The 144,179-nt window shown below is 39.1% G+C and overlaps 1 protein-coding gene across 1 annotated transcript; it reads left to right on the top strand.

The window, feature by feature from the left end:
• Positions 1-2,863: 2,863 nt before the first annotated feature.
• PIKFYVE (phosphoinositide kinase, FYVE-type zinc finger containing) lies at positions 2,864-84,367 on the top strand. Its single transcript, XM_042995219.1, is given in 42 exon segments — positions 2,864-3,026; positions 6,482-6,662; positions 8,934-9,086; positions 12,557-12,675; positions 13,378-13,549; positions 18,500-18,707; positions 20,874-20,963; positions 23,453-23,591; positions 24,885-25,042; positions 26,236-26,347; positions 27,278-27,425; positions 27,965-28,132; positions 36,056-36,115; positions 37,749-37,878; positions 38,320-38,500; positions 39,152-39,226; positions 41,176-41,283; positions 45,710-45,850; positions 46,461-46,587; positions 46,870-48,029; positions 51,329-51,429; positions 52,703-52,774; positions 53,432-53,603; positions 55,715-55,893; positions 57,501-57,614; positions 58,316-58,424; positions 58,535-58,689; positions 60,035-60,134; positions 63,081-63,141; positions 64,220-64,357; positions 65,423-65,543; positions 67,515-67,610; positions 69,332-69,415; positions 70,496-70,593; positions 72,370-72,534; positions 75,306-75,365; positions 76,049-76,225; positions 77,207-77,310; positions 78,079-78,207; positions 79,290-79,551; positions 79,956-80,030; positions 81,139-84,367. Coding segments are annotated over 41 exon segments (6,309 nt in total). The 5' UTR covers positions 2,864-3,026; positions 6,482-6,490; the 3' UTR covers positions 81,255-84,367.
• Positions 84,368-144,179: the final 59,812 nt, after the last annotated feature.

A 144,179-nucleotide genomic window follows, 5' to 3' on the forward strand; every position in this document is an offset into this window, starting at 1 on the left:
GTCATAAACTAGAAGTATACAGTAAGAAGGAAAGTCTACCTCAGTGAGAATTCTGTGGAATACTCAATACCTTTAACAGCTAAGTGGAGGAAAAGTGGCCCCCAAAAGACAATGGCAAGGATTATCTAGGAGGTGGTAGAAAAATCAGCACAGACTGATGGGAAACAAAGAGAAAGTTTCTAAAAAGGAGGGGGTACTACAGAGAGGGCAAGGAAGACAAAGCCTGAAATTAATTTTAGCAAGTAGGAAGACCTCACGAATGCACCTTAAGAAGCATAAATCTATCAGAATGATTCTGATAGAAGCCTTACTATAGAGGATTGAAGTTTGAAAGGGAGGTGAGGGAAAGGAGACAAAACTTTTTCAAGAAGATTGATCATGAAATGAAGAATGCTCTAGAAAGTCTTGGCATAATTTTTAATGATTGCCTAATTGCCCATCATTTGACTATATTACTTTCATGTTATTTGTGTTCATTGGAAATTTGTTTCCTTTCTATTACTGTTTTGAATAATTGTGAAAAACATATTTAGCTATACTTTGTACTCGACTCAGTTCCTTAGGCACTACTGATAGAATTGTAATTGTTGGATCAAGGAGTATGAACATTTTAAAAGCACTTGTTAGATCTGTCAAATCATTTTCTAGGAGGGATATACCTATTTATGTTTTCATGTGCAGTGAATGTGAGTGCCACTTTCATTACTTCCTAGCCAGAACTGAATTTCATGATTTTTTTTAAATGTTTATTTATTTTTGAGAGAGAGAAGGAGAGGGAGCATGAGCAGGGGAGGGGCAGAGAGAGAGGGGGGACACAGAATCTGAAGCAGGCTCCAGGTTCTGAACTGTCATCACAGAGCCTGACGCGGGGCTCGAACTCATGAAATGCAAGATCATGACCTGAGCTGAAGTCAGAAGCTCAACCCACTGAGCTACCCAGGTGCCCCTGAATCTCATGATTTTTAAAAATATCTTTGTGTTCCTACTAAAGAGAATCAGGGATCCTTACAGAACTAATTTTAGATCAAGGATAGTTCAAGATGAGTCTGGCATATTTTATTGGGTAAAAAAGTAAGGAAGTGCTCAAAAAGTGATGAAGGCATGTCAAATGTACACAGGAGCTGCTTGAAGGGGCTCTCACTGGGCAAATTAGGGACAACTTGACTATCAAAAAGAGTGGTGGCAGTAATGAATCATAACAGTGTAAAAAAAACACAAGTCTGTACTGATACTGTTAAAAGATAAACTGAGGCATATTAAAATTTCTAAGAGTTTATTTGAGCAGGAATCGGACACTGCCAAATGCGAAATGATCGGAAGCACTCCACCGACGGGAGCTAGGGGAAAGACTTATAGAGGCAGAAGCAAAGCAAGAACATTATTTGACTGACCACATCTTAGCGGTTGCATATTTAGGAAAGCCTAGGTGGCTGTTGGTGATTGGTTGTCCTTAGGTTTCAAATTCATAACTTTTGAGGCATTCTAGGCTTTGGTTTTGGTTTACTTACAGAGGCTACTCAATCATTAGAACCACCTCATTCTGGGGCCTTCTAGGTTGGTTGGGCATCCCACTCTTGATTTCGACTCAGGTCATGATCCCAGGGTCCTGGAATTGAGCCCCGAGTTTGGTTCTGCACTGGGGGCTGCTTCGGATTCTCTCTCTCACTTCATCAGTCCCTCCCCAACACATGGGCATTCTCTTTCTCTTTCTAAAAAAAAAAAGAAAAAAAGTCTCAGACTAATGGCCTGATGGCCTCCTTGTTTAATGAATTGAACAATACGAATCAATATAAAAAAGAAGAAAAGGAAAAGCTATTTTCAGTACAAATACAACTAATACATAATACAGGAAGGAATATAAGCAGAGTACCATCATAATAATAGACTCAGAATCATAAATATGTGGGAGGTTTGTTAGAGGTCACACCCAATAGCTTGTGCCTTTTGACTCAGGTAGGTGAGATTCTCTGCTGAGATCAATAGTCCAGGTAATGGGGCACGAGGAACGGTGTGATGTGGAACAGTAGTGACGGAGGGGAGAGGGGGCAGACTACCCACTCTGAGGATGATTGCCGAGGGACCCAGCTGAGGATGGTGATCGGGATTTCCCTGTAGTGGTATCAGCCTTCAGGTTTTGACGCCATTCTCCATCCGCTGAGGAGGGCAACTCGAGGAAAACTGGGTAGGGATTTGTCAAAACTCTTGAGGAAAGGGCCTGGAGAATTGAATTAAAATAGCACCTCACTTTGGGTTTCATTAACTTTCTGACCTCCCTGCCAAGTCCCACCATTGGGGTCAGCAGGTTTTGGCGTGTTGTCTTCAGCTAAGGGCACAACGCTCACAGCAGGACAAAAAGATGGATTAATGCTAGCCAGGCTGAGCAAGACCAGGCTCGGTAATTTTCTTGGCACCCAGTCTTGGCAACACACAACTTGAATGAAAACACTAGCTGTAGAGCTCCCATGACTTACTCTGGGTAAGGCGCTGTGCCAAAGGCTTTACGTGCCATGTTTTCCTTAATCTTCAAAAAAACTGTCCGTGAAGTGGGTATTGTTATCAGCCCCATTTTACAGTTAAGAGGGCAGGGGCCTAAGGAAGTTAGTAATTTGCTTAAGGTCACCTGGCCAGTTATTGACGGAGTCACTTAAGTGTGACAACAGTCGTCGCTCTCCCGAGTGTCAGTCCCTAGGAACGCTGAGCGCGGTAACATGTTACGAGAGCCCATGTCATCGAACACATACGGTAACCGCAGTGGCCCAGCCAGCACCCGTCCGGTGACCCGACACGCGTGACGCTCACGCATGCAGTCGCCCTGCCTTCCTCTGGGAAGGAGGAGGTGGCCTAACCAGCCAAGCTGTCGAGGACGACTCTATCTGAACTCGACTCTTTTTGCCTGGGCGTCTGATCCAAACGTGGCGCGGACGGGAAGAAGAGGGCGGAGCCGGCGGCCGGGAGAATTGCGGATTGGAGAGAAGGAGGGACAGGGGGCGGAGCCTTCGGGGGAAGGGAGAAGCCGCATCAACCATGTAAGTGGCTTTGCTTCCTGCAGCAACCGCCGGCGGCCCGAGTACCCGCGTCGCTGCGCTCCGGAGCTGGCTTTCCGCGCCTGAACGGGGTGAAGCGGCGACCGGGGTGGAGGGTGGCCGGCGGGGCCCAGGCGGGAGGCGCAGGTAAGGGAGGGGGCCTGGCGCGCGGCCGGCTGGCGCTGAGAGTGAGGAAGAAGGCCGGTTTGGGGAGCTCCGGGGCCAGAGCCGAGGGGAAGGCTGAAGTGAAGGCGAGAGCTGAAGCTTCACCACCGTGGCTGGAGGCCGGACTGTGGCCGAGGCTGGGCAACGAAGGGCAGAGAACCGGTACCCGCAGCAAGCCGGCTCCCCGATTCCCCGGTTGCCCCTGGTCTGGGAGCCGGGTGCGGCTGTTCTTGAAGAGGTTTCCTTGGAAACATTTGAAGTTCTCTTGCCCCTCTCTTGTCCCACGTCTCTCAGCTTATTTCGGAGGTGCACAGTCCCGTTCCTCCTCCCTCTCTGATGGATCAGCTCCTAGTCTGTGTGTCAGAGGTGCATCCGTAGACTGAAAAAGAAAGTTCTTGAGCTGCAGAAAACGACACCAGTAGTGGGTTTTCAAATATGAACAGACCTCTTTAAAAATATTTGTTTCTTCTACTTGAGTCCATCCCATTGCTACCTATGTTTCAAAGTCTCTTGAGGAGGAGACTTGATTTCCCATTTAGTATTTTACCTTTGCTTATAATGTTCCCAGCAAAAGGGTGAGGATGAAATGCGATGGATGTTTTTAGAGAATTAAGATATGCCCAGTATAGAGATTATTTTTAAGATATTCAAGAAATATGAGAAGTGCTAGAATTCTGTAGAAAGCAAGTTATTTATGTTTATCTGAGATGTGTAGGTATGTGTTAAATTATCACTTACTGATTCAGTGCATACTCTGTTTTAAAACCAGAGGTAGTGGTTTGGTTTTGCACTCTTTTATTTCAAACTTATTTGAATCTCCTTTTCTGCCACTCCAAAACTTTCATTCTATCAGGATTCAAAAATAACCTTAGTTGTTTGTTTGTTTGTTTGTTTGTTTTGGGTGGGTTTGAGCTTTTGACAAAGATTGGGCAGGTCGTCTGTTCTGTGGAGCAAAACAACTTTCCCTTTTTCTTTTCCTGTGGGCTCCCATTTTCTGCCTTCTGGGAAGAGTAATGTGGATCACGTTGTGGTCTTCCTTTAGTGTTTCTGTTGGCATGTTGGTCAAAAATTGAACAACAAAATCTTTGTTGATGGAAACTGACAATTCTAGTATTCAGCTGGCCTGCATTATTAGATATGTCTTGAGTATTTTTAAAAACTGTATTTAGAAATTATTCAGCTGATACTTGGATTTTTTCATTCACTATATTTTGAAATTGGCTAGTGGATCTGGCCTGTGTTCTACGTGTAATACCTGATTAGCCTTCACATTGGCTTCATCACCGAGATAGTGTGTGGTGGGGTAGCCTTGAAATAAGAGGCAAAGTACTGGCATTTGGAAGGCCAGGTTAATATTTCTAATTGCCTGTCAGCAAGGAGGCCTAGTTTATATCCCAGACAGTAATTAAGCTGCCAGAGAATAAGAGTTGTAAGGCAGTTTTTTCAAGATGCTGGTGTCATTATGAAATTGTTAAGATTAGCTATGTGATTGTGTTTATGTTTCACAGACGGCACTTGCTGAGCGTTTTCATGGTAATTTTTATGCTCACATCTCCAAAGCTTATTAATAGTTTTGTATATGGGTGACCCTCAGTAGTAACGCTGAGATTCTTCATGCAGATTGCTAACTCTGCTTCAGATGCTACTTATGTCACAGTAGAATGTGGACTGTTTTTCCAAGCCTGAGGGTGGTTGTTGCAATCACACAATCCTTTGTCTTTAGTACTCTTTTTTCTTCCCCTTTTTCTCTCCCCCCCCCCCCCATTTTGAGTTGACACGAATTCGTTTAGCAGCTTGCTTCAGAATCTTTTATGCTGGAATATGGATTGTCATGATAATTTAGAATTGTTGACTATTCTCCCCAATAGAAGGTGGTATTAGAGACCCTTTCTGTCTCCCTCCATCTCCCTCACTCCCTCCCACCCTCTCCTCCTTTCTCCCTCCTTCCTCTCTCTTCTCCATCTCTCTCCTTCCTCCTTTTCCTCAACACTCCTTCCTCTTTTTCTTCCTCCTCTACTCCCCCCCATACCAATAAACATTTATTGCCAAATCATGTTCAAGTCCATGGTTTCATTTCTGCTTTAATCAATTAAATTATTAATCAGGAATTTAGATAGGCTGGAGTTGAAGTCTGTGAAGAGCTACAATAATAATTTCGATCTAAAGAGGAATTCTGGGATAAAACTTGGGGTGTAATTACAGTTCTACCACTGACTGACTAGTTGTGTGACCCTCAAGAAAGTCACTTTAGGTTCAGTGTGCATTGGTTGCCTCAAAGGCAAAGTGTAGTAAGACCAGCTCTGTGCGCTTTCCAGGATTTTTGTAAAATTAAAACAAGGTGGTAGATACGATTTTGAAACTGAAAAGCGTTTTGTGGGAGTGTGATGTCCTCTTTGTAAGATATAAAGTAGATGACAAAAATCAAAAGTCATCTGTAGTACTTTAATGACTACAGTTATGCATAGTTCATGGTTGTCATTAATTTGAAGTGTTAATACGGCAGAAAAGAGACATCAGTGTTTTTCTCTACCCTCCATCTGGTGATGTGCTTACCTTTACTACTTTGGTTGAACTATCATTTTTGGTTATTTAAAAAAAAAAGCTCTTGAAGATCTTCATTTTAATGTCTATATGAGGTTATGCTTAAAAGGAGAAAAACCAGATTCACGTGCCTAGGAGGAGAGATGACAGGAACAGTTTGTTGATTTGAATAGTTCTTGAGGAGATGAGGCACAGTTTGAAGAAATCTTTGAGGTTGTACAGAAATGTCATTAAGGGATGACTTTCATTTTCTTTTCTTGGAAATATTTATGTTTTATATTTTTAAAAGAAAAATTGAAATAAATTAAAAATTTTTTGAGGAATTAATATGGTTGTGTAAAACCAGTTTTCCTTATAACTTTAAACAGCTGTTGAGTTATCTCTTTTTCCAAAAAAAATGTTAAAATGGAAAAGATATAAATTATGTGAAAATGCTTTTTATTTCTTTTTTCCTGCTCACATTTGTACCTTACCTCCAAATTACTAATAATTTTTATATTTTCTGTAGATTAAATAGCAATGTTGAAAATTAGATTGGCTGTGTAATCGTAGTTTCAGTTGTCTGACACCCTTCCTTATGATCTAGACTGCAGTGTTTTTAAGCCTTAATTTGCAATATATACTAAACTAGATTTATTTACTCTTTGGTTTCAGAGATCAGAGTTTTCAGAGTCAGATTTCCAGATATTTAGGTATGCTGTTTGGAATCAAATTTTGGGCTTCCTTAGCAACTCCTATCTTTTGTTTTTTAGACTCATGAAATGGCCACAGATGATAAGACTTCCCCAACATTGGACTCGGCTAATGATTTGCCTCGATCTCCTACTAGTCCTTCTCATCTCACACACTTTAAACCTTTGACTCCTGATCAGGACGAACCTCCTTTTAAATCAGCGTATAGTTCTTTTGTAAATCTCTTTCGATTTAACAAAGGTAAGACTTGTTCTTACAGATCAGAGAACCTGTAATTTTGATTTTCTAAAATTCTCTTGTTCAGCTCAGCTTTCATGCTGTGTCTTTGCAAGAATGTGAAATATCAACAAGGAGATAGCTTTAATCATCGGTCACTGGGGTTTGCTGCTCAAGAGAAGAAAGCTAGAATTTTCCCTGTAATCTTATTAGTTATTGGTAACTGAAGGTCTGAATTGAAAAATAATGTTAAAAGGAGATCCCTCTTTGAAGGTAGCATTTTTTTTTCGTTTCTTAATATGTTTCAACTTTCTTAAGTTCACAGAATGGACTTTGTTTTTATGGGGGTAAATAGCCAAAAGATTTTAATTAAAGCCATAAAACTAGAAGACTCAGCACCTGGGAGGAAAGATTCCTATTTTTCCAAAATTGAAACTGTCAGCACGCTTCTTGACTTAAACCTGTTAGATTAAGATGTAAGTGTAATAATATCAAGTGAAGAGATACTTTTTACCTATTTATATAAGGAAATTTAACATCATGCAGGACTTTTATTTAATCAACAGTCTGTATTCCAAACAAATGCATTGCCCTCAAAACTTCCATTCCAGGATCAGGTCCAGGATTACATACTGCATATAGTTTTCATCTATCTTTTGTCTCCTATTCTCTGTCTTGTGAGATGGACATTTTTGTAGAGAACACGCCAAATATTTTACAAAATGTTCCTTAATTGGGATCTTGCTTATTTTTATTTCTTTAATTGAAGTATAGCTGACGCCTAATGTTACATTAGTCTCAGGTGTACAGCATAGTGATTTTGACAAGTTATACCCCGCTCCCCCAAGTGTAGCTGTCATTTGTCACCATACAGCGTTACTGCAGTACCATTGACTATATTCCCTATGCTGTATCTTTTATATCCATGACTTGTTCATTCCATAACTAGAAGGGAAAAGGCACTTTTTAAGTGAGCTCTTTTGAAGTAAGGTATTTTTTACCTGGAAGAAAAATTTTAAAAAATAGGGGCGCCTTGGGTGGCTCATTCAGTTAAACATCTGACCCTTGACTTCAGCCTAAGTCATGATCTCACGGTTCCTGAGTTGGAGCCCTGCGTTGGGCTCCGCACTGACAGCATGGAGTCTGCTTGGGATTCTCGCTTTCTCTGCTGGTGTTTTCTTTCTCTCTCTGTCACTCAAAATAAGTAAATAAACATTTAAAAAAAAATTTAAAAAAATATGGCCTATTATCTCTGCTTTATATTTGGCTGTATTATTTGAAATGCATTAGAAAGTAATCCCTCTTGTAAGGAACTTGAGGGTTAATAGTTTAATTAGTTCAGAAGAAATTTTAATAGTATTAACAGACTTTTTTAAAGTTTGTTTATTTATTTATTCATTCATTCAGAGAGCAGGGGAGGGGCAGAGGAGAGAAGGAGAACGAGAATCCCAGCAGGCTCAGCACTGTCAGCACAGAGCCTGACAGGGGGCTTGATCCCATGAACTGTGAGATCATGACCTGAGCCAAAACCAAGAGCTGGAGCTGACTGAGCCAACCCAGGTGCTCCAGTATTAACTGACTTTTATTAGTAGTCAATTTAAAGTTCTATGAAATCTCCTGTTAGTCCATTTTTAAGGTAATGACTTTTTAGAAAAATTTTATCGTTTGCTTTTAGATTTACAGAAAAATTGGGAAGATGGTACAGGATTCTCATATACCCCCACACCCAGTTTTCCCTGTTATTAACATCTCACGTTAGTATAGTGCACTTATTACAATTAATGAACCATTATTGACACAGTATTATAAACTAAAGTATGTGTTTTATTCATTCTTCAGTTTCTACCTAAAGTCCTTTTTCTGTTCCAGGATCTCATGTGGGATTACACATTATATTTAGTCATCATAAGACAATAATCTTTTTCTTTATTCAGCAAATTTTTATTGAGTACCTATTATCCACTATTGCACTGTTTTAATAGTGCATGGGATCTATCCCATAAATAAAGCAGATAAAAAAAATTTTCGCCTTTGTGTGAAGCTTACATTCTGTTTCCTTTAATATGCTCAAGGTATTTCTAATGAAAAGTAAAACAAACTGAAGATCACATGCCAAGGAAGAAATATTGGCCCATAATTTTGCCACTTTCTTGAATATCGTTTTTTTAAGCTAATTTTTAGTTATGCATATATTACGTATATACATTATCTTCAGAACAGTTTTATCCATTCCTTCTCTTTGCTGAACTCTGAGTCTTAGTTTTGCAAATAATGCCAAGCTTTCCTTTGCTACAGAGCGAGTGGAAGGGGGCCAGGGAGAGCAGCCCTCTCTAAGTGGAAGTTGGACCAGCCCTCAGCTCCCTTCAAGAACACAGTCTGTGAGGTCACCTACACCTTATAAAAAACAGCTTAATGAGGAACTCCAGCGGCGATCTTCAGCAGTATTAGGTGAGACAGTGTTCTTATTTCATTCTTCTCTGTGTGTTACATTTTTTCCAGACATTGTGTTTCCCAGGTTATTTAGTGACTTAACTTTTCTGCTGTTTGGAATAGTCAGGTGCTCTTCAGAATTCATGAAACTGTTACCTAGATAGTGAAAGAATTTGTTGATACCTAAAAAAAAAATTCTTAAGCATTTTGTTAAATTTTAACTTAGGCCAAGCACAGATATCTTGACTGTTTTTTTGATTAATTACTTGCTTGGGTTTCAGAAGAGAACAGTTTGCAACATCCCCAGGAGAATACAGGTTAGTTTCAACTTTGTGAATTAATTCTGCATCTGTTCTTGGGATGGCTAGTGTAATGTGGTGTGCATGCCTCTGGCTGCAGAACTCTCAACTCCGTTAGTGGGCTGCCCCTTGCTCTTGTCCTTCTGTCCTTGTTGGGATGCGGACTGTCATTGTGGCTGGATAAGCTGAGCTCTTGCCTGTTTGTTCTCTGTCCTGGTCTACTGTAGTCATCTCCTTCATTTTCATGCTTTTCTGATGAGTATAGGCTGGGGATCAGTGTCTGAATGAGAGACTAGACAAAGTCAGTTCTATGTTAGATTCTATGTTAGAGTTCTATGTTAGTCAGTTTCTGTTAGATTATTAAACTCAGCACAGTGGCTTGCCCAGCTCAAGGGGGCAAAAGAAAGGCAGTGAGAGGTGACATAATAGAGGAAGAGGGGGCAGCATTAGAAGTCAAGTGTCCCTGAACACCAGATCTTGTCTTGTCTGGCCAGTCTTCCCTGTGAGATCCTCGAGTGAAAAGTGGGCAGGCATAGGTAATGGTGGTTAGTGAGAGAGCTCTTCTAGCTAGTTCAGACTCAGTTTACGACCTCCTAAGGACTGGAGTGGGGCGGGCTGCATCACCACTGCAGGTTTCCCAGGGCAGTGAGCCTCTGCCTGGGTTACATCAGCCATTTGGAAGGAAGAGTCAGAAAGTGGGAAGTGGGGGAGAGAGAAAGGAGGCCATCCTTACTTTAACCTCTAAGCTCAGTAAGCTCCTTTGCTTTTGAACCTGACCTCTGGCAACACTACTGTTTTTGTGGAGGGGTCTGACTAAATCCTATGCTGAATTAAGCATAGAATTTCTTTATTTGTCAAATTGAGGAGTTGGACTAGAATCTAATCTCTTAGGGGTTACAAACTGACAGCCTACCACACCTTGTCGTGGTGTTTTGATGAACTTGAATTTAAATATCACAAGGTGGAGCTTGTAATGTCTAGTTTGCTGCAATCTCCACTACTCCTTACTTTCTTTTATCAACTCCGTTTGATTCTTTGATTCTACCTTAGCTGCTAGAAGCATTTAAGCTTCAGAAGCCTGAGACTGACCAATCAAGTTCATTTTTCTTTCTTTCTCTCTTTTTTTTAAATGTTTGCTTATTTTTGAGAGAGAGAGGGAGAAAACGAACATGAGCGGGGAGGGGCAGAGAGAGTGGGGGCCAGACGATCTGAAGCGGGCTCTGCACTGACAGCAGAGAGCCCCATGTGGGGCTTGGACTCATGAATTGTGAGATCATGCGCTGAGCTGAAGTCGGACACTTCACCAACTGAGCCACCCAGGTGCCCTCAAGTTCCTTTTTCTAACAAAAGGCTGCAATTCCACAATTTACTTGCTATGTGACTTTAGGAAAGTCATTTAATTATGCAATATCCATTTTACAGGAGAAACAACTAAGGTTATTTAGGGCAGAGTGCTAGACCAGATTTCCTCTCAGATCTCTGTCACCTCCATCGGATACCTGTGATTCTGTTGGTTCCAGGAACAGTGTCGCTCTTCCTTCTCCAGTGAATGATGCTATTAGTACTCTCTTATACCTCTAAGCAGCTAGAAGGGGCTTCACAATTATTTGTTGTCCCTGCATGGGAGCACAGCTATTGGAATTCTAACAGCTTCGTCTGCCTCTTTTTTCAACTCAAATTACGGAGAGTTGCTTTTTATTATATTGTGATATTCAAAATTTTGGTCATTCTAATACTTGTACCTTTTATTCTAGTAACAACACATCTGAGTTATCTGCTGAAATTAGGGTAATACTATTTATAGAAAGGTAAAGTTTTTAAGTTTTCTAACAGGTACAGTTTCAATAATCACTTCTGTGATTCAGTTGTCTTTAGAGTTCTTTGTCAGTTTAGAGGCCAACCTCTCATTTCTTGGTAATCCTTTCTGTCCCATCCAGCCCAGACAAAGAACAGCTAAGGCAACTAGCAAATAAGTAAGTTTGAGAAGATTTAAGGTGGTGTATTTTCCATCCTGATCTGCCATAGGTTATTAGGTTAATGAGTTTAAGCTAACAGAGATGTCAGCCTTTTTGTCAAGCCACCTTCGCTTGACTTAGGTTTTGTAACTGCCAGAGCCAGGAATAGGTGGTAGCTTCAGTGGTAATCTGGCTGCAAAATGAAATAACATGACAGCTTTGGTGGGCACACCCGTTTTGGCTACAAAACTGAATTTGGGTTTGTTTTACTGTTGATAGGACTGGCATAAGTATTGCTATTTAAAGTGTAAGTGATCCCTTCCAGTTGGAGATGCAGGCTTAAGGAGGTGGCAGGAAAGGGTAGGATTGGAGTTCTAGCAATTCTTTGGCATTTTTATCTGTTTAGACTTGATGGAGGGACTTTTGTGGGTAAATTACCACCCTGGATGTTCTGAACTCTGTCAGAGTCTTTGGGGGCTGGGTTATTAAACTTTCTGATCATCTGCTCAATGAGGCTTAGGTGGTTTGTATGTAGACTGAACTGGACTGTTGCTTACTGTTTGACTATATAGGCTAAGCTAGGTTAACTCATAGAGGTTGCCTTTTCTTCTGCTAAATTTCTAGCCGGTATTGATTATGGCTTGGGACCAAAGAGCCCAATAAATCATTAATGAATTTTGGGGCCATTTAAGCAGTACATCTGGCAGAGGCCTCAAAACTCTCAGTGGTCTTATTAGACAGTGCTTGTGTTAGGTAGCCCTTACTTGCCTGTGAAGCAATGTTTTACATGGTAGTAAGAAATACTTCCAACAGCCTCTTACCTTTATAAAGACTAGTTTTTGGGTTTTTGTTTAATGTTTGTTTATTTTTGAGAGAGAGGGAGACCGAGCACGAGCGGGGAAGGGGCAGAGGGAGAGGGAGACACAGAATCAAAAGCTGGCTCCAGGCTCTGAGCTGTCAGCACAGAGCCCGACACAGGGCTTGAACTCATGAACCGTGAGATCATGACCTGAGCCGAAGTTGGATGCTTAACCGACTGAGCCACCGAGCCACCCCCTATAAAGACTAGTTTTAACTCTCAATCCATATCACTGGCTGGGAGAACATAAATTTATGTAAATAGTAAAAGGCACTATACATCACATATATATCTTCATACATGCCTTATTTTTGCATAGACAGGACTAATAACAAGGTTGCTTTTTTTTTTTTTTTTTTGGTAAATCTGACTCAGACACAAGAAGGAAAGCAGAGCCTGCCTTTGGAGGTCATGACCCTCGTACAGCTGTTCAGCTTCGAAGCCTCAGCACAGTATTAAAACGCCTCAAGGAAATCATGGAGGGGAAAAGCCAGGTACTTGAGAAGATCATTTATCAAATATTTCTATGGGCCTCATGCCATACCCACTAAAATTGGCATAATGCCGCCTGAAAGAATGTCCAGTTAGTACTTCCTTCAGCTATGAATGTGTATTTTTACGTGTAAATTCTTAATTTTATAAATTTTTTTCTCCTTTATGGTTAGTGCTTTTTGTTTTAAGTCAGTGCTTTTCTGTTTAAGAGGTATTTATTTAGCCCACCATCAGCGAATAGTCTTCCATAGTTTCTTCAAGAAACTTCATTATTCATGTGAAGTTTTGGGGTCAAGCTTTATTTTTTTCTCATGGATGTCTAGATGGACCCAGCACCAATTTTGGTTTTGAAAGACCATTCTTCACTGATTGCATTATAAATCTTGTCACGAGTCCACATATCATGTGTGCGGGTGTACCAGGGCTCTCTTTTCTGTTATATAGCTCCTGTTTTTTTCTATCCTTGAACTGATTTTCTGTCTAAAATTACCATAGTTTCAGAATAAATTTTGATGGCTGGTAATGTAAGTCCTTCAACTTTGTTTTTGTTTCAGATTGTCTTGGTCATTTTGGCCAATTCCCACATGAATTCTCGAAATGGTTTGTCAGTTTTTGCAAAAGAAACCTCGTAGGGTATTGATTAGCACTATATTTGTCATTGCATCTTTTCATATTTTCGATTTCGCATATTTTTATTGTTATAGGATAGCGACCTGAAGCAATACTGGATGCCAGACAGCCAATGTAAAGAGTGCTACGACTGTAGTGAGAAATTTACAACCTTTAGGCGCAGACACCATTGCCGCTTGTGTGGGCAGATTTTTTGCAGTCGTTGCTGTAATCAAGAAATCCCTGGAAAATTTATGGGCTATACGGGTAAATGCATTTCATTGAAAGTTTTACAGTTTTTAAAGATCGTAACTATAAGTCGTTGTAATACAGGACCAATGTGAAGCCAGTTTTTATTTTGGAGCTTCATGTGTGAGACATGGGGGACACAAGTGAGGGAGATACAGCTTTGTTTTAAAGGACTTTACAGTCAAATAATAAAGCAGGTGGACATGCTCATAAATAACTAGGGTAAAAGATAGTGTGCCATAGGTGCTAGCAAAGACCATAGGAGTGTTAATATTTGTTAGACAAGATGGTTAGGGGACATTACTAACGTATATTACCACGAGAGTTTTCATTTTACGAAGTGCAGATCTTCCTTGAGTTGTATGATACTGTGCTTTAGAAAATTGCATCTTACTCATGTTCTTTCATGAGTTGTAGCAATATGGAGATTTAAAATTATATGTTGAAGCAGAAAAAAATAATGATGTGTGGATTTATACAGTGACTTGGGAGTGCAAGGTGGACAGAAGTTTCCAAAAAGAGAAACCCTCTCGGCATCTCTCAAATTATTTTTGTTACCATGCAGATCTTCCTCTTAGCTTTACTCACTTTTTTTCCCATCACTAAACTGCTACAGATTTCAGAGTTCAGTTGTCTCTCATCAGGATTATGGCTATAGCCTTTAAAAGATTTTTTTTTTTACCTTTCGTTTTTTGCTTTGTCTAATTCCTTTTCCACATTCTGGTCATTATTCTTTGTTAAATGCTAATTTGATCATGTCAGGATATTCCCGTGCCTGAAACCCTTTCAGAGCGACCATTACCCTTAGGATAAAATCCGGTCTTGTTAATATGGTTGGTGTGTCAGTTTCCCAGGGCTGCCATAACAAAATACCACAAACTGAGTAGCTTACAACAACAGAAATTTACTTTCTTACAGTTCTGGAGGCCAGAACTACCATAATGGCTCTCACTCCACAGGTCAGGGAACTAATGTAGAGATTCTGCCATTTGCTGAGTATGTTTATTCCAATTATACATTTGAGAACTGAGGAATAACGACAGAATAACCACTGAACCCACTAGAAGATGGATCTCAGCTAAAATGCTGTTGATCAGCTGACCTCTGTAAGCCCCTACTCTGACTGGCAGACTACAGTAAAATGTTGGGTCCCTTGGAATTAGTGTCACTTAAGAGCCAAAGTCCAGTAACTTCCCCAAAGTTTGACTGTTAACCTTTTTCTCAATGCACAGTCACCCTGATAAAAGTCTGTAGGTCCCTTTGGGGAAGGCTGTATACATTTTTGGCAGTGTAGTGGAGTTCTTCCTCAAGGGGACCCAGCCTTCCTGCTTCATTCATGGAATTCTAGGTCTATAAATGGCTCAAGTCTGAGAATTGGGGAGCCATGACTGTTTTTGATTTAAGTTAGACTACTGTCCACTTGATCTAGAGTTCTACAAATCAAGTAAGAATTTAGTGGACTGCCCATTGAATTCGCTTCTAGGAACACCATGATCAATGCCACAGGTCCTATAAGTCAGACTATTCTGATTGCTGCTTTGACTCTACTGTCTATTGTGGTATGCATGCCCACCTTGTCATTGGCGATGAAGTGCCATCACTTGGCCCCCGCCACCCTGGGATCTAATGGTCTCCGTTGCATTTAGGTTTTCCAATTCAGTGGCAGCAGTTTTCCCACTGTAATTTCTGACCTACAGAGAACAGTGACCACAAAGCTCTACAGGGATGCTGGGGCTCCCCTCACAAATTTATTTCTCATGGTCATGAAAGGCATAGGCTCCAGATCCTCCTGGGTGAGTGAGCAGGTCTTGCTTGGTAAATCCTCTCTTGACATTATAATCTTCCTATTTCTTTGCATCCCTTCCTTCATTGTATACCAGGGCAGTTCTGGCCTTTCAGCTTCTTTTAGTATAGGCTGCTTTTGGTCCGTGTTTCAGCCAGCCAGCCAGCCAACCAACCAACCAACCAACCAACCAGACTCTTAGAGCCCTTTTTTTACCCCTCAAGCTATGATATTCCATCCAGAACCTTTGCTTAGTGGGCTCATATCAAAAATCAGCTTGGTCCTACTTTATATTCTTTCCACTATTCTATATCTTTGATGTCTGCTTCCACACCTATTCCCTGAGTTTCTGTCCCTGTAAGTTAGAAAAATCATGTAGTTCTTTTGGAGTGGAGTGCACCTTCTCATGGGTCACACTATACCTTACCTTTCAGGGCTTGTGGGGACTTGAGTCATGTTACAACTCTAGAAGCAAAGAGGGTGGTGGGAGTGGGTCCTGAGGAGAATAAGCAGTGTTTGGTAAGGTAGCAAACTCAGGCCATTTTGGATTTCTCAGGCAAAGCAGGGTTAATCTCTGACAGGGTGTGAAGGCTAAGAAAGGCAAAGAAGACTCAGCAGAATTTTGGGGTTTAGTGTCCCCCGCTTCATCAGGATCTTTTCATATATCCCCATTCTACTTTTCAGGATTCCATTCCTTCCTAATCAGTGCCCTTATTTTAGTAGCAGTCATACTACAAGATTAATAATTCAGTGTGCGTTGTAATTTAGCCACTTGCAGGATGAAACTCTTAGTTTGATTTTCAGCTCTTTTGCTATAGGAGATAGTGGTTTCTTTCAGGGAAGACATAGGAACTTCTAGGTAATTTGTACAGTTCTTGACCTGGGAATTTGACTTCCTGAGGTCATCCTTTTCTTTCCCCCACTTTGTCTAGTGCAGTTAGGAGCAACCAGTCTATCTCATTATACCTGCTAAATTGACAAAAATCTTTTAAGATAGGAGGCCCACCCACTTTATGGAGGGTAATCTTAATGTCAACAGATTGTGTACGTTAGTCATATCTATAAAAACCCTTCACAGCAACAACTAGACTACTATTTGACCAAACATAAAGTTGACACATAAAATTAACCAACCCATTGCGAATGGGATAAGACATGCTGGATGCAATTGTATGTTGTAGTTGTGAGTAAACGTAAAAGTACCCGGAATAATGTGTGGCACATGGGAAGGGATGAATGAATATCGAACAGTTATTGGTGGTAGTAGCAGTAATATCTCTGTATCTGTCATGTAACTTCTTCATTAGATGTGTCTTTCACCGCAGCCGACTGAGTTCTTTGGTGGGAGAGCTGTCTCATCGATCTTTGTATCCCATCACATAACACAGGCATGTGTTCAGCAGGCACTTGCTGATAAAGATTCTTCATGAAATGAAAACTTTCAAGTTCAGGCTTGGCTGAACTGTGTTGGTGTGGTCATTTTTATTCTGATCGCTGACTGGTTAAGGGAGCTCTCCTTAGAGTAAGAAACAAACCAAGCCTTTGTTGTGGGAACTTAAAGACCTTTCTGCAGGATGTGATTTCACTTCCTTACTGCAGTTCTACTTTGGTCAGCTGATGGTGGTATGTCCTAACACTGTCATTTATCCCAGACTGGAGGTCACTTTTTGTAGTCCTGTTTGCAGTGGATATATTTTTCTTTAGTTTTAATGCAACAAGTGGTATTTAATTTTGCTTAAAATATATGCATAACTTAACAAAAACTGAGCACTACATAGTTGTAGTCTTAAAATGAAAAAAACCTAAAACACCATTTATTAATGTTTATTTATTTTTGAGGCAGGGAGAGAGCATGAGTGGGGGAGGGACAGAGAGAGAGGGTGGTACAGAATCTGAAGCAGGCTCCAGGCCCTGAGCTGACAGCACAGAGCCCGATGCGTGTCTTGAACTCACAAACCATGAGATCATGACCTGAGCTGAAGTCGGCCGCTTGACTGACTGAACCATCCAGGTGCCTCATAAAACACCATTTACTATACTTGGTAGTAATTATGGTAAAAACAGAGTACAGGTGCTTTTAAGAAATCTTCTGTTCCATGTCACTTCAGTTTTCTAATGCTAATGGTAAAAAAAATTAAGGTAGAATTGTTAAATAACATGTTATTTGTGAAGTTTAGTTATCTGACTTTTTTTTTTTTAGTACACTAAACTGTTACAAAATCAATCACATGAATAGTGGTTACAGAAAATCAGGGTAGAAATGAAAACTTATATTTGGGTGGGGCTGTGTTCTAAAAAAATTTACAACGTATGAGAGTATTAAATTACCTTGTTTGTTCTCTGAAGAATATTTCATTTCCATGCTAATGTTCATTATAAGAATTTCTGCAATAGTTTCACCTATGTGCTTCCTACTGTGTGTAAGCCCATTTTCTGTTTGTTTTTACAATGGTGCCCCCTTGTGGAGGCCACTCTTAGGACTTCACAATGGAGACCTCCGTAATGCTTTCCTCTTTTCCTCTTTTCTTGCCGAGGAAAAATATGTTGTTTTCATTTGTATTGGTTATTTACTCTATTTGAATTTTTTTTTTTCCTTGAGCCTACTGCCCCTTGTTTCACTTTTAGAATCTTGAAAAATACATTTTTTTTTTTGAAAAATACTCTTTTTTTTTTTTTTTTTTTTTTAAGTTTATTTGTTTTTGACAGAGACAGAGTGTGAGCATGAGCTGGGGAGGGGCAGAGAGAGAGGGAGACACAGAATCTGAAGCAGGCTCCAGGCTTCGAGCTGTCAGCACAGAGCCTGACGCGGAGCTCAAACTCACGAACTGCGAGATCATGACCTGGGCCGAAGTCGGATGCTTAACCGACTGAGCCACCCAGGCGCCCCGAAAAATACTCTTTTAAAAACAGAGTTTTCTAGTATCAGAGTGCTATTTTCTTAACTCATTAATAAATATTTGAGGTAATTTGGATGCGTGGGTGAATTTATCATAATGATGGTTTTTAAAATATATAAATGAGCCAACAAAATTATTTTGCATTTTTAAAACCTCTTTTTTGGTGGTCTTTACTTGAAGACGTTTTCCTGTTACTCGAGTAACTGTTAACCCAAGAATATAACGTGTTGTGTTAAATTGTTATTGTTATCTTTTGAGTTAATTTTCTTTTTTTGTTTTCCCTCCTAGGGGACCTCCGAGCTTGCACATACTGTAGAAAAATAGCCTTAAGTTATGCTCATTCCACAGACAGTAATTCCATTGGGGAAGACTTGAATGCTCTTTCAGATTCTGCTTCCTCTGTGTCTGTACTTGATCCAAATGAACCTCGAACACCTGTTGGAAGTAGAAAAGCCAGCCGCAACATATTTTTGGAGGATGATTTTGCTTGGCAAAGGTACTATCACTTAACTACAATTTTATTTATATTTGAGAGCTACAGATAGTCTTGTGACCCATGAGAGCCTTCAGTTAATATTTATCTTCTTTTATTATTTCCTACAAATTCCCTACCTTTTTCTTTGGCTTTCTTCAAAAGGATCACAGCATGTTTATCGTGATTATATTGACTAATTAGGATGTAAGCTCTGCAAGAGGAGAGACTTTGTATCATTCTTGCTCACTGTTCTACCCACTGGCACCGAGAACTGTGTAAGGTGTATATATGATCTTGATAATATTTCTTGAATAGGCAACAGAAGTTATTGGGATTAATGATTTCTTTTTGTTTTTAAGTTTATTTATTTTGAGAGAGGGAGAGGGGGAGAGAGCACGAGCCGGGGAGAGGGAGAGAGAGAGAATCCCAAGCAGGCTCTGCGTTGTCATAAATCTTGAGATCATGACCTGAGCTCAGATCAGAAGTCAGGTGCTTAACCAACTGAACCACCCAGACGCGCCCTGAGATTAATTTCCAATGTAGCTTTCTTAGAGAAAGAGAATGCTCTTAAGGTTTGTTTTTATAATATGTGTAAATGGAATTATATTGCCTTCCTAAGGAACATTTCATGTTTTTCCATAGGTCTAAATATGCTACATCGCCTGCTAGTGAAGGATGTTATTAACTCTTAGAAGTTACCTGGAATTGTTTGAATTAGAATCATAAATTCATCAGTTTCTGATTGTTTTTTGTTAGCTAAGTTATATTCTTATGCGTAACACTAAATCTGGCCATGTCAAATAGCTTAGAGTTTTAATTAACTTCTTTCTTACAAGTTATTTTATCAATCACCCCTTAAAGGTATGAGGAATTAATATATAACTAATGAAGTTAACAGTAGTCAAGAAGTACTATGTTATAGCTACATTCTATGTGTATGAATCTTAGCGACATAATGTGGAGCACAAAAGAAAGGCCCATATATAACAGTGATTATTTATGAGGTTCAAGAATATACAAAACCACACTATCTCGGTATACAAACGTGGTAAACTTAAAGAAAAGGAACAAAATGCTATTTACAACCATAGTTTCATTCAGAGCCCAGAGGGGAACGGGATTGGGTAGGGGAATATAAGCATCTCGGAGTCAGTGCTAATGGTGCATTATTATTTGTGGCATCATGATTCTTTATACATTACATGTATTTTATAAATTTTAAAGATTGATTCTACATTTAATAGAACAATAAAAAAATGTAGGAATTCTCAGTTCTTGCTTACGTTAGCTACTAATGCCTTTTAGTTGTACCTGGCCCTATTGTGTGAGCCCAGAATTGGCAAGTATCATCTAATAAACCAGATTTTGAAAGCTTCTTGAGAGATGTAGGATTAATGTCAAAGGTAGAATAATTTTAGTTCTGTGCTGATTGATGTTCATTCTCTTTTTGGTTTTCCCATCTCTGAGATAGGCACTGCTTTCTCCTTTTGACAGATGTAGAAGCTGAGGTTCAGAGAGATTGAGTGATGGACCCAAGTTCATACAGCTAGTCAGATGGAGAGCCTGCACTTGGACCTAGGTTTGTCCGATTCTGCAGTGCTATTCCAGCGGGTTATGGGGACTGAGAATAAAATACTTGAATTCAGGATTTCCCCTCAAGGTCACTTCAGTTTTGTGTATATGATTGATGAAGGAGTGCTGGGAGTACCCATCCAAGCAATGTATTATTTTAAGGGCATACTATATACTTAAACTACCAGTCTTTTGGCATTTGATGCACTTAATGTAAAAAAACATAGTTTCTACCTTAATTAAAATAAAATAAAACTGATGCATAATTTCATCATTGCAGGGGAAAACAATCAGCTTTTATTAAAAAAAATTTTTTTTTAATGTTTATTTTTGAGAGAAAGGGAGACAGAGTGCAAGTAGCGGAGGGGCAGAGAGAGAGGAAGACAGAATCCAAAGCAGGCTCCAGGCTCTGAGCTGTCAGCACAAAGCCTGATGAGGGGCTCCAACGCACGAACCATGAGATCATGACCTGAGCGGAGCCGAAGTTGGGCGCCCAACCTACTGAGCCACCCAGGCGCCCCACAATCAGCCTTTAAATGTTAAAGCACTTCATTGAAATTGGATTTGCTTGTTACTGTCCCAAAGCATCTCCATATTTTTCTACTTTCTTTATAGTTTGATTCATCCAGACTCCTCAAATACTCCTCTTTCAACAAGGCTTGTATCTGTTCAAGAAGATGCTGGGAAGTCTCCTGCTCGAAATAGGTAAGCTGCCAAATGAAAGCTTTATATTCTGTGTTTGAATTTTTCTTTTTTTCATAGTAATGAGAAGAACAAACAGATGAAAATGGGTGAGATTGATTGTTATACTTTCTTAGCTCTAAAAGCTGAATTAAACTGTTGTTTTCCCTTTTGCTAGTTAGCTCTGGCTTGCATTCTCTTCAGTGTCTCTTTTCTAGTATTTTCCACTGGCTTCAGATCTTGGAACCCACAGCCTCCTCTTTCTTCTAGCTTAGCAGATGGCCTTATTTTCTATTTCATAGGGAAGAGAGGAGGTAACAGATGGGCACTTCCTTAACTCTTACCACCACTTACCAACTTGATTACATTTAGAGCTCATTTTTTTTTTCTTTTCTACCTCTTGACCAAGCTAATTCTCCATTTGTATTCTGGATCCCATCCCTGCTCATTTTTTATTGATTATCCTATTGATGTTTGTACATTAATAGTCATTTTGCTGACTTCTTACTGTTAGCATTTAAACAAACTCAGGTCACCTGTTAAAAACAAACAAAAATTTCTCCTTTATGGTTCATCTCTAGGACCTATATTCTCAATTATTTCCTTTCTTCTTAGCCAGCGTCCTTGAAATAGTTGCCTGTAGTCATTCTATACCTGCAAACTTCCTCCTCAGTTTTCACCTTACTAGATGTTACTAATGTTCACACCTCTTCACTGAAAATGCTTTCTTTTTTATAAGCTTAAGTGTTGACTAAGTAGTTATAAACCTGGAGAACTAGACATCTGAATGACTATGGTTTAACATACTTTCAATTTGTTCTTTCAACAAGTATCATTAAGTACCCATAAACTAGATAGTGGAATACAGCGGAGAGTCAAACACAAAAATTGAAAGCACAAATAAGCAATAAAACATAGGGGTAGAGGTTGAGATGTTAAATAGTGAGGTCAGGGAAGACCTCACTGAGAAGGTGACATTTGAGCAAAAACCCAAGGATGTGAGGGAATGAACCATGTGGAATGTTGACCATGTAGAAGAATGTACCGCAAGAACAGGAAACAACAAATTCCTAGAAGGAGCACACCTGGCAAAGGGTAACAAGAGGTCCCGTGTACCTGGACTACAGTGTTCTTACAGTTAAGTGTAAGGACTTTGTCATTTACTCTGGGTGAAATGGGAAGCTACTGGAGAGTCTGTTTTAAAAAACTTAAAAAAGAATTTTTTTTTTTAATGTTTATTTTTGAGAGAGGGAGAGAGAGAGAGAGCATGAGCGGGGAAAGGGCAATGAGAGAAGGAATTAGAGGATCTGAAGCGGGCTCTATGCTCACAGCAGAGAGCCCAATGCAGGGCTCAAACCCATGAATCCTGAGATCGTGAACTGAGCAGAAGTTGGAGCTTAACCAACTGAGCCACCCAGGCGGTCCACCCCTTAAGTTATTTTACAAGGATCTTTATCTTTGACCTGGGGAGAGCAGTTTTTCAGTTAACACCTGGTTTTGAATGGCAGCCTTGTTATTAGCTGAGTTCTCTTAAATTACTTAATCTCTGATTCTTGATTTCTTTCTATGTAGAATGGATTTACTAGTACCTACTCCATAGTGTGCCTGTGCAGATTAAATGAGTCATATAGTATCTAACGTACTGTAGATGCTCCTGCCTTTTTATCCTTTACATAGAAGCTAAAATTTGGGTTCAGTTTTTCTAAGTAGATGCTAACTAAATTTCTAGCTATAATTTTTTAATAAATAGAAGCTTGCTTGATGCTGTTGATATTCCACTTACAAATCATTTATCTGGTAACTTTGCCAAGAGACAAAATTAAGGATATTATGTCAGAATATAATAAGAGAGGAAACAAATTTTCACTTATTTTTTAATTGATCAAATTCAAAATATAATTGAAGATAACAACGCAGGTCTAATAAGAAGAAAGGAATTATTTTGGAGGGGGGTAACATTTGCTTAGTGGGGTTCAAAGTTAGTATTTTATCAGAACATTATAGACGTTCATCTAAAGACACTCTTAGTTTATCAGTTATAACAAAAACTATTTAGTCTGTAGGCCATAGTTTGCTGTCGCTGATCTGCAAGATTATTTTTGCATTTAGTCTGTGATTCTTTATATTTGTCAGCTAAAAAAACAAAAACAAACAAAAAAACCACACACGAATTTTCAGCATTTTAACAAGAATTTGTATGTTTTCTTTGAAATATTACTGATATATGAACTACATTTGTCATTACTCTCCTGTAATCTTTCCATAGTGCCTTTCCTTTACACTTATTCTGAAGTAGTTTTAAACTAACATAGAAGTTGGAAATACAGTATAGAGAATTTTTAGATAACTTCTGTCAGCTTCTCCCAATGATAATATCATACATAGCCGTCATAACTGTATCTAAAAGTACCTTTAGTGTTGGCAAGTAAGCATTTATTTAAAAATGAATTTTCGTTGTAATTTATCGATGAAGAATTTACAATTGTGTTTTCACTCTTTGTTTTTATTTCCAGATCAGCCAGCATTACTAACCTGTCACTGGATCGATCTGGCTCTCCCATGGTGTCTTCATATGAGACATCTGTCAGTCCCCAGTCTAACCGGACATACGTTAGGACAGAGACCACTGAGGATGAACGCAAAATTCTTCTGGTACTGGTCCAGTATCTTTGATCCATTGCTAGTTTGAGCATGAAGGTTGTTTATTTTATTGATTTTTCTTTTTAAGAAACCTACAAAAAGCCACTTAGCATATAAGTTAATAGAGGAAATAAAGTTTTTATTATAATCACCTAAGAAAGTGGTTAAGCATTGCATGCTCATATATTTGTATTAATATTTGCTTGACCCCTTTCATCTGGTAAGATCAGAATTCAGGTATCTATATAATAAGAGTTCCACTTTTAGTTAGGTCCCAGATTGCTTTTAAACTTTGAAAGATGTTTTGCATACACATGAAATGCTTTGCGTACATTTACTATTGTATGTTTATGTGAGATAATAATCAGTTGTTTATTGAATTTATCTGTGTATCAGATAACCTTGTTTAATCCTGTGAGTGACTTAAAGAAATGAAAATGGCTTCTGTTCTCAAGCTTACAATTCAGAAGGTAGAATTGAGGCTGATGGACAGGTCCTAAATAGTAAAACAAGTAATACTTTAATAATAAGAACTACAAAGATCCTTAGTAGTGAGGGAGTCAGGAAAGGCTTTCAACTGAAGGGCTTGACCCGGACCTTGAAGGATGGAATGGATTTAGGTTAGGCAATGAGGAAAATAAATCTTATTTAAAGGTGTGACAGAGTATAGAGGTGAAAAGGAACATGACATTTTCCATGGACCAAAGTAGGGTTTATAAGTTAGGTGAGGTTGGGGGAGAGATTAAGTTAGAGTCTGTGGGCAGTGAGAGTGGAAGTTACTTGGGGTCACCTGGTAGAACATGGTGAATTCAGCCTTTACAAGTTTAGATTTGAATCTGTAGGTGCTGGGAGTGTTTTTGAGCAGGGAGTAATGCACTGAAGGCCTTTCTTCAGGAAAATTCACCAGACAGCTAGGTATAGATGAGAATGGTGAGAAGCTGGTGGAGTGAAGGGCACAAGAAACAGATTAGTGTGACTGATGATTGTGTCCTCTCCCTTGCCCTGTCTCCAGCGAGGAGTATGCAGTGTTGTACTTAGATAACTAGGAGACTGATCATACACGCCATTGACTGAAAAAATTGATTAGGAATGGTGGTTTTTAAGAGAAAATGTTATGTTTGAAATTAGATGAGCTGAGTTCAAGCTGTTCCCCATGCACATGTCATTTCTATTAAATCAAGGGAGTTAGCTCTGACAAATTCAAGTTGAATTTCCTTTTATGAGTCTAAAAATCACAGGAGAGAATTTGAAAAGGTATGTCATATCCTTCTCAGGAGTAATTATTTGCTTATAATGTGATTTTAGGACAGTGTTCAGTTAAAGGACCTGTGGAAGAAAATCTGCCATCATAGTAGTGGAATGGAGTTTCAGGATCACCGTTACTGGCTGAGAACGCATCCCAACTGCATTGTGGGAAAAGAATTAGTCAACTGGTTGATCCGAAATGGGCACATTGCTACAAGGTAATGTAATCTTAAGAAAGACTTTTTGACATTTATTTATTTATTTATTTATTTATTTATTTATAATGAGGCTATGACATTGAGATATAAGTAAGAGGAGCAAATGTTATGTTTTGTGAATAGGGTGCTATTTGTTTCTGCATTTGGTGCTTAGGGTGCTAATTAGTCACCCCTTCTCCCTCCTGGCTTTTAGATAGTAGCAGATAGATGCAAGGAGCCAAATGGGGTCGCAATTTACCTTATTTATTAAAAGCAGAAGTTTAGTAATTCCCACAACACAAAGCTCTCTGATTAAGCAGAATTGGGGAATGTAGCTAGATATTAAAAAGCACAGTGGATTCTCCTGCTACTGTTCCCTAATCTGGACATTACAACCTATCTTGGGAATTGAGTCCATAAGTTATGCCTGGAGTGTCCTAGCTCGCCTCATGATTCATTTGTGAAGAAGAGACAGATCCTGTTACCTTTCAAGATATCACATCCCTAAGCTGTTCTACTTGATTAGATTAGCTGCTGCTCCTTTCCTGGGAAGAAACAAGTATGTAGGAAGAGAGAATAAAAGGGTTAGCAGTGAAGCCCTGGGTTCCAGTTTTGCCTGTATTTCTCTTAGTTTTGTGCCTTTACTCAGTTTATTTAATCTCTCTGAGACTTAGAGCTCTCAATTCCAATGTGAGGAAAATATATGGTCCTGTGAAGAAGCGCTGAGGATATTATTTCATAATATGGGCTAAAGAGCTTTATAAATTGCGAAATGCCGTATAAATAAAATGTGTTGTGTCTATTTCATGTATTTATGTATATATATTTCATACCTATGTCTGTAATACGTGGTATTGTCATCTCATCAAGACTGTAAGCTCCTTGAGGGCAGGAACCATGTTATCCTTTTTTTTTTATTCTAGTAAGTACAGAGGTATGCTCGCACTGAGCACTTGAGCACTTCATACGTGTTTGTTGTAAATAAAATTAGTTTTTGGTAGGACTGCCTTATCAGCAGGTTCTCCTTTATTTTGGTATCTGGAAAAATCTTTTAATATAGCTCCAGGTCTTGCTTCTTTTACCCCTCACCTCTCCATGGACCATCTGAAATTTCAACTGATTAGAACGGAAAAAAAAATTCATCTTGTGTCTCATCTTGTACCTGTGAAATTATCCTAACTTTTAAAAGTTTTAATTTTTTGGTCTTAATTCAGGGCACAAGCTATAGCAATCGGACAAGCCATGGTCGATGGACGTTGGCTGGACTGTGTCAGTCATCACGACCAGCTTTTCAGGGATGAGTATGCGCTGTACAGGCCATTGCAGGTAGTTTTCCGTGTCCGCCAGTGAGCACATAGCTCGCTTGGGAAGTCTTTCTTGATCAGTGGGAATAAAAAGTAGTTGAATTACTCACAGATACATTTTCCTAACATGTTTTCTCTGTTGTTTGAAAGTTAAACACAGGTTTACTTGGTAGCAGTGGTATGAAAAACCAATTGGAATGAGACACTTTTCAATTGGTATGGCTTTTCTTAAGCTTGACCCCGTATTATCGTTGCCTGTTATTTACCTTTAATGGTTTTCAGTTTTACTGTGCCTGTGGTTTTAGGACTAAGAGAGAGTATACGTCATTAAACGATTGAAAAAATTTAGTATCACCCATGCAGTAGATTTTGACGCATTAGCAGTATTGTATAGCAATGGTAAAATGATGGCTGTGTATATGTCTTTTAATTAGGGAAGTGGAAATTATTTAAAATAGAACTTTTTAAGCAGATAAGCTTTCACTTTCGGTTTATGTTAATTTGTTGTGTATAATGTTTAGTCGTACCTTTGTGAGCCAAAAGTGGAAACTCAGAGGTCAGAAAAGGCAAAGGTATGGTATTATTTGTTAAAATTTAACAGTTGCTTTCCAGAAAGTGTCCTAGCATTGACATAGGATTAGAATAAATTCTAAGCCATGTTCACTCTCAGGACTAAAAAAGATGAAATGAAACTGTAAAATCTGTATATTATGTTCTCATAATGTGCTGCCTAAATCTACTGATTAATGAGAATTATAATTTTAAGAGTGGAATTGTCAGCATAATGTTGGTTTGCAACTTAGTTTGTATTAATTAGCTTATTTTTATGTAAATCTCTTTAGTGGTGAGCTTTGTAGAAGTATTGGGCTAGCGTTTATTTGTAGTGTGACAGACAGCCTCACAGCATTGCCATTGAAAGTGAATGACTTGGCTCTTGTCTTGATCTTTCCAGAGTACAGAATTTTCCGAGACCCCTTCTCCAGACAGTGACTCCGTGAACTCTGTGGAAGGACACTCTGAGCCATCGTGGTTTAAAGACATAAAGTTTGATGACAGTGATACGGAACAGATAGCTGAAGAAGGTGACGATAATTTGACTAGTGAGTTTAAACTTTCTAACATTTTAATTTTTATGACTCATTACTGTGTATGTCTGATAAAATGAATGTTTTGTTTGTTTAGTTGAAAGAATCCTACTTTAAGTTTTGGCTCCAACTAAACGTAAACATCTGATAGCAATCCTTGTTCTAGATACAGTATTTTCTTAAGAAACCAACTTGTTAGGCTACTGGCGTTTTCAGATTTTGCCATAGTCTGTAGTTTGCAGCAGCTTAAAAATAACTCTGAGCTAATAATATCGCAGCAGACAACTTTCTCACCTCTTCACTATGATATCAGACTTTCTCTCTGCAGAACCTCCAATATATTTCTCCATTTAAAAAATTTATTTTATATTTAATATGTTCAAATTTTATTAAGGCTACACAGAAGTACGTGAAAATACTGTATCCATTTTGGTATTGCACATTGGGCTTGTATATTAAAAAAACATTTTTCTCCTTTCCTCCAATACCCTGATGAAACCCGTTTTTACTCCCCTCCTCTCCCTATATTTCTTTCCCCTCCCCAACACTAAAAGATTCTGCCAGTCCTAGCAAGCGCACATCAGTCAGCAGTTTCCAGTCCACAGTGGACAGTGACTCAGCCGCGTCCATCAGCCTGAACGTGGAGCTGGACAACGTGAACTTCCATATCAAGAAGCCCTCCAAGTACCCACATGTGCCCCCTCACCCTGCTGACCAAAAAGGTAGGAGGTAGTCACCGTCTGGAATCCAAGCACAGGCTGGAGAGCTGGGCCGTAGGATCTCACGCCAGCCTGTCCTTCTGGCTTCGTCGGTCCCACACGGCGGAGGGGACGTGGTGTGGGTTTTGTTCCACCCTTTCTCATTTTCCCCACACCCCCTCCCCACACTTTTTTTGGTCGGTTCCTTTTATTTCTCGTTTTCTCCCTCAGTACCACCACACCCAATTTAAATAAAGCTTGTAGTCTTTCAAAGGAACTACATCGGACTGCTCTTCCCTGTAGCATAATGTGCAACTTCCAAGGTGGCATTTCTTGGCATTTATAACATGGACGTTCTGCTCTATTCATTTCTCTTTCTTTATTTAACGTTTTAAAGCCTATTTGCTTGTGCTATTAACCAGTAATGTAGTATTTCACTAAACCCTTTCAGGTGCTTGAACTATATTCGGGGGCGGGGCGGATATTCACACATTACAAAACATCTTTCTACTAGAATTTAAAATGCTTATTATGGAAAGAACAGACCGAGGATGCAAATTTATTTCCTGATATCATTGTATTTTTTCCATGGTTTCTAACTGTGAAGAAGCTTCTCACAGATATTTGTTTGCAGGGAAGGATTGTGTTGATCATACTCGCACGTGTACTTCCAGGCCACGTACTAGTTATTATTTCCCTTTGTTAATAAATATCATTCTTGTGTCCACCTCAGAAAAAATGCTTGTTATGTTTATGCCATATTTGTGAAAAAGTTTTCTTCTCTGAGTGATACAAAATGAATGCATTATTTTTAGCTGTCTTATTTGAAGCTGTATTCTACTGACTCACAAACAATAATGGCCATATTCAAAAGATATTTGGTATAAAAGGAAAAATAAGGTAAAGCATTGCTAAAATCCATTAGTGGCAGTACCTAAGAAATGAAATGCTTTTTTAAAATGGATGTTGAGGTTTACTCTTTTGGATATAATTAAAAGCCAAATTTGAGGTGCCTGGGTGGCTCAGTAGGTTAAGCATCTGACTTCAGCTCAGGTCATGATCTCATGGTTTTTGGGTTCGAGCCCTGCATCGGGCTCTGTGCTGACAGCTCAGGGCCTGGAGCCTACTTCAGATTCTGTGTCTCCCTCTCTCGCTGCCCTTCCCCTGCTCGTGCTCTGCCTCTCTCTCTCTCTCTCTCTCTGAAAAATAAATAAACATTAAAAAAATTTTTTTAAAGCCAAATTAAATTTTAGCCCTAAAGAGGCATTATGTAAAAGTAAATAAATTATGTAAAAGTAAAAAATACATAAGTAAATAAATAATTGTGAGGTTTCATTATGTTGTAGTAACTAAAAAATCATTATTATAAAGATGAAACAATTTGTTCTGATTTCACCTGAGGTTTGGATTTTAACATTTAGCTCTCTGAAGTTGAATTGTTTCCTCAGATTGGAAATGCTTGTGTAATTCCTTGCTACTTCTTATTTTGAGTGTAAAAATATGGTCAGAAAAGAGAAATTTTTGAACCTAAACATCTATGCTAAAATAATTAGAAACAAACCCCCATTTCTACAACAAATTTCTCATGGTTGTCAATATTTTTTTTTTCAAGTTTATTTATTTAGTTAGAGAGAGACAGAGAGAGAGAGAGCATAAGCAGCTCCGTGCGGTCAGTGCAGAGTCTGACATGGGCTTGAACTCACTAACTGTGAGGTCATGACCTAAGCCGATATTAAGAGTTGAGTGCTTAACTGACTGAGCCACCTACGTGCCCCTCATCGTTGTCAATATTAACCATTATCCTCAAGGAGTGGTAAAATAGCGTTTAAGAGTTACAGTAATAGGGGGGGAAACAGGGTAGCAAACCATAAGAGATTCTTAACGCTAGAGAACAAACTGAGGGTTGGTGGGGGGAGATGGGTGGGGGATGGGCTACATGGTGATGGGCATTAAGGAGGACACTTGTTGTGATGAGCGTTCTGTGTTGTATGTGAGTGATGGATCACTAAATTCTGAAGCTCATATACGCTATATGTTAACTACCTAGAATTTAAATAAAAACTTGAAACAACAACAACAAAAAGTTACATTAATAAAAATGTTTGTCTTATTCAAAAATAGAAGTTTAGAGAGGATGCGGTAAAAGAGGAGACCTGACTGGCATTGAACATGAGTAAGATACAGGTCTTTATGGGAATCATCAAAAATTATAAAAACGGTGGAGAGCATTTGGGCGAGTGTGAAAGGACAGTCCACTAGACACGGACGTTCGGGTGACATGAACTATAGTCTGGTCCCCTGGAGCACACTGGGTGATGCTTTTGTATTGGAAATGACAGGCGTGGGTCAGAGGTGGCATCTGTTGTGATGGAGGATATCTCTTCTCTGGACAAGTGTGTTGGCGATGCAGTCTTGTTTTGCTGAAAGTAGAATGTGAAATACATGTTTGACTTGATGTTGATTCCACATCTTGGAAAGTTAAGGAAATTATGAAAACCATGAAGGAAGTGACCAGTCATTATAGATTTTGTTATAGCAAAAGGTGGACTGCTGGGCAGTTAGACAATTTGCTTTAGGACGCCTGACCTCGTAATGTTGGGAGAAGAATGAAATAGGAAACTTCGATAATGAAATTTGTACAGTATTTTTACAACCTCAAATTGTATCCCTAAGGAAATTTAAAGGGGAAGCATCTGCAGTTGAAAAAAATCACCATGAATCTTTTGCAACCTCTCTGCTCTCAACCCTTTAAAAAGATGGTCTGCAAAAGTTGTGAGAGATAACCTTTATATGGGGTTGAATCTGAAAGTGGGGGCTAGCACTTAAAAGAAAAAAGGGATAGTAGAAGTCTAAATTGCGCTGATGGATGGACTAAATGCCAAGGACATCTCAGAAAAGATTTGGTTTTTAATGTTTATTTTTTATTTTTGAGGGGGGGGAGGGGTGGGGGGCGGGGCAGAGGATCCAAAGTGGGCTCCACGCTGACAGCAGAGAGCTGGATGTGGGGCTCAAACTCACAAACCGTGAGATCATGACCTAAGCTGAAGTTGGATGCTCAACTGACTGAGCCACTCAGGTGCCCCTCAGAAAAGATTTTTAAAATTGTGGTGTAAAGAAAGAAAAAAATAATGCCAGTGATAACGAGGAAGTTGATATAATATTAATTTAAGCTTCCCCCCTCGTCTCCATTGAGATAATCTTATCAGGAAAGAACTTAACATGGTTAAAAGGAAAGTGAAGTTCAAGATAATGAGAAGATAGGGAATGCCAGGTTTTTAAAAAAAATTTTTAAAGTTTATTTATTTTGAGAGAGCGAGAGAGAGCAAGCACAAGCAAGGGAGAGGCAGAGAGTGAGGTAGTCGTGGAGTCCAACATGGGACTCCATCCCACAGACTGCAAGATCATGGCCTGAGCTGAAATAAAGAGTTGGATGATTAACGGACTGAACCACCTAGGTGCCCCAAGAATGCCTGGTTATTTTAGTCTTTTGTCAGGTTTGGTCAAAATATATACTAGATTATTTAAAGAATTTAGAGCTGTGATCATGGGGGCCAGAGTTCGTTATCTTAAAATTGTGGAGAAAAGGAGAGGGTGGAGAAAAGGAGAAAAGGGTGACTGTAGTGACAGAGGCAATAAACTTTTGAAAAAGTAGGTTCTTGATTTGACATTAGAAGTTGGCAAAATTGGGGGCGCCTGGGTGGCTCAGTCGGTTGAGCGTCCGACTTCGGCTCAGGTCATGATCTCGCGGTCTGTGAGTTCGAGCCCCGTGTCGGGCTCTGTGCTGACAGCTCAGAGCCTGGAGCCTGTTTCAGATTCTGTGTGTCCCTCTCTCTCTGACCCTCCCCCGCTCATGCTCTGTCTCTCTCTGTCTCAAAAATAAATAAACGTTAAAAAAAATTTTTTTAAAAAGTTGGCAAAATTGTAGAAAAATTTAATGAAAAGAATGTACTGTTGTATTTAGAAAGGGGAGTGGTAGTGAGTGGGCACCAGTGTTGGTTTACTATAATAAGTCTTTTCAAAACAACCCTATTTCCTTCTTTTATGGTAGTAGGAGATTGGTAGCTCAGGAGACTGTGGTGGATCCTGTTGTCTTTGTTGTTAATAAGACATTTAATGGTCTCAATAACTTTGTGGACAAAGAGGATAGTTTTGCACTTATATACTAAGGAGGTAGTTATAGACAGTAGTCATGTTTACCTGTTAATAGCACAGACTCGAGTCTCTATGAGTCTCTGTACAAGAAACATACATAAAGAGATTAGTGTGTTTGGCAAATGTAGGAACTTAAGGGTGTCACTCTTAATATGACACATGGATTTGTACTTTAATGGTTGTGCCAGATATTGAAAGAGTAACCTGATATCAACAGAAAAGGGATGCTCATAGGTTATGCTATAGGGCTGTCTATCTGTATTCAGTTCTTGCTCAACAAGCTTGGTTTTTTTTGGTCAGCACTTTTAATGTTTTCCAGATTCACAAATTTTTAAAATATGGAAAGAATAACTAGCACATTGGATAGCAGAATTGAAATCTAAATATCTTTATTAAGCAATCGACTGAGGCTAATAAGATGAAATTTAACACCTTTAAACATAAAATAATGTAATTAGGCTTAAAACATCTATTAATACTCTGGAGAAAGTTGTCCTTTTTTTAAAAAAAATTTTTTTTAATGTTTATTATTTTTGAGAGACCAGAGAGAGCGTGAGCAGGGGAGGGGCACAGAGAGAGGGAGACACAGAATCCGAAGCAGGCTCCAGGGTCTGAGCTGTCAGCACAGAGCCCAACGCAGGGCTCAAACTCACGAACCGTGAGATCATAACCTGAGCCGAAGTCGGATGCTCAACCGACTGAGCCACCCAGGTGCCCCGAAAGTTGTTCTTAATAGTTCGTGTGATGTTGTTTGAGAGAAATTATATTTATTTTGTATATGGCTGAAGGAGAAGCTAGGTTCAGGAGTTAGGAGTAGTGAGCTCTTGCTGCTGGGCGCTGGGGGTGCCCAGGTGGTGTTGAATGTCCACCTTTCAGAGTTATTGAGGATTGATGCCTACATTGGATGAAACGTTAGGTACCTTGGTGACTTCTAAGTTTCCTTTTAATTCTGAATCTGAAAGGAGAAATCTAGATTTGACATTTTAAAAGAATGGTAAGGAATGTAAGGAATCCTTCAGCCTATTCAGTAAGAACAGAATAGAAGAGATTCAGCATCAGAAAGAAGGTAATTATTAAGGTCATTTGCAACCTAGAGAGTCTAAAATTTAAGGACTTTCTAGGTGTTTATGGACTTAATAAATGTTTCTCGCTTTCACAGTTCTCTGCTGTTAGTTTTTAGCATACTAACAAGAATTATCCTTTGTCTGCTTTTCTTGTGAAGTTGAAATACAGTATTGTGTTTCTTCTGCATTGTGGTTAAGATTAACACTGATTACCAGAAAGTAAATATCGTCAGAGTGAACTGGTAGTAAAGTGAAAGAATAAAACACTCCTCTGCCTCCGGTTTTCATTCCTCTAAAAATACAAATGGGAATGGGTGGTTTTTTAGCTTTCCATTGAAGTTAAAGGTAATATTTATTAACTGTTTTCTTAGGAATCATCCTCTATCTTCCGAGGCTAAGGAAATTTGGATTTCTAAAATTGATTGACATATCTGCACTTAAAAAACAATCTGCTGTTTTTTTATCTTATGTAAGCAAACCCCTCATTTTCATAAGCTCATAAAACTGAAACAGTGGGATCTTGTTTAATTATTCACTGGTGGTAAAATTTGGAGAGTAGTACAATTAAAATACATTTTATTTTGTGTTGAAGCAGGATTCTGAACGAGTCTTGACAAGTTTGTGAGTAGAACCTAGAGAAGTGAAAATCATAGCTTCCATAAGCCTCTAGGTCTAACTTCCCATTTACAGGAGAACATAGGAGCAAGTTAAACTGCCCCATGAGGAAGCATTCCGATCAGATCCGGAATATGGGACATTCCACAGGACCTTTGGCCTGGGTTCTTTCAAAATTTAATATCATGACTAAGTAAAAAGGTAGGGAGTTTGCTCTGTTCTAAAAGAGAATGAAGGGAATGCAATGTGTGAATCTTAGTGGATCCAGGTTTGAGGCAAAAAATTTATTAAAGCATTTTAGGAACAGATAAATTCAAATGTGCACTAAGTTGACAATATTAAGACATTGTCAATTTTTTTGAGTGTATAAATGGTATTGTGGCTATGAGAAGAATGCCCTTATGTTAAACATTTTTTTAGTGTTTATTTTTGAAAGAGAGAGGGAGAGCGAGCAGGGGAGGGGCAGAGAGAGAGGGAGACAGAATCTGAAGCAGGCTTTGCACTGTCAGTGCAAAGCCCGATGTGAACCCCTGAATTGTGAGATCATGAGCTGAGCTAAAGTCGGATGCTCAACCAACTGAGGCACCCAGGTGCCCCCAAGAATGCTCTTATTTTTTTTTTTTTTTAATTTTTTTTTTTTAACGTTTATTTATTTTTGGGACAGAGAGAGACAGAGCATGAACGGGGGAGGGGCAGAGAGAGAGGGAGACACAGAATCAGAAACAGGCTCCAGGCTCTGAGCCATCAGCCCAGAGCCCGACGCGGGGCTCGAACTCAGGGACCACAGGATCGTGACCAGAGCTGAAGTTGGACGCTTAACCGACTGAGCCACCCAGGCGCCCCAAGAATGCTCTTATTTTTAAGAGATGCACGCTGAAGTATTAGTGGTCAAGTGTCATGATGTGTGTAATTTCAAATGGTTGGGGAAAACCTACATATATGTAGAAAGAAATCAGATGTGGTAAGTTAACAGTTGTTGAATCTGGGTGAAGGGTATACAGGATATTCTGTATGTTTGAAAATGATCACTCCTGGGGGCGAGGTTAGGAAATATATATTACATATATACATATATATAAAAGTAAATATATATGAAAAGTAAAGCTTGCAAAGCCAATATATTAGTTGAACAAACAGGTTGGCATTATTCATTCTGTGTGGGAGGTGTAGAAATGAAGTATAACATCTATTTTTATTTGTCCACATACTTGATTTATTGTATTTGAGTTGGCACACATGAATTTTCTATGTAAAACTTTTTCTCTGCTTTCTTGTTCAAAGGATGATCATATTGGCTTATAAACATAATGACTTCTGAAGCTTGTTTGTTATAAGTGAAATCTATTTAAAATGCTTAAAATACGTTGTGGTTTAGTTTGCATAGTAGAAAGAACCTAGAAAAGTTACAGGGGAAGTGAAGAATAAGTTTCACTTGTAAGAGAAGTATTTAATATTCTGAAAGTTCTAAAAGCACACAGCATGTGTTCAGTTACATTCTGGCAACTCTTTGGGAGTGTTTGATTAGAATTTTGAAAAACTGAAACTCTAATTCAGAAACTCCTAGAAATCCTGATGAGTTATCTCTATTCCCTGCCAATGTCACTTGTGTATTAATTTGCTTTATAGCTTGTAGTCTGAAATTAAAAAAAAAACAAAACACCTTATATATTTTTTCAGGTGGCTTCTCTACCCAAGAACTACTTTGTGTATAGACAGAGTCATTATCTGTGAAATCATACAGCTGTTCATGAGAAAAATAGTGTAACTTTTTTGGCTTTTCATGCCTAAATTAGTGAAGATCTCAATTTTCGTAAACTGTTTCAGCTTTGATAAGGGAAAAGCAATCTGTTAAAAGATTATCCGACCTTACTGCTTCAAGGTTCTTTTGAGTTATTATTCAAGTCTTTCAAGTCTGTTAAGTTTAGTATGAAGTGTGTGGAATAAGTCTAAAGATGCTTTTTAGCCTAACGCTCTCTTGCATTGGCTGGGCAGTGTTGGGTTTAGTATGAGTAATACTTCGTGTGTAGGTGTGTTCTCTGTATAATTACGCTGGCAAGTTACAGTCATAAGTCTCTGCTTTTCTTCCCACTCTCTCTGCTCTCTCCCTGGTATGCAGAGTATTTGATATCTGACAATGGAGGACAACAACTCTCAATAAGTGACGCCTTCATCAAAGGTAATTTTCTCAAAAGCTGTACACGGGATATTGTGTCTTGTTTGTGAGGATGTGCTTAGGGCCTAGCACACTGATTGGCACAGAGTAGGTACCGCAAATGAATTTGATTGTTTTAATATAATGGGAACACAGTTTTTGATACATATGGTGACTCTGAGAATGTTGGGAGTGAAGAATATAAACTTGGACTTGGTTTGAGACAGGCTATCTGATCTGAAGGGTAATTGTTTAAAAGCTTTTAAATAGAATTTGCATTTTAGTCTTGTAAAGGCATACATAGCTTATGCTTTCCAAATCATGAATATAATATTAAGTCTTGATATACATATCATCAAGGATTCTCAAACCGTCAGAAAGCCTCCAAGGAGATCTCATCCAATTGAGGACACTGCTTGCCCTGTGGAACTGGGAAGAGAAGTGGGCAGAGGAGATAAAGAACTGATTCTGCTGGTCCATATCTTGGGGATGGAACGGCAGTATGGAAGAGTACAGTCTTCTCTTACACCTTCCCTACTTAGCTTACTGTGGAGTACTGACATGCTTAATTAGTTCATAACCCTCCACAGCCTAGACCTTAGACAGTGGGAGGGCTTCAAATAAAAGAGAAAAGGTGGGGCAGGCTGGTGCACGGGGGGCCATTCGCAGCTGATCTCAAAATTTAGCAGGGTTTCTATATTCACCTCTGAACACCTGGTTCAACCAGAAGTTGATAGGCCCGCTGTTTACATAATTAAAATATACAGTTTTTGTTCCTTGCATGTGGACATGTTCTTTACTTTATAGTGCTGGACCATTATGTTGGAAGCTGTTTTGTTTGGTTGGTTGGCTTTAAGAGGGGGGAAGGATGAGAGAATTTTTGTAAACGTTTCCCACCTCTCTCCATTTATTCAGTCACATTTTTCAGTAGTTATATAGTGAACATTTTTTTTTTTGCAAAACTTTTAATGTTACCTATTTATTGTTTAGATCCACTTTCATTCTTTTTAAAAATCTAAAGATTTTACAAAATTTTACATAGATTGTTACCATGTTTTAATGTTTCTTTGTAGTTCATTTTTGGGTCTGACTTATAAAAATTTGGCTTAAAAAAAGGCCTTTGTTTTTTATATTGAGAAAGAAACACTATTAAGAATTGTCTGGATAAACTTTCTACACTGTCACATGCTGGTTCAGACGTATCAGAGCTGAGCTTTTCTCTTTCAAGTTCAGCACCCACACTATCACATGTTGTTCCGCCAGCATTCAGAGTTGTGCTGAATGTAGTTTTTAGTTTGCGTTATTATAAGGAAAGCTGGCCTCCTTTTTTAATGTCCCCAGCTGAATAAAAGGACTATAAAAAAATCTCATTTGTTTCTCAGAAGCCATATTTAAAATTGTTGGCTTAAGAGTCCTAGTCACTTACGTAAATTTGCTTTCTGGTGTTCTGTCTCTGATTTTGGCTGTTATGAGTTGATGATCTAAGTCAGACTTAATTTTTTTATTTGTGTATTGACACATGTCCTTGCCTTTTTATACCAATAGTTTGAACTGACAGACTTTAAAAAATTTGAAAGGATAACTTGGCACTTTCTAAACCTGTAAGTATATGGTATAAAATGCAACAGCGAAATACAATTTCTTATTTTATACCTAGAATCCTTATTTAATCGTCGAGTTGAGGAAAAATCCAAAGAGCTGCCTTTCACACCTTTGGGTTGGCATCATAACAACCTGGAGCTGCTGAGGGAGGAGAATGGAGAGAAACAAGCCATGGAGAGGTTGCTGTAAGGCAGTGAGCTTTTTGATTTTAATTTTCCATTTTTATAATGTTCGGTGACTTGGTGGGCATATGCATAGTAGTTTTTCTTCCTCATGAAATCAAAAATACTAAGATTACTTAGGAAATAAAGCCTATTGTGATGAACTTTCTTGTAAGAGTCCTCAACTGTGATTGTCTGTGCCCACTGTAATTTATGGGGTAAAATTTCATTGAATTAAAGGGGTTATCTTAATTGAATATACTCACAGATTTCTTAATTGAATATACTCACAGATTTCATTCATGTGCAAGATCATTAAGGCGCAGATAAAATAAGATTGACTCAAACAGATCTTCAAGCCCTAATTCACATGCTTATTTCTTTGTAGAGTGCCTGTTGATTTTCAGAATTCTTGTCTCTGGCGGTATTAACTCTGCAAACTTCTTTCTTGTGACATTTTTGTAGCTCAGCTAATCATAACCACATGATGGCACTACTCCAGCAGTTGCTCCATAATGAGTCATTGTCACCATCTTGGAGGGACATCATTGTATCACTGGTCTGCCAGGTTGTTCAGACAGTCCGACCTGATGTCAAGAACCGGGATGATGACATGGACATCCGTCAGTTTGTCCATATTAAAAAAGTGAGTTCCGCTAATGCTTTTCTAATGCTAGGTGCTGATCGGTGGGCCTGGCAGTCATTTGGCTCTTAATGGTCATCTAAAGGGGGTTCTCGGTGAGGAGGGGAAGGTTTTTCTGCCTGATATGTTTGTTAACAATGAACTCAGTGGTCATGGAAGCCACTCATGGGAAGTGAGAGGTGAATAGAAGGGGTGAGTTGGGCATGGAGTGAATTGGGAAACCAAGCAAATACGGTTTCTTCCCTTCTTGCTTCCTTTTGCTTGATGTGTCGTCTATGAGAAGACCTCTTCCCACAGATTACTGTCACTGTTCTGAGGAAAAGCAGTGGGTAATTGCTTTATTTAGCTGGTAATGGAGTCCTGTATGTATTTTTTGCCTATGACGTTTGACTTAGTAATGGTTTTAATTGCCAATTTGTTCGGTCAGATTGGTATTTTAGAGCACCAGCTAATACTGTAGAGAATGGGAAATGGGTAAATAGACAGTCGTGCTAGATGCCATTAATTATTGGTTGAAAGGAAGAGCTATATTCTGGAACTTCTTTTCTGATTTGATTACATAATAGTTAAAACTAAAAATGGAACTAAATAATAACATCCAAACGACTGGATTCTAAGGATATATTATTGAGTTTTGTTTTCTTATTTCATTAGATTCCAGGTGGAAAGAAGTTTGATTCTGTGGTTGTCAATGGATTTGTTTGTACCAAAAATATTGCACATAAAAAGGTAATGTGATCTTTTCCGACAGTGAAGGTCAGCAAACTATGATTGTGTACCAAGCCAACAAGTTGGGGTACTAACTTCTAATCATAGAAGAGAAGGAGAATGGATATCAAGGAGTAGTTTAGCAGTGTCTGCTATAGGGGTGAAATCTTGGAGGTTCAGGAAAGGTCTCCCAGAGCTGATGATGATTAGGATTTGGGTAATAGGAACTCATCGGACAAAAGAAGGTAGGGGAAGGGTGGGTCAGGCTTCCAGACCAACAGAATGATAGGATACTGGTATCATTTCTCCCTTGACCCTGCCACATCTTAGGGAGACAAGGTTTCTCTAATAGCCTGGAGTCCTTCCAGAGGCCTAGAATTTTAAAACTTTGCTGTTTTAGGGCTGAGCTGCAGAATTGTCACTGATATTCTGTTATCTTTCTTACCTTCTATCTCTGCCTTCAGGCCTGAGGCCTCTTTCTAGCACTAACACAAAGAAATGGGGTGAAATAACCTGGTGTGTTAAAGAATCTCTGAGATCCTAAGGTGCAAGATGAGAAAGGAGATGAGGTTGGAGGAAGCAGGCAAGGGCTTTGTATCCCAGTAGGGGCCTTGAACTTTATTCTGAAGGCCACTGATTCTCAAAGTGCATAATACATTAGGGTCACCTGTGGACATAGTTAAATATGTAGAGTCCTAAGCCCAACCCCTAGAAATTCTCATTCAGTATAAGGGAGTTGGTGGGGTGGGGAGGTGGGGTTGCTTTTAAAGTAGGCGTTCCAGATGTTTCCAGTGTCATTTGTTGCTCCTCACGTTTTGAGAAGCCATCAGTCTAGCAGTGCTCTCAAACTTGCTGTGCTTCTGAATCACTATGGGAGCTTACTGCAAATAGAGATAACCTGACCCCCCACCTCTGGGAATACTGATTTGGTTACTATGAGAGCTTAGGCAGATTTCTAGCCTGAACGACTAGGTGGGTGAACTGCAGTCCTATCTTCACTCTTTTCTAAGCAGAGACTAATTCATTTTTGGTAAAGGCATTAGGCTCCTGAAAATTATTAGTGACCATAGATAAATAAAAGTACGCTTGGATTTGAACTATTGTCATTATTTCTACATAGAATCTTATTAAACCAGGCACATTACCCATCAAAGTAGTAATTTAAGCCAAATGAAATGATCTGTGTTGAATTAAAAGGTAAGTATGTTGAGATTATCTCCAGAATTGAAAGTTATATGTGGGTGTGGTAGAAACATAGGCATGAATGACTGTCTTGCTCCACTGACCATATTTAGAGGTAGTCTTTAATTTGTAGTTGGTAAAAAATCCCTAAATGTAGTTCCCCAACTGATGAGTCACTGTTTCAAGATCATTTGCCAGTTTGGAGTCTACAGCACGGTCTGAAACCTCCATTGCGGGACCCAGGCTCTTCTGCCTGTGGTTTTAGTTACATGGATAGGGTGTATTGTTGGAATCTGTGCTTCTGGATATGCTTTAAGGTTTTCCTTTTTAAACTTTTTACCCACTTTGGCTTGCCAGTTTATAGTTTCTTGGAATCTATTCAGGGGGCATTTTCATTCTTCTCTCCCTCCTCTGTCCTTGAATTTTAGAAAGGTTAAGTTCGGCTTTCAAAGTTGCTGATTTCTATGAGTTTATAAAGTATCCTGTCTTTAAGCTCCTCTCCTCCATACCCAGGGCTTGATATCTTTTCTTGCAATATTAAAAAAACAAAAACCTTTTAAGAGAGTATAGAGCCAAGTTTTTAGAAGTCTGCATTGCTCTGAGCTCATTATTTGTTTTGAAAAAATATATAAGAGAATACCACAAAAGAACTAAATGAGAGTATTTCATTACAAATATAAGGAAATAATCTATTTAGGAGGAATTATAAACAGTGTGAGTTTAGTGATTAAAGGAGGTCTGTAACATAATAGACTTTAAAATCTTTTAACAAACTTCATCTTTTGTAGATGAATTCTTGTATTAAAAATCCCAAAATTCTTCTGTTGAAATGTTCCATCGAGTATCTCTACAGAGAAGAAACTAAATTTACCTGCATTGATCCTATTGTGCTTCAGGTAAGAACTTCTTACTGAAACAGTGATCTGGAGGGATGTTTGTGTACTGTAGTGCCTGCAAACACTTAGAACTCTTTCCAGCCGCTTAAATTGGAGGGGCAAAGAAACTCAATTGCATTTGTTTCATTAAAAACATTTTTTTATAGGGGCGCCTGGGTGGCTCAGTTGGTTAACCATCTGACTCTTGATTCCAACTCAGGTCATGATCTCATGGTAATGGGATCAAACCTCTTGTATGGCTCTGCACTGGCAGCGTGGAGCCTGCTTGTGATTCTCTCTGTCTGCTCCTCCCCCGCCTATGCTCCCTCCTCTCCCGCCCAATAAATAAATAAACTTAAAAATTTTTTTTTTAATTTATTAAATCATTATAAAAGACATTTTTATGTATTACTTTGGAAGCTTACCAAAACCTCTGTCACTCCTCATTTTTATTTATATTTATTATTTTTTAAATGTTTATTTTGAGAGAGTGCATGCACTTGCAAGCGGGGGATGGGGCAGAGAGAGAGAGAATCTTAAGCAGGCTCTGTGCTGACAGCACAGAGCCCGACACTGGGCATGATCTCACATGCTCACATGTGAGCATGAGATCATGACCTGCGCCGAAATCAAGAGTCAGATGCTTAACCAACTGAGACACTGAGGCACCCCTGTCATTCCTTATTTTTAGAGTTTCAGAGTGTTAAGGGGAACCTAGAACTTTCTGGGAATATACGGAAGAAAAAGTGAAAATCTGAATTCTGGCCTCTGTGCGCACTTGGGTTGTTGATTTACTTCAAGTATTTTTCTAACTTACCAGATTCCCAGTGGCAATACCTGGCTTTTCATATAGTCTGTTCTACTAAACCACTTGTTTCTGGAACACCGGTTACCTTGTACACAGCTGGTAAAGGGGAGCAGCATCAGATGGAAGTTGTGTTGGTTTCTATGTGATTTTTCTTAGCTAAGGGGGCCCAGCATGGCTGCAGTAGGATCATAACCCTCATAACCCTCAACTGGAAAGAAGAATCCGCCTCAGCTTGGCTGCTACCAAGGCAGGAACCCTTTTGGCTCTTTTTAAGAAATTCAAAGTGCTCTGCTGTTGGAAGGACTCTCTCCCTGGAGGGAAGCACCCCTAGCCCTGGGTGTTTCTTAATGGCTCCACTGCTCAGAGCTCCTTTTGTGGTTGTACTGTTGCAGTTGCTTTTGTACACTTAAAATTTCCCTTGAGGCATGAGGCAGCCTCCAGCTGTGCTGAGCTACCCATTGGGGCTGTCCACATTCTCTCTCAAGGTACTGATTATTTTTGTTAGTGCGCTGGATATGAAGTTATATTGGTTTAAAAAGTTTTTTGCCCCGACTTCTTTTCTACCATAAATACTATTAATTTTAATCAGCAGTTGTTCAAAATGGGAGGTTTTCAGGAATGTGTCTGTAATATTATAGTAGAAACACATTCAGTTCCAGAAACGTTTAGAGAAACTTGAAAATTCGTGGGTGATAGGCACATTTTTCTGAGAGTGGTAGGAGCAGTCACTTTTGTACTGAATTCATAGACACCAACAGAAGAAACTTCGTTGTGGTTTATGGAACTCTGCTCTATTGCTTAATGAACTCTGTTACTTGGGGCTCTTTCTTCTTTAGAATTCAGTTATAAATAAGGGCAAATCAGGGGTTCTGCCTATATCATACCCTCCCTACTAGCTCTGATGTACTGTGCCTTCTCAGTGGTGACATGAAATAAGGAATTAGGGGAAACACAATTACTGTCTGTGGAATCTCAGATTCTTTAATGCTGGGAATTTTCTTGATCTCAATGAAGCGGTCCATGGAAAACTTTTATAGGATCAGATCACAACTGCATTGATTGTAAGGCTTATCCTGGTTGCATTTGTTAAAATGTATAAAATTATAGGTCTTGTAATTGATGAATTGGGTAGCTGAAATCCACAGGTAATTATTTACAGAACATTTATACTTAAATTTATTCACTCCATTTTAACTCCATTCTTGCAAGTAGGTTAAGATACTAAAGTCTTTTTGTGTTAGAGAAGTTTGCTCTGGGCAAACATGTATCTAAGAGACATGATTTAATTCACATAACCTAAAGCATCTTGGTTGTGCTTTGAAACATAGTTTCTTATACCTCTAATACCTGCCCTATAGAAGCTTTTAGTTTGAATTAATATAAAGCATCAGCTTATTTTTTTCTCCTTTTTTGTTTGGTCCAATCATTGTGGAATAAGCAAAGAAGAAGCTGAAATTTTGGTTCATACAGGTGTACCTCAGAGATACTGCAAGTTCGGTTCCAGGCCACTGCAGTAAAGCCAGTATTGCGATAAAGCAACTTAGGTGACTTGTTTGGTCTCTCAGTGCATATAAAAGTTATGCTTACACCATACTGTAGCCTTTTAAGTGTGCAAATAGCATTATATCTAAAAAAAAAATGTATACATGAATTAAAAACACTTTACTGCTAAAAAATGCTGACCATCATCTGAGCTTTCAGTGAGTTGTTCAAAATCACTGATTACAGAGTACCATAACAGATATAGTAAGAATGAAAAAGTGTAAAATACTGCAAGAATTTCCAAAATGTGACACAGATATGAAATGAGCGAATGCTGTTGGAAAAATGGTGCCAATAGACTTGTTTGACACAGGGTCGCCACAGACCTTCAATTTGTAAAAAGTGCAGTACCTGCGAAGCACAGTGAAGCAAACCATAATAAACAAGGTATGCCTGTAATTAGAAAGAGGGTGAGTGACAGAGGCCAAGCAGGTAATTACCCTGGGGCTTTACAGTGTCTTCACAAAGCTGGCACTACTGGTGAAATTATGATATTTGGAAGTTTTGGGTTTGAGAACAAACGGCTAAGAAAGAATTCTTGAGACATTTTCGGTGTAAAGAGGTGATTTTCTTACAGCGTGGGGAGAAAGAGGGAAACAGAGGCAAAAGAAATGTAACTGAGCAGAAAGAGCTGCCCTGGGATTGTGAGGAGTGACTGATTATATACTTTTTAATTAGTGAGGGTTAGGGATAGCAGAAGTCTCTAAGGAATTTGGAAGCAAGACTTTCTGGACCTTGACGGGCTAGTTGCTGTTAAGATAAGGTTACATTTAGTCTTTAGTAAAACATAAACATTGAGGCACTAAGGCAGCCCTGAGTTCCTTGAAGAAGGTCACACTCTGCATGTTCAGGTATCAGTGTGCTGTAAGCTGTTAGGAAATTTCATTTAAGTTACAGTTCTTTTGCCTTTGTTTCCCTCATCACTACTAGGTCTGTTGGTGTGCCTCTGCTCCATTCCATGCTCATGGCCCACTTCCCGATATTCTGTCCTTGCTGGGCCTGGCCCAGGCCTCCTTTGAACATGGTGCTTCATGTGCAGTCACGATAGCTGATTATAGTTGGGACTGAGAGGAAGTGTATTTGCCATCCCTGTGCCAAAGGCCAGAAATTAAAAAAAAAAAAAAATCAACTTATTATAGTTACACTTTTGAAGCTGTACAGATAAAATCATTGAAAATGCCATTAAATGACCATTTGGTAAGTAGAGTAGGAAATTAACACGTTTCAAGGGAAAAAATCCATTTCGTTAATAATTGGAGATGTTGAAAACGTACGATTTCTATCAGTAAACAGAAAACGGTAGAAATGTACTTCATAGTGGTGGGTTCATTGCAGGGAGTAGGCTCATCCATTGCTGGCGGCACTGACCATGAATACAGACTTGCTCAAAAGACACTTCGGGCGTGTGGAGCAGAAGTGACAGACACACACACACATTCAAGTGTCTCCTTTCTGGAGCCCATAAATTTTATGAAACAGTCAGTGATTTGTATTGTTTTAACTCTGGTCATTGTTGGTAGTATTCATTTGCTTTGAAAATAAGCCTTCGTCAAGAAATTGTGTTAAGTGGTATGTTTTAGGTCTTTATAGCTGTACTAAGTAGAAGATGATCTTCTGGGAGATTGAAATGAGGAAGAAGCTGAAATAGCATCTGTTAGAGAGTTATTTATTCCAATACCCAAAGAAGAGCTACTCTAGTTAATTTCAGAATGTAGTAGGGGGATTCTATATTTAAAGAATGAGAAATTGCTTTCATTGGGGAGTTAGGTTCACTGAGGTTAGGTTTGTTTGTTTTCTTTTAATCTCTAAGAGCAAACTAATTGGATTCTTGGCTTTCACATTATTAGTTATTAAGAATTGAAAATCCTTCAAAGTACAATTAGTGAGTCAGAAAATGGAATTTCTCCTAAAACCCTTTTTTATTAGCATAACCAACAGTTCAGATTTATGAATAATATTCTTGGTTGTGTTTGAAGTGACTTGCTTATAGACTTATTTGGAGATGAAGAGACTTAGTCAAACCCTCCTGATGTTTTAATATTTGTAGATCTTGAATTGAAGCAGGTATAATATTTGTGATGTTTTTTTTTTCCTTAGGAAAGGGAATTCTTGAAGAATTATGTTCAGCGAATAGTTGATGTTCGACCTACATTGGTTCTAGTTGAAAAAACAGTGTCTCGGATTGCCCAAGACATGTTACTAGAACATGGCATTACTTTGGTCATTAATGTAAAATCAGTGAGTGTTCCTATTTTTCTATCATTTAAAAAAAATCTCTGTTTTTAAATTTATATGCATCATATTGATATGCAGGGATCTTTGATTATCTGTTTGGTCTTCCATATATATTGAAAGTACGACAGTAAGCACGACAGTCGTTTCTTTAAGACTAGAGAATCTCAGACTGGAGGAAAGGGTAATAAATTATATAGCACTCATTATAGTTGTAACACCAAAGATGTAATAGATAATTGGTAATGAGTAGTATTTGTTGAGCCTTTGTTTTGTTTGGGGAATTGTACGAGTAGAAGATGCTCTCTCTCCTGAAAAGTTACCCTCTTCAGAATAGAGGCCACTTCTAGGAAATTTCCCGTTTCCCCCAGTCCTGTGCACGATGCTCACATGTCTTTTAATAATGTTATTAATATGAGTCTGGTTTGTTTTCGTGGGAACATATTGATCACTGAGCAACTACTTACAGTGTAATCTAGAATCAAAAATTATTATATAATTAAAATTAAGAAAATTAATTGTGAAGTTTATGTCTAAATTTTTCCTATTTTCCAGATAAAATTTACTAAGAATTTTATTCTCTAATTTTGTAATAAAACGTTTTTCTGTGTTCTAGCAAGTTTTAGAACGAATCAGTCGGATGACCCAAGGTGATTTAGTAATGTCGATGGACCAGCTGCTTACAAAACCCCACCTGGGCACCTGTCACAAATTTTATATGCAGATCTTTCAGTTGCCTAATGGTGAGTGATCATTAGATAGATTGACCTGAGATTGGAGAATTGAAGAAATGAGTAAACTCATCAGTACTACAGTGTTTACTTTTTCCTAATTTCTAATAATCCATTAATAATGTTTAGTTATAATACTAACATCTATTAGCAGTGTTTGTTAAATGAGGATTGGTAACTGTGGTCTTACTTGAAAGTTTTTCTTTTGTAGAGGTCAAGATAATGAAATAATTCTGTCTGGGCTTGTGGAATGCCAACTATGTCTTCTTAAACTTTTTATATGTTTATTTGTAGAGCAAACCAAAACACTGATGTTTTTTGAAGGCTGTCCACAGCACCTGGGCTGTACAATCAAGCTTAGAGGAGGCTCTGATTATGAGCTGGCTCGAGTTAAAGAGATCCTAATATTTATGATCTGTGTAGCTTATCATTCTCAACTAGAAATCTCCTTCCTCATGGATGAATTTGCTATGCCTCCTACGTTAACACAAAACCCTTCCTTCCATTCTCTGATTGAGGGGCGGGAGGATGAAGGGACCGCACAAGAGCCGTTCAGCGGAAGTCCCCTCCCCCGGGAGCCTGACTTTCCTCCAGAATTTCTGCCCTCCGATGATAGCAGTTTGCTAGAATCAAGGATTGTGTTTGAGAAGGGTGACCAGGAGAATAGAAGCATTCCACAGGATGTTGCCTGTTTGAAGCATCAAGAGTATGCCACAACGGCTTGCCCTGCAGGGATCCCCTGTGCTCTCTTTCCATCGGTCCCAGAATCGTTGTTGCCGCTCCACGTGGACGACCAGCAGGATGCTGTGGGCTTGGAGCAGCCGGAGGCTTTGCAGCACCCAGATGAGCTACAGGATCCCAAAAGCCAGATGAGAGCCTTTAGAGACCCTTTGCAGGATGACACTGGATTGTATGTTACTGAGGAGGTTACCTCTTCTGAAGATAAACGAAAGACTTATTCTTTGGCCTTTAAACAGGAATTGAAAGATGTGATCCTCTGTATCTCCCCAGTGATCACATTCCGGGAGCCCTTCCTTTTAACTGAAAAAGGGATGAGATGCTCTACTCGAGATTATTTCGCAGAGCAGGTTTACTGGTCTCCTCTCCTCAATAAAGAGTTCAAAGAAGTGGAAAGCAGGCGGAAGAAGCAGCTGCTTAGGGATCTCTCTGGTCTTCAAGGCATGAACGGAAGTGTTCAGGCCAAGGCTATTCAAGTCTTGCCCTCGCACGAGCTAGTGAGCACTAGAATTGCTGAGCATCTTGGGGATAGCCAGAGCTTGGGTAGAATGCTGGCTGATTATCGGGCCAGAGGAGGAAGAATTCAGCAAAAAAATGCAGACCCTTTTGCTCATTCAAAGGATGTACCTGGTACTTCAAGTGGCAGATCAGGAAGCAAAACTGATGGTGACGAGGAGAAAGGGTTGATTCCGAGTGATGCAGTGTGGTCGACAAAGGTGAGGCAGACCACTTTGGGAGCTTGTGCAAATTTAGAAAGTGTTGAAAAACTTGCTGTGGCAGGGTTAAAAAAAAACCCATGAATATGACAGATTGCCTGCAGATTTATTATGTATTTCTTCTTTTAGTTTCTTTTTTTTTTTTTTTTTTGCCCGGAGTCTGTTGGCTCATGTATTGCTTTCAAATGTATAAGGTAGGACGGGGCACCTGGGTGGCTCAGTTGGTTGAGCATCCGACTCATGATTTTGGCTCAGGTCATGATCCCAGGGTCATCGGATAGAGCCCTGGGTCGGGCTCTGTCCTGGGTGTGGAGCCTGCTTGGGATTCTCTCTCTCCTTCTCTCTCTGTCCCTCCCCTGCTTGTTCTCTCTCCCTTTCTCTCTCTCTCGAAATAAATAAACATAAAAAAAAATAAGAGTATAAAGTAATGAAACTTGACTTTTGAACGTTTCATGCTGAGCTCACAGTAAAGTAGGAAGAGCTTTGCCATGGGGAGAAGGGTGGAGCCATGTAAAATTTGTGGCAGGGTGACTTGGGTGTGGTGTGATGCATCCTTGATCCTTTTAATGATTATGAGGGAGAGCAAGATGAAGCTTACTATAGAAAATTGATGTGTTTTTAGAAAATCAGATTTATTTCTTTAGCATAAAACACTTTGCATTACTTAACTATGATAGTGCCCTTCTTTTTTTTTTTTTAATATTTATTCATTTTTGAGAGACAGAGATAGAGTGTGAATGGGGGAGGGGCAGAGAGGGAGGGAGACAGAGAATCCAAAGCAGGCTCCAGGCTCTGAGCTGTCAGTACAGAGCCTGACGTGGGACTTGAACTGACGAGGGACTTGAACTCACGTAGCATGAGATCATGACCTGAGCTGAAGTTGGACACTTAACCCACTGGGCCACCCAGGCGCCCTATGCCCTTATTCTTTTTAAACAGCGATTGAGGGGAAATTAAGATTTGCTTATGGAAATACTGATGGTGGTTGTAATAAAACTAATGAAAACATCCATCTCTAAATGAGGATATGAAGTTGTTTAATAGAATAAATAAGATGTTTAATTTCACTGGTAGTTAGGGAAGTGCTAAATAATAATGGTATATACTATTTTCTGTTCGGTACATTATTGTTTGTGAGATTGGCAAAAAAAGAAAGTGGTAAGAGTCATGGTTAACATGGTGTGGAAAAATAGCTATAATAAATTTTATGTAAATTGTGTTTATATACATTTATGTAAATTTATAGAAAATGATAGGGAGATCTGTTTTAGTTTGTGTGTGTGTGTGTGTGTATGTATGTATGTATGTGTATATACATACACACATACACATACCTATGGTCCAGGATTCCAATTTTTTAAAATTTTAATTTATATTTATCAAATTTTTATTTAAATTCTAGTTGGTTAACATGTAGTGTAATATTGGCTTCAGAAGTGATTAAGCACTTACATAGAACACCCAGTGCTCATCACAGGTGCCCTCCTTAATACCCGTCAGCCATCTAACCCATCCCCACCCACCACCCCTCCATCAAACCCTAGTTTGTTCTCTGTCGTTAAGAGTGTCTTATGGTTTGTTTCGCTCACTCTTCCCGCCCCCCTTCCCATGTTTTCATCTGTTTTTCTTTTTAAATTCCACACATGAGTGAAATCATATGGTCTTTGTCTTTCTCTGACTTATTTCGCTTAGCATAATTCACTGTAGCTTTTCCATGTTGTTGCAAATGGCAAGATTTCATTCATTTTGATGGCTGAGTAACATTCTCATTATATATATACACACACACACACACACACATACATGTATACACACATATACACATACATACACACATATATATATATACATATATATAAATATATGTATGTGTATATATATGTATATATACCACATCTTCTTTATCCGTTTATCATTCGATGGACATTTGGGCTCTCTCCATAGTTTGGCTGTTAATAGCATTGCTATAAACATTGGGGAGCATGTGCCCTTTCAGATTTATATTTTTGTATTCTTTGGGTAAACAGTGTAAGAGTGTAATTGCTGGGTCGTAGGGTAGTTCTATTTTTAACTTTTTGAGGAACCTCCATACTATTCTCCAGAGTGACTGCACCAAGTTTGCATTCCCGCGAACAGTGTGAGAGGGTTCCCCTTTTTCACATCCTTGTCAACACCTGTTGTTTCCTGTGTTGTTAATTGTAGCCATTCTCAGGATTCCCATCTTTTATAACCTATTCTGCAGATATAAGTAAGCATCTTATGTAAGGATGCTTACAGTTTGTAGGAATATATATGCGAGGATGTTTGCTGAAGCCTTGTTTCTAGTTTTTTGCAATAAAAAGGATGAGTTGGATCTCATTGAATAACCCAGGTAGAGCCTGTGATATATTTTCAAGGGTTAAAAAGCAAGTAGTGTTATATGCGGAATCCTCTCATTTTTATAAAAACACTATCCCCTGTGTATTCTTATGTGGGTGTTTTTGTGTGTACATGCGTGCGAGCTAGCAAAAAGAGGTCATGTTTTTAACCATATAATGAAAGCAATCACTTTGGGAGGTAGGGTGGCCTCAACGGAGGAGAGGCTTTATGTACTTCATGAATTTCTTCACTTACCTCTGTACTATTTGATTTTTGACAGAGAGCACCTGTTGCCTTTGTAATGCTCAAGAACAGGTATAAAGTATAAGTGAATAAATACTTGAGAGTTTTTCTCAGATTGATGTTATATCACAGCCATCAGTTCAGACTTTTTTTTTTAATGTTGGTCTATTTTGAGAGAGAGAGTGCATGCGCTTGGGTACAAGCGTGAGCAAAGGAGGGGCGGGGGCGGAGGGGGAGAGAATCCCAGGCGGCTCCATGCTTCAGTGCAGAGCCTGACCCGGGCCCAATCTCATGAGTCTGGGATCGTGACCTGAGATGAAATCAAGAACCTGATGCTCAACCGACTGAGCCATCCAGGTGCCCCAGTTCAGACTGTATCATATGGACTATTTAGTCAACTATTTACTTCCCAAATAATTTAATGCACTTTTATAAGTAAAAAAGAGTATTGAAGAAAACAAGCTATACATCTGTTTGTATTTTTAAGTTAGCTTAAGGTTTTTGCACTGGTTTGTCTCAAGAATGAGCTGCTCTTCTTCCTTATATTTAGTTTCTGGTAGTTTTCAGTCCTCTGTGGAACCCTTACAGTGATGACTGGAGGCTTCACAAGTCAAGAGGAATGTGTTGGATATTAGAAGCTTGCGTTGGGGTTGGAGTGTGGTGCCACTTGGGGTGCTCATCCGTTTCTTCCCTTTCAGGTGGACTGTCTGAACCCTGTTAACCACCAGAGACTGTGCGTGCTCTTCAGCAGCTCTTCTGCCCAGTCCAGCAACGCCCCCAGTGCCTGTGTCAGCCCTTGGTAGGGTTTTCCTCTTGCACTGTTGCATTGTATTTAAGAACAGAATTCCAGCAACTTAAAAAAAAAAAAAAAATCAGCCATTACGATCTGTTTTTAGGTACATGGCATGCTGCTCGTTGTATATGAATTGATAGAACTTTTAAACTTGTGAATTAAATATGAAATTTGTGTTGGTTCATGAGAAGTAAATGAAAGGTACCTTGAGTAAGAGTGAAAAGGATATGAGGGATGGAAGGACATTTGTACTTATAAAAGTGAGAAAGTTGATACATAAGAGCTATTTTTTTTTTTTTTAAGATTTTTTATTTTTAAGTGATCTCTACACCCAACATGGGGCTCGAACTCACAACCCTGGAGATCAAGAGTCACACACTCTACCGACTGAGCCCACCAGGTGTGCCTGTCAAAGCTAGTTTTAAGCATTTTGATGATAATGTACAATTTAGCCAAGTTTTCCATAAGGCATCATTTTCAAAGAAGTGGTCAGTCTTTTGCCTTATTAACGGATTTTGTCCTAAAACTTAATTCTAAGTAGATTGATAGAAAAAGGCTAGTTATTGCATAGTTTTATCTTTAGTTTTAAAAGTACTCTGGAATGTAGCTGCTTGTTTGTGGAGCACCGTTTCCTTGACAAAATGTGTTCTGTATTTAATCTTGGTCTCCAGAAACACTTATTGCTTCCAGTGAGATCAGGGATCCTTCTGGTTCCCGTATAGCTCTAGCGGACTGACTTGGGGCTGGGGAACCCACAGGAATTTTCTCTGGGGGTTTACGGACTCCTTAGGTCAAGGCTTGAATAAGGTTTAGGCTACAGCAGGGCTATAACCAAATTCTCTTATTTGTGGGCATTTATAAGTCAGGAATTGGCTCTCCCAGAAGAATATGAGCTGCTGCTGTTCTTGCTCAGTAAAGGTATGAGGACCAGAGAGCAAGAGACAGGAGTTCTGTTTTATGGTGATAGAGCAGAAGGGCTCTGTGAAAGAAGCTTTTATCTCTTCCTGGCTCATATCTGTTTTACTCATTTAATGTTATTGTTTATGCATCCTGATGTAGTTTGATAAGATGCTAATGGACTGGGAACGGATAAGGAGCTAGTCCAAACCTGTTTTATCAGCTGAGGTCAAACCTGTTCTAGAAGAACAGCAAAATATTACCTACTCTAATACTGCCTTCTAGTCACATCTAACAAGTAATCAGTTTGTAGTCTCATGAAGTATCTTTGCTGTGTGGCAATTCTTACGATATGTTCCTGAGAAATGTTGTCTTCTTTTAGGATTGTAACAATGGAATTTTATGGAAAGAATGATCTTACATTAGGCATATTTTTAGAGAGATACTGTTTCAGGTAAGAACAAATTTTCTCCTTATGTTTCATGTATGCTTTTCAGATGCCCAGGATTTCATCCTAAAACGTGAACATTAGTTGGAGTATTGTGTGGCCTTCACTCTGTATACCATACAGAGAAGGAATTTATTTCACATTCAACTCCAGGATATCTTATCCAGTTTGTTCCTCAGTCTTTGTCTAATTACACTGCCATCCCTAAGACTTTATTTTAGGATGTTTATCTTTAGAGTGATTGAAATGAGAGGCAGGAGAAGCATGAGAACAGCTAGACCTGGGTTTGAGTCTTAGTGCTGTCACCTGCCACTTAACATGATCAAGAGCAAGTGATTTTTACCAGCCCCCTTTACAGGGAATAACAAGCTCCAGATGTGATATGGACTTGACTAGGTAAAAAAATGAGTTGATACTTTAAAAATGCTAAGCAAATAGAAGGTACTCAGTAACTGGAAACTATCACTGAGCTGTAGCTGAAGACAGGATGCTCGGCTGCAGGCTCCGAGCAGTGTGGGTGGCACCCCGTGCGGATCGTCCACCGGTCAGCGTGACTCCGGAGAGGATGCTGGTCTTTCTGGAGATGGGGTCCAGTTAGCCAGTATTCATTCTACATTGCTCCTCGGTTTCATGGTTAATGTGAGGACTTTGTTTTTGTCAAAGGCCTTCTTATCAGTGTCCTAGCATGTTCTGTGATACCCCCATGGTGCATCATATTCGGCGCTTTGTCCATGGCCAAGGCTGTGTGCAGATAATTCTGAAGGAGTTAGATTCTCCAGTACCTGGATATCAACATACAATTCTTACCTATTCCTGGTGCAGAATCTGCAAACAGGTAAACGTGCCCTGTTACTGTAAATTTCACACAACATTATTTCTTTTTTTATTTGCATAGTTCTTTTGGGAGGGGGTGGTCTGTATTATTTTGGATTTATTTGTCATTGGGCTCTTATTTATTTTATCTTCCAGTGCTGTGTATTCCATTTAGTGTTTGTTTATTGAAGGTTCCATTTTAGAATTTATCAGTCATTATACAAAATATAAATACCTTGTTTGGTAAAATTATGGAGATTATATTTTGACAATTCTCAATTATGCTTATTTATTCAGCACTTATTTAAGCACCATCTGTGTGCCAGGGACTGTGTAAGGGCTTGGCATGCCGTCTGTCCTCTGGGGAGGAGAAAGACTTGTAACACAGTGATTACAGTACGCCAGGATGTTTGTGGCTATTTGAGCCTATACCAACATTTCTATCTTAAGAGATAGAGCTGAGACCATGTTTAAATTGATCTCTGCTGGTTTTCATGTGCCATGTGAAAAGGACCATTTTTGAGAAAAAGGATCATGTGTTTTATTTCTTCTTTTCTTGTTTAACTCTGGAGGATATACTTGGTGACAATGTTATGCTTTCAGTATTTACTTTTTATCCAAATTATTTGCAGCAAACTTATGCCAACTTTAACCTCATTGGCTTATTTTGGAGTGTGTTTTCAGAAGACACATATGAGAATTACAGATAAAATAATAGTGTGACCTATGTCAGCATCAGTGGTTGAGGAAGCCAAAATCAAAGTCTTCCTTCTGCAGTAGCACACATATAGCCGTGAGATCATTTCTTGCAATGATCTTACTTTTTATACTTGTTCTTACAGGAACAAGTATGGTTCCTGTTAGACAGCTGGTAATATTTTGTTGCGGAATATGTGAACTTCTATAGATTGAGCAGTGAATTAAATGAATAACTTAAATTTTACTTTTATATCTTACATGCTTTGGTGTATATACTTCATTTTAAAACAAAAACTTCTGCCTTTGGGGCTATGTTAGAAAGGAAGAGGTAAACAGTTTTTGTTACACAAAGATGAAAGATTTCCATGTGTAAAAAAGTTATAATATGACCAAACAGTAATATACTTAATATTAAACTCCTGTAAGACATGATAAAAAAGGGCACAAAGCAGTTTCACACAAATGGCCAGTAGACGTATGCAAATAAATGAGTTGTTAGTAGAGAAGTATAAATAAAACCAGTGAAGTGCGGTTTTATTTTGTTTTGTTTTTAAGAAATCACATTTCAAAGATTTATAATTCCTGAGGTTGGTAAGCAAGTGGGGAAATTGGTATTCTCAGATACTGTTGGAGATTGTGTAAACCAGTGCACCAATTTTGGAAGACAGTGTGGCAAAAAGTCTCCAAGACCTCATAAATATTCATGCCATTTGACCTACCAATCCCCACTTTTCTTAATTTATTCCAAGGCAATAATTATGGATATTTGTAAGTGTGTGTGTGTATATATATATATATGTGTATATATATATGTATATGTATATATATATGTATATGTATGTATATGTATATGCATATGTATATATGTATGTATATGTATATGCATATGTATATATGTATATGTATATATATGTGTATATATATATATACACACACACACACACACACACATATTCATTCATCAGAGCATCATCAGAATAAAGAAAATCTTGTAACGTCTTAAATGTATATCAATAGGGATTGGTTTAATGTGTCCATATAATGGGATATTCAGTGGCCATTGAAATCAAGTTGTATAAGAGTATTTTATGTGGGAAAATATGTATGATACATTGTTAAGTAAAAATAACACAGGGTTATGAAACTAATTATAGGAAAGACTTTTTATTTACAAATATGCTGGCTGGGTACCTTCTATGAATTCATTTATGTGTATTCGTATGTATGTACGTCATGAAAGTAAAAATACTAGCATATTGATGGTGGTGGGATCACCAATGATACTGCATGTCCAGCTATCCCTAACTCTACCCACTTTAAACCTTTCTTTCTTTTTCCAGTTTTCTGCAGTCAAAATATATTAGATTTGTACTAGAAAAGAAACATTATTTTTTAAAAAAGAGATTCTCAGTATGTGGTTTATATGAATTTCAGGTAACACCAGTTGTTGCTCTTTCCAACGAGTCCTGGTCCATGTCATTTGCAAAATACCTTGAACTTAGGTTTTATGGGCACCAGTACACTCGCAGAGCCAATGCTGAGCCGTGTGGTCACTCCATCCACCATGATTATCACCAGTATTTCTCCTATAATCAGATGGTGGCATCCTTCAGGTAGGAAAGTGACCTTATACATAGTCACCTAGTCCCTAAAGGCTTTGTAACATTTCTTCTCTAACTAGATTGAATTAATTTGTGGTGTGTGTTGTTCCCCACTCCCACCCTTGCAAATGCAAAGGGTCATACTCTGTGCTAAGAGCTTTCAGTGTTGTCATTTTATTTAATCCTTATTTTAAGAAATAGGTATTATTATTATTAACCTCACTTTTGAGCTTACAGGTCACCTAGAGAGCTAGCAAGGGATGAAGTCATGATGTGAACTAGTAGATCTGCTGTACATGTTAATCTTAACACTGTTTTACATGGAAGCATTGTCAGAATTTTTGTTGAGACATTAACTAGCATAAGGTTAATTGGATATTCCGGATAGAGCTAAAATCACCAGTTCAAAGAATGGGTCCACTGTGGTGCTAAATGATCTGAGAAAGCCTTCAGGTTCTGCCTTCAAAATATATCCAGAATCTGAACACTTGTTACCATCTCTGCCACTCCCACTCTGGACTGAGCCTCTGTTGCCTTTTGATAGATGATTGCAGTGGCCTCAACCAGTTTCCCTCTGGCCTTGCCCCCTGCAGTCTGATCTCAGCAGCAGTCAAGTGATTTCCCTCAGTGAAAATCCGCTCAGGCCACTCCTCTGCTGTAGAGCCTTCTTCTGGGTGTCTGTTTCAGTGAGGGTGGAAGCCAGAGCCTATTTATGGGTCTGTGAGCTCCCGCAAGCTCTGACTGCTCAGTACCTCCTCTGGGTTCTCACCTCCTCCTCCTGTCCCCTCACTGCAGCCTCATTCGTGCCAGGGAGGATCCTGCTTGGGAGCCTGGTGCTTGCCCTTCCTTCTCTGAACCGCCTACTCCCCAGATATCTGCCTGCTTTTCCTTACTTCCTGGGTCTTTGTTCATATTTTACCTGAGCTGACTCCTCACCCCTAGCACTCCCTGTCTCCCTTTCCTGCTTTATTTTTCTCTGTAGCACTTACCATCTGCAATAATGTGTATTTTAAGTATTTGTTTATTCCTGAATCTCCTTATTTCTGAATCATGAGGGCAGGAATTCTGGCCCTTGTTGAATGCTGTATCCTCAGCATCTAAAATAACATCTGACACAAAATAGGCCTTCAGGAAATACTTAGAATTAGAGCTTATTTCCTTTGGGAGCAAGAGCTTTAACCGTGAACCTACTGTGTGGACAGGTTATAGCATTTATTAGACAACATAAACTCGTGGGTGGAAAGACTCTTAAGGGACTCATGAGAATAAAGACTGATGAGGAATCCTCAGGAGCTGGGAAAGTGATGTGCTCATGAGCTAATTGTAGAAAGGGATTCCTCTCATTCATAAAGTTTATTTCCCAGCCATTGTTTTTTATTAGCCTCAGGGGATAAATGATGACATCACAGTACAATGAAGAAATAAACAAGACAAAAACCCTTCTAGAATTGGGGAGGGTATTATAATGGATGAAGTTGTCTTCAATATTTTTATAATTGTTGTAAAATGCTATTTTACAGAAACTTTTTCTTATGCCTCATAGGATTTATGATTACCTCTACTCAAGATATTAAAGTATTTTTTACTTTTCTACTATTACTTGTATTTTTTTCTCTCAGTTATTCTCCCATTCGGCTTCTTGAAGTATGTGTTCCTCTCCCTAAGATATTCATTAAACGTCAGGCCCCATTAAAAGTGTCCCTTCTTCAGGATCTAAAGGACTTCTTTCAAAAGTAAGTTTTAGTTTCTTCGATCATCTTTTTTTACAGATTTTTAAAAAATTGTAAATATTTTAAAATGTCAGGTTTATTCGTGTAGCTTTTTTTGAAATCATATTTTTAAAGTTTTTATTTATTTATTACTTTTTAATATAATTTATTGACAAATTGGTTTCTATACAACACCCAGTGCTCATCCCAACAAGTGCCCTCCTCAGTGCCCATCACCCACTCTCCCCTCTCCCCCACCCCCCCATCCACCCTCAGTTTGTTCTCAGTATCCAAGAGTCTCTTACGATAGGCCTCCCTCACTGTAACTTTGTTTTCCCCCCTTTCCCTCCCCCATGGTCTTCTGTTAAGTTTCTCAAGATCTACCTATGAGTGAAAACATATGGTATCTGTCTTTCTCTGACTTATTTCACTTAGCATAATACCAACATAAATATTTTTCTAAATATATGTTGCATATATGCCTGTTACAAAAAAGAAGTAAGACTGCATAAAAGTATAAAAAAAATCAAACCATCTTAGACATAAAAACTGTTAAGATTTTGATGTACATCCCTTTAGGTCTTTTTTGTTTTGCAGAATTGTATATGATTCTTAATTAAGTTAAATACAGTTAAAGTTTTGTGTGTGTGATTTTTCTTTTGATAAGAGATTAGAAGATTTAATTCCAACTTTTCTGAAGTGTTTAACATCCGTGTTTTTATCAGAGTTTCACAGGTATATCTTGCTGTTGATGAAAGACTTGCATCTTTGAAAACCGATACGTTTAGCAAAACAAGAGAGGAAAAAATGGAAGATATCTTTGCACAAAAAGAGGTAATTCGTTTCTCTGACAGAAACTCAAAGGTTAACTGTTAACTGTTACTCAGAAGTTTCCTTTGGGGGTGTGTGTCCTCACCTGCCCGAATTGTTTCTGTTCTGTGTAGATGGAGGAAGGCGAGTTCAAGAACTGGGTGGAGAAGATGCAAGCCAGGCTCATGTCCTCCTCCGCGGACGCCCCACAGCAGCTGCAGTCTATCTTCGAGTCCCTCATTGCCAAGAAGCAGAGTCTGTGTGAAGTGCTTCAGGCTTGGAACAACAGGTATGCTTTGCGCGCCTGGGGCTTCTTTAATGTTTGTGCAAAATTTGCTCTGCCGTGATGCTTTTAATGTAAAGGCCTTTTGGATAATGGATATTACATTTTGCTCTCAAGTTGTGGAAGTTTTTGTTTTTCTGTCACCACCCCCCCTTCACAATTTAAAATATATATGCTAGTCATGGGGCGCCTGGGTGGCTCAGTTGGTTAAGTGTCCGACTTTGGCTTAGGTCATGACCTCGCGGTTCATGAGCTCAGGCCCCGCATCAGGTCAGGCTCTGTGCTGACAACCCAGAGCCTGGAGCCTGCTTCAGATTCTGTGCCTCTCTCTCTGCCCTTCCCCCACCTCACGCTCTCCATCTCTCAAATATGAATAAATGTTAAAAAAAATTTAAAAAGTATATATGCTTATCTTTAGGTAGTTTGTAAAGATAAAGAAACAAAGATGAGAGCAGCTTTCAGTGCTGTTTCAGATACTGAGGAGTGTGTGTGCTTATTGCATGTGATGTCACTGAATTAGTATTCCATGGAGTGATTATTGGTTTTTAGGCCAGGACTTTCAAGTATGTTGTTACTATTTTTTTTAATGTTTATTTATTTATTTTTGAGACAGAGAGAGAGAGAGAGCACAAAGAGGGGAGGGGCAGAGAGAGAGGGAGAGAGAATCCGAAGCAGGCTCAGGCTCTAGGCTGTCAGTACAGAGCCCGACGTGGGTCTCAAACCCATGGACTGTGAGATCATGACCTGAGCCGGTCGGACGCTTAACCGACTGAGCCACCCAGGTGCCCCTCAAGTATGTTATTATTTATACCTTTATTTAAATGTTTATTTGGGGAGATATTTCCCTTTAATGCTTATTTAAAAGTCGAGTTGGATTATAATAGCATTTATTTATTGAGCACTTGCATTATGCTAAGCAATAAGTAAGGCACTAGGTGGATGTTTAATCTTTTTTTGGTCTTATGAATCCTACAGTGTGTATATACTGTTTCCATTTTACAGAGGGGGAAACAGTATCTCTAAGAGACCAAGGCATTTACCCAAGTTGTGTAGTTACTAATTATCAGAGCTGGTTTGGAGCTCAGGTCTGTTGGTCACTCAAGCTAGTGTGTTTTGGTTACATTATGTTGTTTCTTATAATAACTTGCTGTTCTTTTATAACTATAGTCCTATGGCTAACAGCTCTTGATTAGTTGATTAGAAAAAAAACAGAAACTTAGTTATACATAATTTTCATATCTATTGCAGTCAAAGTAGGAAATCTAATTGTTTTGGTTTCACAAAATTTGTAAATGTTATTCAGGATATTAGAAACAAACTATTCTCTTCCCCCCAACCCCTTTAATTATAGATTGCAGGACCTTTTCCAGCAGGAAAAGGGTAGAAAGCGACCTTCAGTTCCTCCAAGTCCTGGAAGACTGAGACAGGGGAAGAAAGCAAGGTAATGAAATGTAGTCTTTAGTCTTCCATTGATATAAATATTATAGTTAATTTCATTTAAGACGCTCACAAGTAGTAATTTAATACGTAGATTTAATAATACTAAATAGTTTTTCATTTTGCAGTTGTGAGGTTTCCAAGAGACATGACCTGGATGAATTTTTTATCTTGCTTGAAATAAAATTGTTATAATTCGTTCATTTCAAACATTTGTCAAAAGCTACTGTCTATGGGCTTCACTGGAGAGAGCATCATGGTTGCAGTAGGTCTCTAAAGGAGAGATTTTGGACGTCCTGAGTGTATAATAGAGTCCTAATTTATTTTAATATGTAGTTTTGTGTGTTCTTTATTTCTGTGCTTAAGTGGGAAGTTTTTCTTGAGGGTTAGTTTTGCACATTGATTTCATTGGCTTTTCCTAACTGTATTAGTTTTCTCTTGTTACATAACAAATGACCACAAACTTTGTGGCCTAAAACACAAATTTATCTTTATGGAGATCTGGAGTCTGGCACGGTGTGGCTGGCATCTCTGCTCAGTCTCACATAGCTCCAGACAAGATTTGGTTCAGGGCCGTTACCTGAGGCTCAGGGTCATCTTCCAGGGTCATCCAGGCTGTTGGTAAAATTTAGTTCCTAGTTGTTTTAGGACTGAGGTCTCACTTTTGCTGCTGGCAGTTGACCAGAGCCCATTCTCAACTCCTAGAGGCTGCTTGCTTTCCTTGCCTCGAGCCCCCTTTCATCTTCACACCTTCAACAATGCATGGAATCCTCATGCTTCAGATTCCTTAGTTCCTCTTCTCTGACCTTTAGACACAGATTTGAAAGGACTTGTGTGATCAGATCACTGCCTGGATAATCTCTCCCCATTTGAAGGTTAACCGATTTGGGACCTTGAATACATCTGCAAAATCCCTTCACAGCAGTATTTAGATTAGTGTGTGAGTAACAGTGGATGGGGGATGTGTATGGGGGGGGGCAGGATTCTCCGGGGCCATCTTAGAATTCTGCCTATCATACTAAGTAACCATACTTACAGAGAAGTTACTAATGTCAGTATAGTATAAGGACTTAATAATACGATGAGGGACTTTGAAAGAATTTTTTTTTTGTACAAGTGTATAATAATATCTGTAGAGAAGTATTTTCATGGAATGATAAATTCAAGTGCCTTAGATCTTTGTGTTGTTTAGAAATACATAAATGAATTCTTCCTTTTTGTCTCATAGCTGTGTAGGAATTACTTTCCCTTAAAGTTAGGTGAGAGTAAGAGTGAGGGTTACTGAAGATGGTTTGTGTATTAGTATTTGCGAAGTAATCTGGGGCTATTAATGGCTAACACAGACTGTTAATGGCCTTCCCATTTGCCCACAGAAGAAACTGCAAAGCTAGTTGTGTAAGATCTTTGATTATAATACGTACATGCAGAATTAAAAATACAAAATCATTTAGTAGATGATCATCTTTTTGAAGACTTGAAAGTTGATTTGAAAGTCTGTAGCACTGCCTGTATTTTCACTTGATAACTAGTTTTTGAATACTGTAGGCACTATTCTAGGTTCAAGACGTATAGCTATGAACAAAGGCCGTGGTTACTATCCTTGTGGAACATTTGTCTGATTAGGAGGAGACTGATGATAAACCAGTGGACAATAAGCTTTTTAAAAAAATGGAAAAAAGGCTATGAAGAAAAAAATAAGGGAGATGGAGAGTATTGCTAAGGGAGTGGGTGGTGGTGGGTTATTTTATATAGGGTGGCCGGGGGTCTCTCTGGAATGGTGAGCAAATCTAAGAATGTTCTAAATAGCCATCTAAGAAATGACTTTGTAAACAAATTGTACACAGGATTTATAGTGATTCTAAATATATTTCACCTATGTGTAATGGGACTTGAGTAAGTCCAGTGGAAAATAAAAGATTACTAAGTTTAATGGGTAATCCTAAGTAGTTCTTAGATGCTTTAATGCTAGGAAGTGAGCCACTGTTTAGAGCACTGTTCACAGAGTGTAGTTAAAGGACTCCTGAGGGTTTAAGTTCCTTCCAAGGTCTCTGCAAGATTTCCCTTTTTCAATTACATATCTGTGTGAGGCTAGATTTTCTTTATATTGTTCAGTCATGATAATATAGCTCAATAGATGAAGTGCAGAAGCCAGAGATAATATCTAGCTGTCTGCTAGACATTAAAGTATTTGTAAAAGTGTCAAACAATGCCACTTTTACCAATTTTTTGATAGGTATTTTTTAATTAAATGTTTACATTAACATGTAAGGGTTTATTATTTTTAAAATGAACTAATAAATGTATATTCTAAAACTTTCTCCGTTTTAATTTTTTAAAAAAAGTTTTATTTACTTATTTCGAGAGAGAGGGAGAGAGAGAGAGCAAGGGAGGGTCAGAGAGAGAGAGAGGGAGAGAGAGAATTCCAAGTAGATTCCACACTGTCAGCAAAGAGCCCGATTCAGGGCTCAAGCTCACAAACCGTGAGATCATGACCTGAGCTGAAAGCAGGAGTCAGATCCTTAATCGAATGAGCCACCCAGGTGTCCCAGTTTTCATTTCTAATAAGGTAAAAATCAAAAGCTATAACTCACATAAACAAAAGCTGAGTATCTTAATTCTTAAGAGGTTTAAGATAAGGGGCGCTTGGTGGCTCAGTTGGTTAAGCATCTGACCCTCGTAAGTAAGTATCTGATTCTTGGTTTTGACTCAGGTCACAATCTCATGGTTCGTGGGTTTGAGCCCTGCATCAGGCTCTGTGCTGGTGGTATGGAGCATGGTTGGGATTCTCTGCCTCTTTCTCTGCCCCCTCCCCTTGTGCTCTTTCTCTTTCTCTCTCAAAATAAATAAATTGATTAAAAAAAAAAAAAAGAAATTAGACAAAAAAAGAGGCTTAAGGTTAGAAAATTTTAAAAATGTGATTTTAATGTTTCCTTAAGAGTAAGGTATTTACTTCTCTGCAGATAAGCGCAATGGATGCGGCTCCACGAAATATTTCTCCAGGACTTCAAAACGGAGAAAAAGGTGGGTCCTGGAGTCTGTAATCACTTGCCACTGGATTTAAAGAGATTCCTTAGTCTAGAAGTTGTTTCCATGGCTAATTTTGAGAAGATTTTCTGATGCAGTTGTTACAGACTTTTTTCTCCCTTCCTGTATTATAGCACTGTCAGTGTATCTTAGAGTATATTGCAAGAAGATCAATGAGGAGGTAGAAATAACACGATCTGTTGGGGGAAGAGCAAAGAAAAGAAGGAAATTGAATTTTTGTTTTGCTTGTTCCCAAGTCAGCAGGTTTCACTGCAAAAATATTAGAAAGTTTAATTTCTGTTTTCATGTCACTAAAATCTTTTTCTAGACCTAAGCTGTTTTTCACAGTATTTCATTGAATAACTTGGTTCCATCCTAGAAAATTTGTAGGGACATTTTCTTGGATCGTCTTTGTGGAATGTGAGCTCAGCTCATAATTCTTGATATTTTTCTATTATGATTCAGTAAACTTTCCCCCTGAGAATGAGCACGTGATTTTTTTCTTCCAATGGTGTCTTGATTTTATTCCCTATTAAATTGAATGAACTGGGATTTAGGTAACCAGTTATAGTCTAGTCGTAAAGAATATTAGATAGGAATCAGACTTGGGTGGCCAGCCACAGTGCTGTCACTAAGAGCTGACTGAGGTCAAGTCATGTAACCTGTTTGGATATTTGTATCTATGTCTATTAAAAACATTTTTTTTTTAAAGTTTATTTATTTTGAGAGAGAGAAAGAGAGAGCATGAGCAGGGGAGGGGCAGAGAAAGGGAGAGAGAATTCCAAGCAGGTTCTGCACTGTCAGCGCAGAGCCTGATGCAGGGCTTGAACCCACAGACCCACGGGATCATGACCTGAGCCAAAACCAAGAGTTGGAGGCTTAACCGACTGAGCCACCCAGGCGCCCCTGTATCTGTTTCTAAAATGTGTGCTAAAATGGCCTAAGTAATTTTTAGGAAGCTAAAATTCTTTGGTTTAGGAGGTAGAAATATGAGTTGGCATTTAAAAAACATTCCTATTAGGTAGACATGGGCTCAGCGTTTTTGAATGACTCACTGAAGTCTGTTTTTCTTTAGAGGACCGCTTCCTGACCACCCTGTCCAGCCAGAGCCCCGCCAGCTCGGCGCATCTGCAGCTGCCTACCCCCCCGGAAGCCCTGCCTGAGCAGCTGGCGGGAGCGCCCCCTGAGCTCGATACAGCCAGCAGTTCCGAAGGTACAGTTGAAGTCATTTTTACTGTACTTCATCCGAAAGAGAACACTGTGAATGCTTTGATACGACGCTTTCTTATCTCTTAGAGTTTGTATGTTTTATCTTTCCTGGAAGTGCTATTTTAGTTCCAGCTTTTTACCGTATCACTTCTTCAGTTGGCGCTCCTTGACATAGGAATATCTAAGGAGTAGAATGTTATTCTGCTTCATCTGTTTTCTGGAATATTACTTTCTTGAGTCCCACAAAGCACATGGTTTTGGCCTTGTAAGAAAATAAGAGAAATTGCAGCCATTTCTCCCACAACAACTTTATTTCACTAATGGCAAATTTATGCCTCGTTTCTCTCTTTCCTTGCTTTCTGTTCAAAGCAGTAACTACTTAAGTAGTGTAAACTTTAAAAATAACTTTGAGTTTTTAATTTTTTAAAAAGTTCACTTATTTTCAGAGAGAGAGAGAACGAGTGTGCGACTGGGGGAGGAGCAGAGAGAGAGAGAGAGAGAGAGAGAAGAGAAGAGAAGCCCAAGTAGGCTCCATGCTGTGACCGCAGAGCCCAATTCAGGCCTCGCGGCCCGTGAACTTGAGATCATGACTTGAGCTGAAATCAAGAGTAGGACGCTTAACTGACCGAACCACCCAGGTGCCCCCAAAATAACTTTTAAACTGCAGTTAAACTCCGATGTCACAGCCACAGTGCATATAACTGAGTTGAAGTGATAATAAGAAGAGCAGTGGCTACGTTCACGAATGCTCAGGCAGTAATTTCATCATGGCTGCTGCCCGGCCCCTGCAATGATAAAGCATCGATTATGGGATGGTTCCAATTTCAGAGAGGGTGAAATGTAAAACAGTGTGATCTTTGGAGTCAGTGCTATGTATGCTTCACTATTGTTTTCTCTTTCGTCCCCAAAGAGTCCTTATTCCTAGATCAGAAATTTTGTACCATAATTGGTAATTATGGTGTGAATACATGTCTGTATTCTAAAACTGGCAAGAAATAATGTTGATACTTTATACTGTTTTTTACTTGTTCTGAATATTAACTTATAAGTAGAATATTTTTTATCCTAGATGTGTTTGATGGACATTTGCTGGGATCCACAGACAGCCAGGTGAAGGAAAAATCAACCATGAAAGCCATCTTTGCAAATTTGCTTCCAGGAAATAGCTACAACCCTATTCCATTTCCGTTGTAAGTGCTGTAAAAGTCAGTGGCTGTTGTTGGGTTGTTTTGTTTTCACTTACTTTTGAACACCTCGTTCCAAATATTTATTCTTTACGTATTTAAATATATTTATTTAACATTATGCATACTTCTCAAATTATATTTCCATCATAGTAAAAGAAGTGTCTTTTGGTATAATGTAATTTATAGAATTATTATATAGCAACCATCATCATATAGTAGATGAATGGGTGAGAAAAACATTAATGTTGCTTAATGCTTAAGATTACTAGTTCTGAAAATAATTGTTTATACCTATATATAAATATTATATCTATCTATCTATATCTATCTACCTATCTATCTATCTGTCTATCTATCTATATTAAAGACATACTGCTACATCTATTGATCCCATGGTCATAAAAACATACTGCTGGTTGTGTATGAAGATGACAGTACTGACTTATAACTTTCTGGGACATGGTACTTTTCGGTCAATGAATTACAATGACCTGTACAAATTTTCATGTGATCTTGTTTGTACTGGGCTCACTGAGTAGGAAAGAGAACAGGTTGGCTGTGAGTTTTTTCCCCACTGGTTGATCTGTGTAGCCATCAGATGCTGCTCCTGTATGCTGCTACAAGTGCATCCAAAAGGTGGATTTGTTCATAAGACATTTGTTCATAAGACCTTTGTTCTTAACTTTGTATTAATTTATTAGTCAATATTTAAGTGTACTGAGTGCCAGTTCTAGTGCCCCAGGATGTAGAACAAGATTAATAAGGAAAATCACTGCTCTTGGGAGCTCACCGTCTCAGGGAGGGGACAAGTAGAGATTTACACTACAGTCTGTGAAAGTCCCTGTTTTCTCTGCTTCAGACTTGACTTAGTTTCTTGACTAGGTTGTTGTTCCTCCTATTGTATGACCTTTGCCCATGCCCTCACTTTCTTCTTTTGTCATTACTCTGAATTCTTTTTCAGGGAAACTTTAGACTGTCCCCACTAGCTCCCTGCCTCAGCCAGATTAGGTCTCCTTGTTACATGCTCTCATGATTCCCTCGTGGTGCTTACCACAGATAGTGATTGTATTTATTTGCAGGATTATTTGATGCTTTCACATCTTGTTCATGTTAGGTGCTTAGTAATGGTTTTTCTTTTCTTTTTTTTAATTTTTTTTTTTTTTAACATTTATTTATTTTTTTGAGAGACAGAGACAGAACGTGAGTGGGAGAGAGGCAGAGAGAGAGAGGGAGACACAGAATCTGAAACAGGCTCCAGGCTCCGAGCTGTCAGCACAGAGTCTGACACGGGGCTTGAACTCACAAACCGCGAGATCATGACCTGAGCTGAAGTCAGAGGCTTAACCGACTGAGCCACCCGGGCGCCCCAGTAATAGTTTTTCTTAATACTGTGTTTCTGGCACAGCAAATAGCTGTTAACACAAATGAATGAATGCCTCCCTAGGAGCTTTAGGGTGGAGGTCAGGGGATCAAGATTTGGGTTAAAATGGAGTCACACCATTGAGTTTCCATATGATAAATAGGAGAATGGTTGTGTTATATTATTTCTTGTTGGACTACTACTAGACTTGGAGCTGTGTTCATCTCAAAAAGTATTTATAATGGATAGCAGAAGTGTGAAAGATTTTGTTCTACTATAAGCCTGAACAAAAAGTCTTGTAGAAACTGTGTTATATTATTTCCTCTTGGAAACGTGCAAAGTGTTGAATAGAGTAACTATTCCGGAACCCTCCGATTTGAAAACTGATCTGACAATTTCCAATTACCTTTAAAAACTTTCTGTTGATAACATTTTCCTTGGCTGTTTGGTTAAATTCTACATACATTTTGGCTTACTTAGTTATATTCTTGTAATTATGCAGTATTTACCTAACTTAAAATTGTCATGAGATTTACTTATAATGTGTTAGTGGTTTGTGTATATGATTTTCTGCTAATTTTGTTCTTCTTTATTTATTTGAAAATTTTGAACAGTGATCCAGATAAACACTACTTAATGTATGAACACGAACGGGTACCCATTGCTGTTTGTGAGAAGGAGCCCAGCTCCATCATTGCTTTTGCTCTCAGGTATTATTCATGGGACTTTTCACCTGTGATTAGATCTTTATATTTTATGTATATTTACTAACCATCTTATTGTTGAGATCTTTTATAGAGAGTAGGGAAGAATGGTTAAATATAAACAAAAATACATATTCTTAGGGCACAATAGCTTGTTTTCTTTGTGTATGAAAGTGTATTCTGTACCCAGATAATAACGGGATGATTCTTAAGCAAGCTTCTACTTAGTAAATTGACTAGGCAAGTTATTTACTCACCTTTATATCCTCTAAACATTCTCTGTTCTACTGTGTATCCCTTCCTTACGTTTACTTACTGATATACTAGAACGTCTTATGTCGTCTGAGTTCCTTTTTGTGCTCTTCCTTTCCTTCCTGCTTCCCACACGTAGCAGGTAGTTTCCTTACTAGAGTAATGCCGTTCCTATGCCTTAACCCACTTACATGCCCACACTTATCATGTGTTTTAAACAAGCATTCCTCTATAAAAGTATTTATATCTTCTGTCTAAAAAGACAACACTTTTAATTTAATTTATTTATTTATAATGTTTTTAATGTTTACTTATCTCTGAGAGAGAGAGAGAGGGAGAGATGGAGCACAAGGCACAAGGTGGGGAAGGGCAGAGAGAGAAAGAGAGAGAGAGAGAGAGAGAGAGAGAGAGAGAGAGAGAATCCAAAACAGGCTCCAGGCTCTGGGCTGTCAGCACAGAGCTGGGAGATCATGACCTGAGCCGAAGTCAGACACTTAACCTGCTGAGCCACCCAGGCACCCCTAAAAAGACAGCACAGACAATATCTTGGTAGTGACAGAACTTAGTTTAAGTATAATCTAAGATGTTTAATTAAAATTTTTTTTTCTGTTGGAAGACATTGAAATTTAAAATTTTCTTTTTATATATTATTTACAAGAAGGCTGCTTATTCAACAAATACTTAAATGTCTATAAGATGTGGTATACTAGGTATTGGATATGTAAAAGTAAACAAGGTAGATTTATATGCCTTAGCATTTATTAGAGTTCACACGTTTGGGTAATGAGGAATTTCTTTCCTTTAGGAGATTCCATATGACAATTTTTTTTTTTTTTTTGTTTTTGCCTTTTGGCCTTTATGAAGTTAGTATTTGCTTCTTACTTTATTGCTTAGTCTTGCTACATTAATAGATAGAAAGGTAAGAAAGCCAACTAAATAAAAAATTCCTATTGTACTGTTAGGAATGGAGTATACTAGTAGAAGTCACTTTCTTCTAATGTGTTGGAAAAATAATACATGCTTATCTTGTTCCCTGACATCTGTCTAAATCAGGGCTCCCAGACTGCTAGTCTAAGAGTTGAATTTTTTTTCTTAAAGTTTAGTACCTCTGAGTAGAAAACCATTCTCACGTCCCTTTTCACAGTTACACTAAAGTCTGAAGTTTTATACTTTAAATTACCTGTTGTATTCCTGAAGATATTTGGTCTAAATATTAATACGAAGGCTTTCACAATCACCGTTTAGGATATTGATACTGGTTAGTGTGTTGGTTTGTATTTTGCAGTATTATCTGTGAAGATGACCTTCTTCATGAAGCTTCTACTTGATAACTTTTGTTAGTTGACTCAAACGTGTTTAGTTATGGGTACACAAAACGATTGTATTTCTGTAATGCAGAGCTTATTCTAAAGTATATGATTTATTTTGAAGAGAAGTTTAATGTTTAACATGTTGCAACCTATTTCTACCCTAAGTTGTAAAGAATACCGAAATGCCTTAGAGGAATTATCCAAAGCGACTCAGCGGAACAGTGCCGAAGAAGGGCTTCCAACAAATAGGTAATCTGTGATTGAGTAGAATTTATTTAATTTGGCTATATGTCATCATTTTTTTAGTTCTTTATTTTTATTAAGTTTATTTTGAGAGATAGAATGCAAGTGGGGAAGGGGCAGAGAGAGAGGAAGACACAGAATCAGAGGTAGGCTGCAGGCTCTGAGGTGTCAGCACGGAGCCCGACATGGGGCTTGAACTCACGAAGTGTGAGATCGTGACCTGAGCTGAAATCAGAGGCTTAACCGACCGAAGCGCTCAGGCGCCCCTATGTCATCATTTTTTAAATGCTCATACTTCAATTTTATTGTAATATATTATTATCAGCATGAAAGTTTCTAGGATACCGACAGTGGCATTCAAACTTTAGCCAACAATTAACAGAACAAAATTCAAGGATAGCAAAAGGCCTTCAGCGGTGCTTTTGGATAGTAGTTTTCTGATCATGGCCATAGACGTTCAGTGTATATTGCAGATTTAAACTTTCAGCATTTTAAATTCTCCTTATTGTTTTTATTTAAATAATAGTAACTTGTGAAATTAGTAACCCACTGCTTTACTTTGTAATTTAAACTACTTGTGAATTTTCAATAATAACTAAACATTCTAATAGTTTAAAAACAACCCCCCCCCTCCCCAAACTGGTTCTTTTAGTATGTTCGGTATTTTACACATGTAGACAGAAATTGTCGTAGGCTCATTATTTTCTTATTGAAATAGGTTTTTGACTTTCACTAATGTGACACAATTTGATCTGATTTATTAATGTGGTAACTAGACTGAGAAATACGAAATTGGTATTTTCTGTAATTGTTTGACTTACAGGTGCTAATATAGCTGTAATGGACTTGGGGAAGGTATTATAAAAGGCTCTGCTGTCATATATTTTCCGTATACTTTCATAGTTACAACATTTTGCTTCAGAGGAAGATCTTTCTTCTGTGTTATAACTTGTGTTTGTATGACTTATGAATTGAATTTTGGATACTGTGGGTGGGGTTAGGTGGGGAGTCAATTAATGTAGGAACCATTTTCTGTGTGAGTAGTATGAATCTAACTTTTCCTTTTTTTTTTTTTTTTTTTTTCAGTACTTTGGACAGCCGACCAAAGAGCAGCAGCCCTATTAGATTACCTGAGGTCAGCGGAGGACAGACAAACCGTACAGCAGAAGCAGAACCACAGCCAAGTAAGATTATACATAGAGGAGTAGTTATTATTAGTTTTATTTATAATTATGGTTTGAAGAAGAAAACATTAAATAAGAAATAGCATCTGGCAAGAATTTATTACTTCTGGTCTTTACAGTATTATACGTGTTAATAAATTTTTGTATGCCCTCTTTTATACATACTTTGATTTCGTTTGATCTTTACCTGATTATTGGATTTGAAACTTCTAGAAACTCAGAGGTCCTGCAAAAAGAAGCAGAATCTGCCTTAGAGTTTTCAGTTTGAAGTATACAAGCTAAGAGTGGCTTTAAAAAACTTAAACTTTTGTGTTTTGAAACTTAAAAAAGTTTTTACAGTATTGTTAGCATTGTGAAAAGAACTTTTCATGTGTCATGTCCTTTAATCCCCATAATAACTACTAAGAATTATTGTATATATCCTCAGTTTTTAGAAAGTTAAACTTAAGTACCTTGCTCAAGATTACAGAAGTAGCTGGAAGGTGGGATTTGAACATGGATCTCTTTGGCTTTGTCAGGAATCTATTCACTACAAATAGCAGAAGACTCAAGTGACTACTGGGGCTTAACCAAATAACAGTTTATTTTTCTAAAAAAGCAACATCCGGAGACAGGCAGTTGCTGGCATTGGTTCAGTTAGTCAGCACTGTCATGACAGTAGAGGGGGTAGTTTCTTTATGATTCTCTTAAATTTTCCTCATGATCAGAATGTTCCAGTTCATGTCTCCATTTGAGGCAGAGAGAAGGGAAGTAGGTATAAGCTGCAGCTGTTTCCTGTGATGAGGAATGCAGAGGCTTCCCCTGCGGTCTCATTGGCTAGTGAGGAATCTCGTGACCACCCCTTCCTGGAAGGGACAACAGCGCTGTCCTGATTGCTTATACAAATCGTGATTCGTTTTCTGGGGTTCTCCACATTGCCACCCCAACCAGAATTGCAGTTCTTTCAGCAAGGAACAAGGTGGGCTTGGATATTAAGGAGGCCATAATGGGGTCTGCCACCCTAAACTAATAAGCACTTTATGAATGACATTTTATGTGGATTTTATAGATGGTAAATTGAACAAGATTAGAATCATATATGCTAAGCTCAGAGATGATACATAGATGATATATATGTATATACCAAATTCAAAACCAGGAATAAAATTACAGTGAGCTAGGGTGCCTGGGTGGCTCAGTCGGTTGAACGTCCAACTCTTGATTTTGGCTCAGATCATGATCTCATGGTTCTCATGGTTGGTGGGATTGAGCCCCTGCCCCCTCCCTCCCCCCACAACCTCCCCCCCCCCCCCCCCCCCCCCCCGCCTCCGGGATCTGTACTGACAGTGCAGAGCCTGCATGGGATTCTCTATTTCTCCCTCTCTGTCTCTTCCTCTCCCCCCACCCCAAGTAAATACATTAAAAAAAGGTATGTAAGCTTTGGCCATCTTATACTAATTTCAGAAAAATACAGAAAAATGCTGAAAAAATCTTATATTTTGCTGTGTTAAAATATAGGAACACAAATGGTACAGAGATATTACCTTTAACTCTGAATTCTGTTTTTCTGTAGAATTTCTCATTTTGATATATAGCTACCTGAACATAGCTCTTCTTTTATGTTTCTGATAATAAAAGTGCTTGACTAACCACCTCCCCCCCAAACCCATAAAACTTATGGAATAATGTTATTACCTTCGTGTAATGGGTTCTTGCTAAGAAAGGAATGAGTTGAAAATCTTTTTTCTCTTTTCACCTGTAGTGACCTGTACTGAATATGTTACCTTTTATTTTTAGCCAAAAAGACTTCTGGAATGCTGTCCTTCTTCCGAGGGACAGCAGGGAAAAGCCCTGATCTCTCTTCCCAGAAAAGAGAGACCTTACGTGGAGCAGACAGTGCTTACTACCAGGTTGGGCAGACGGGCAAGGAGGGGACGGAGAATCAAGGTGCTGAGTCTCAAGGTGTGTTAAAGGAAACCAAATGAGCTTATTTTAGCTGCTTGTGTTCTTTCTAGTCTTAAGTAGATAATTCTTACTGCTGAAACTCAGACATTCGCTGTCTTCTCATGCCTCAGTATGGTAGAGTGGAAAAAGCATGGTGCTGATAGAGGCCAGATGTTATTGCTGTCACTTACTGTGTGGTAGAATCAGAAATCCTTAGTTTCCTCCATACCTGTAAAGTGGCAAAAGCAATGTCTTCTGAGGCTTACTAGGACTGAGTGACATTACACACGTAGAACATGTAAGTCACAGTATATATTCAAATGTTTTCACTCCACTACCCCCTTAGACATTTCCTTTCTTTTCCAGTCTCTATAGGGTTGAGGGCATTGATGTTTGCCTTCGTTTTGATATTTTATTTTATTTTATTTTATTTTTATTTTTTGAAAAAAAATTTTTTTTAAGTTTATTTATTCTTGAGAGATAGAGACAGAGTACAAGCATGGGAGGGGGAGAGAGAGGGGGAGACACAGAATCAGAAGCAGGCTCCAGGCTTTGAGCTGTCAGCACAGAGTCCAACATGGGGCTCGAACTCATGAACCATGAGATCATGACCTGAGCTGATGTTGGACGTTTAACCAACTGAGCCACCCAGGCGCCCCCGTTTTGATATTTTAAAATATGTCTACTTGATTATGTTTGGATATGAGGTTAGACCAGGCATAGGCAAATCATGCTCACCTGTTTTTGTAAGTAAAGTTGTATTAGAACATAAGCACACCCATTCATTTACTTATTGTCTGGCTGCTTTCGTGTTATATTGAAAAATTGAATAGTTTTGACTGAATGAAATACTTACCATCTAGCCCTTACAGAAATAGTTTGGTGACCCTGGGTTAGATCATGAATTAATAGTCTACAAGATAGCATAATATATTTTCATTAGTACTTAAGCTTTCTGTTTAGGATTCTGTAGGCTTCTGTTGGGCTGTAATCCTTGGAAGACATTGGTGCTTAGAAAACTAATTTTGAAATGTGAGACATAGAGGATTATTTCTTCTAACTATTAAAGTATGTTCCAAACTTGTAATAACTAGAGTAGATCTAGACACACAAATCAAATATAAAAAATTGCTCTGAGGTAGACACTAGTATATTTTATGTATTGTATATATATCTTAGCGTATAACAAAGAAAGCATCTGGGAATGCAAGCTGGTGCAGCCACCCTGGAAAACAGGATGGAGGTTCCTCAAAAAACTAAAAATAGAACTACCTATGACCCAGGAATTGCACTACTAGGCATTTTTCCAAGGGATACAGGAGTGCTGTTTCGAAGGGACACATGCACCCCCATGTTTATAGCAGCACTATCAACAATAGCCAAAGTATGGAAAGAGCCCAAATGCCCATCAATGGATGAATGGATGAAGAAGATGTGGGATATATATACAATGGAGTATTACTCGGCAATCAAAAAAAATGAAATCTTGCCATTTGTAGCTACGTGGATGGAACTGGAGGGTATTACGCTAAGTGAAATTAGTCAGTCAGAGAAAGACAAGAATCATATGACTTCCCTCATATGAGGACTTTAAGAGACAAACCAGATGAACATAAGGAAAGGGAAACAAAAATAATATCAAAACACTGAAGGGGACTAAACAGAAGAGACTCATAAATATGGAGAACAAACAGAGGGTTACTGGAGGGGTTGTGAGAAGGGGGACGGGCTAAATGGGTAAGGGGCATTAAGGAATCTACTCCTGAAATCATTGCTTCACTGTATGCTAACTAATTTGGATGTAAATTTTAAAAAATAAAAAACAAAATAAAATAAATACAAAAACACTAACTCTAAAAGATATATTCTCCCCTATGTTTATTGCAGCATTATTTACAATAGCCAAATTATGGAAGTAGCTCAGTGTTCATCAACAGATGAATGGATAAAGAAGTAGCATCTATACCATTTATATATGTATATATTGCAACAACATGGATGAATGTAGAGGCTATCATCCTAAGTGAAATAAGTCAGAGAAAGTCAAGTACCATATGATTTCACTCACATGTGGAATTTAAGAAAACAAATGAAGAAAGAAAGAAAGAAAAAAGACAAACATTCTTAACTATAGAGAACAAACTGATGGTTACCAGAAGGGAGGTGGGTGTGAGGATGGGTGAAATAGGAGAGGGGGATTAAAGAGTGTATTTATCATGATGAGCACCGTGTAATGTAATTGTTGAATCACTATATTGTACAACTGAAACTAATATAACACTATATATTAACTACACTGGAATTAAAATTAAAAAAAGATTATCCATCAAAAAAAAAAGCATCTCAGGCTGTTGGAGAAGCATTATTGCACACACAGGGAAGACAGTCATAAACTGAGAAAGAAGTAATGGAAACTTGATGTAAGAGCGGAGTTAGTATATTACTCTCAGAGGCATCAAATACAAGAAAAAGTATTCTTCAACCCGAATTTCTCCATTTTTCATATGAAAATTGATGTTTCAAAAGGTACCTATATATTTTTTTTCAATATATGAAATTTGTTGTCAAATTGGTTTCCATACAACAGGTACCTATATTTTTGTAATAGTCTACACAAGCTTAATTGTACATATAATACTTGCTTGAGAGTGACTTGACCAGGATAACAGGGGGTTGACTTGTTAGTTTTTGTTATTATGTCGGGGGTGTGGGGGGGGGGGGTGGGGAAACAAAATGAACTGGTAACCCATTTAAAACTTTGGCTTAACTAACGATATTAAACCTTGTAGATGAGGTAGATGGAGGAGATACACAAAAGAAACAACTCATAAATCCTCACGTGGAACTACGTAAGTAAGAGATAAAATACTGATGGTGCAGGGACGGGGACTGTAATTGAGGAAACTGTTATTTCAGGCTTCTAGTTTTATACTAGATAAATATCCTGTTTCTTAGAATAAATATTAAGTCTGTGTCCTGACATAAGCTTTATTTAATCTAGATTTAGTTTATAAAATAAACATTTAGTTTATAAAGAAGCTTAGTTTAAATTATAATTTAATTTATAATGATTTGATTTCTAACGTTCAAGTAATTATTATGTAGTCTAGAGCTATAGCCGTGACCAGGTGTCTAGCATTTTGTGTGTGTGTGTGTGTGTGTGTGTGTGTGTGTGTGTGTGTGTCTGTGTGTGTGTGTGTGTGTGTGCCAAAAACGTATCATCCAGAATATGTAGTAAAATTTAAGATGTAAAAGCACAATGAGGAAAATACAGTAACCTATAAAGTTAGAAATGGGTCTTATTTTATGTTTGATTTTTCTGTAAGGTCATAAGGTGTTTTTTAATTTTCCTTGAGGATTACTTTAACAGAACTGTGATAAACAGGGATGTAGATGTGGCGTGAGAAATGCTGTCATGAAGAAAACCAAATGGTCGCATTTGTTGGTGGTGGGAGTGAGCAAGAAGGAAGAGAGATTTTTGGCTCATAAAAGCCCCTCACCCCCCTTTTATCTTTAACACTTCTGTTTATAGAATTTTCTGACGCGAATGCCAAGTTTTACTGTCGGCTCTACTATGCGGGAGAGTTTCATAAGATGCGTGAGGTGATTCTGGGGAGCAGTGAAGAAGATTTCATTCGTTCTCTTTCCCACTCGTCGCCCTGGCAGGCCCGTGGGGGCAAATCAGGAGCTGCCTTCTATGCCACGGAAGGGAAGTCTTTTTATCTTCTACTGACTGAGTAGTAGCTATCTTTTGCCCTTAGATAATTTAGGACTCACTTAAATTGAGGTTGTATGATACTGCCAGTCGTCAAGCAAGGGTTTCTTTTTTTATGGTTGAAAGGATGTAATAATTTTTAAGAGTGTACATATGTGTGGTGTGTATTTAGAGACAGACATTGATCCGATCCTTGCTAAACTCTGATCTGGTTTTGACTTCTCCAAATGTAAATAGTAACAGAGAATTTCTAGAAGAGTCAAAAGGGGTATCTCAGAGCTGGTGAGAGAAAGATAAAAATACAAATACTTAACTTGAAAATCGGAAGCCCAGGTTCTTCACCTGCAGAGGTTTACAGAAGGTGATGACCGTTTGTACTTTATGTTCCGTTCTCCATACCCTGAGAGCAAAATTATTTGAGAAAATGCCGGAGGAGGAATGTTGCTTGATACAAGCCTTCATAACTGTGACTTACTGCACTGTTAACAAAGGAGTTTATAAAATTTTACATAGTAGTTAGCACTCAGTAAGTAGTTTTACTTAGTATCTAGTTATGAATTTAGGTGTGGTTCTTGACTACATAAATCCTCAGGAACCTGTTGAGCCCTCAATTACTTGAGAACTATATTCTTTTTATTTATTTATTTGTTTATTTATTTATTTTTGAGAGGCTGAGAGAGGGAGACAGAGGATCCGAAGTGGGCTCTATGCTGACAGCCGAGAGCCTGCTGCGGGGCTCGAACTCACGAACTGTGAGATCATGACCTGAGCTCACGTCAGATGCTTAACCGACCGAGCCACCCCAGGCGCCCCATTGAGAACTATATTCTGATTAAAATTTTCTCTTGACATTAGAAAATATCCCTTAAAGCTATGAAGCAAACAAATCATTTGGCATCTTTGGAATGATTTATTATAGATTACCTCAGGAAATACTGTGACTGAATAAACGCATATGACACTTCTACCTTTTAGATGATAGATTCATTTTGAAGCAGATGCCTCGTCTGGAAGTCCAGTCTTTCCTCGACTTTGCACCACACTACTTCAATTATATTACAAATGCTGTTCAACAAAAGGTAGAAATCCCAAACCTTGGTCCGTAATTAGAGTTTTTTGGGCTTTTTCAAATCCTGAGAATTCATCCCAATGGCAGTCTTTTCCATGCTAAAATAGGGACAGGACATGACTGGATCTCTGTTATGTTATTAAAGTGTGAGAGAATGTAGTCATTTCAAACCCTCTTTCCTACCTTTGCCAGCCTGGAACCAAGAGATCTTGAGCAGGTTGCATTTAGTGTGTGTGTGTGTGTGTGTGTGTGTGTGTGTGTGTGTGTGTGTGTAGAAACATTAAGATTGAATGCTAATGCCTGCACATTAGAATTTGTAATTTTGTGAAGACAGAAACTAGAAGTGTTTGTTAAGACAGGTGTATGGATCCTTAGGTAGAGAGAGAGGCAGCCAGTGGGTCAGGTTTGCCCACTTGACATTTAGCCATGATCTTCCCAGTGAGTGTATAAGGGAGTCACATAGATTGTTTTTCACTTATGGTTTATTGCATATTTTAGGGGAAATTATATGTCATAGTAAAATTTGTGATTTTGAGAAATTGTAAAGCCTTATCCTTTGGGCGAATATTAAGGATCATTAATGTTTTTATTGGCATTGCTGTTTTACTTCTCACTTGCTTCTGAGATTCAAGGGTTTAAGTTTCTTTCAAGGCCCTCTGGTCCTATTAATAGAACATTAGTTTGGATATTACATGGATAATCCAGATATGGGTATTAAATTACAAATAATTATTTTTGATAAGAGTTGACTTTCATTTTTTTTTTTTTTCTTGATCAGAGGCCCACTGCATTGGCCAAAATTCTTGGAGTTTACAGAATTGGTTATAAGAATTCTCAGAACAATACTGAGAAGAAGTTAGATCTCCTTGTCATGGAAAATCTTTTCTATGGGAGAAAGATGGCACAGGTAAGGATATTGAACTATGCAAGCCACTTAGCTACTGGAAACTTTGGCACTTCTGGTTCCTGATTATAAGGAGTTAGAGAATAACATCTTATTTAATAGAATTAAGCCTTTGTTGCTAGGCCAATTTTAACTTTGGAATTGTTGAACCCTGTAGGAAAGAATAAAGAGGAATATTGTAGATGGGTCCTCAAATTTAACCTTTCCAATATCCTAGAAACACAGAATTACAGAATTAGAAGGCAGATCTGTCTCCATCTCTGTTTTAAAGAGGAAGAAACTAAGACCCAGAAAAATTTAACTTTTTGACAGTCACACAGATACTACCAGAACTCAAGTTGTTTTAGATTCTAGAAAAGTACCTTTCAAGAGTGTTGGTCCTTGAACTGTTTGTCCCTAGTCTGGTAAGGTAAGGAGCTTATACTAGAATATAATTCAATGCACTGCTTTCTTCATTGAGAGTGTGGTGCTGTGCTGAACGAACAGTGTGCTTAATGATGCAACTGTTTCACATTCTAGCACTAGCTCCTTATGTTGTCATGAGCCAGCGACAACTGACTAGCATTAGTCTGCAGAATACACTTCATGTTGCACTGATCTAGGACCTAAGTCCCCTGACCTTTGAGTGTGTGGCTTTTACTACCCCAAAATTTCTAGAGACCTGCTGTTGCTTCTATATTGCCGTAAGTATTGCATAGGGTTTTGGTATCAAAGCTGTAAGTTTCCTAAGACTGTTTGCATCTGTATTTTAACTGCTTTACGATTCAGTGATATACTTTTGGAGTTATTTGTTAATGTTTCTTAAAGTTGATTAAGTGTGTTAGTGTATTTCTGAAATGTTTGAGTAGTTGACTACCTAGGTATTAATTTTCAATGATGAATCATATCACCATTTATTTTATGTATTGAACAGTTATAATGCATGCATTTAATGGCTTCTATAAGTTATGATTAAGTTTTAAAATTAAATTTAACAGTGTATATAATGGTATGGGCTGTAAAGAGTCTTTCTGCATTTCCAATTTAATTACATTAATTCATTGCACAACTCATGCATAAATAACAGAGAATTTCCTTTCTGCTAGGTTTTTGATTTGAAGGGTTCACTTAGGAATAGAAATGTAAAAACTGATACTGGGAAAGAGAGCTGTGATGTAGTCCTGCTGGATGAAAATCTCTTAAAGATGGTTCGAGACAACCCCCTGTATATCCGTTCTCATTCCAAAGCCGTGCTGAGAGCCTCGATCCGTAGTGATTCCCACTTCCTTTCTAGCCACCTCATTATAGATTATTCTTTGCTGGTTGGACGAGATGATACCAGCAATGAGCTGGTAGTCGGAATTATAGGTAAGTCGGCAAGCATACCTTCTAGTTCATGATTGAAGCCAGAGTATATTTGAAGATTATACTCAGCCTGGTCTCGTAATAGCTTGTTAAATATTTTCACCAACTTACACTTGAAAATTCACAATCAATAGCTTTTAAATTCTAGTTACCTTCTATTCAGTGTCTTCATTTTCATTTTCATTATCTTTACCAAAAACAACCTGTATTGAAAAAGTTACTTGTAAATGAAGCGCTGTGAAGTTGTAATGAGGATTGAATGAATTAATATGGAGACAAACCTTGGGGACAGCACCTGGCAGTGTTGTTAGCACTCAGTAAACATGGTAGAAGTAATAGTAATTCCTGTCGTTATTTTCTTACACTTACTAACGTAGCTTTACTGCCAATATTGCCTCCTGTAACAGATTATATTCGAACATTTACATGGGACAAAAAGCTTGAGATGGTTGTGAAATCAACAGGAATTTTAGGGGGACAAGGTGAGCAGAATTTTTGTTTATTCTTTAAACTGTTCTTCTGCCTTCCTTATCAGTTAACATTTAAAAAATGGATACTTTTTTGGGGCACCTGGGTGGCCTCAGTTGGTTGAGCATCTGACTCTTTTTTTTAAAAAAAAACTTTTCTAACGTTTATTTATTTTTGAGAGACAGAGCACGAGCCGGGAGGGGCAGAGAGAGAGGGAAACACGGAATCGGAAGCAGGCTCCAGGCTCCAGGCTCTGAGCTGTCAGCACAGAGCTGACAGCTCGAATTCCCGAACCATGAGATCTTGACCTGAGCCGAAGTTGGATGCTCAACTGACTGAGCCACCCAAACACCCCAAGCATCTGACTCTTGATTTTGGCTCAGGTCATGATCCCAGGGTCGTAGGATCAAGTCCTGTGGCAGGCTCTGTGCTGAGCATGGATGGAGCCTCCTTAAGGTTCTCTCCCTCTCCCTCCCCCCCCCCTCTTCCTCTTTCTTTCTCTCTCTCTCCCTCTCTCCCCACCCCCGGCTGCCTCCCTCCCTCCCTCCCTTTCTCTTCCCGCTCCTCTCCCTGCTCATGCTCGCTCTTTCTCTAAAATTGAAAAAAAAAAAAAAAAAAAATTAAAAAAAACCCCCAGAAATAAAAAGTGGGTACTTTTTTAAATTCTAAAAAAGTAAGTGGTTATCTCTGATTTTATCATTTCCCAGATGATCAAATAATAAAGGGAATTGCGTAGGTGGGGGAATAATTGGTTTTAAATTTGTGTTAAGTTGCCAAGGGTTCTCAAGTTGAGAAGTTACCCAAAAAAGGCCATAGATTCTGAATAAGAGGTTGTCTCTAATTAACGCTTCAATCTTCAAAGTTCTCTGAGCACTGCCAGCTCCATTTGTGCTTTCATACATTTCGCATCTCTAGGCAAGAGCCAGTCTTCTAAAATGGAACCCCCTAGCAGGAAGGACCTGTCCCATGTCGTGGGGCACAGTGAACACCCCTCTGTCCTTTCTGAGACTGCTGTGGTGTGTGTGTCTTTATGGCAGTTTTCATGAAAGAACATAGCTGTTCAGATCAGTTGTTGATCAACTATGTAACAGCTTTTTCCCTTTGCTCTTTTCATAATCTCAGGTAAAATGCCCACCGTGGTCTCTCCAGAGTTGTACAGGACTAGATTTTGTGAAGCAATGGACAAGTACTTCCTGATGGTACCAGACCACTGGACAGGCTTAGGTCTGAACTGCTGAAATGGACCATGAGTGAAAAGGTGCCTGGAACAAAGGACCAAAAATAAGCTACATGTTTTATTTCTTCATCACATTCTCCACAGTATGCCAAGGCCTTTCCGTTCTGTGGTTGTGTGGGCTCCGTGTACCTGAAGTGTTAAAACTCCATGGATTTGCACTTTGGTTTTGATACCTACAAATTAGCTGTCCTTAGGCCGGGAGGTTGCATGAACATTTTTCCACTTAAGCAGGAATATAGACCCGTTTCAAAGGATTAAAGACAAATGTGTGGTCAGAGATGAGGTAGGGTAAAAAATGGTTGTCAGACTTGTTAACAATCCTGTTAAGAAAATAACGTCTCCTAGATTGTGAGTTTCCTGGCATCATGTTGGACGTATTCTTTACTTAGAAAGCATTTGTAGAGCTGGTGACTTTGTGTTTCTTATGTGACAATATAATGTTATGTATTATCAGAATTTATGAAATCTTTAAAAAATTCCAAATTATACTATTAATGGCCAGTCAAACAGATTGACACAATCTGTTCTTGTTTTATTGAAGAATTTGACTTAAATTGGGAACCCTGTTGTGTGTTCTTATCTTGCTCTGGTTTTCAGTACGCTTGATGTTGTTTAGGTTCTCTCTTCTCTGTGGATGACAGGAGACTATAGCTATTAACTCGAAGCCTTCTTTTGGAGCTGTTTTTTAAGCTTGTTTGTAACTTTTTTGCAATTAATATGTTCAACTACACTTCTCTGCACCTGCTCATCTTGTAGGTTTTCCTCCACTTTCAGGGAAACAGTAAATGAGTCTATAGTGACTAAATTCCCAAAGGGAGAATTACTAAGGATTTTTTTAATGTAAAAAAGGAATTAGACCTTATCCAAGAAATTGGGTGAGAGGTAGGCACTTGCTTGTTTTTTGTAAAGGGAAAGTGTCTTTTTCAATACAGATAGCAATTTAAGTGGCATCTATAAAACTAAGAGGTTTCTAGTGTGGACATCCCTGTTTCTTAACTTTCTGTGCCAGTTTCTAGGCCAGTTCTGATTATTGAGAACTGTTAAGAGATAAAATATTTGTAGTAAGGAACTTCTTATTTAATAGAGTTTTGTTTGTTTTAAAATATGATCAGATAGAGTACTAAACTAACTATCTTTGGGGAAATAACAGAACGCCAAATATTTCCTCGTGGCTTCTTTCCCTAACAAGGATACTTGGGGGATTTATAAAGTTTTATATAAAGTTCTGTTCTTTTCAGGCTTTCCTGTAAGAGCACATTTCTATTGTAACTTTCACAAAACAAGAAAAAGGAATCTGGGTACATTCCGGTTGCAGAGACTTATAAGTATGTGAAATAGGAACATTTTGGAAAGTTTGCTTTAGAGAATGAAAACATTAGTTTGGTGTTTGGTGCTTATTGGAAACCGTGGTTTCTTTTGAACTAGAAACATGTTGGCCAAGGACTTAAAACTGATGATAAGCTTAAAAAAAAAACCCAAAAACCTGGGTGTGCCTTTTGAAAACACACAGAACACTGGTGGTTTTAGAGGAGAAAAGGACTGCGTCCTGCAAGAGAAACATTGGAACATTGTTAACTTCTTGTGAGTCCAGGAACAATGGATCGTGCATCTCATTCTGAATGTAAACATGGTTTTGTCTCTGTTCTTTTTTTCTGTCAGGATACTTGGGAGTATTTATCTTGTCCGTTTCCTGCACCCCCCAGTCAAGCACACCTCCACAACTTATCTTCCCTCAGCTGTAATCAGGTCGTTTCTCAGTTTTAGTCTCAACACTATGTGTATGTGTAGCTTGGATCCTTCACTGGAATAACTCCTGATAATAATATGCCACGTTGATTTTGTTTGGCTTGCTCATGACTTGAAAGATTATTTTTTAAAGCACTGCTGCCTCTTAGATAATTCCGTGGCTAAAAAAATTCCAGGATAATATAATCTTGAAGCAATACTTGCTGCCTTGCAAGGGTGACCTGTCCTTTTAAAGCTGTCTTAATGCAAGGGAAGTTAATTTGTCATGAGTGGTAGAACTATATCCTCAGCCCTTGCTGCTTTTGTTGAGGCCACTACCATATATATATAAGGTGTTTCAAATAGCATGCTCTTCAGTGGTAAGCATTGAATGACTGCTCGCCTCTCTTGAATTCCCTTTCGAGGCTTGGAGGATGTCAATGTTGGAAAGTTACGACTAAGGAAGATACCTGAGTACTTTCTTCCTTAGAATAAAATATGAATCCTAAGAATAACTGATAGTAGCACAAGAAAACTATGTGAATGTGTTGCATTGTATAAAAATACTATTTATAAATGTGAAGGTTGTTGATGCCATCAAAACTTTATGGAAAAATAAAAAGGATTTCCTTTTTTCTTACGCAAGCCTGAGAAAAATAAGGGGAACCAGCTATTGCAAGCCCTTTTGTAGTCTGTTGAATAATTTAAATTTCTAGACATTCAAAATTTCCTACAAAATATGCTGCTTATAATTTTTTTCTTGATCCAGTCGTGAGTGCTTTTCTAGCCTTGGCTTTTATTGGGTTTTGTAAATAGGGTCGTATTGGTTTTGGTGGCATCAGTGTCTCCTTGGCATTTTACCCATTAGCAGTGGGCTTGTATAAAACTGCCAAGGAAAAGTAACCTACCTGTAGAAAGTTTGCTTAGCTAGCAGAGTGAAACTGTTGTGAATGAGCCTGGTGGGGAAACAGGTCAGGCCATTCATTATTCCTCAAGTGTTAACATACTGACTTATGCAGTATTCAGACCATCTAGTGCAATGCCTTTTTCTTTGTTTTTGTAACACGGGTGCAGTGTATTATAGAAAAATAAAGATTACAATCATGAGCAGTTTTATTAATGCTGCTGTGCTGGTTTTGTAAAAAATGTACATTATGCCTTTTGACAGGTTTAATTTTAACTAGAGAAATGACATTGTAAATCACAATATCCTCTTTTAATTTAATATGAAAAATTCAATTAACAATATTGAAAATACTTACTGTATTATATTGTATATATTTCTCTACCTTGGTTCTAGCTGTTTTATATGATTGACATGTTATTTAAGAGATAAAACTGCCTTGACCTTTTGGAGACATACTATAAATAAAGAAGACTTACAATAAACTGAGAACTTCAGTTTGTTTTGAATCCGCTTCAGGAAATTAACAAGGGGAGATGGAGTTTGGGGCCCAAATCTCGCCCCTCGCCCCTCGCCCCTCGGCCCTCGCCCCTCGCCTCTGGCCTCTGGCCTCTGGCCTCAAAGCGTTGCCTTCTGTTCATTCTCTTCCCCATCATTTTTCCCCCTAGAGAATTTAAGTCTTTCACTAGTAAACAGCCCTTCCTTCTTAAGTCTCAGAAAGGGGGTCTTAAACCTGTGTGTTTGCGTCTACCACCAATGGCCTCGCCTCTTCTGTCCTCCTCCTGGTCTTCATGTGTTTCCGTTTTCCTGGCGGGACGCTCAGGAAAGCCAGGGAGGGCCGAATTCACCTCTCTGGCAGGCTCTCAGCTGTTGGCTGCTCTCAGACGTGTTCAGACACGACCCGCCTGCCTGCGGTGGATCCGCTGTGCTGCAAGCTCGCAGCTGTGGACGCGCGCTCCCCTTCACCGCGCCTGGGCTCCCCCGGGGCACAGCGTCGCCGCCTGGCGGCCGCGTCGGCTCCTGCGGCCCCGCCTCTGCCCTGCGGGTATAGTGACAGTGCAGGCACCTGGCAGCCAGTGCTCTGTTCCCACTTACCTGAAGGAAGTGTCTTGTGTTGGAAATTCATTTCTTGTACAATTCCTGGGTCAGTGCTTAACAAAGTTAAGATTGTTAACCTACGTTTAAAAACTGTGGTTAAGACAATCCCAAATGTATCATCTTCACCGCGTTTAAAGTATATACTTTAGTGGTAACTATACTCACGTTGCACATTATACCCCCAGAACGTACTCATCTTGCAGGCCTGCAACTGTATCCATTTAACAACTCTTCCTGCTCACCCTGGTCTCTCGTGACCATCCTGCTTTCTGTTCCCGTTAATCTGACCACTTCGGGTAGGATTTGTCTCTCTGGGGCCGGCTTATGTTGCTTAGTGTCCTATCCTCAAGATTCATTCATGTTGTAGCATTTCGTCCCTCTGTTAAGTTAAATGCTATTCCAGGTTGAATGATATTCCATTGTATGTAGGCACCACATTTCTTTTTTCATCATCAGTGCACCTTTGAATTGCTTCTGCCTCTTGGCTGCTGTGAATAATGCTATCACGAACATGGAAATTCAAATGTATGTGCAAGATTCTTTTAAAAACTTCTTTTAGATAAATATGGAGAAGTGGGATTGCTGGATCACAAGGCAGTTCTATTTTTTTTAAATGTTTTGAGGAATCTCCACACTGTTTCCCCTAGCAGCCGTACTGTTTTACGGTCCCACCCACTGTATACAAGGGTACCAATTTCTTCACATCCTTTTTTAACACTTAGATACTTATTTTGATGGTAGCCATCCTAATGAGTGTGACATAATATCTCATGTGCTTTTTCTAAGTTTTTTCTTTTTTAATTATTTTTTTAAAAGTTCTTTATTTTTGAGAGTCAGAGCACAAGCAGGGGAGGTGCAGAGAGAGAGGGAGACACAGAATCCGAAGCAAGCTCCAGGCTCTGAGCTGTCAGCACAGAGCCCGATGTGGGGCTTGAACTTACAGACCACGAGATGATGTCCCGAGCTGAACTTGGATGCTTAACCAGCTGAGCTACCCAGGTGCCCCTCTAAGTTTTGTTTTGTTTTATTTTTTTAAAATTTATTTTGTTATTTATTTTTGAGGGAGAGAGAGAGAGGGGTGTGTGTGTGTGTGCGTATATGTGCACATTTGTGAGTTGGGGAGGGGCAGAGAGGGAGAGAGAGAATCTCAGGCAGGCTCTGCACTATCAAGGCAGAGCCCGATGCAGGGCTGGAACTCTCGAACCGTGAGATTATGACCTGAGGAAATCAGACACTTAACCCACTGAGCCACCCAGGAGCCCCTCATTGTGGTTTTGATTTGCATTCCTCTCATGATGAGTGATGTTGAACATGTTTTCATATGCTTGTGGATCATTTGTACATTATCTTTGGAGAAATGTCTATTCAAGTCCTTTTGCCATTTTTATTTGGACTCCTTGATTTTTGTTGTTGTTGGGTTGTAGGAGTTCTTACATGTTGTGGATGTTAACCCCTTACCAGACATAAGATTTGTTAGTATTGTCTCTCATCCCATAGACTGCCATTTCAATCTGTTGATTGTGTCCTTTGATATGCAAACGTTTTTAAGTTTGATGTAGTCCCATTTGTCTCCTTTTGCTTGTGCTTTTGGTGTCATAACCAATAAATCTTTGCCAAATTCAGTATCTTGAAGCTTTCCCCCTGCTTTCTTCTAGCTTCACAGTTTTAGGTCTTAATGTTTAGGTCTTATCAACCCATTTGAGCTTTTTTATATGGTGTAAAATAAGGGTTCAGCTTCACTCTTTTGCATGTGGATATCCAATTTCTTAATACCATTTGTTGAAGAGACTGTCTTTTCCCCATTAAGTGATTTTGGCACCCTTATCGAAGATCACTTGGCTATATAAGCAAGAGTTTATTTCCGACCTCTTTATATGTATCCCATTTATTTATGTATCTGTCCCTAGGCCAGTACCACACTGTTTGCTTCCTGTGGCTTTGTAATATATTTTGAAGTAAGGAAGTGTGAGATCTCCAACTTTTTTTTCTTTTTCAAAATTCTTTTGGCTATTTGAGGTCCCTTGAGATTCCAAATGTGTTTTAGGATGAAATTTTCTATTTTTACATTAAAAAAATGCCATTGTCATTTTGATAGGGATTATGTTGAATCTGTAGATTGCTTTGAGTAATATGGATATCTTTTTTTTTTTTCTTTTCAAAAATATGTATTTATTTGGAGAGAGAGAGAGGGTGCAAGTGAGTGTGAGTTGGGGAGGGGCAGAGAGAGATATAGAGAATCCCAAGCAGGCTCCAGGCTGTCAGCGCAGAGCCTGATGCAGAGCTTGATCTCATGAACCGTGAGCTCATGACCTGAGCTGAAATCAAGAATTGGACGCTTCACCAACTGAGCCACCCCAGGCGCCCCTGGACATCTTAACTATATTAAATCTTCCAACCTGTGATCATAAGATGTCTTTCCCCTTTTTTTGCTGCCTTTAATTTCTTTCCCCAGTGTTTTGTAGCTTTCAGAGTACAAGGCTTTCACTTTTTGGTTAGGTTTATTCTTAGTATTTTATTCTTTTTGATGCTGTTGTAAATGAACTTGTTTTGTTAATTGCCTTTTCAGATTGTTCATTGTTAGTGTGTAGAAGCACAACTGATTTTAGTGTGTTGATTTCATATCCTGCAATTCTCCTGAATTTATTTTAACATGTTTTGTGTGTGTATATACTCTTCAGGGTTTTTTTACATATAAGATGATGTCAATTGCAAATAGATCTTTTTATTTCTTCCTTTTTAATTAACATGCTTTTCTTTTGCTTTCTTGCCTAATTGCTCTGGCCAGGGCTTCAGTACTATTTTGGATATAAATGGTGAATGTGCACATTCTTGCTTTGTTTCTGACCTTAGAGGAAAAGGTTTCAGTGATGCTAGCTGTGGACTCTTCATATATGACCTTTATTATGTTGAGGTAGTTCTTTATTTGCAGTTTGTTGAGTGTTTTTATCATGAAAGTGTGTTCAGTATTATCAGATGCTTTTTCTGCATCGATTGAAATGGTTAAGTGGTTTTTATTCATTCTGTTAATGTGGTATAGTGTGTTGATTGATTTTTGCGTTAATTAAAGCATCCTTGCCTCCTGAGGATAAATCCCATTTAGTCCTGGTGTCTGATCCTTTTAATGTACTGTTAAATTCAGTTTGCTAGTATTTTGTTGAGGATTTTTGCGTCTATATTATCAGGGATAGTGGCCTATAGCTTTCTTTTTTTTTTTTTTTTTTCTTGTAATGTCTTTCTTGGGCTTTGACATCAGGGTAATGCTGGCCTTATAAAATCAGTTTGGGAGTATTTTCATTTCTTCAGTTTTTAGGAAGTGTTTGTATAGGATTGGCATTACTTCTTTGAATCACTGGTAGAATTCACCAGTGAAGCCGTCTGGTCCTGGATTTTCTTTGTTGGGAGGTTTTTGATTATTGATTCAATCTCTTTACTATTTATAGGTCTGTTCAGACTCTCTTTGATTCAGTGTTGGTAGATGATATATTTCTAGGAAATTACCATTTCTTGTAGATTACCCAGTTTTTTGGCCTATAATTGTTCATAGTATTCGCTTACGATCCTTTTCATTTCTGTGACATTAGTTGTAATGCCCCTCCTTTCATTTGTGATTTTACATATTTGAGTCTTTTATCTTGTTTTCTTTTTTTTTTTTTTTTAATTTTTTTTTCAACGTTTTTTATTTTATTTTTGGGACAGAGAGAGACAGAGCATGAACAGGGGAGGGGCAGAGAGAGAGGGAGACACAGAATCGGAAACAGGCTCCAGGCTCCGAGCCATCAGCCCAGAGCCTGACGCGGGGCTCGAACTCACAGACCGCGAGATCGTGACCTGGCTGAAGTCGGACGCTTTACCGACTGCGCCACCCAGGCGCCCCTTATCTTGTTTTCTTAATCCAGCTGAGGGATTGTCAATTTTGTTGATCTTTCCCAAAACCCAACCCTTTTCTTTTTTTCTTAACAATTTTTTTTTCATGTTTATTTAATTTGGAGAGAGAGCAAGAGAGAGACAGAGCGTGAGCAGAGGTGGAGTAGAGAGAGAGGGGGACACAGAATCCGAAGCAGGCTCCAGGCTCTGAGCTGTCAGCATAGAGTCCGATGCAGGGCTTGAACTCACAAACTGTGAGATTATAACCTGAACTGAAGTCAGATGAGCCACCCAGGCACCCCTGTGGGGTTTTTTCTATTCTCTACTTTATCTCTGTTGTCAATCCTTATTTCCTTGCATCTGCCAATTTTGGGTTTCGTTGTTCTTTTTCTAGTTCGTTGAGATGTAAAGCTATGTTGTCGATGTGAGACCTTCCTTTTTCCGTGTACATGTTCATGCCTGTGAACCTCCCTCTTCATTCTGCTTTCACTATATCCCGTAAGTTTTGGTATGTTGTGTCTGCCTGTGGATTTGTCTCAAGATATTTTCTAATCTCCCTTGTGATTTCTTCCTTGAACTTGTGGTTGTTCAAGTGCATGCTGGTTATTAATTCTTGTGTATTTATGAATTTTCCAGTTTCCCTACTGCTGTTGATGTGTAGTTTTATTCCATCGTGGTTGATAAGGATACTTGGTATGATTCCAATCTTAACAATTTGTGCCCAAAAGAGAACTTCTGTTCTAGAACATGTATTCTGATGTCTTAGGTTAAAACAAAAGAGAAGGTAGATATCCAAGGAAAGTGTTTTGAAATTGAATGTCATGGAGTGAGAAAGTGACTAAATTACCAGTTGTTAACCCAGGAATTTTCCCCAGTGTCTTGACCTATTGAAAGAAGTCTTTTCCTTTTTTTAAAATCTCTATTCCTGATTAAAAAAAATTTTTTTTTAACATTTATTTATTTTTGAGAAAGAGAGACAGAGCATGAGTGGGAGAGGGGTAGAGAGAGGGGGAGACACAGAATCTGAAGCAGGCTCCAGGCTCTGAGCTGTCAACACAGAACTTGACACGGGGCTCAAACCCACAAACCATGAGATCATGACCCGAGCTGAAGCTGGAGGCTTTAACCGACTGACACCCAGGCGCCCCTCTATTCCTGATTTTTAAAACTGAAAACAAAAGCTATGAGATGATAATTTTACTGTAGTAAATGTCCTTTAATGCATCCTTGGAGTTAGCTGTCTTGAATTTGGCTCTGATTGGTTATTATTTACTGACTGATTACATTTAAAATTTTCAAGTTTGTCAGAATATGTGTAACAGGGCTGAGAAAACTTTTAACTTTATAAATTCTCACCTTTAAGACATTGATTGCACTTACATGGCTCTTAGCAAGGTATCATAAAAGCTGCCCCTGCTTTTATGGTTGAGGGAGGAAGGTACTTTCAGGGAGTTGGCTAGGGTTAGAAATGAACCCAAATGAGGTTGCAATGGTGAGGAGAGGCCAGTAGAGGGCTCTGAAGCACTTGTTTCTAAGATTTCTGAATTCTTTCTTTAGAGCAATGGGAAACCCCTGAGACAAGGGGACCCAAGTCCCAAAAATCTTTACCAGAGTCCCAAGTGCCTTCTAAGCTACTTTTTGACAAGAGTCTGTTATATCTTAGAATATGTAGTTTTCAGATGGAAGTGTAAGTTAGAAATGGTTTAATATTTTCTACTCAGAATTGTAATTCTTTTTTTCAAATGAAGGTAACGTTAAAAGCTTTTCATTTGAAAGAGCATGTATTTGATAAATTTGCTGTCCATACACCACTGAAATAGAGTCATAAGTACAAATGAGTGACTATCAGAAAAAGGACATTAGGAAAATCTCACAATATGAACTTTAATTAGTAAGAATATCAGTATTGGTTCATTGTGACAATCGCCCCTTAGTAAATGTAAGATATCAATAGTAAGGGAAGCTGGGAGTATGGAAACTGTCTATACTACCTTTGTAATTATTTTTCTGAAACAAAAAAACAAAAAATCCAAAACAAATAAGTGATGATATTGTAGATAGGAATAACCTCACTTTAGAGATGTGATCTTAATGAAATTAAATGGGGGGGGGGGAGGTCTTTTTGTCCTTTACTGCTATTATCCTATTAAAATACTTTCTTCTTTCCCCAATTCAAAGAACCAACTGTTCTTTAGAAGGATATAGGCAAGTGAAAAGAGAATACACTTCCATTTCTGATGGCTTCTTCCCGCCATCTTGCCGTGGGCAGTTTCCTCGTGTAGATAAGAGCAGTGCTGTGCTGGGTACCTATCATCTGCAGATCTCTGGGGCTCTCTCACTGCGAGGCCCTCTCCCTTCCAGACTCTGTCCCATGAATTCAGCTGCCTTAGGTCTTCCCTCAAGGACTAGAACAGGATCCTCCTCAGTTGCCCCTTCCTTTGCCTTGACCTAAAAGCTTTTTGAGCATAATCTGGGTCAAACTGGGTTCAACCTCATTTGTTTCTCACCTCTCAAGGATCCGCTGTCCTATATCAAATGTTTTCACTCATATGTGGATCTTGAGAAACTTAACAGAAGACCATGGGGGAAGGGAAGGGGAAAAAAAAAGTTACAGAGAGGGAGGGAGGCCAACCATAAGAGACTCTTAAATAGAACAAACTGAGGGTGGATGGGGGAGTATGGGAGAGGGGAAAATGGGTGATGAGCATTGAGGAGGGTACTTGTTGGGATGAGCCCTTGGTGGTGTATGTAAGCCAATTTGACAATAGATTATATTCATAAAAAACCATTCAATATGTTTAAAAATTCTAAATAAATGACTTGGTTTAAAAACAAAAAAGGATCCACTTTTTTTTTTTTCCTTTTCCTTTGCTGGCTGATAACCAGTTTTGAAAAACATCGTTCTATGTATTTTTCCTGGTTTTCATGATGGTTTCAGAAAATCTGGACCCTCCTACCTCACTTTGGTGGAAGCAGGAGCCCAAAGCAGATGGAATTTATAAAGATTATATCTAAGTGCTGTGTTGAAATTGATACAATGTTCCTCTGTCAAAGTAAAAAGTAATACCCTATTTATGACTGTTTTAAAAATGATTAAAAAAACCCCAATCTCTTCTAATTGAAGTCCTATTATCTGCAACAAATTAAAATAGAGAGATAATAATGTAACTAGGAGAGAAGATTTAAATTCAGTGTGCAATTATATGCCTTGAGGTATCAGCAGATAATTGTGATCCTGTACACAGTTACGCATTATCACCTGGGCAGAGCATGTTCCGGGGAGCAAAGAACCCTGAGCCAGATTCCTGGTGTTGCCACCATGTCTGCCTTTTAGCTTCTCATCTTGAAAATGCTGGGGAACTTCAAGGTTGTTTAAGAATATATAGGCATAACTAATTGCTCTGTAGCTTATTGGCCACAGAGCTTGGTAGGTACCTCTAGATTTTTCCACAGAGAATTTCATGGGCATTTCTATTGCTAACGTGCTGCGTGATCGGAGAGAAACCCATCTGGCAGTTCCAGCCAGTCCCCCCACCCCATACTCTGATTGTCATCATTGCCTACGGTAATATCACATAAAGTGCCAAACTACAACATACCATTAAGGAAGTGCTCCGTAGGAGAGACCGGCTCAAACTGCTAGCGGGAGAGCACACCCTGATTTTCTAGAAGTGATTCCCGTAGCAACATCTGTTTCAACTGGTTTCACACCACCAGTGCAGAGGGGCCCTCTTTTATCTTCTCTGTGCCCACCTCTAAAGACCCATCGGCGGAAATTGCAGAGATTTTGCTCTTAATATCCGAGATCTTGCCTTTTCCTTCTGCCTTTCAGAAGTGAATGCATTGTAAGTAATGCTAAATAAAATGGATGTGATGGCTCGGAGAGATCCAAGCTCTTCAATTGTAACAGAAGGTGGACACTCACCACCTTCGTCTTAGTCCAAGCCTGGAAGCTGCTGTCCGGTGCATTCTGTCTGGCTGCTGCAGGAGTGGGACTTTTATCTGCTAGTCCCCATGAACGTGGTGTGTGCAATTCACAATAGTGAATCAGCTACACATTTCTGTTGTCTGCTGCTGGTAATTAATACTTTCGCTCATTCAGTCAAGAAACTTGCATGGAGGGGCGCCTGGGTGGCTCAGTCGGTTAAGGGTCCGACTTCGGCTCAGGTCATGATCTCGCGGTCCGTGAGTTCAAGCCCTGCGTCGGGCTCTGTGCTGACAGCTCAGAGCCTGGAGCCTGTTTCAGATTCTGTGTCTCCCTCTCTCTGACCCTCCCCCGTTCATGCTCTGTCTCTCTCTGTCTCAAAAATAAATAAACGTTAAAAAAAAATTAAAAAAAAAAAGAAACTTGCATGGAACATGTACTTTGGACTGGTTCCTGCTGCTGCGGAGATAAGAGTCCCCACTCTCAGTCTCAAGGAGCTTACAGTTCAGTGGTGGAAATGGATATAAAACAAATAACCAGATGATTACTTGGGGTAAAGTCGGATAAATGTCTGTTTTGTTAATGGAGGTGGACTTTATTCTCTGGGAATGTTTATTCAATTGGCTACATGCAAATCTGCCGATTTGAAGTATGCTATGTTTAAGTGACTTGAGAAGAGATTTGTTTTTACTATCTTTTAAAATGACTTTATTTTATTTAGAGAGAGAAAGAGTGCATGTGTGCAAGTGGAGAAGGGACAGCGAGAGACGAGGAGAGAGAGAGAGGAGAGAGGATCCCAAGCAGGCTCCGCTTTGTCAGACCAGAGCCCGACGTGGGGCTCGAACTCATGAACTGTAAGATCGTGACCTGAGCTGAAATCAAGAGTCGGATGTTTAACCAACTGAGCCACCAAGCACCCCTTACTTTTTTAATTTTAGAGAATGTTAGTTACAAAAATATTTTATTTTTTTCTTGAAGATGTACACTTGAGGCAGTTTTCCTTGTAAAGTATTGCATTTCCCCATGTGAATGTCAAGGAAGAGAAAGCTTAATACGAACAGCTAATTTTAAGCATCTGTCATGGAACCTGAGTTGCTCAGTGAGGAAGGTTCTCTAGGCTAACGCAGGAGGATAACTCAAAACCCTTGTGAAGATGCCTAAGTGTCCCTGTGAAGGCAGGGACCTTTCTTTGCTTCTTGTGGCCTCCAAAGCAGTTCTCTGCATAGTTGAACTGGAGACAAGGCCGTGGCACTCTCAGGACAGAGCGCTAATTATGCACCCACGGTTTCTTCCGTGTGAGCTCCCCTGGTTTGACTTGGTTTTTATCATGACCCTTACTGGTTGACCCAACACTTCTTTATGCCCCAAGCAACTCTCCAAATAGGCTACATGTACAGAGTCCACCAGCCTAGGAGACGATCTAGTTTGAGGAGTCTGCCCAGTAGAAAGACTCCATGTTGGATGGTACCCAGTGGATTCAGTCAGATTCTCTTTTTTGGTCATTTTGATTTGCAGAGGAGGCAGTGGCAGCAAGGACTGTGTGTAAGCTGAGGCAGCAGAGGGGGAAACTGAGAGGGCGGCTGGGTCATGAATATAGTGGGCTCAGTAGAGGAGGGGGTGAGAGAAAGCCGGCTTCTGAGGGGCTGACTGGATGTTGTGTCTCGAGCACTTGTTCGAGTTGTCTGAGTGGCCACTCTCTCATGAATAAGGATGACTTTTCTAGCTCCGCAAGCCCATAAAGATCCTAGGGTTTCCTTTCTTTCTGGCATGTGCATAACAGATGCCCATCAGATGAGGTGGGCATTGCCTACTCCTCATAGTCTGTAAGAGGCTAACACAATATTTAGGCAGTGATAATTCTAAAAGGAATTATTAATGCTTCCATTACCATATTACACATTGTAACAACATGCCGACCTCGCTATCCTATTCACATTTAGCCTTATGCTGACTCTGTGTTTGCAAATCAGTAATGCTGATATATTGCATTTTTGCCAATATAATAAGAGTGTTAAACTGTATTGCTTGAAATACTGTGATTTTAATGTAAGCTAGCACTTTAGAAAGTATTACAAAATTAACCAGGTAAGCCTGAGAAAGGATTTTATTATCCATCTTATTTTAGAATAGTTTTATTTTATTAAAAAATATTTTTTAATATTTTTATTTATTTTTGAGAGAGACAGAGACAGAATGCGAACGGGTTAGGGCAGAGAGAGAGGGAGACACAGAAGCAGAAGCAGGCTCCAGGCTCTGAGCTGTCAGCACAGAGCCCGACCCGGGGCTCGAACTCACGAGCTGTGAGATCATGACCTGAGCCGAAGTCGGATGCTCAACTGACTGAGCCACCCAGGCGCCCCTAGAATAGTTTTATTTAAATCAAAATGCCTGCTGTTCTATTTTAATGCGTTTTGTACATGTAAATAAAATCAGGACTGGGGGCGCCTGGGTGATTTAGTTAAGCATTCGACTTTGGCTCAGGTCATAATCTCCTGGCTTGTGGGTTCAAGTCTCATATCAGGCTCTGTACTGACAGAGTAGAGTCTGGAGCCTGCTTTGGATTCTGTGTCTCCATCTCTCTCTGCCCCGGTCCCTGCTCTCTCTCTCTCTCTCTCTCTCTCCCTCCCTCTCCCTCTCTCTGCCTCAAAAATAAATAAACATTAAAAAAATTTAAATCAGGACTGGAAAATCTGACGATTTTCATCAGATAGGAAAATGCTTTTGTAACACTTGTCCTTGTTTGAAATTGAAATTTCATGTTTCTGTAAGAATTGATCAGCAGAAGCTCAGGTACAATCAGTAAATTGATCTGTAAAAGAGTACCCGCAGGGTTTTAACTATTATCTTTGGAATTGCTTCCCAGCCCACACAGGCAATTAAGTAAGAGGAAGAAAAAAAGGAAACACTCATCTGAATCCTCTATTAAAGTCTAGGTTCCACTCTAAGACACAACATTTTATTTTTTGATCTCATAATATTTAGCATATGTGTTGGTCATATTCACTTGTATGGGCTCTGTTTTCTGCAGTATTCCAATTCTCCTTCTGTCTTTCCTTATTATGTACTCCCATTCCCTCCCACCTCCTTGTGAATAAAAATGCCTCTTTCAAATATCTAAATTACATTTCATTGATAACTACCTTCAGTTCAGCACCTAACGCCTCCTCTCTCAGGAACTTGAGAACATGTGTTTTTGTTTTTGTTTTTTAATGCAGTATCCATGAACATAAAACCAGGAATTCAGAGTAAAATGAGGGAAAATTCAGTTATTCAGCTATATTTAGTCTCCTAGACAGAGCTGGTATCCTTCCTTAGTGCTAAAGACTGACTTGAGCTCTAACAGAATTCAGGTCTCTTTTAATTTAAGTATAGAGCCAACTCAGTGGCCATGACATTCAAGGGTTTCCAGGTAGAATTGACTTTGCAAGACATCTGATAATGTATGTGCTTTCCCTAGTCTCCACTGCTCTGTGAATTTAAAAACATTTAGCAAACATTTTAAAATGATCAACCCAGGCTTTTCACATGCAAATGTTATAAAAATTAAAAAATATATAAGTATATACACTTGAAATATAGTGGCCTTTTCATGAAAGTTTAAGAATTTCATAATGACATGGAAAAATACAGGAAGGCAGGGTGCCTGGGTGGCTCAGTTGAGTGTCTGATTTCGGTTCAGGTCATGATCTCACGGTTCGTGGGTTCCAGCCCTGCATTGGACTCACTGCTATCAGTGCGGAGCCCTCTTGGGATCCTCTGTCCCTCCCCTCTCCCCTGCCACCCCTTCCCCACTCACACACACACTCTCTCTCTCTCAAAAATAAACAAACATTAAAAAAAATACAGGAAGGCAAGAAGGTAGCCAAATTATTAAGTGTTGTTGCTTGATTTGTATTAGGCTCCTGCTAAATTAGCTTAAATCCTGAAATCACAGACAAGTATTTACGGCTAAGTTAAGACTATGGACGTTCTAAATAGAGCCCAATCTATCATTGTGTAGATTTTGGCATTTCTCTTTTTTGTTTGGTATCTTGTTTTTGATTCATCTAGATGTCAAATCTTTACTTACTGAAAATAATGACTCACATATAAGGAAGACCCTCTTCTGCAATGAAAAGTTATTTCTGTTCCAATAAAATTCAATAATAGCTACTTCCTCTCAAACAGGAGTAATGCTAGCAGTACATTATAGAGACACCTGTTCTCAGCTATTCTCTTTGGATTCTAACCAGTTGTTACTACAAAGGATGTAAAAGATTCCGTTGGTGCAATCAAGATTTTTGTTCTAACCAACCATCGGCTTCAAAAATCATTAAGATAGTTTCCATCTTAAATTAGAGGTAAAATCACGGCCTATTTATATTAATCAAAGTGTATAATTATTTTGTTGTTTTCCTAGAAAACAATTCTGTGTTCGTTTGCTGTTTGTTTGCTAGCATAATATTACAGACCTGTATAGCCTACTTTTAGTAATTTCTCTATTCTGTAGACATAAACATAAACCTGTCTAGAGGATAGTAAAATTACTGAAGGTAGGTTCTACAGTATAATATTATGCTAGGAAACCAATTGCAAGTGAATGTAAAATTGTTTTCCGGGAGGGAGGGGGGAAGTCTTGTTTAACTTATGACATCGACCCAAGTAACTGTGTTCTATTTGTTCCCAAACCAGTCTTGAAAGGAGAATTTGGTCTCCATTAAGCTTGAGCAGAATACTTCCAGTAATGATTGTACAGCCTCCATTTTCATGAAGTCACCATCATAGAAAATTGATTAGGCATATTAAATATTTCCAGGCTTTAATAAAATAACAAACGTGAATGGTGTTAAAATCAGTACAATGAAAATCTTCAGAAAAATATGGTTTACTTGATAATGAAGCATTAAAAAGGATGTCTCCTTTCATTTTTCTGACTACTTCCTTCTTAAGCTAAACTTGGATTGAAATTTTTTTTTTCCGAAGGAGGCACCATAACATGATGGGACGGGATAGCATGATGGGATGCCAGGTTTGGTAGGGAGGAGGGGACAGCACCCCTGGGTTTCGATTTCAGCACCCACCACAGACGAATGCTGTGGCCTTGGCAAGTCACTTACCTTCACTGAGCCTTGGTTTACTTGTTTATAAAATGGGGGCAATAATAGCTACCTTATTAAGTAAATACGTAGGAGTGGAATTGCTAGGTCCTGTGGTTAAGTATATGTTTATAACGAGAAGGAGTTACCAAACTGTTTTTTACAATGGTTTTACCACACTTGATTTTTAAAAGAAGTCATAGATTAGCTATTTTGATGCTGTATGTCCACCACCTTAGAGAATCAAATAGCCTCCCGATCAGTGTGGGAAATTGTGTGGGAAATGCATGGAGAGTGTGGATAGACGAAGCAGGTGCACAGGAAACTTGGGCTGGAAAGTTTTGCTTTAGTTTCCTTATCCCGCTGCATTCCAGAGTCTGATCTCTACTCACAAGCAGACGGATTCTTCAGCCTTCAGGCCCTTTTCTGCTCTAGTAACTGAACCATCAGATGGAGGCAGGAAGAGTGTAAGCTCTTCCAGGGAAATTTTGGATGGCTGTACAGGTCACCCCAGCTGCCAACTCAGCTGGACATTTATTAGCTCAGTGCTGACTAGTATTCTGTTACTGTCTGAGGTTCGCTTCCTGCCGTTGGTGTGTGCCCTGGGTCATAAGGCTGGGTTCAGCAGTGACTCCACGCCAAGCTCCTTGCTGCACCTTCCCATTGCCGTCCCCTTGGGAGACCTGGGGCTTCGGCTTATCATTATTATTAGTCTCTTCTGCCCAAGAACTGCACCTACACGCTAATCAGTTCCCTCTTTCTGTTTCACCCTGATGGGCAGACCTAGGGATGTATGGAAACCTTTCTGCAGTAAAACTGTTAGGTTGTCTAGAAATTCATCAGTGAGAAAAATACCTGAAGGGAAGTAGTCAGAAGCTGTAAGGTGCTAAATATTTTTCTTTCTTTTAAGTGTAATGTTTATCAATTGATTTTTAAACCTTGGGCAGAAATTTGTCAGAGAGTACGGATGTGAAATGAAGGTGTGTCTGTGTTGGTTTGCAGCCTCAGGAGTTCCCTATCTGAATCTGAACCTGGCCCCTGTACATGGGATACAAGAAGACACTGAAGAAAGGGGCAGACCACTTCACGTTGGTAGGTGGCAGTTTTGATACTCGAGGAAACTTACATAGGGGGCTTCTCTTGGGCAGTTGCAAGATGAGTGGATCTCTGCAGCCTGGCCCCGCACTCCCCACTCTCACCGTGCCCACCAGAATCTTAAAAGTTTGTATAGAGGCCTTAACTGGGTTCGGTCGTGTATACCACCCAAATGCTCTCAACCACACATTATTCTCTCAAGGTTGCATCCTTGAAATGGCTCCAGCTATGGGAATGGGGGGCAAAATGTACATTTCAAGGATATGAGAGATGGTGAGTTTTGTGGGTCCAGCTTGCATGTCAGCCGGTGGTCATGTGGTCTCGATGACCTCCTCCAACGATTTGCTGTCTCTGTTGAACTGCTCACTGGTCACTACCAAGAGAAATTTAGGGGAGTGGTGTTCACAGCTGAAGAGAGAGAACATTATCAGGGACCCCACGGCACTTGAGAATATGTAAGGAATTCCTTAAATTTTCTGGTAGAATTACTGCAAAAGGTAGAAATGCTTAGATTCTTCTGAAACTCATACCTCATGCTGTGATGACTCTAACACCTCTAAAGCTTGATTTTATTCTGGCCACATTTTGCAGCATAGAAAAGCACGGTTACTTTTAACCTCTTTACCTAAAATTTTTTTCTGACCTATAAATGATCCCAGGAAAACAATCTAGAAATACAACATTCCACTGAAGTAATGAACCGGGAACATGTAGCTTGCCAACAGCTAAACTTGAGCATGATTATATGAGTGTGAGGACTGGTGTTCATCATCCCTGTGAAAACAGGTTGCTGTCACTTCCCTGCTGAGACCCGGGGCGCATCCCAGTCCCATACTGAGCCTCAGGGGCACATGCTCGCCCACATGCTCGGGGCAAGACTGATCTCCTCCATGTTGAATGACTACTTGCCGCGATGAAGGTAGTATTCTGAGAGGAGCAAATGGAGGGTGAGACATGGGAAAAAGTCAGGCTTTTCCATCTAATTAGGACCCTTTCTGTGTCAGCTAATAGTAAGAAATGAATGTTTCCACCTAACATTTACTTTGGAAGAGAAGATAGCTGTGTGAAAACTAGCTGTCCTAACCAGAGAGCATCTGACCAAGCAATTGCACGTGTCGCATGGAAATAAGTGCACAAACCTGTTAGCAGAGTGAGTGCTGTGCGGGCCACACAGGTGTATAAGCAGGTGTTTTGGTTCAGGTAGGGCTTGGCCAGGTGCTTGACCAGGGTTTGGATTGGTGGGAAGAAAGGGTGGGTGTCTCATGCCAAAACCCAGCCATGCCAGTGGATTTGAGGACAAGTGAGTAGTTATTTGTGTCAGAAAACCCAGTAAAAGTAGGGCATGGTGACATGGAATCCTTGAAAGTAGGGAGGCTCGATATCCAGTTTGAGGCATGTTGACGAGGGGCTCTGGAGATCTGAAGAGAGACCTGTGAAAGCTTTTTCAAAGCCTGAAGTTGGTCAGCAGAATGAGTAAACCCCAAACATCTGCCCCTTCTGTTACCTCTCCCACAAGGAATAGCACCCCTGATAACAACTTGGTGTAAAGACAGTTGTTGATTCAGTGCTACTGCTGAGTCCCAGTTTCTTTATTTACACACACACACACACACACACACACACACACACACACACATTTTTCTCTTGAGAATGTTTCTTTTAGATGAATTGTTTTTTAAATTAAAAAGTGACATAGTCCCATAAAAGAACGAAGCAGTTAGGTGCTCACCCCCAAAGGAGAGATTATTGTTATGTCTGTATGGCAAACGGATTCCGGTTGAGAGTTTTGGACTGAAATAAAAGAACGTAAGCGAAAACAGCAGGAACATTTGAAAACCACACATCTCTCTTCCGGCACTCCCTTCCTAGAACAGAAATAAAAGACTTGTGCTTTAAAATATTGGCTAGAGAAATTTTATTTGTACTTGCCGTTCTCCAAGTTACAATCACTACCTGATAGTGTTAATACTTTTGTTTAGTACCCTTCTTTAAAAAATACAGGGGAAGTGACCTGTTCCAAGAAACGGTGTCCTTTAACTCAATTGTGTGTGTGCTGTGATTATTTTTAAAGTGGCCTATTGAGTAAAGGATATGAACAGGTCACTTATAAAACAAGCAGTAAGTGTGGCTAATAAACGTGTTAAAAAACGTTCCTTCACTAATACTCAGAGAAATGCAAATTAAAATAATGACATGCCATTTTTGCCTGTCAAATTAATATTTCTGAAAATTGTTGCATAAATTTTATGGCTAGGATTGCAAGCCAACACATTTTGGGCAATGGAGGCACATAATAAAAACTCTAAAGATGTTCCTGTGCTTTGACCCAGCATTCCTACTTCTAGACTTTGCTCTGTGGTCATCTGGGAGAAAGCCTGATGAGGTCCAGAGGTGTCAGAGCAAAGCAGTCCTTCCCTCCCCTGGGCTGTGATCTTTTTTTGCAGTGGTTGATCCTCTAATTTTCAGTAATACCAGTCAAGCTCCTAAGTCAGATCTTTTTATAGGACTCTGGATTTGAAGTCGAATCAGGCTCTTAAACGTGCTGTGGCTTCTCCCGGCTTCATTGTAAAAAACCTCTGAAGAGCCAGACACAGAAGATAAAAAAACAAAAACAAAAAACAAACCAACAAGAATCCTTGACAAATAGTTTATTGCCAAAATTACTAAATACTTGGTCGATAGGGCGAAACGGAGGAAAAACTGTAAAGAAGCTTTCTCTTATTAAACAAAACAACTCTACCCATTTGAAACACACGTGAAGAAACCGACCACCCTTTTGCCTTGACTCGGAGACCCAAATTTCTGGGCATTCATTTTCACCAGATTCTGTGAGTAATGACTTTTAGCAGCTAGATCACTGTTCCCCCACTCGCGATTCTCCTGTGTCTCTTCAGATACAGAAAGTTCCTGAAAATATTTGAATCATCAAATCTTTGATTCATTTCATATATCTGGCACAAAGAGGTGTTCTCATTATCTTATGCCAGAGAGAGTGAGATTTAGACTTATGTTCGTTGTTGTATTCATCTTCTGGACATATGAATTAAGCCCTGATGAGTTGTACTCACTTAACTCACATTGACATGTGTATACGTATATGACATTGTATTTGTATTGTGATGTATTTAGATGGAGGTACACACAGATGATGATACAAGTAGATGTAGGCATAGTATTGACATAGATACAGCACAGCTGTGTAATTACATATGTATTTCATATACATCTAGACTGTATCCACGCCAATACCTTATTGAGTTGTGAGGCATAAATAAGTTGATACATGTGAAGCTTTTAGCATAGCACTTGGCACATTGCAATCAATAATAGTTAGAGAAAGAGTGAGAGACTGAAAGATAGATGCAGAGAGAGGCAGGGAGAGACAGACACAGAGAGAACCTGCTAATAAATGTAACTGATTTGGTCATATCTTAGTTTAGGCTGCTGCAATAAAATATGGAATGAATGGCTTACACAACAGACATTTCTCAGTTCTGGAGGCTGGGAGGTCCAAGATCACGGTGCTGGAAGATTTGGTTCCTTCTTCCTGGTTTGTAGGTGGCCACCTTTTTTGCTGTATCTTCACCTGGCGGATATCTATCTATCTGTTTACCAATGTATCATGTATCTATCTATCTATCTATCTATCTATCTAATCTAATCTGTCTATCTACGGATATCAGCTTTCTTGTGTCTAAGAGCTAATCTCATCATGGGGGCTCCACCTTCATGACCTAATTAGCTCCTGAAGGCTCCACCTCCAAATACATCACATTGGGGGTTACATATAAGTTTTGGGGAGACCAAACATTCAAGCCCATAGCAGATAAGGCTTTAATTTTAAGGTTAAATGGCAATTTGTAGTCTATGTTCTCCCTTTAAAAAAAATTCTTGGGGCGCCTGGGTGGCGCAGTTGGTTGGGCGTCCGACTTCAGCCAGGTCACGATCTCGCGGTCCGTGAGTTCGAGCCCCGCGTCAGGCTCTGGGCTGATGGCTCGGAGCCTGGAGCCTGTTTCCGATTCTGTGTCTCCCTCTCTCTCTGCCCCTCCCCCGTTCATGCTCTGTCTCTCTCTGTCCCAAAAATAAATAAACGTTGAAAAAAAAAAATTTAAAAAAAAATTCTTCTACTTTTCAGTTCTTGAACTTTCATAGGCAGTTTGACTAAACTGAACAACAGTTTGACTAAATGTTTCTGCTTTTTGAGATCTGGATTGTTATTTGCACTACTATAATCATGAGCATCCTATAGTCTTATATTTGCAGAGATGGCACCTTGTATTTTTTTTTTTTAACGTTTATTTTATTTTTGAGACAGAGAGAGACAGAGCATGAACGGGGGAGGGTCAGAGAGAGGGAGACACAGAATCGGAAACAGGCTCCAGGCTCTGAGCAGTCAGCACAGAGCCCGACGCGGGGCTCGAACTCACGGACCATGAGATCGTGACCTGAGCCGAAGTCGGATGCTTAACCGACTGAGCCACCCAGGCGCCCCCGTATTTTTAAAACAGTTTTATATGTTGTGTCAAATTTGGTTTCTCATGAAACGTTCTACGAGGTAGAAAAGACATACATATTTATTTCACAGATAAGCTCCCGGTGGAGTCCAGGGTGCCTCAGATTACACAGCTAGAACATAGTGGTGCTAAATCCTAACTAAACAGGCCTTTGTCCCAATGCACATTTGTGTGTCCCCATCCCATGAGGCAGTACATTGCACCCTCAAAGGAACACCCTCCTGAAAGTCTCTACCCTATTCTACTCTTTGTCCCTACCTTCCTGATTGCTGAAGCCCCTGACTACTGTTCTAGTTCCTTTAGAAAAGGGCCTCAGAAATGAGGAGTCACTTAATTACATTAGAACTTTATCCTCCTCTTAAAAGTGTGGCTCCATTCTTTGCAATTAGATGATCATTTTCCATAATGAAAATGACTGAGGCAAAATATCGCTCAGGTGCTTTTGCTTCTTTATTCTGCCATCATACTGTTATTACCTAGAGGATGTCACACTATTGAAATCTTTTTACTTGACTGTTCTCTGAAGGGGAATTAACGACATCTGTCTCAGTCACTAATTACATCATTGCAACAACTCTGATCCAGACGTCCCTCCCCACCCCCTCACCCCTTCATTTTACAAAGAACAGGAAACCGGTGGACAGGTGTTAAATCACTTCTCCCAGGATCACAGATGACTCCGGCAGTGGCAGAACCTGGATGTGGGTGCAGGGCTATCCCACTCAAAGTCAGTCCCCCAATACCATGCCATGCTTCCTCAGAACATAGGCTACACGGCTGGGGATGGAGGCCATGAGTGAACTCGTAACAGTTGAAGACTTCACCCTTCAGTCTGCGTTGGTCCCAACACCATCGAAGCTACAATTCCACATATGATTTCTGTAAGGTGTTGCCTTGGGTGATGTTCCAGGCCATTGCTCAACACTGTCTGTCATAGATAGCTTTTCTTCTGTTGCGTCCACTCCTGGGTTCCATTCCATCAAGGCTTGAAATAACCTGTTAGATCGTATTTATCTTCCTATCTACCTACTACTATGTGGGTACATAGCTATTATAAATCCTGAAGTCCTCTATCTTTGCATAAAATGCATCATTATAAATTGTGTGCTTTGAAATGTCCAAGTAATAGTAAATTCTCTGCTACAGACATGTTGACATAAGAATCGCATTATTTAGGCAAAATGGAAATGGTGTACTAAACACGACTTTTGAAAGAAAGCTGTCAAGGGATGCCTGGGTGGCCCATTTGGTTAAGCGTCCGACTTCAGCTCAGGTCATGATCTCATGGTTCGTGAGTTTCAGCCCTGCATCGGGCTTATCAGTACAGAGCCCAGAGCCTGCTTCAGATTCTGTGTCTCCCTCTTTCTCTGCCCCTCCCCTGTTCACGCTCTGTCTCTCAAAAATGAGCAAACATTAAAAAAAAAAATTTTTTTTTTTTAAAAAGAAAGAAAGCTGTCAAAGACCATGGCCAAACTATTAGGAGAAGATACTGCAACTCACTGCTCAATATCCTTAAATTTCTGCTTCTCTTGATGTTTGGTTGAAATTCTACCCCCAGCAGCTTCAAATGCAATTTTTAGAGGAGAGAATACAAACCCAGGGTCTGGTGCCCAGTCCGGTACTCATGGATATAACCAGCAAAATCCTGTAGCACAGACTCCTTGCAGCATAGCACACACTTAGAAAAGCAATGGAAGATTATTTGAACATTTCATGAATATGTTGAATCGAATAAAGTAGCCTTAGCATCGACATCCTTGCCCCCTTCTTCTTAGAATCAAGAGATTCTGATTAATAATTATAGGGTGTTCATAATGGAGATGGTCTCATTATATCTGAATTTAAGCATTAGAGAATATTACACATTCAAGATGTTAGAAAAGACTAAATTTCTATTAGGCTATTTTCCATTACTAAGAATGTTAGAAATATGTCATGCTTTTTACAGCGGTACATTAAAAGCAAGCACACACATAATTTATTAGGAAAAAAATCTCTAAATAGATTGTCTATACTCCTTAGTGTAGGCCTACAGCATTATGCACCATTTCATTAAAATTCTTCTCATTATTTTTAGCTCTTGCCAATTGTTCTGCTTAATTAACTCAATCAATTGTGGATTACTGCCAGTTCTGTTTGCAGAAACCATGGCAGTTTATTAACTCTCATAAATGCCAAAAGATAGCAGCAGCACTGGAGGACTGATAATTAAATGCATCTTTTAATTTCTAGCCTACAAATACAATTTAGCGCATGTTAGTTTGCAGGTTGTCAATGGAAAGCAGGTTGACTCTGGAGTGGCACTTTCCTCAAAGTCTAAGCTGTATGTGGCCCATGAGGAGAAATTAGTGTATCAGGGTTAAGGTGACTCTGGCTAACATAGTGTTCTCAACACTGATGTATTTGTTTGTTTCTTAGAGAGGGAGAGAAAGCATGAGCACTAGAGGAAGAGAGAGAATCTTAAGCAGACTCCACGCCCAGTGTGGAGTCCGATGCGGGGCTCTGAGTCATGACCCCGAGATCATGACCAGAGCTGAAATCGAGTCGGACACTCAACTGATAGAGCCACCCACATGCCTCTAACATTGATGTTTTATTGCAAATCATCAAAGAGAAAATTTTTAAGATTCTTGAAAGAAGATTTTTAAAAAAAAATAGCTATATTGCAATAATCTAGAATAGCCATCAGCACATAGTAGGTGTTAAAGAAATATTTGTTGGAAAGATGAACAAGTTGCTTTTAGTCCTGTCTTTGAGAGGGTACTAATATTTTTCTTGGTCTCCAAATACCATGTACCAGAAAATAGTTGTTGAAAGTAAATATTTTTTATCCAATGAATAATAATCATTGTAATACATGTGATTTATGACTAGAAAGCAATTTATTCATCCAGTCTAAAAATAATGCTCAACAATAGAAACTTAATTTTTGGGGTCTTTGTTTCTTAAGATTCTTTAAGCCATAGAAATCTTGGAAAACACTGAATTTACCACCCTAAGCACTTCACTCAAAAATACTAGTTTCTTTTTCTTTTAGAATGATGTATTTTAAGTTTCAGTGCACATGTATCTTCATTATCTTTCTTGAAATGATAATGTTTACTTAATTTTTAATATGTAGCATTTAGGTCCCACACTTAGCACTCCTTGGTATTGTCTAGAAGGATCTGTTGCTGGATGGCCGGGAAAGCCAAACATGTCCTGTGCAAGAAATGGACTGACAAATTCACTGTGGGTTTATAGAAATGCTTGGTTGGAAGTGTTTATTTGTTGCAGCTAGATCAGTGTTCCACCCATTTCCAATTACCGTGGTGATTTAGTGGATAGGTTAGATGTATGTCCTTAGACATAGAGCCTGAAAAAAGGAAGAAAGCATTCAAAAAGAAAAGCTTTTTAAGGCTCATGGTATCATTATTAAGGGAGTCCTTTTAGAGGCAGTATATGAGGTATATGGACGTGGTTTAGGAATATAATTAGACTGTTCTGTTAAAAATATTTAAGGGGACTTCTCTCTTCCCCAAAGTTATTATATTACTAATTAATTTGCTATCTTGATTTTGTGCCATTTGATACATACCTGGAACAATTTGGTTCTTAAGGCAGAGAAGAGTTGTCTCATTGGCCTGTGTCCCTTGTGATAACATAGCAAAGGCTTGAATTATCACATTACACTGTCTTGAATACTAGCTCTTAACCAGCACTAAACTTGGCTAATGATTCAAAAGATCAGGCAAACACCAGGCACAAATAAAATAGTCTTTTCTTGGAGAAGTCTGAGACCATTCAGTATGGCTTTTAAAATGGCCCTACTCTTATGCAGTAGGAGGAGCTTTGGTTTAGATGTAATAGACAAGACTCTTCCTAAGCAGCTTATGTAGAAATATTGTTCAAGCAAAGGAGTAATTTGGGTTAGGGAACATCTCTTCTTCATATCCCATTGATTAACTGTTTGCATGAACAGCCCTTGTTTTGCAACGAATTGTACCACCAATAAATCTGCAAATGCTAAGTGTATTTATAATAGACAACCTACATAATTAAGACATGTCCTCACAAAACATTCTGCAGATACAGATCATCATCTTTCCACTCCTAGTAAGTACCATTAGTAAGTTTACTGGGAAGTCTGGTCATCAGTGTATGTGCAGGAATGGGTTAACTCAGTAGGCTTGGGGTGCTCAAACCCTGCACATTCCCAAAAAAGTTCCTGGGAGATGAGATCTGAGTTTTTGGAATGTTCTGCTGGATAAGAGTGGTTTTGTATGCCTTAGTTTGACCAGATAGTTTATGCTAAAAATGTGATCCCAGGCAAATGCCTATTTTTGCTTCAGTAGGTGGGAGACTGGAGTAGGTTTCAGTAAAAACCATGGGCCCCAAAGCTTGGGTGAGTGTCCTTGGTTTGCAGTGCTCCTCATGAGTTGTCACGTTTCATTTGTGGGAGAAGTAAGCTTGTCTGTGCAACTCTACTGGGAGAAGACGCCTGGAAGCTTGTGTTTGATGCCTCCTGAACTTTGTTTTGCACTGCGTCCCTTTGTTGAATTTCATCTGTATCCTTTTACTGCCATGAACTGAGACCATGAGTATAACAGCTTCTGAGTCCTCTGAGTCCTTCTAGCAAATCATCCAGAGTGAAGATGGTGTGCTTGGAGACCCCCAACACAGCACATTTGAAAGAGAGTTGAGGTTTGACTTTTCTTTCAAAAAAAAAAAAATTTTTTTTAATGTTTATTTATTTTTGAGAGAAAGACAGAGCTCGTGGGAGGGGCAGAGAGAGAGGGAGACAGAGGATATGAAGCAGGCTCCCTGCTCAGAGTGGAGAGCCCAATTTGGGGCTTGAACTCATGAACCATGAGATCATGACCTGAGCCGAAGTCAGACACTTAACCAAGGTGCCCCGACTTTCTTTTCTGATAGAAAGTTTGCCTGCCTTCGACTTAACCTTTTCTTTCTCAGCGTGGAGCTCCAAATCCCTGTGTAATATCCCTCCAGCCCTTTATATTGACATTCTACTCACTCTGTCTCTAGAGACTTAAACCTTCATTAATAATCCCATAGGGGAAAAAAAAGCACTTATTTCAATAGATTCTCAATCTCTAGCTATTACTTTTAGTTATTTGGCCCATGTTGTTTCTGCAGAGAATGCTGCTCTTTATAGCCTACTAAAATAAATATTATGGTGGTTATATGTCCAGAGGCTGGTAGCATACTTGCTTATGGCCAACAAAACAAAATATGAATTCTAAATAGTAATGTTCGAATTTCCCGAAATGTAAGGGGATAGAATTGACTTCAGTAGACTTTTCTCTTTAGTAATATAATATCCTGAGAAGCAGTTGCCAAAAAAATCTGCTTAGTTATTAAATTAGTCATCAGTACCTATCTTTGGGACCACCTAAAATGAAAAGATATGTTTATTTATACTGCAGTGGGATATTCTTAAATTTTCAAAAATGGCAAGAGCTATTTGAATGTCTCATTAGAACCTTTTTTCCCCTAATATTAGTTTAGCCTGGTAATGCAGTAAAAACAGCAACATTGCCCAGATTGCTAAGGGATGGCTCTGAATAAATTATATTAGTGGTTACATTGGTATTAGTTTTATTATATTATCTATAACTTTTTCTACAGACCCCATTGATTTAATTTAGGGAAAATTATTTTAGATATGGAAAAAATCAGACAATAACTTAATTTTATCTAAATATTTTCAAGTTAAGCCAATGAGAGTTCAATAAATAATTGCTATGAATAATTTCTTTAATTTTTCAGCCTATTTATGTTTTATTGGAAATAGGATGTATGTGTGTTATGTTCAACTAAGCAAGGTAGTCTTTTATCAAGATATTTGGTGTCTAAATGGATATTTAACTACATGTATTTGTATCTCTCATATCTTTCCTAAAAAGCAAAACAAAGTTTTTTGGAGAAGATAAATGCACATTTCATAGTAAATCTTAATAAATATTTGACAAGTGTTGACTTCGTATTTGTGGAGTAGAAACCAACTGGATAGGATATGAGAGGTGGTGGGCCTGTTTTTGTAGCACTCTGCTCGCCCGTCCATTACCCCAGGTGTGTGAACAATGCATAACAGAGTTATGCCACGCTTGGGTATACTGGATGTGTGTATACAAATTATACAAGGAAGTCATTTGTATTCTTGCATACATTGAGTTTCTTCAAGTAATTCATCCACTCTGTGGTCTCAGCCTCCGCTTGTATCAGGACTGTTCCTAAATCTGTCTTCAGGGCTGTCATTGTGGCCCCACTCCGATTCCACGTTCTCCGTTGCTATTCTCCCCCTCCTGCCACCTGTATGTTCCAATGGTCCCGAAACACAACATCAAGTGTTAAAGATGAGCATTTCTCCCCTGGCAAAGCAGTATCCTTTCCTGCCTTCAACACTGTTCCCATACTTTTGGGCTCCAAGACTTGCAAAAAGGTATTTAAAAAAATTTTTATTTATTCTGAGAGAGAGAATGCGCATGAGTAGGGGAGGGACAGAGAGAATCCTAAGCAGGCTCTGCACTGACAGTGCATAGCCCGATTTGGGACTCCACATGAGGCCGGATGTGGGGCTTAAATTCATAAACCCATGAGATCATGACCTGAGCCAAGATCAAGAATCTGATGCTTACCCAACTGAGCCACCCAGGCATCCCCAAGGGGGATTTTTTATATATATAAATATATATTTTTTTTTAATTTAATTTTTTATTTTTTTAAATTTACATCCAAATTAGTTAGCGTAAAGTGCAACAATGATTTCAGGAGTAGATCCCTTAGTGCCCCTTACCTATTTAGCCCATCGCTCCCCCCCACAACCCCTCCAGTAACCCTCTGTTTGTTCTCCATATTTAAGAGTCTCTTATGTTTTTGTCCCCCTCCCTGTTTTTATATTATTTTTGCTTCTCTCCCCTATGTTCATCTGTTTTATATCTTAAAGTCCTCATATGAGTGAAGTCATATGATTTTTGTCTTTCTCTGACTGACTAATTTCACTTAGCATAATACGCTCCAGTTCCATCCACATAGCTACAAATGACAAGATTTTATTCTTTTTGATTGCCGAGTAATACTCCATTTATATATATATATATATATATATATATATATATATATATATATACACACACACACCACCTCTTCTTTATCCATTCAGCCATTGATGGACATGTGGGCTCTTTCCATACTTTGGCTATTGTTGATAATGCTGCTATAAACATGGGGGTGCATGTGTCCCTTCGAAACAGCACACCTGTATCCCGTGGATAAATGCCCAGTAGTGCAATTGCTGGGTCATAGGGTAGTTCTATTTTTAGTTTTTTGAGGAACCTCCATCCTGTTTTCCAGAGTGGCTGCACCAGCTTGCATTCCCACCAACAGTGCAAAAGAGATCCTCTTTCTCCGCATCCTCGCCAACATCTGTTGTTGCCTGAGGTGTTAACGTTAGCCATTCTGACAAGTGTGAGGCGGTATCTTATTGTAGTTTTGATTTCTATTTCCCTGATGATGAGTGATGTTGAGCATTTTTTCATGTGTTGGTTGGCCATCTGGACGTCTTCTTTGGAGAAGTGTCTATTCATGTCTTTTGCCCATTTCTTCACTGGATTATTTGTTTCTTGGGTGCTGAGTTTGATAAGTTCTTTATAGATTTTGGATACTCACCCTTTATCTGATATGTCATTTGCAAATATCTTCTCCAATTCTGCTGGTTGCCTTTTAGTTTTGCTGATTGTTTCCTTCGCTGTGCAGAAGTTTTTTATTTTGATGAGGTCCCAATAGTTCACTTTTGATTTTGTTTCCTTTGCCTCCAGAGACGTGTTCAGTAAGAAGTTGCTGCCGCCAAGATCAAAGAAGTTTTTGCCTGCTTTCTCCTTGAGGATTTTGATGGCTTCCTGTCTTACATTGAGGTCTTTCATCCATTTTGAGTTTATTTTTGTGTATGGTGTAAGAAAGTGGTCCAGGTTCATTCTTCTGCATGTCGCTGTCCAGTTTTCCCAGCACCACTTGCTGAAGAGACTGTCTTTATTCCATTGGATATTCTTTCCTGATTTGTCAAAGATTAGTTGGCCATACGTTTGTGGGTCCATTTCTGGGTTCTCTATTCTGTTCCATTGATCTGAGTGTCTGTTCTTGTGCCAGTACCATACTGTCTTGATAGTTACAGCTTTGTAGTATAGCTTGAAGTCTGGGATTGTGATGCCTCCTGCTTTGGTTTTCTTTTTCAAGATTGCTTTGGCTATTCGGGGTCTTTTCTGGTTCCATACAAATTTTAGGATTATTTGTTCTAGCTCTGTGAAGAATGCTGGTGTTATTTTGATAGGGATTGCATTGGATATGTAGATTGCTTTGGTAGTATCAACATTTTAATAATATTTGTTCTTCCTACACAGGAGCGTGGAATCTTTTCCATTTTTTTTTTTTGTATCTTCTTCAATTTCTTTCATAAGCTTTCTATAGTTTTCAGCATATAGATTTTTCACCTCTTTGGTTAGATTTATTCCTAGGTATTTTATGGTTTTTTGTGCAACTGTAAATGGGATCAATTCCTTGATTTCTCTTTCTGTCACTTCATTGTTGGTGTATAGGAATGCAACCGATTTCTGTGCGTCGATTTTATATCCTGCAACTTTGCTGAATTCATGAATCAATTCTAGCAGTTTTTTGGTGGCATATTTGGGTTTTCCATATAGAGTATCATGTGTTCTGCGAAGAGTGAAAGTTTGACCTCCTCCTGGCCAATTTGGATGCCTTTTATTTCTTTGTGTTGTCTGATTGCAGAGGCTAAGACTTCCAATACTATGTTGAATAACAGTGGTGAGAGTGTCTTGTTCCTGACCTTATTGGGAGAGCTCTCAGTTTTTCCCCACTGAGGATATTAGTGTGAGCTTTTCATATATGGCTTTTATGATGTTAAGGTATGTTCCTTCTATTCGGACTTTCTTGAGGGTTTTTATTAAGAAAGGATCCTGTATTTTGTCAAATGCTTTGTCTGAATCTATTGACAGGATCATATAGTTCTTATCCTTCCTTTTATTAATGTGATGTATCACATTGATTGATTTGTGAGTATTGAACCAGCCCTGCAGTCCAAGAATAAATCCCACTTGGTCGTGGTGAATAATTTTTTTTAATGTATTGTTGGAGCCAGTTGGCTAATATCTTGTTGAGGATTTTTGCATTCATGTTCATCAGGGAAATTGGTCTATAGTTCTCCTTTTTAGTGGCGTCTCTGTCTGGTTTTGGAATCAAGGTAATGCAGGCTTCATAGAAAGAGTTTGAAAGTTTTCCTTCCGTTTCTATTTTTTGGAGCAGCTTCAAGAGAATAGGATAATAATAAGGAAGAATAAGGAAGAATTAACTCTTCCTTAAATGTTTGGTAGAATTCCCCTGGAAAGCCATCTGGCCCTGGACTCTTGTTTTTTGGCAGATTTTTGATTACTAATTCAATTTCCTTACTGGTTATGGGTCTGTTCAAATTTTCTATTTCTTCCTGTTTCAGTTTTAGTAGGGTATATGTTTCTAGGAATTTGTCCATTTATTCCAGATTGCCCATTTTATTGGCATATAATTGCTCATAATATTCTCTTCTTATTGTTTTTATTTCTGCTGTGTTGGTTGTGATCTCTCTTCTTTCACTCTTGATTTTATTTATTTGGGTCCTTTCCTTTTTCTTTTCGATCAAACTGGCTAGTGGTTTATCAATTTTGTTAACTCTTTCAGAGAACCAGCTTCTGGTTTCATTGATCTGTTCTACTGTTTTTTGGGTTTTTTTTTGTTTTGATAGCATTAATTTCTACTCTATTCTTTATTATTTCCTGTCTTCTGCTGGTTTTGGGTTTTATTTGCTGTTCTTTTTCCAGCTCCTTAAGGCGTAAAGTTAGTTTGTGTATCTGAGATCTTTCTTCCTTCTTTAGGAAGGCCTGGATTGCTATATACTTTCCTCTTATGACCACCTTTGCTGCATCCCAGAGGTTTTGGGTTGTGGTGTTATCATTTTCATTGACTTCCATATACTTTTTAATTTCCTCTTTAACTGCTTGGTTAGCCCATTCATCTTTAGTAGGATGTTCTTCAGTGTCCAAGTATTTGTTGCCTTTCCAAATTTTTTCTTGTTGATTTTGAGTTTCATAGCATTATGGTCTAAAAATATGCACGGTATGATCTCGATCTTTTTGTACTTACTTAGGGCTGATTTGTGTCCCGGTATATGGTCTATTCTGGAGAACGTTCCACGTGCACTGGAGGAGAATGCAAATTCTGCTGCTTTAGGATGAAGTGTTCTGAATATATCTGTTAAGTCCATCTGGTCCAGTGTGTCATATAAAGCCACTGTTTCCTTGTTGATTTTTTGATTAGATGATCTGTCCATTGCTGTCAGTGGGGTATTGAAGTCTCCTATTATTATGGTATTACTATCGATGAGTTTCTTTATGTTTGTGATTAATTGATTTATATATTTGGGTGCTGCCACATTTGGCGCATAAATGTTTACAATTGTTAGGTCTTCTTGGTGGACAGACCCCTTGATTATGATATAATGCCCTTCTGCATCTCTTGATACAGTCTTTATTTTAAAGTCTGGATTGTCTAATAGAAGTATCGCTACTTCGGCTTTCTTTTGTTGACCATTAGCATGATAGATGGTTCTCCATTAGCTTATTTTTGATCTGAAGGTGTCTTTAGGTCTAAAGTGGGTCTCTTGTAAACAGCATATAGATGGATCTTGTTTTCTTATCTGTTCTGTTAACCTGTGTCTTTTGATTGCAGCATTGAATCCATTGATGTTTAGAGTGAGTACTGAAAGATATGAATTTATTGCCATTATGATGCTTGTAGAGTAGGAGTTTCTGGTGGTCTTCTCTGGTCCTTACTAATCTTTGTTGCTTTTGATATATATATATATATATATATATATATATATATAAAATTATGTATATATTATATATAATATATATGTATAATTTTTTTTAATCTTTTCTCCCCTCAGAGAGTCCCCCTTAAAATTTCTTGCAGGGCTGGTTTAGTGGTCACAAACTCCTTTAATTTTTGTTTGTCTGGGAAACTTTTTATCTCTCCTTCTATTTTGAATGACAGCCTTGCTGGATAAAGAATTCTTGGCTGCCTATTTTTCTGATTCAGCACACTGAATATATCCTACCACTCCTTTCTGGCCTGCCAACTTTCTGTGGATAGGTCTGCTGCAAACCTGATCTGTCTTCCTTGTAGGTTAGGGAACTGTTTTCCCTTGCTGCTTTCATGATTCTCTCCTTGCCTGAGTATTTTGTGAATTTGACTATGATATGCCTTGTTGATGGTCGATTTTTGTTGAATCTAATGGGGGTCCTCTGTGCTTCCTGGATTTTGATGTCTGTGTGTTTCCCTAGGTTAGGAAAGTTTTCTGCTATGATTTGTTCACATAACCCTTCTACCCCTGTTTGTCTCTCTTCCTCTTCTGGGACCCCTATGATTCTGATGTTGTTCCTTTTTAATGAGTCACTGATTTCTCTAATTCTTAAATCGTGCTCTTTTGCCTTAATCTCCCTCTTTTTTCTGCTTCTTTATTCTCTAAGTTTGTCCTCTATATCGTGGATTCTCTGTTCTGCCTCATCCATCCTTGCTGCTGCTGCATCCATCCGTGATTGCAGCTCAGTTATAGCATTTTTAATTTCATTCTGGCTATTTTTTACTTCTTTTATCTCTGCATAAAGGGATTCTAATCTATTTTCGACTCCAGCTAGTATTCTTATTATCGTGATTCTAAATTCTGGTTCAGACATCTTGCTTGTATCTGTGTTGGTTAAATCCCTGGCTGTCGATTCTTCATGTTCTTTTTTTGGGGGTGAATTCCTTCGTTCTGTCATTTTGAAGGGAGAAAAGGAATTAATGAGGTAGAAAAATTAAAAAAATATTAAAATTTAAAAAATATTAAAATTAAAAAATCAAAACACACACACAAATTGAATAAATGATGCTAGATCCTAGGTGTGTTTTGGTCTGGTGTTGAAAGTGGTTTGACAGATTAGAGAAAAAAAAAGTGGGGGAGAAAAAAAAGGAAATCGTTTGAGAATTTGAAAAAGTGAATACACTGAAGTAGACTAAAATGAGATGACGGAAGTAAAATAGAATTTGAAAAAATATACACAAAAGTAAAGAATATAGTAGAAAAAAAGAAAAATATTTTTAATAAAAATTAAAAATAAAAATGGATATTTTCTTTTTCTATATTCAAGAAAAGAAACGAAAAAGAGAAAAAAGAAAAAAACAAAGGGAAATCACTTGAAAATTTGAAAAAGCCGGGGTGCCTGGGTGGCTTAGTCGGTTGAGCGTCCAGTGTCGGCTCAGGTCATGATCTTGTGGTCTGTGGGTTCGGGCCCTGCATCAGGCTCTGTGCTGACAGCTCGGAGCCTGGAGCCTGTTCTGGATTCTGTGTGTCCCTGTCTCTCTGACCCTCCCCCATTCATGCTCTGCCTCTCTGTCTCAAGAAAATAAATAAACGTGAAAAAAAATTTTTTTTAAAAAAAGAAAATTTGAAAAATACACTGTAGTAGACTAAAATAAAATGATGGAAGTAAAATAGAATTTGAAAAAAATTACCCAAAAGCAAAAAATATAGTAAAAAAATTAAAGAAAAATATTTTTAATAGAATTGAAAGTAAAAATGAAGTTTTTCTCTTTTTGCATTCAAGAAAAAGAAAAGAATAAAAAAAGAGAAAAAAAAAGGAAATAGTTTGAAAATTTGAAAAAGTGAATAGACTGAAGTAGACTAAAATAAACTGATGGAAGTAAAAGAGAATTTGAAAAAACTTACACAAATTTAAAAATATAGTAATAAAAATTAATGAAAAATATAGTAATAAAAATTAATGAAAAATATTTTTAATAAAAATTGAAAATGAAAATAAATTTTTTTCTGTTTCTGTATTCAAGAAAAAGAAGTGTAAAAGAAAAAAAAAGAAAATGAATAGATGGACCTGCTAACAGATTGATGTAGGACTGAAATTACTTAATTTTTCCCTAGAAGTCAGACTTGTAGCTGTTTATAGTCCATAAACTAAGCAGGCGGGGAGACTTGTGTTCTTGAAGAGTGAAGTTGGCCCAGTTGGGCAGGGCTCAGGGTAAAGGCTCCGCTCTCCACTAGATGGCGCTGCTAGCCTACTGGGGTGGATTGTTGCAGGGCTCATAGGTGCGTGTGCGTATGCGCATGCGCGGGAGGGGTGAAACAACGCCACCCAGCCACCCACTCTGTTCTCCCGGATCAGCGGTCGCGCACCTGTCCTCTGTCTTCAGCTCTCGTCCACTCCCTGCTTTTTCACTCTCCGTGACCAGGCCCCAGACAGTACCTCTCTCCTGAGTTTTGTCTCAAATGTGGCTGTTTTCCCTGGCCCCTTACTTCTGAAGGACTGTGGCTTTGACCCGTTCCGCCCCTCTGTGCGAGGGTCTCACTGAGCAATGGCCGAGTGAGTAATGGCCGAATGTCGGCTGCACCCAGGAACACCCACTGGACCCTGCTGTTGCCTGTGCCCTGAGACTGCGGCCAGGTGCCAGCCCGCCCCAGAAAAAGTTCGTGAGACAGTGTAGCAGCAGCTTTTCAGGGATTACGGAAAATCACAACACACATCTGGCACCAGGCTTCACCCTTAAGGACCTTGTTCCAGCACCAGTGAATGTGGCCGTTTTCTGGGGTCTGCTGGGACCAGGTGGCTTCAGCAGTCTTTACCAAATGTCCTTCTGGCAGTGGAACCGCTTTTGCCCATGTGGCCTGAGAACCTCCAGGACCGCACTCTGTTCCTGGGGATTCGCCCTTCCCACCAGAGCACCGCCAGGTATGGAGCTGCGGAGTTGCTGCCTTTGTGCTCCCCTTGTTTACAGTCTTAATGGAATTTAAACCCTCTCCTTTCTCCCTTTTTAGTTTAGTCCCTGCGGCTGTTTCCGATTTTCCACTTTCTCTCCAGCTGCTTTTGGAGAGGGGTGCTTTTCCCGTATTCTTCCCCCCACCCCATCCCATTCTCGGTCCTCTCTCACTTGCAAAAGCACCTCCCTTCCTGTGCCTTCTCGCTCCCCAAGTTCACTTCTCCGCGCCGCGTACCGGCTGAATTCTGTGGTTCAGGTTGTGCAGATGGTTGTGTTAATCCTCTAATCAGTTTTCTAGGTGTGCAGGATGGTTTAGTGTTGGTCTGGCTGTATTTCACGGACGCGAGACACACTAAAAACTTCCATGCTGTTCCGCCCTCTTGGCTCCTTCTCCTGCTGAAGGGGATTGTTTTTAACCTCATCATCCTTTTTACCCTCTTCGGCCTCCTCTGTTAACTTAGGCATAGCCACTCTGCACGCTCAGTCCCCATGTTTCCTCTGAAATCCTCTGTCACCCGCACAGGGTTCGGTGTCCCTCTTGGGAAAGCATTGGAGAAAACAGGATTGTTTCCTTTGAAACTCTTGTGCCCGACACACAGTGCCTGCTCTGTTCTAGTTCCTCCTAGGAATGGCCCGCTGACACCAGTCCATGGCTCCCCCTCACTGCATCCGTTCTACACAGAGCAAACGGAACACTTTCCCCATGCAAACATTTAAAAAAACTGTTTATTTATTTTAAGAGAGAGAGGGAGGGAGGGAGGGAGAGGATGAGTGGGGAAGGGCAGAAAGAGAGAGGGAGAGAGAGAATCCCAAGCAGGCTCCATGCTCCGTGCAGAGCCAGAAGCAGGGTTCCATCTCATGACCATGAGATCACAACCTGAGCAGAAATCAAGAGTGGGAGCCTTAAGCCACCCAGGCACCCCTCCCATGCAAACGTTTTCATGTCTTAATTTTGCAGTGGTACGTGACTGGCTGCCATGCCATTCCCAATTCCGTGTCTTATCCAGGTAATGAGGGACTCCCAGCCCCTGCTACTTCTCATCTTCCTGTCCTTACTGGCAAGGCCATTTTCCTCTTGTTTCCTTGTACACATTCTATAATATGGCTCTATTCTGTAATATTTATATGATATAAATATTATAAACCCACCCAGCTTCGTGGTGAGTTCATGTCATGGGAAACACATAAATGCCCTCTCCCTTTGTCATATCACCTCAGAAGCTTTGCAAATCTTCCCACCTCCTAGAAACCTTCTTCAGGTATCCTTAGCCCCAACCCGATTACTCCCTTGCTCTGTAGCCCGTAGTTATTTTTGTAAGACATTATTTTGGTTATGTTGATATTTTGCTTTGTTATATACATTCTTTAGGCCACAAAGAATATGTTCTATTTCTTTATCAACATTTACTTCTTTTTTTATTAAAAAAATTTTTTAACATTTCTTTGCTTTTGAGAGAGAGAGGGAGGGAGGGAGGGAAAGGGGCAGAGAGAGGGAGACACAGAATCTGAAGCAGGCTCCAGGCTCTGAGCTGTCAGCACAGAGCTCGACATGGGGCTTGAACTCACAAGTCGTGAGCTCATGACCTGAACCAAAGTCAGATGCTTAACCGAGCCATCCAGGCACCCCAATATTTTCTTCTTAACAGTGAGCATCAGTGTCTAGAAAGCAGTTAATGTAAATTGCTAACAAACCGTCATGGCTCCTGAGGGCCTAAAAGTTTTAATCAGATTACCTTCTTCAAGATTTCTTGAGCACCCCCCCCCCTTTTTTTAAATAAATAGAGAAACAACTACATTAAACATCTCAATGTTCTTTCCTAATCCATCTCCAAATTAAAGGGTCATTCTTTCTCTTATTGAGGTTAAATTTCTCTTTTAAGTGTTATTTCGTACATTCTTGGGAGCATATGGCTCCCTCTGCTGAGAGACTCAAAAAATAAATCACTGGGGCGCCTGGGTGGCTCAGTCGGTTAAGCATCCGACTTCGGCTCAGGTCACGATCTCGCGGTCCGTGAGTTCGAGCCCCGCGTCGGGCTCTGGGCTGATGGCTCGGAGCCTGGAGCCTGCTTCCGATTCTGTGTCTCCCTCTCTCTCTGCCCCTCCCCCGTTCATGCTCTGTCTCTCTCCGTCTCAAAAATAAATAAACTTAAAAAAAAAATAAAATAAATCACTGATAGATATGACATACTGCCTGAAGTGTGACTAACTAGTTTAACCAGCATCTCTTTAAAAACAATGTGATTCTCGTAGAAAATTGTCTTTGTGGGAGAAATGAGAAGATGAATGAGGAGGCACTTAGTAGGTCTGTGGAGTTTTATGCAGATACTAAAGTGCATTGCAGAAGGGTAGGGTAGGCTGGTAGGAAAAGTGATGGATGTGGAAACAGAAGACCTGGGCTGTGGTCTCTACCTCCTGCTGTGTGTCCTTCTGCGAGTCACTTAGCCTCTCTCTGTGTTGCAGTTCCCTGGTTTAAATGGTACCGTCACCAAAATGGGTGCCTTAATCCTCATCTCGTAGGGCTGTTTGGGGTCCCAACAGCCCGCAGGGCTGTTTGGGCTGTTTTGCTGACACAAATATTTTGCAAGATATGGATGTATGAAGGGAACTTATAAAATGTGTAGATATTTTATAGAGCACTATAAAATACAAGTCCTTGTCATCATCACTTGTGGCCATTTAATCTATGCTGTTGGTTAGTCCAGTCAGGTGTTTTCCATGTAAATCTCACTACCCCAGGTATCCTTTTATTGAGGAAATATGGCTATAGATTTGTAGAGGTGATTTATATATTAGGATGAAGTTCTAAGATTTTTCAACTACTCATATTCTATGGCATTTCTAAAGAAGAATCTCAGTTCTTAGAAATTCTTGACAGAAGAATGAGTCAATTCTGAGGAGGCCATATGATTTTGGAAAGACAAAATGGAGTGTTAGGGCAGAAGGGGTTACCTGTCTAGTCAACATTTGGCCAGGGTTGAGTCATGGTCACAAGTGAGCTAACAATGAAACCAAATTGTTCTCATATCCCATGCCGGCAGCTAGATGAAAAATTTTAAAAGACTTTATTATTTTTTAGAGCAGTTTTAGGTCTACAACAAACTTGAGAGGAAGGCACAGAGATCTCCCTTATGCCCACTTCCCCCACACATGCATAGCCTCAGTTTTGTCAGTGTTCCAGATTTTGGCTATTCTAAAAGATGTATTTCATTGTTATACTTTGACTATCTCATTGTTATAATTTGAATATTTTATTTTATTTTATTTTATTTTATTTTATTTTATTTTAATACCTATGTATGTGAGAGAGTGAGAGCGGGGGAGGAGCAGAAAGATAGGGAGAAAGCTGGAGCCTGATGCGGGCTCACACTGGAAGATCATGACCTGAGTCGAAATGAGGAGTCGGATGCTTAACCGACTGAGCCACCCAGGTTCCCCTGAATTTCCTTAAGGACGTTGATATTGGTTTTTCAGAGCAGAACATTTTAATTTTAGTGAAGTCCAGCTCATCGCTTATTTCTTTCATGGATCATGTCCTTGGAGTTGCATATAAAAGTCACCACCATACCCATGGTCATCTAGGTTTTCTCCTATGTTTTCTTCTAGGAGTTTTATGATTTTGCATTTTACATTTAAGTCTATGATCCACTTTGAGCTAATTTTTGAAATGGGTGTAAGTTCTGTGTGTAGATTAATTTTTTTGTATGTGGCTGTTGAGTTGTTCCAGCTCTATTTGTTGAAGAGACAATATTTGCTCCATTGAATTGCCTTTCCTCCTTTGTCAAAGATCAGCGAGACCCTATTTGTGGGGGTCTGTTTCTGGGCTGTCTATTGGGTTCCACGGATGTATTGTCTATTCCTTTGCCAATACCACACTGTCTTGATTATTGTAGCTTTACAGTAGGTCTTAAAGTTGTGTTCTCCAACTTTTTTTCTCCTTCAATATCTTGTAGGCTATTCTGGGTCAGTTGATGGTGGCATGGTGTTCAGTTATTGCTTTGTGACAAGCTAACCCAAATCTTTTTTTTTTTTAATGTTTATTTATTGTTGACAGGGAGAGAGAGAGAGAAAAAACATGAGTGGGGGTGGGGCAGAAAGAGAGAGGGAGGCACAGAATCTGAAGGAGCCTCCAGGCTCTGAGCTGTCAGCACAGAGCCCAGCACAGGGCTTGAATCTACGAACAGTGAGATCATGATCTGAGCTGAAGTCGGTTGCTTAACTGACTGAACCACCCAGGCGCCCCAGCCTAACCCAAATCTTAATGACTTAAAGTAACTACCACCACTAATTAGCTCAGAAATCTGTAATTTGATCAGGGCCCATCTCTGCTTCACAGAGCAGTAGCTGAGGCAGCTCGCCTTGGGCCAGAGGATCTATTTCAGACACGGCTCACTCTTGTGGCTCCTGAGTTGGTGACAGTTGTTGCCCGGAGTGTCAGTCAGAGTTGAGAGCTGAAGTCCTCAGTTGTCTCCATGTGAGTTTCACTGTGGGCTTTTTGGACTTCCTCAGAGCATGGTGGCTAAATTCCAAGAGTGAAAGGGAGTCCTTAGAAGTGGAAGCTTCCAGCTTCTTAAGGCTAGGGTTCACTTTCACTGTATTTGTTGAACAGTCACAGAACCCAGAATCAAGGGAAGGAGACATAGAACCCCACCCCCCACCCCCAACCTCTCAGATGTTTCAAAGAATTTTGGGGACATATTTTAAAACTTCTACAGATAGAGCATATAGAAAGAAAAAAACAGAGGGCAGAAGTCTTGGAGGAAGAGCTCGGGGTGTGAGGAACCTCGGGGAAAGAGGTTCGCATCTAATTTTCAAGAAACAAGTGAAAACCACTGGGCATTTAACAAGCGAGGGCAAAGGGAAATTTGAGAGAGAGAGGAAGTGGGATGGTGCCACACACATAATTGTCCAACTTCTTAATTTTCCTTAGGCTTAATCTTGACTGAGGTGGGCTTTGAGTTTTTTAATTACTCCCTTTAATCCTCAGCAGGAAAAACTTAAGATTTGCTGTTGCTTCCTTTTCATTATTTTCCCTTAAGCTACAAATTAATTACCGAATATTTTAGAAGACTTTGCATATTAACAACTGTAACTCGAATGTGATAGCTGTATGAAAGTGTCCTGTAAATACTGTCTCACTGTCCTTTGTGTAATTTTGTACAGCTGATAAGTTTCTTTGACATCGTTGCCTCACTTAATTCTCACATGAACATTTGAAGCCAGTTATCCATAATAATAACCATCCCAGATTAAACAGACCGAAAGCCACGTGCATATGAGCCCTTGCACATCAGCTTGGGGTCCAGGCAGAGGCTCCCTCCTTGTGGAACACTTTTTCTCTTCTGAGTAGCTGACCTACACCTGTGTATAGATGGCCAGGCTTTTCCTTGCTGCTATCTGCCTACTTCCTGAATGCCAGCCCGAAAGTCCCCCGATCTAAACCTTGGAGGCTTCATTTCTTCCAGCTTCCCAAATCGAACTGTTACACGCTCAGAAGGAACACTGCCAACAGCTTGACAGGGGCCTCTGACATCTGGGTTTGATGAATGGGATTCTATCCTGGGTAAAATGGAGAGATGCTCTCTTAAACTCTCTGCAAGCTCTGCTTTAATTTCTAAGCCCCTTCTAACATAGCAGCCTTATGTGGTGCTGAGGTTGTGATTTTAGAGCCATCAGCAAACTTTCACCCTCTGTCCCCCCTTCAAAATGTCTTTCCCATTAAAAAGATGGATTCTTGAACACATCATGCTATGTTAACAGATTAGGTACCTGGGAAAACTGTTAAATCACCATTTAAAATATCTGCTACTTCAAAAAAAAGTTTAAGTGTAGAGTTATGAAATAGTGAAAAAGAACTAGAAAAAATCTGATGACAAGATATTTTATTTATTATTTTTTTTAAATATTTATTTTTGAGAGAGAGGGGTGGGGGGCGGGGGTGGGTAGAGAGAGAGGGAGACAGAGGATCTGAAGCAGGCTCCTCACTGTCAGTGCAGAGCCCGATGCGGACTTGAACTCACAAACTATGAGATCATGATCTGAGCCGAAGTCTGACATTTACCTGACTGAGTGTCTGAGGTACCCTTGATGAAAAGATATTTTAATTTTTAGTGTGCAATTTCTTTCTTGGCATAGAAACTAAGGAACTATCAAAGAAAACATTGATAGATTCAGATACATAAAAGCTTTTAAAAAATTTCTGCACTGATTAAGCATTACAAGTGTTTAATTGTACAAATAATTAGGCTGAATATAGCATTAGAGCAACATTTTGATATTTATACCAGAGAAAGATTCAATAGTCTAAATATAGACAGTGGTTTTCTACATAAGTAGGAAAATTCAAACTCAACAGAGTCCTTTGCCCATTCTGAAACTATGGTCACAAGACAAATCATTGATAACAATAATGATTAATACTAATCAATACTAATACTACTCATAATAGCTAACATTTATTAAGTATTTCCCCTCGATTAGACTTTGCTTTTCATACTTGTGTTTGTTAACTCATTTAACTTTTCGAACAAACTTTTGCCCAGAGTTACACAGCTAAGACACAGCTAGGATTTCAAACGCAGGCTATCTGGCTTCAGGTAAATGCCACTTCATTTCTTCCATCAAGAGGAAAGAAAAGATTTTAAAAAGAACGAATGCAATTAATTACCCAATAAATATATACAACAGTCAACTGTATTAGCAAACTAAAAAATAGAATTAAGGCAATAATGACATATCATTCTTGTTAAATGGATGGGAGTCTAAAAAATAATAATACTAATGAAAGCAAGAGTGTAGGAAAAAGCTCTACTGAGATTACAAATAAGTTCACTTTGTAAATACATGTATACACAATAAACTTTAAATTTAAGCATATGGTTAACAAAAACTTTGATTTAAAATTTTAAGATAATATTCAATAATTTACATTAAAATATATGTTCAAGGAAGTTACCACAGTGATATTTTTGTTTCTAGAATATTTTTGTAACTTTTTATTTCCAGAATATGTTATCATACAATAAACATATAGAAAGTATAGAAAATTAAATAATAAAACTGATCCAGCCCAACATTCTTATTGAGTCTGTTTGTTTCTCCTCCTTTAAAAAATGTTATATACACTAAAAGGCCAATTTTACTTTAAAATAATTATGTGTAGACACAAGATTAGATAAAGGAATTTTGATTGATTTTTATTCTCCTCTTTATGATTTTTCTGCATTCTCAAAATTTGCTTTTGGAGCAGATATTATTTAAAAAAGTGTGACTAAGAATATTAATTAATTAATTAATTTAGAATCAGGGAAGGAGGAAGAGGGAGATTTATTTATTTAGAATCAGGGAAGGGGGAAGACGGAGAGAGAGAGTTCTAAGCAAATTCCTTACTCAGCATGGAGCCTGCTATGGGGCTCGATACCAGGACCCTGGGATCATGACCTGAGCTTTAAATCAAGAGTCAGACACTCAACCAAGTGAGCCACCCAGGTGCCCCAAGAATTTTTAAAATATATTTTAACTTGGGTTTCCAGAAAACGATAGTAGGCTGGGAATATATATTTGTTTCTACTTCCTGTGTAAAGCCTCATTGAAATGAGAGAAAAAAAAATATATATATATAATTGACCCTTGAACATCATGATTGAACTACAAGGGTCCACTTATATGTGGATTTTTTTGGTAAATCCAGTTTAGTACTGTAAGTGTTTTTTCTCTTCCTTCCTTTTCTCAATAGCATTCTTTTGTGAAATAGCATTCTTTTCTCTAGCTTATTTTATTGTTAAGAATACAGTATTTAATACATATAACATACAAAAATACACATTAATTGACTGTTTAAGCTATTAGTAGTTAAGTTTGGGGAAGTCAAAAGTTATACATGGATTTTTGACTGACTAGGGTTCAGTGCCCCTAACCCCTGCATTGTACAGGGGTCAACTCTGTATTAAAATTGTTTTTCTTTAATGTTTATTTATTTTTGAGAGAGAGAGAGAGAGACAGAGGATGAGTGGGGAAGGGCAGAGAGAGAGGGAGACACAGAATCAGAAGCAGGCTCCAGGCTCTGAGCTGTCCACATAGGGCCTGATGTGGGGCTCAAACCCACAAACCATGAGATCGCGACCTGAGCCAAAATCGGATGCTTAACCGACTGAGCCACCCAGGGGCCCCTGTATTTTTAAAGAATCAAACTTCATTCTACTGGAAAACATCAAAGACTGAGATTGGTACACTAGAGTTTTTGAGAAATTCCTGGAATGCTGAAAGCAGATACAACTGCAAATACACACACGGACACAGACTCACACACACTCACAGACACGCACATACACACAGAGACACAGACACAATCAGAGACACAGCAACAACAGCAAAAACCATACACAAACTTGGGATCAAAAAGCTTGAAGGGACTTAAACAAGTCATTAAGGCAATTAAATCACATTGATTAATTAATCTCAATTTATTTAATTATTTTAGCACTTTTGTTGCCCTTTCCCCAAATCTAGAGCAGCTGATAGCAGGGATCTTTGCTCCTAGAATAAAGCTTTTCCAGTTAGTCCCTAGAGACAGTGTGTGGGTTTGCTCAAGAGCAGCTCAGAAAGGAGCACTGGAGCTTGAGCAAGCAGAGCAGAGCTTCAGATCCTGTGGTGCTCCTCCACGAACACAAAGACAGAAGCACAGCGTTAGAACATGGGAAGACACCTACACTCAGAAATGGAGTAACAACAACCAAAACAAAAGTGGTCTTCCTTACAATAAGGCTGTTCTTGTGCAATTGAGGAAGTTGGGCTAACACCCTCCTGTCCCCATATCTCCACTTTACAAAGTAGGCTGCAAACGACATATCAGATAAAGGGTTAGTATCCAAGATCTAGAAAGAACTTATCAAACTCAGCACCCAAAAAACAAATAATCCAGTGAAGAAATGGGCAAAAGACATGAATAGACACTTCTCCAAAGAACACATCCAGATGGCCAACTGACACATGAAAAAATGCTCAACATCACTCATCATCAGGGAAATACAAATCAAAACCACAATGAGATACCACCTCACACCTGTCAGAATGGCAACATTAACAACTCAGGCAACAACAGATTTTTGCAAGGACGCGGAGAAACAGGATCTCTTTTGCATTGTTGGTGGGAATGCAAGCTGGTGCAGCCACTCTGGAAAACAGGATGGAGGTTCCTCAAAAAACTAAAAATAGAACTACCCTATCACCCAGCAATTGCACTACTAGGCATTTATCCAAGGGATACAGGTGTGCTGTTTCGAAGGGACACATGCACCCCATGTTTATAGCAGCACTATCAACAATAGCCAAAGTGTATGGAAAGAGCCCACATGTCCATCAATGGATAAATGGATAAAGAAGATGTGGTGTATATATATATATATATATATATATATATATATATATATATATATATGTATATACACACATACACACACACACACACAGTATTACTCGGCAATCAAAAAGAATGAAATCTTGCCATTTGCAGCTGTGTGGATGGAACTGGAGGGTATTATGCTAAGCAAAATTAGTCAGAGAAAGACAAATATATGACTTCACTCATATGAGGACTTTAAGAGATCAAACAGATGAACATAAGGGAAGAGAAACAAAAATAATATCAAAACAGGGAGGGGGACAAAACATAAGAGACTCTTTTTATTTATTTATTTTTTTAGTTTTTAAAATTTACATCCAAATTAGTTAGCATATAGTGCTACAATGATTTCAGGAGTAGATTCCTTAGTTCCCCTTACCCATTTAGCCCATCCCCCATCACACAGCTCCTCCAGTAACCCTCTGTTTGTTCTCCATATTTGTGAGTCTCTTCTGTTTTGTCCCCCTCCCTGTAAATTAAAAAACAAACAAACAAAACAAAACAAAGTAGGCTGTTGAGCCACCACCCCTGCCCTTTTGTCGCAGAGGATAGTGCACGTTTCATGGAAGAGAAGTAAGTATTGGGCTATCAGACCTCACAACTGCCCCGGGGAGCCCGCGCCAGCTGCATGTACCAGTCTAAACAGTGGTGCTGAAACTTTATCTTGTATGAGAATTACCAGGAGCTTGTAAAAATGTAGATTTCCAAGTGCCATCCCTGGAGATAGGGGTTCAGCAGATCTGAGGTAAAGCTCAAGAATGTGCATTTTTAACAAGCACGCCAGCTAATTCTGACACAGGTCAGTATGTGACATAGGGGACCTACAAAAGACAACAATGAACAACTGCAAAAACAAACAAAACAAAACTGCCAGAAGTCAGATCATTTCCTTGGGGCTATGATTTGCTTGGGATTGAATCCCTTAATGATCAAGACCCTGTTTTTCATTTGTGGGATGATGAGAGCTGTCACTTATCTTTCATTGATTTTAAGGCTTGACAAGATATAATTTGCAAAGAGATTTGTTGGGTAAGTCACTCCATCAACTCAACATAAAGGTTTTTTTTGTTTTTTGTTTTTTTGTATTTTTTAAGTTATTGGTTTACAACTGAGCTTAACTAATTGTTCCTAGTTTACCCACAATATCAGCAATTATATATTTTCCGGCAAGGGTCACAAATATCCTGATGATCTCATAGCAGTTTGTGTTATTATTTTTTATTTTACCTAACTTTTTCATTTAGCATGATTTAATATCTTCAAAATTTTGAATAAATTTAATCTAGAGCCTGGGGATTTTTACCTGTTTGTATGAATGAACCATTTAAATAGCATAAGTTTTACACAAATTGATTGTAAGTTCCAATGTATAGGCCTGTTTTATTTTATTGAACATCTAGTTAATTAACAGCTGACAGTTTTGGGTACCCTTTTTACTGTAATGCAGGGTTTCTCAACCTTGTCACTATTGACGTTTGGGGACAGGGATTTGTCTGTGACGAGAAGCTGTCCTGTGGATTGTGGGATGTGGGCCAGCATCCCTGGCCTCTGCCCACTGCATGCTAGTACTGTGTAGTGTGCCACACGAAACATGTGTCCAGACACTGCCAGGTGTCCCCTGGGGGACAAAATTATCCTTGGCTCAGAACCACTGCTGTAATGTGCGGTAAATCATCTTCAAGTTTAGGGAGGGCAAACAAAGAAAAATAAAATCTGGCTGGAAAAGTGTTTCTGGTTTTGTGAGGTCTAAGGAATATGGAAAAAAATCTGTAATAATACTTTTGCACAAATAGAGGGGCACATGATTAGTAGTGACACAACAATAGAATATCTGGACCTTGGGGCACTGGGGTGGCTCAGTCGGTTAAGCATCTGGCTCTTGATTTCGGCTCAGATCATGATTTTACAGTTCCTGAGATTGAGCACCGCGTTGGGCTCTGTGCTGATAGTGTGGAGCCTGCTTGGGATTCTCTCTCCCTCTCTCTCTGCCCCTCCCCTGCTTGCACTCATGCTCTCTCTCTCCCTCTCTCAAAATAAATAAATACACTTAAGAAAATAAGAATATTTGGACCTTGGGCAAATGACTTACTGTCTGTTTCCTTATCTGTAAATATGGCTAACAATAATGCCTATCTCTCACAGTTAATGGAAAGATTAGTTTTATGTAAAGTTCTTAGAAGAATAATGGGAATGGAATAAATGACTTAATGCTATCTATCAGTATTATTGCTATTGCCATTATTTCTTGCTAGAGTAGGATAATATAACAGGTAATAATTCTAAATAATTTAATCAAACTGAAGATGTTAGATAATAATCACCACAGAGAGTGAATAAATCTTTGATAGAATAAATAGGAAGTGAACTGTACTTGGTAATTTTACAGGTGTGTGCCTGTGTGTATGTTGTATAATTTAGATTTTGCTGCTTCCGAAGAGCACATGAGATTTTTCACAATACATGTACATAATATAAACAGTGCTATTAAAATAGATAGGAGTAAACATTTTTAGACATGTAGAAACAGACATAAAAGTTATCCCTTTCTAGTGTTTTACAGTGGTCAACCATTAATAATCTACAAATTTTAAAAGCAAACCCAGTTTTCACTTTGGCACTCCTGTGAAAGCCAATTGTGACAAATCTCAGATCTTCATTGTCAAGACGTGAGGGAATTATTTTGTTTCCTCTATAAGAATCATTCTTTCCCAACTGGGTCAGATCCTGGGAGACTGAATATTCCCGAACTCAATGTCTGTAAAGCAAGGTCTTTGACATCTTTTATGCCTGTAAGAAAAATAAGGAACAGGTTTTGTCCCAAATGAAGATGTTTACACACACACACACAAAACTCTAAACGAATGTCAGTTGCGTTTCTTTAATGTCTGGACCCAAAACTCAAAATGATGCAAAGAAATTTTGACCCAGAGATTTCTGCTGGAGTAGAATCTCTCCCACACCCTCCCCCTCTCTTCCCCCTTTCCCCCTTCCTTCTCTCTCTCTATCTCTTTCTTTCTCTCTCCCCCTCCCCCTCTCCCTCCCTCCCTCTCCTTCCCTCCCCCTCCCGCCCCCCACAATTATTATAAACAGTGGTTAGGAGAAAGGCAATCAGAGAACTCGAGAGGGTTGTGGGCAGTCCTTAGCACACAGGTGCTTAGCAGCACACCACGCTACCCAGGGCCTGCCTTGGCTGTGGCTCTTCTGGACAGCAGGGAACTTTGAGACCACTCCCCGAGGACCCAGGGCGCCCCAAGAGACAGCGGGTTGGAAGCGGGTACAGAGTGGACAGAAGTAGAGACGGCGGGAGCTGCGGGTAGCGGCAGCAGCGCCCAGGGTCCGTGGCCCTCGGGTCCTCTGGGCTGCGGGACGCAGTGACTTTCAGGAGGAGCGCGAGCGTCCCCCCGCTCCTCCTGCCTCCACGCGGGGCGCGCCGGGATCGGGGCGGGGGGTGGTGGTGGTCCGAGAGCGCCCCCCCTCTCCCACGCGGGCCTCGCGGGGCGGTGAGTCAAGGCCGGGAGCCGAGCCGCTCTCCCCGGCAGACCCGACCGAGGCGCGGGCGGCGGCGCGCAGGACGGGGATCCGAGACGCGCTCCCGCCGCCCCAGCTGCGCCGCACTCCCGGCCACAAGTTTGCCCCGCGTTGGCCAAGTTGCGAGTGGGGAGCCTCTCCGGGCTCCGGGGTGAGCGTCCGTCTTCTCGCTCGGGCTGGTCCGGGCATGGCCGGGCCGGGAGCGTTGCCCCACGTCTGGGGGTGGCTGCTGCTCGGAGGTTGCCTTCTCGTCGAAGCCCAGGTAAGAGTCCGTGCCCCGCGGCACCTGCTTCCCGGAGCCTCGGGACGCGGCGTTAGGGAGACGGAGACCGAGGCGCGCTGGGCTCACGCCGACACATCCGGGCGCGCACACACACACACACACACACACACACACGCACGCACCCAGCAGGGTTTGACAGGCATTTAGTGGAGCTGCAAAGAATTACTTTAGGTGAGGGTCCTGGGGTGGGTACTATTCAGACCACCGTCTTGGCATATGCAAGGTGAAGGGATATTCACGGGTTCTGGATCAGGAAGCGAGGCTGGGAGGTGAATGAACTTTTCTTGCCTTTACACTCCTTGGTTCTCATTTAATTAGTCCAAATTATTTTTGTCTGCTGGCAATTTACTGTCACTTTTGAGAACTTGAACCTCTAGGATTGATAGTAACTACTACTGAAAGCCGGGATAACCGGCTTTCCCTGATAGAGAATCACGTATCATTAATGCGAAGATGTTAGATAGAAGAGAAATACAGTGTTAAATAAGGCTCAGTTTGCTAATGTTAAGAATCAGTGATAGTTGTCATTTTGTACCGATAATACGGTTTAGAGATTTTCTGGGTGAATTTTTTGAATGGAACCTCTATAATGTGCAAATTACAATTCAACGTCACATTTTTTTGAGTCAAATAAAATGTAGGGTTTACACTCAGCTTTTCAGATGAACTGTAAGGAGATGCGTGTAGTTGTGGATGTAATGCAGAAGAGCCCTGTGAATTTAAGCTGTATCAACATTATTTCTCTCTTCTTTTCAGCAGGGGGCGCACCTTGACCATCAAATGGAGCCCCAAGTGTTTCTGTGTTGTGTTTTGGTTTTTTTTTTTTGTTAGTTTTTTTGTTTTACATTCTTTAACCATGAGAAAATCAAGGCATTGATTTATGTACTGATACTGTCCAAACTTACTACTATGTTTTTGGCTTTCAGATGACCAGTTTATATGTCAATTATCCTAACAGCGCTAAGGTAAAGGGAATAGTGTTCTGCTAAATACTGGGCTTTACCTAGCATGACCAGGATGTCTAATGCAAACTATTTATGTTAAAAAATCAATCGAACAATATGTGTGTTTTATCTTGACTAATACTATTAGCAATTGTAGGGTATGCTCAAACCTGAAAATTTTCACTAACATAACAGAAGGAATATGAGCAAATGGGAAAAAAAGACACCCTAAGAATTTGGTGACAGTTATGGAACTCTGGTGATCTCTAATATATTTCCTGTGTTTCTGTCTCATAAAATACGAATAATGTGCTTAAAAACATTGCTTCCTTGTATAAGGGAAAAATGAACTCTAACCATTTGTTTTATTCAGTGTTCTAGATTGCTTTTTCCAAGGGAATGGAGGATATTGATTAGCACAACCCCCCACCCCCACCCCCAATCACTATGGGATTGTGGGAAGAATTTTTCCTTTAATTTTAGCTTTCAATAAAACAATAAGGATATTTGGATGCTTTTTCTGTAATTTTAAACTATTTACATCTTGGGCCATATAATTCCTTGTTGTGGGGAGTGTCTTGTACATGTAGGGTATTTAGCAGCACCCCTGTCCTTCCCACTAGATGCCTGTAGCATCCCCTGACACCTGCTCAGTTTTGACAACTAAAAATGTCTCTAGATGTTGCCACATGTCCCTTGGGAGGCAAAGTTAGCTCTGGTTAAGACACATTGCTTTAAACTGACTTCAATTTATATTTATAAATTAAGAATTGTATGAAATGACAGTTTGTGATAATATGTTACATTTTTGGCCCCTTAAGCAAAATCTGAAGGTTAAGCGAAATCTGGAAGTGAAAAGAAAGTGATTTAGGTCAACACACTGACACCTTCTCTGACATTCAGTTTCTTCGTCTTCATTCCCAGCTAATATGTATATTGAATTTAGAGAATATATTGAAGGGAATGCATCAAAGCAGAAAAGCTTGTGTAGAACAAATGTTTAACATTCAGTAAACATTGGATCACATCCCAAAATAGATAATATAGACTAGTATCTGTCAATTGGTTTTAAATATCTCTGTGATTTTTGGTTGGTGAAATTGCCGCCTTGGCCTGAATGCACAGTTCAAAACCCATGCATTCACGCCTCAGGTGTTATTACAGTGCCCAGTAATGCCTTTCCTAAAGGCAGGTGATCATGTGGCAATGGGGAGCACTGTATAAATATGTGTAGTATTTTGTTTACTGTGTCACTGGGTCCTTCTGGACCCAGGCTCTGAGATGGAACTAGTGTTACAATTAGATTTGTTTGGTGGGGGGATAATGCCTCTGAAAGAGAAGGGAGTGAGAAAGTATGATCGGACAGGGAGAGCTTCACATCGGGATGCAAATCTGCCAGAGTCTCGGCCAACCTCACGCAGACCTCAGGGGTAAAGGTTGCCCATCGGAGGAGTCCCACGTGGCGATAAAGTGGCCAGCTCCTACTACTCCCATTGTTGCTTATTTACTAGCTCAGGGTTGTTTGTGTAATTGTGCACTTGGCCCCAGATCTGAGACTGGCATTTGAAAGTCCGGCAGCTGGAGGCTATCAGGCAACCATACTCCTTACAGACAAATGGTTGGTTCTTTCTTGAATGACTATCTCAGTGTCTGCCTTCCTTACAAAATTATCAAGGAACAACATTGGTTTTGCTGGGCTCGAGTGTCAGCTGACTCCACATGATTCAGTCACCTACACCAGGCTCCATGGCTGCAGATCAGTGTGGCTCTGACAGTATATGGGCAGGGAAGTGAATGCAAATCCATCACCACAACTGGAGAAAATTCCCAGAAGATCATGACATAGTGGATGGAAGTATATATGTTCTATAGAGTACTAGGTTTGAGCAGATACCAACGGGCAGGTTTTATTTTTCAGTAATCACTTCAGGGACATTCTGGTGTGGGGGAAGGAGCAGTAGCCTCGGAACCCAAAAACCATCTTCAAATTCCTCCTCTGATAACATGAAACCTCCTTGGGCATGAAACTTGATCTTTCTACTCTTATTTTGTTCACTAAGAAGGATAAGCTATACTGACCTTCTAGTGTAAAGATTCAGAGTCTACTGGGGAATCAAATCTCTTACTTGTGGGGAGGGGATGAAAATCAGTGACAATATTTATTTACCTACCAAGTACTAAATACTGTGCTAAACATTTTAATCTATTGTTATCTCATTTAATTCTCATAGTAACTTTATGAGATAGGCACTGTAATTATCCATTTCATGAGAAAATGGAGCTAAAATATGTTAGGTAATATTCTCAAGTCACACAGTTAACAAGTAGAGTAGTTATGATTTAGACCCTAGCTTCTACTCTGAAATTCTCCCTCTCACTCCCCCCAGATTGGTGCTCTCATTGTGGAGATCAGTGTGGCCCTGCTTAGCTAAGCTATGTCTATTCATACCTTCTGTCCCAACAGTATTCACCCCTGTGTATATATCCCAAGGAATTTCTCACACAAGTCCATAGTGGTTATTGCAATAATTCTGTGGTGTTGGGGTCAACTGGGTGTTCATAATGGGATACTGTGAAACTTAAAAAGCAGTAGATTCAAGGTACACAAAATAGCATATATGAGATCCTTTCAAAGAGGATAAGATATGGCATATAAACAATGAGATATATGACATAATTCCACTTACATACATTTAAATACAAGCACATGAAGCAGCAATACATATTGTATAAACATCGAGATAAAAGATATATGTGTATATGTCTATTCACACAAGTGGTTGCATTTGGGAAGGTAGAGAAGTAGGAGTGGGGTATAGAGGTAAAAGGGGATAGATCGATAAATAAATAAAATGACTAAGCCTACAGCCTGTATGTCAATCTCTGTGTCAGTTGGAGATTGTGGTGATAACAGATGTAACTACCAACAAGCCATCATTGGTAGATTTAAGAAGGAGGACAGAATGAGGACATAGGCAGCTTCTCCAAGATGGTAAGCTAAGGGACTGTTCTTAGCAAAATCAAGCTGAAACTTGCCTGGATTATGTCTGCATTGTACTTATTTCCATAAGCACTACTGTAGTTAAAGATCCAGTGGTTGGTTGGTTCTCCTTCTGACCTGTTGACAGCCAGGATGGTTTCATTGTCTTCTAGTCATAGGGGAAGCCTTGTAGCCCTAAGGCGCTGGACTTCTCTGTGGCTGCACGGTGGGTAGAATCTTCAGCCCTGGCAGCCCAGAAGCTCCAAGATGGAAGGGAGCTAGATATGGCCTTTTCCTGCCAATGCACAGAGAGGTTTCATGTCTTTGGAACTTCCTCAATTCTTTGTGAATAAAAATACTATCTTTCACTGATGTTCACACATTCCATTTATTTTCCCGTCTTGAGCTTCAGTTGGTTTTGTCATGTGCTAGAATCCATGTTCTTTCTTTCTTCTGGGGTTTTTGCCTTCTTCCTGAGTTACTCTTTAAATCTTTTAACAGCAATGTGACTTTAGGCAGCCCTTTGTACCTTTTGAGTCTTCGTTTCCTCCATTCTAAAGTGATGGGCAATAATGGTGTTTATCTCATGGGATGTGAGAATATTGAATTGAAAAGTATGCAAACCAGGGCACCTGGGTGGCTTAGTTGGTTAAGCAACTGACTCTTGATTTTGGCTCAGGGCATGATCTTACGGTGTGAGATCGAGCCCCACGTCGTAGAGCCTGCTTGGGATTCTCTCTCTCCCTGTCTCTCTCTCTCTCTCTCTCTCTCTGCCACTCACCTGCGCATGCTCTCTCTGCCTCTCTCTCTCTCTGTCTCAAAAAAATAAACTTTTTTTTGAAAAAAGAAAAAAAAGAAAAATATGCAAACATGCAAAAGCCTTAAGGAGTCTAATAATGAAAATGCCAGATCTTTTCTGTAAGTAGATTGGCTAAGGGCTTTTTATTGGATGATTATTAGATTGAGATTTTTTAAATTTATTTTATTTATTTTTTATTTTTGAGAGAGCGCAGGAGCACAAGTCAGGGAGGTACAGAGAGAGAATTCTAAGCATGCTCCACCCTGTCAGAGTGGAGCCAGACGTGGGGCTCAGTCCTACGAACCACGGTATCATGACCTGAGCAACCTACTGAGACATCCAGGCACCAGATTGAGATTATTTCTAAACATGACTGGGAGCCACTAAAGGCTTTGTGTGTGTGTGTGTGTGTGTGTGTGTGTGTGTGAATTTTTCAAGGTTATTTTCTGCCTCCAACACTGTTCCTTCTATTCCTTACAGTTTCTCCTTCAGAACCCAATTACATTCGGACAGCAATTGGACATTTTATTCATAGTGTTTATTAATTTATTAACAAATTATCTTCTGAGTATTTATTAATGTGAGTACTTGATTAATATCTGTCTTCCCCTTTCAAGAAACCATTCTGAAGACAGAGCAGCTAATCAGAAGGCAGTTGCAGCCATTCTGATAACACTGGTGTGTCTGTAGAATTGGAGATGCAAGTAGGCAGAGGGAATCAAGAGGTAGTTAGAAGGTACATTCAGGTGAAGGAAGAGTGGGTCGGGGCAGATATGATGAGTGAAATTTTTAGATAAGCTGTGTGTGAGGTACCTGAGTTATTTAGTAGATGGTTGGATATTATAAAGCTTAAGAAAAGCTCTGGATTAACATCAGCACTTCATAGGGGGTCCCTGAAACCACGTGTGTGAATGATATTCTCAACGAGACTACAATGGAATTAAAAGGGCTGGCTAATTTGTTTAAAAGAGGGTATGCAGATAGGTTTTTTTGTAAGATTACCTCTGGATTGTAAACTCACAGGGGACAAGGGACTAATAAACAATTTGGAACACCTTGTGACAATTAGCATGGTGCCTTTGGGTAGCATACATGTTTGAATGAGATCATTTGTATTTCTTTCATTTTAAGAAAACTCATCCTCTTTGATCCCACTTGGAACTGAAGTCTCTAAGCATTTACTCCAGTTTTAATTTTAAAAATTAATCACTCTCTTCTAAGGGACAGAAGTAACTGCCCTGGGTACAAAGGATGTCACAGAACCTGCATCTTTCTAGTCATGGAGATGGAGAGAAAAGTGCTGTTGGTCTCTAAGAGAGTTCAATGTATCCAGAGCTCTCTTGTCCTAAGTGATAAACAAGCAGGCTCAGTGTTGAGCCTGACCGTTATTCCATTGGCTGATGGAATTTTATAGATGCTCAAAGAAAGTAAATCATAGCTTTTTGGAGGGGGCAAAAGTATATAAAATGGTTAAGATGATGGACTTTGATATAAGAACTGAATTTGTAATCTAAGAACTGAATTTGGAATCTATGTTTCCTACTCTCTAGCTATCACTTAACATCTCAAAAACTCAGTGTCTCCATTTGAAAAATGGGGATGACCTAAGGCCAAATTCATTGAGTTGGTGTGTGGGTTACACATCATGAAAACCTCAGGAGAAGCATTTAATGTAGTACATGTCACAGAGTTTGCTCATTCTCCCTGCCATCATTGTCATCATCATCATCATTTTGATTATATTTTCTAATTAGCTACTGTTGGTATAGAGAAACTGTTATTTTTAGTTATTGATTCATACCTACCGAGTTTATTCTGGAGCAGTAACAATTTTCTCCAATAACTATATCTGTTACTTCTTTTTATCTTTTGTCTTATTGCATTAGTTAGAACTCCCAATGTAATATTGAATGGTAGTGATTATTATAGGCATTCTATCTTGTTTATTATTATTACTTCAACTGGGACTTCTTCTAAAGATTTATCAAGTATGATATTCGCTCATGTTCATCAGTGCTAATTTTATTGGTTTGTTAAATGTAAGGCTCATGTAGAAAGTTCTGAATTACATCATGTATGATTTTTGTTTTAAAATCATAAATGATATGCTATTTCTTTAAAAATATGTCTAAAAATAGCTGTTTTGATGTTCTGCCACAGATAGTGGACTACATGAGGGCAAGAACTGATTATTAATAACTTTCTACAGAATATGGTACCTAGTAGATACTAATTGAATATTGGTAAGTGTTTGCATGATCGTAGATAGAAGAAGTATTATATATTGCTGCTTGAATTCGCAAATAAGTCAAATACTCTTGTTAATGATAACATACGTATTGGGTGCCCCTGTGTGGCTCAGTTGGTTAAGCGTTTGACTCTTGATTTTGGCTCAGGTTATGATCTTACAATTCATGTGTTTGAGTCCTGCGTTGGGCTCTGCACTGACGGTACAGAACCTGCTTGCGATTCTCTCCTTCCTCTCTCTCTCTCTCTCTCTCTCTCTCTCTCTCTCCCTCTCCTTCTCTCTCGTCCCTCCCCTGCTGGTGCTCATTCTCTCTCTCACTCTCTCAAAATACATAAATAAATAAAAAAAATAAAAAAATAAGATACATAGCTATAATATATTTAAACACCTAGCAAACAAACAAAAGTGTTGCTTAACACTCTGGCCAAATATTCTTGTGACTAGATTGGAATGGACTTCTATGTGTCATTAAGGCAAACTTCTGTCTTTCCTTTATGAAACCATTTACATCAAATTGCAAACTGGTTGCAAATTCTTGAATAAGAATAATTTATATTACTTGTCACTTTCCTTACTTATATAATGAGGCTAGTGCTGTTTTCTATGAGAAAAAAAATTCAGTTATTTTTTTAAAATGCACTTTCTGAGAGCAAAGATTATGTTTAACAATGCATTTAAACCAATTTTGTGGGCATGAGATATGTCTAAGCTTGCATATCCTTCTGCCCACACTACAAGAGAATCTACCTTCAGAAAGGCACTCATGCATATAATGAGCCCAAGGTGGAACTTCTCCTCTGAGCATATATTCTGGCATCTTATTTCCTAGATGAATAAAATCAGTAAGACATGACATCCGGAAGCTTTTGGGTAGTCATGTAAGTGAAAGTTAAGCACAGTTTTCATGTGGATTAATTGAAGTTAGAGATATCTAAAAATTAGAAGAAACCATAGATGGACACATGGGGCTTTCCCGCAGTCTTAAAAATGCCTTTTAAAAATCAATCCACAAAATGCAATATACTTCTGTTTCTCACCAGATTGGTCATATATAAGTAATGGCATTTTGTCTGTGGGTCTATCACATTTTTTTTTTTTTTTACCACTCATGCTAATTGTGTAGTAAGTGCCCAAGAGCCACACTTTAGCTCCTGACCTACCGGAGGGCCAGATCCATGGCTAGGGTTTCTTTTATTTCTATCTTCTGCCACAGTGTCTATAAGTAGTGTTTTTTCCATGAAAGGTCTTGGTAGATACTTGTAGAATAAATATACTCAACAATCCTCGCTGCAAAACCAGCACAATGAGTGGTGTCGATGAGTAGAAAACTGGCTGACATCTTTTCTGTGAATAGGAGGTACCCTGCAAATAAAATTCTTTTTCCCTAGGTCTTCTTGTTTTCAATTTAGCAAAATTACAGTGGGCTACTAGGTATTACCTTTATGGTGCAGGCTCTCAAAGGGATTAAGACATGGCCTCGTTCTCCAAGGAGCTTCCACTCTAGAGGAGACCGAATGCCAACAATGCAAAGAGGAGTTCTGTGCCTTCTGTCTCCCATCCTGTGTCATCTGTCCATTCTCCTTCTCTCGTGTATTTTGTCTTTTACTTCAGTTGTTTTTGCAGTGTAGACAGAAGGTCCTCAACTAGAGATGGGAAAGGCCTGCCGATCTCTGCCAAAGATTCTCATGTTCAGCACTTTTTTTTCTTTTTTGCTTCATTAAGTTTATGTTGGTCAAATATATGTAGAAAGTGATAAAAATATAGACTTGGTGGGGCACCTGGCTGGCTCAGTTGGTGGAGCGTGTGACTCGATCTCAGGGTTGTGAGTTCGAGCTCCATATTGGGTGTAGTGATTACTTAAAAAATAAAATCTTTAAAAAAAGTATAGGCTTCATAATACTAGTTAATATTTATGCAGTGTTCACCATATAAAGGCCTTTAACTAGATGCTTTATATGGATTACTTTCTTTAATCCTCACAACAACTTTAAGAGGAAGGCAAGAAGCATTTAACAAATTATTTTTATTAAAACATTTTTTAAACATTTATTCATTTTTGAGAGACAGAGAGAGACAGAGTGTGAGTGGGGGTGGGGCAGAGAGAGAGGGTGACACAGAATCTGAAGCAGGCTCTAGGCTCTGAGCTGTCAGTGCAGAGCCTGATGTGGGGCTCGAACTCATGGACCTCAAGATCATGACCTGACCTGAAGCTGGACACTTAACTGACTGAGCCACCGAGGTGCCCCAAGAAGCACTTTTTGAAAGTGTTTATGTTTGAGGGACTGCAAGTTGGGGAGGGACAGAAAAAGGGAGGACAGAGGATTGGAAGCAGGCTCTGAGCTGACAGCAGCAAGCCCATTGTGGGGCTTGAACTCACAAACCACAAGATCGTGACCTGAGACACAGTTGGACGCTCAACAGACTGAGCCACCCAGGCGCCCTGGCAAGGAGCATTATTATTACCTTTCCAACATCCATTTAATTCCTCAGCAACTTTGTGGCAAACAAAGACAAGTGGTAGAGGAAGGATGCACAGTGAAAAAAAAAAAATCCAAACCTGAAAATCCCTACCCTTGTGAACTTTACATTCTGTCATTCTTTTGAAGCCTGCTCTACCTGTGGTTTCAGATATATGTGCCAAGAAATTTCCCTAGGTTATCTAGTCAGATGTATATTGGCACAATTTTACATTGAAAGCAAGATAAGATTTGTGCTTTCATTATACAGATACAGGAAAACAAAGAATACCTTATCCATTGAACAACATCTTTCTATTTAAGTTTCAGCTATGTGAGGTGATCAAGTTCTAGAGGTCTGCAGGACAATATAGTGCTTATAGTCAGCAACATGGTATTGTGCACTTCAAAGTTTAAGAGGGTAGATCTCATGTTAACTCTTTGTACCACAAAAAACAAAAACCAGACAAGAATCACAAGGACACTTTGGAAGATGTTGGCTACGTCTATTACCTTGATTTGGGTGATGGTATCATAAATGTTTGCATATGTCCAAACCCATTGAATTCTACCCATTAAATATATGCAGTTCTTTGTATTTTAATAGTGCTATTAAAAAAAAAAACACCAAAATACCTTACCCAACAAACAAACAAAAAACCCCAAACAGGGCAAAATGGGTGAAGGTTGTCAAAATAACAAGTTTTAAAAGTTTTAAAATAAGTTTTAAAATAAGTAAGTCATGGGTTCCTTGGTTGCTCAGTCTGTTGAGTGTCCAGTTCTTGATCTTGGCTCAGGTCTTGATCTCAGGGTTGTGAGTTCAAGCCTTGCCTTGACCTCTGTGCTGGGCATGAAGCCTACTTAAAAAAAAGTCTTTTAAATAAGTAAGTCATGAGGATGTAATGTACAGAATGGTGACTATAGTTATAATACTGTCTTGAATATTTGAAAGTTGCTAAGAGGATAGATTTTAAAATTTCTTATCACAAGAAAAAGAATTTTGTAAATGTATGGTAATGGATGTTAACTGGATGATTTGATATTTGCATATATTGTGGAATGACAAATCATTATGCTATATATCTGGAACTAATACAACATGTTCCACATGAGTGAAGTCAGATGATATTTGTCTCTCTGACTAATTTTGCTTAGCATAATACATTTTATTTCCATCCACGTTGTTGCAAATGGCAAGATTTCATTCTTTTTGATTGCTGAGTAATATTCCAGTGTGTGTGTGTGTGTGTGTGTGTGTGTGTGTGTGTGTATATATATATATATATATATATATATATATATATATATATATACCATATCTTCTTTATCCATTCATCCATCAATGGACATGGACATTTGGGCTCTTTCCATACTTTGGCTATTGTTGATAGTGTTGCTATAAACAGTGGGGTACATGTGCCCCTTTGAATCTGTACTTTTGTATACTTTAGATAAATACCTATTAGTGCAATTGCTGGGTTGCAGGGCAGTTCTGTTTTTAATTTTTTGAGGAATCTCCATACTGTTTTTCAGAGTGGCTGCACCAGTTTGCATTTCCACCAGCAGTGCAAAAGGGTTCCTCTTTCTCCACATCCTCACCAACATCTGTCATTTCCTGAGTTGTTAATTGCAGCCATTCTAACAGGTGTGAGGTGGTATCTCATTGTGGTTTTGATTTATATTTCCCTGATGATGAGTGATGTTGAGCATTTTTTCATGTGTCTGTTAGTCATCTGGTTGTCTTCTTTGGAATGGACATGTCTATTGATGTCTTTCGTCCATGTCTTTACTGCATTATTTGTTTTTTGGGCATTGAGTTTGGTAAGTTCTTTATAGATTTTGGATACTAACCCTTTATCTGATATGTCATTTGCAAATATCTTCTCCCATTCCATCAGTTGCATTTTATTTTGTTGATTATTTTCTTCACTTTGCAGAAGGTTTCTATCTTGATGAGGTCCTAATACTTCATTTTTGCTTTTGTTTCCCTTGCCTCCAGAGACATGTTGAGTAAGAAGTTGCTGTGGCCAAGGTCAAAGAGGTTTTTGTCTGCTTTCTTCTCTAGGATTTCGATGGCTTCCTGTCTTATTTTTAGGTCTTTCATGCATTTTGAGTTTATTTTTGTGTATGGTGTAAGAAAGCGGTCCAGGTTCATTCTTCTGCTTGTCACTGTCAAGTTTTCCCTTTGCTAGTTTTTGTTTGTCTGAGAAACTCTTTATCCCTCCTTGTACTTTGAATAACAGCCTTGCTTGATAAAGAATTGTTGGCTGCGTATCTTTTTGATTCATCACATTGAATATATCCTGCCACTCCTTTCTGGCCTGCCAAGTTTCTGTGGATAGGTCTGCTGTGAAACTGATCTGTCTTCTCTTGTAGGTTAAGGATGTTTTTCCCCTTGCTGCTTTTATAATTCTTTCCTTGTCTGTGTATTTTGTGAATTTGACTATGATATGACTTATTGATGGCCAGTTTTTGTTGAATCTACTGGGAGTTCTCTGTGCTTCGTGGATTTTGATGTCTGTGTCTTTCTCCAGACTAGGAAAGTTTTCTGCTGTGATTTGCTCACAAAAACCTTCTACCCCCTTTTTCTCTCTCTTCATTTTCTGGGACTCCTATGACTTAGATGTTATTCCTTTTTAATAAGTCACTGAGTTCTCTAATTCTTAAATCATGCTCTTTTGCCTTAGTTTCCCTCTTTTTTTCTGCTTCATTATTCTCCATAGTTTTGTCTTCTATATCACTAATTCATTGCTCTGTTTCATCCATCCTTGCCACTGTGACATCTATTTGAGATTGTATCTCGGTTATAGCATTTTTAATTTAGTCATGGTTAGATTTTACCTCTTTTATCTCTGCAGAAAGGGATTCTATGCTTTTTTTCTACCCCATCTAGTATTCTTATTATCATGGTTCTAAATTCTAGAATACATCTTGCTTATATCTGTATTGATTAAGCCCTGGCTGTCATTTCTTCCTGTTCTTTTTTTGGGGTGAATTCCTTTGTTTTATCATTTTGGAGATGAAAAAGAATTAATAAAATAAAAATGAAAGTTAAAAAATTAAAAACAACACAAAAAATCAAATAAAGGAAGCTAAATCCTAGGTGTGTTTTGGTCTGCTTGTTAAAAGAAACTTGATAGAATAGAGAAAAAAGGGAAAGAAAAGGAAAAAAGTAAGAAAAAGTTTAAAAATTAAAAAAGTACATACAATAAAATGGAATAAAATGAAATGAAGAAAGTGACATAGAATTAAAAAATTACAAAAAACAAAAAACACAGTAAGTAGAATTTAAAAAATTATTAAAAAAAATGAAAATAATAAATTTTTTCTCTTTCTTTATCCAAGAAAAAGAAAAGTGAGGAGAACAAAGAAAAAAAAAATAGACCAGCAAACAGGATGAAACCTGAATGAAGTTACATCTAGTTTCCCCTAAAATTCAAGCTATGAATCACTTTATAGTCCATATACTCAGCAGGCAGAGAGACTTGTGATGGTCCTCTAGGGCATTTGCTGTGAGGGTGCAGTTGGGCGGGGCTTGGTGTAATGGCTCTGTTCTCCACTAGGTGGCCCTTCTTAGTTTACTGGGGTGGATCAGTGAGGTGTGCGTATGCATCTATGTGCACACACAGGAGAGATGAAAATGGATTCACCCAGCTTCCTAGTCTCTGGCACAGGAACTCTGAGCTCTGAAATTTCTGACTCTGTGCACCCCTGTTTATAGAGTCCTAATGGTATTGAAACCCTCTTCTTTCTCCCTGTCAATGGTTTTGGGGAACAGATTTCTTGTTCAGTCCCTTGTAAGTGTTTCCACTCTTTCTCTTTCCACTCTTTTGGAGGGAAAGCTTTTCCTGCACTCTTCTCCCCTTTCTCTGTTCTCTCTCTGCAAAACCAGCTCCCTACTTGGGGTGCCTGGGTGGCTCAGTCGGTTAAGCGTCCAACTTCGGCTCGGGTCATGATCTCATGGTTCATGGGTTCAAGCCCTGCGTCGGGCTCTGTGCTGACAGGTTGGAGCCTGGAGCCTGCTTTAGATTCTGTCTCTGTTTCTCTGCCCCTCACCTACTCTCTCTCTCTCTCAAATATAAAAAATAAAACATTAAAAAAAACCCACATGAAACAGCTCCCTACCCTCCGTGGCTTCTCTCTCCCCCAGTTCACCTCTCCTCACGGCATACTTGCCAAGTTCTGTGGCTCAAGTTATGCAGATTGTTGTGTTAATTCTCAGATCAATTTCCTA

The sequence above is a fragment of the Panthera tigris genome, chromosome C1 (genome assembly GCF_018350195.1).
Source record: "Panthera tigris isolate Pti1 chromosome C1, P.tigris_Pti1_mat1.1, whole genome shotgun sequence".
NCBI classification, from domain to species: domain Eukaryota; kingdom Metazoa; phylum Chordata; class Mammalia; order Carnivora; family Felidae; genus Panthera; species Panthera tigris.